Source organism: Malania oleifera, chromosome 1, assembly GCF_029873635.1.
Source record: "Malania oleifera isolate guangnan ecotype guangnan chromosome 1, ASM2987363v1, whole genome shotgun sequence".
NCBI lineage: Eukaryota > Viridiplantae > Streptophyta > Magnoliopsida > Santalales > Ximeniaceae > Malania > Malania oleifera.
Window position 1 is genome coordinate 115,250,301 of NC_080417.1, and position 144,179 is coordinate 115,394,479.

Genomic DNA, 144,179 nt, shown 5'->3' on the forward strand with positions numbered 1-144,179 from the left:
TTTCTGTTGCAGAGGATCAACCATTAAGGTTGCAACTGCATAGCATACTTATGAAATAAAGAAAAGAATTATAAAATAAACAAACTTGTATTGAATATTGAAAAATTACTTAAGTTTTATTGAATGATTATTTACATGATAGAAAAACTATAAACGAAGTATGAGAGGGAGAGAGGGAGAGAGAGAGAGAGAGAGTTGGGTGGAGCTCGAAGACTCAAGCTTTCTCTAATAGAAACCCCCAACTTGGTGCGAGTTACAAATGAAATAAATATTCTTATATATAGACTATGAGGGTCGGACTTCAAACAATTTGGAATCCGGGGTGAATTAGTGCGGGTACTCTTTGGGCCCCATCGACCACCAAATTCAACACTAGACCCATTACAGGACAGACGAGCTGACGCAACAAGACAACAAACCGAACTTAAAGGTGACAGCACATGGACGACAACATTTGTGTGGGAACCCACCACCTTTAAATAATTCAAAGACTCTAGACAAAAATTGTAATTTACAGATACATTTAAAAATAAAATTACAACCTTAGCCCCAAATGGTGGACAAGTGTAAAATTTCTTATAACTTAAACAAAAATACAAAGCTGGAGAAAAGGCAAATTAAAGACTTTTGAGCTAATTATAATTGATGGAGATAAGGACTTCTCTTTGTTTTCTTTTGATAATGGGAGACAATGAGTTGATGCGTCATTGTCATCTTTGAAAAAGTGGCTGCTACTTTTGAAAATTGAGACTTCAAATTATTTCTTCTTAGCAAATCTTTGATCTTTTGATCTTACCTTCTCAACTGTTGGATTATCCTTTTGAATAAAATCATACCAGTTCTCAGTATCTGATCCCAAAAGATTGAGATCAACGGATTTGGGAGAATCTGGCACTGTTGAATCAGAATCAGACGATTCTAACTGGGCAATCATTTTGATCAACTTATTTTTCATATTGTTGGACTTTGATCTTCTTGAGCTTATTGAAACAATGTCTTCTTCTTCTTCAAAGACTTTCTTCTTATCTTTTCCTTTTGGAAAAGATCCTTGAGGGATAGCAGAAGAATTATGACAAGAAGCTTGTGCCAGCCAAGCTCTGACCTTGCCTTCTAGCATGGTGAATTTATCCCACCATCTAACTTTGTAAACCCTTCGAACAGTTTTTGAAAAACAAATTGTACTTTTTTCTAGAGGAACAATAATGTAGTCCCAACAAAAGATCCATGTGATCATGAAATAGGAACAAAATAGTAAGAGCTTGAAAGAAGGATCAGATTGGTCCTGAAGAGGATGAAAATTGAAAATTCTTTTGAAATAATTCAAAATCATTTTGAATTATTTCTAGAAAAATGTAGATTTCTGGACTGAAAAACTTGAACCATGATAAAAACCATTTTGGAAAACTTTTTAAATTTTTTTTATCAAAGTGAATTAACCAATAACGGGTGAAGTTTCTGACAAACATTGTATTAAACCAGGCATTGATGTAATCTTTGTAATCTTAGGTTTGAGGACAAAAAACTCTACTGAACCTTCTTGAGACGCGTGGGTGCTGACCCCTCAGAAGGAGTAATAAACTTCAAAATTTTGATTTTTGAAAAATTCACTTTTGAAATGTCTTGAAGATCATAATTACGATCTATGAAGACAAAATTTGTTTCAATCAAAATTAATTCGTAAAACTTTCTATCCTTTAGAGGATCAGTAGTGTCAAAATGACACCCTCTAAAGAAATAGTTTTTGATAACTTCAAAGGGGGAAGACGAATCCTATTCAGGTTCAATGGGAAATAGATCTTCGAAAATATCTTTTATAACATACCCTTTTGCACTCTAATGTCCTTCCATGATTTCTTTGAAAGAAGGGGTTTGAACAGAAGGAGGCCTTATGAGAGGTGATAACCTATTTTGTAGAGGGACATCTTTTGATGAGGTGGCTTTTGAATAGTAGTCACGGGTTGTTTGCCTGGGCATTTTTTCCCTGTAAAAAAATTCCTTGTAAGAAAATTTGGTATTGAATTTGAAGTACCTTTAATAAATTTAATTTGAAAATCAAAAACTGAAAGAATTGTTTGCCATCTGGCAAAGATTTGTTTTGAAACAAGATTTTTAACATCATTTTCCAAAACATCTATTATACTCTTACAATCAACTCTGAGTAAAAACTCATTGTCAAATAAATTATCTTGAAATTTTTGAATGCATAAAACAATTGATAAAATTCATTTTTTAATTGTTGAATAATTGACTTAAGGACCTCACCAGGCTCCTAAATGGAATCTGACTAGGGTTTCTTTTGATCCTACTCGTTGTTTGAGAATACCCCCAAATCCATCATTAAAGGCATCTGTTTCTACAATTATAAAAGCCTTGGGGTTTGGAAGACTAAGGCAGAGTAAGATTTTGACTAAAGATTTGACTTTAATTATTGTTTGAGTATGTTCTTTTGACCACGCAAGTGGATTCTTTTTTAATCTTTTGAATAATGGTTTAAGAATAATTCTAATGTTTGGAATAAAATCTGCTGACCTAGGTGGTCATATCCCGTTTTGATAATGACAAATACACATGGTACTGATGTTTGCACTCAGGCTTGCATGCAAGTTCACCCTATGCTTATATTTGAACAGAAAGCTACATCATGATGGGATATGGTGATCACACAGAAGAATGAAGAAAATTGTGTTGTATTTGTAATTATTTTTATATTCTTCATTCAGAGCTTTAATTTAATTATGGACTATACCACAATATGGTCTGTAATAATCTACATCATGCATGGTAGGATGATATGCTCAAAATGACCTTATATGGACTTTAGGTTGCCACGCTTAAGTGCACAAAGCCCTAACATAGTTCTCATATTATCAGGGAAAATTTTAAAGCAAAGAAAAGGACCTTAGGTTAAAATATAAAGGCATTCGGGCCATCAAACTTGGCAGTTTGAATTGCCTTGGTCAACCGAACCGTGGACGAGTCAAAATTTGACCTGAGTTTGGCAAATCGAACTAAAATACATGTATCGTCCATGGTTGACCGAACCTGTGTCAGGAACTTTCCCACCAAATCGGGCACCTGAACCTCATGTTCATTTTACCCTCAGATGATAGAACTTTAGATCGGGCAACTGAATTGTGGACTTCTGGAGAATCGCCTGGGTTTAGTAAACTGAGCCCATATTCGGGCACCCGAACTTTAAAAATAACTTTTTTGAGAGTGTCTGTTCGAGTGATCGAACTGTGGCTCGGGCACCCGAAACTCTTGGGTTGGTTTTATTTTTACCTCGGTAATTTGGGGTTAAACAAGGTTAATTTTTCTAAACACTTTTAAAACATTTTTAATAATACCCATTGAGTACCCAACGGTTATAATTTTTCCTATGCCTATATATACAAGCTCATTTGCAATATTAAGACATGGTTAACACTTAGATTAACTTGAAAATTCTCTGAAATTTTAAGTGCCTCTTCTTCACATATTAGCCTATACATCCACTCTTTGCTATTCTTTTGAGAAATCCAAGTTTGTAAGAGTGTTGTTGTTGAGTGATTCAAAGTGCTTAAACTCTCATAGTCGTTGATTGATTAATTTTTTCATAGAGAGTTCAAGCTAGGGTTCTTCCCCTGATTTAATCAATAAATCTTTGTGTGGGGAAACCCTTGTGGGTAGTGAGTGTTTGCATCTTGGTTGCAAGACTCATCAAGCTTGTGTGATTTTGATTTACAAAATATTTTTTCACAAGCTTACATATTTTTCAAATATCTCCTGAACCATTACTTTGAGAAATTTTGTTTGAGATATTTTGAATATTATTGTTAGAACACTTTGAACTTGTGGTGATTGATCTACATTGATTGTTTGTTTCAAAGTTTGTTTGGAAATACACTCTAGATCATTAATTGCAGATTTACATTTGATTGAGTGTTTAGCACACATCATTAAGCACCGAGCATATTTACTATCATTTGCATTTGCGTTATTATTTGAGCTATATTGTGGTACATATCTACTTGTTTGAGAAACATATTTCCGTGTATGCAAATCTATATACATTTGTTATATTCCAGGCGTGGGCCTAAAGAGGGAGACTGACCCTATGGAATAGTCTTGAATTGGCTTAGGCCTAGTTAGGAAAGCTAGGTGTACCATCCTAGTAAGGTGTAGATTGAGGTCAGTCCCGCTAATTGACCTGGTTGTAATCCGTGTTGCTCCACCCGTTAAGTGAGTCGTAGTGGAATCCTTGTGCTAGTGAGCCAAGGTGGGGACATAGGCAGTATTGGCCGAACCCCAATAACATATCTGGTGTCAGTTTACTTTCCGCACTTTATTTTCTGCACCTGTATGTTTATGCTTATTGGTTAAATATTTGTTTGGGCTTGAAATTGCTTGGACTGCCCCTAGGTTGCGTAATACTAATTGTTAGATTAGATAAACTTAGGAAGAATTTTTTAAATTTCTAATTCATCCCCCCCCCCCCCACTCTTGAGATTGCACCAAGGTTAACAAAATCTGTTACATAATTAAGACATCCTAAAAATCTTTGAAGTTGATTTTTATCTTTTATTTCATTTGGAAATTTGTTTGCAAAATCAAATGATCTTTGAATTGGGGAAATGGTATTTTGATAAATATTATGACCTAAAAATCTAGCATTAACTTGAAATAGTTTGATCTTTGGTTGTGAAACAACAAGACCATTTCTTTTGATAATTTTAAGAAAAATGTTAAAATGTATGAAGTGCTGCTCTATTGATTTAGAGTATACAAGAACATCGTCAATGTATACGATTATAAATTTTGTATAAAGACTAAAAATCTCATTCATTATATTTTGAAATTCTGATGGAGCATTCTTTAATCCAAAAGGCATTACATTCCATTCGTAATAACCAAATGGGACTGTAAATGCTGTTTTGTATTTATCTTCTTCAATAATTTGTATTTGCCAAAACCCTAACTTCATATCAAATTTTGAGAATATTGAAATTGTAAATAATCTATTTAATAAATCTTTTTTATTAGGTATATGATACCTAATCCATTGCAAAGCTTTATTTAAGGGTTTGTAGTTTATTACCAATCTAGGAGCTCCTCTTTCTATTTCGGCCTAATTTTGCACATAAAAAGCATAACTCTAAGGAGATTTACTTTTTCTTGTTAATCTTTTGTCTAATAAATCTTTTATCTCCTTTTACAGTATTCAAGTAACTCGTGATTCATTTGTATTGGTCTAGTTTTGGTAGGCATTTTGTCTTCTATAAAAAAATTTTCACATGGTAACTTTACCATATGCTTTTTTCTTGACCAAAATGCATTAGGTAGATTTGAACAAACTTATTGTTCTAATTTTTTCATAAACTGTTCAATTTTACTTTTGATTTATGGAGTTTGAATTCTTTCTTCAATTTTCTTATGATATATTTCTTTTGATAATTGTTTAATATACTTTTTTTGTCTAATTAAATTATTTCTTTTAATTGCTAAATCTTTCAATGTATTTACTTTTTTTTCTTTCATTTTGTCAATGAATTCAAACATAATTTCTTGACCACCAATTTGTGTATGAATATCATCTTCATTTACTTTAAATGGATAAATTAATGTCAAAAATGGTGTTCCTAGAATAATTTCTTGTTGCATATTTTTAACAAGTATGAAAGTAGTTTTTAAACAAATTTCTTGATTACATATATGAACGTCTAAAATTTTGTATTGTATTTGTAGTCTTGCATTATTTGCTCCGTATAATTGCATTGTAGTTTTTTCATAGTATTGAGTTGGAATAAGTCATTCTTGCACACAATTCATGTCTGTTCTAGTGTCCAATAAGGCACGAGCAACAAAAACGAGTGTCTTATTAATAACAATCTTAACTTCTGTATGCCATTTGTGAATATTGACTTTTGACAAATATCCTAAAAAAACTCCTCTTTCAAAGTCAACTTGAAAATCATTTGTTTCATCTTCTTTTTCATCTTCAGATTCTACAATGGCTTTTCCTTTGTCACAATATGTATTAACTTTGATTTGTAAATTTTTCATCTCAATTTTTATCTTGCTTATTTCTTCCTTTGTATTATTTACTTCTCGCTGTAGATCTTGAATAGTTGGTTGATTATTTGTATTATTAACTACAAGTTCTCTTTCTTTATATCTGTTGATAATATTGTAATATCATCTCCCTTTTGAAACTTCTGTTTTTCTTCTTTAGTTAGTTATTCCTTTAATTTTGTTAAATATTTATTTTTAAGTTTTGGATCTTCAATGTGTTCTATCATTTCTAACATGACTTCACTTTCTTTTGTAATTACATTAACTGATTTTGAATACTTATTACAGAAACAAAATCCTATTTCGTCATTACATGACTCTACTTTTACGGATGATTATGAACAGATGTTTCTTGTATCTTATGAATAATTGCTTCATGTAACTGCGTTGTAGTTTTTTCATAGTATTGAGTTGGAATAAGTCCTTCTTGCACATGTCTGCTCCAGTGTCCAATAAGGCATGGGCAACAAGAACGAATGTCTTATTAATAACGATCTTAACTTCTGTATATCATTTTGTTGACTTTGTTGCATTTGTTTCAAAGTCAACAAAATCCTATTTGTCTCATTTGACTTTTGATCTTCAATTTCCCTCACCTTCAAAATCGAAATGGTAGTTGATTTCCATTTTGCATAATTTCCATCGAAATTTATCAACATCTTGAAATTTTTGCCAAATTTGTCGAAATTTTAACTATAGAATGAAATTTCATCAAAATTTAAGTGAGAGAATTAGGATCGAAGTGAGATTTCTCTTCTAATTTGTTTTATTTTTTATTAATGCAAAAAAAATTATTACAAAGGGATTTTGAAGTTATATGAAAAAATAAACTTACAACAACATTTTTTATTTAAGCATCAATGTCTAAATTATCATTATTTGTATGCTAAATAATATTTAAATGATTTAAGAATTTCATTTTTATTAACTATATATTTTTAATGCACATTATCTTACACAAATTGTATTACTACTTTTCCACCTCATAAACAATTTAAATAATAGATCCTAAAATTTATGTTATTGCATCTATTAACCATTTGTAAAGTTTCATAAAAGAATTCCATGATTTACGATTGATTTCCATTGTTTTTTTTCAAATCAAAGTCAAAATTTTCATCGAAATTTCTGTACTTTTGGAGTTTCGAATTTGAGTTGAAATAAAAATTTAAGACCTTGTTATCGTGTCTTCAACCAGTGTTATGCTTAAATTATTTTGTATAAGCTCATTTCTTACTATATCTTTTAATATTATACCACTCATCACTTTAACATTCGCATTTCAACAACTTTTACTTTTTGTACATGTTATTTCTTAGTTATCCAAAATTTTGAACCATAAAGCATAGCTGACTTTATTGTCGTCTTAATATAACATTTCTTTTAATTTTAAAGATATTATACGATCAAACAACACACCTGACGCACTCCTCCATTTTACCTAACTTGTTTTAATTTTATGTGCTACATTTTCTTCAATTTCTCTTTCCATTTGCATAATAGATCTAAAATGTCTAAATATACTAGTGCAATTAATCTCTAGATTATTAATATTTTCTTCATTGTTACTCCTTGCATTATTAAAATTGCATTTCATATATTTTGTCTTATTCTTACTTATCGTAAACTCTTTAGACCCTAATATAACTGTTCAAAGTTCTAGCTTAAATTCCACTCAACTCCTACTATCATCAATTGACATGATATCTTCAACAGGCAACGTACACTAAGGGAATTCATTTTGGTTATTTCTAGTAAGTTAATAAATAACTAAAGTAAAAAAGATAAAATCTCAAAAATAGACCCTTGATTATACCCATTGTGATTGGAAAATCTTTAGATTTTCCTCCAACTGTCCTAACACTAGCTACTATTTTATTGTACATATTCTTAATGATCTCATTATATCTACTACATACCCTCTTCTTTCTAAGACCTACAAAAGAAAAATTTGTTGTAATCGATGTTGTGACACCAACTGTCAGAGTTGAACACACAGCAAAATCATGCACAACTCAAAACCAATTAAAAAAAAATTTATGCAAAATAATCAATGGTGAATATACGGATCAAGCAAGCAAGAATCACAATCATACACACAGTAATTGAAAAACAATAGACAAAAGACACAAGATTTATGTGGTTCAGCAATGTGTCTATGTCCATTGGAGCAATGTCTGATTTTCACTATAAGATTGTTCACGCTTACAATTTGGGTTACATAAACATGCATATATATCAACCCTATGCGCGCAAGAGGTCCTACATAAAATCCTAGAGGAAGCTCCCCCAAATCCCCCCTATCTACTTATCTCCAATTCAAAATTCTATATTTGCGCCAAACGAAATCGTCGACAGTTTTAGCCAAACCGTCAATAGTACTATGCCTATTTTGGTCCCCCGAAGTTCTCAAACCATATATTGAAATTTAACATTCTCAAACACATGCAAAATAAATCATATCACATTTTAATTCTCAATATATTTTCAGTATTTGCTGCATCTCATACATATATCATAGTTCAACACAAAAACTTCATTTTACTCATGCCACACAATTTAACAACATATTTCATACATTTACTATAAAATAAGCCAACCCACATTCATAATTAATATCCTAAAAATATACATTTAATTTTTTACACAATTATCTAGAAAATCTGTCATTTTAACTTTCTATTTTCGCAAATAATATCTAGTAGCACAGCCCTATGCTCAGAAATTTACAATTAAAATGATCGACTTTTCAGAACTCATGTGAAAATCATATACATATACACATAAAATTTCCATTTTCACCGGTTATTTCCTCAAAAATCTTGATTTAATATATTCCCCTTCCCTCGTTTCTTGAACTGCACCAGCAACGACCCCAAAACGATGTCTACTGCGCTCACCCGAACCCTAATTCAATAACCCTAATTTAATCAAATCAACCCTAAATAAAATACTATTTTAACATTTCCTAAGCCAATAAATTTCAAATAACAATTAAACTATCGAAAAATAACCAATTTTTATTAATTCCCTAAATTCTCACTTTGGAGTGGTGCCTAGGACCCCCAAATTGAAAATTTGCTCCGACTAAAATGACGATGATCGATATTAGGACCTCGTGGTGGTACCCGATCGTCGATTTAGTTGAAGATTTAAGGAAAAATTAAGGAAAGAGAGGGAGTATACCTTTCCTTAGGAGTGGTACCTACGCCGCTCTTATGACAAATCCACTCCAGTAGGAATATCGGTGGCGGAGATAGGAACCCAACTGTATCTTCCGTTTTTCGATTGGCCGAATATTTGCCAAGAAAATGAGGAGCGAGAGGAGGAAGATGGAGAAGAGACGAGTGAACTGGAAGAACAGAGAGACAGAGAGAGCACTACTCTCTGTAATTCAATCTGATTGAATTGAGGAAGCTAAAGGTTCCTATGCTTTTCATTTTTTTTTTTACTTTATTATATATTATAATAATATTATATATTATAATAATATTATATATATATATATATATATAACCATCATATTACTTAACTTAATTAATTCAATTTAATAATAATTAATTAATAAATTTTTTTTGGAATCACTACATTCTCTCATCCTAAAAAGAATTTCGTCCTCAAAATTCGCTACCCAATCATTTTCACATTTCTAAAATTTATTAACTCATTATATATCATACAATTCAGTATATACCACCATCTGAATTTATACATTAATTAAAATTAAATGAAATTTTCATTATCTTAAACATAAATTCGTACCTGCGCCCTTGGCAATATTTGCCTCAGTTCGCATCATCGAATACACTCGTGCTAGACTACCTCCACCTCGAGGTACTTGCTAATTTTACCTGATCTAATTTGGTACAAATGCAATAGGCAACGGTTCATGACAGTTCCTCCTAATGTGCCCTGGTGTAATGCCTCGACCCCTTACGTGGGCCCGGAGTGCTACTAATCCATTCAATTGCCTGATAATCCACATTCTAATATCATTTATGCAGCGAAAAACATAATTATAATCTTCTAAAAAATATAATACCAAAGTTTTCTACATCCATCTACATTCTAACATAAATCATACATCCACCTGTATTCACATATATACATATCTCCAAAACATAACCTACACTTCCAGTAATTACAAACACCAGTATGTTTCACAACTATCCGTTTCTCATAAGACTTAAAACATAAAATATAAAATATTTACATCCCAAAATATTATCAAAATTATACCCTTTTTTTCAAAATTACTATCACAACTCGAGCTCTCTAAGCTCGATCTCGTGGAGCTCCTGAAAAAGATTAGTTCATATTCGGGTGAGACACATTTCAATAAGGGAAGAAATAATATATTAAAACAGTGTGTGGCCCACATGAGATTTGTATATAACATATTATTCATCATTTGCAAATCATTAACATAATTTCTGAAATTATTTTTTAATCATATTCAGAGACATGCAAGATATTTTACTCATGAGATTATCTAAGGAAAAGGGTGATTAACTGCCCAAACAAGTAGCACATTTTTGCTTTGATACATTAGGCAACCCAAAGATCACAGCTAAAGCATACCAGGGCACTCACCTTACTCAGTAAGCCCTTAAGTGATAAATTAATCTCGTACTCACACAGTTCATACCAAAAGTTTACCGGTGAAGGCTCCCAAGAATAGGGAAATCTACTCACCCATACAAGTAGTTTCCCTTTGCCCTAACACGTTATGTAGCCTACTGCTACACCTAATACAACCAGGGCACTCGCCTTTCTCAGCAAGCCCTTGGGCAAAAAGTTTGTCTGACCCAAACGTAACATGTTCTACTAGCATAAATACTACTAATACCATAGTACATTATTTTGTTTGCCATTATTCTACATCTCTTAACTGTTCATGTTTTCATCTTTTACTTTTCATTTCATTTCACTTTACGTGACTCTTTCCCATTTTACATTGTTCACATTTTACATTTCATTTCCATTTCATTCATTTCTATTTTCATTTCATTTCATTTCGTACCCAACATCTTTTAACTGTTTTATCCAACATATTTCAACTGTTTTACCTAACATTTTTCAATTGTCATACATTTACCCAACATCTTTTAGCTATTTTACCCAGCATTTTTCAGTTGTCATACATTTACCCAACATCTTTCAACTGTTTTACTCAACATATTTAATCTATTTTACCCAACATATTTTAGCTGTTTACATGATTGCATTAACATACACAAGCAGCATAATTCATATCATATTTCATTCTCAATGTATTACTTACTTAACCTACATCGCATACATTTAACATATATTTGCATAGAACTTACATTTACTCATGCCACACAATTTAGTAATAAAATTCATATATTGCCTATAAAATAAGTCAACCAACATTTAATGTTTATATACTAAAAATACCTTTCATTTCTTACATAATTATCTTGAAAATATTTTCCACTTTCATCAGTTCATTTTCGCATGTATGTATCTAGTAAAATAGCATTAAGCTCAGAAAATATAATTTAAATAATTGACATTTTAAACTCATACCGAAACATATGCACGTATATATAACACAATTCATTTTTCATTAAATTTATAAAAATTATGGTTTAATATATATTTTTTCCCTTACTTTGTTTCTTGAATTACGCCAATAGAGACCCCGAAAAGATGCTTGCGGTGCTCATCCGAGTCTTGAATCAAAAATTTTAGTTCCATTAAATTAAGGCTAAATAAAATAGTATTTAAATATTTTCTAGGGCCATAAATTTCAAATAAACAGTTATACCCTCAAATATAACCAATTTACCTAATTCCCCAAATCTCATTCTCACTTTGGAGTGGGGCTTAGAAAACCCCAATTGAAAATTTACTCTAGCCAAAATGATGACGATCACGACTAGGACCCCATGGTGGTGTCTGATCGTCAATTTAACTGCAGATCTAAGGAGAAATTGAGAAATTAGAGAAAAGTTGTCTTATCCCAGGAATAGTGTCTACGCCACTCTCACGACAAATCTGCTTCGGTAGAAATATCGGTGGCAGAATTAGGAACCCAACGATACCTTCTGTTTCTCTATCGGCACTCGTTAGGCCGATGAAATCGAGGAGAGAGAGGAGGACAGAGGGGTGAGAGAGGCTGAGAGACGGACACAGAGAGGAAGATGGAATTGGATTTCAAATTGAAATCCAATCCATCTTATTACATTTAATATATATTATTTTAATATTATATATATATATATATGTATATCTACTTTAACTTATATTATATAATAATCTTTTATATATATATATATTTATATATCTTTATTTCATTTTTTTATAATGAGTAATCTTACGCTACTTTTACATAAGAATTTTTTTTAGAAAAGTATTTTCTAGATATAGTTTCAAACCTCCAATATTTTCTTTAAGAACTTGCCTTGGGTGTGCACTAAGTGCATGCTCCATGATTTTTTTTTAAAAATTATATTTATTCTGAGAAAAAATAGTTGTTGAGAAAAAAAAAAGAGTATGGTATTTAAATTTAATCGTAAGAATGTCATAGGATACTTATGAGGTGTTATATCGGTGTTTTGGATAACTTAAATTTATTTAAAATAGCAGTTATAATTAATTGAAAATTTACAAGAATGTATTTTAGGGTAATTATAAATAGTTATAGGAGTATTATGGACTATAATAGGCAATTATAAGAGCCTTTTGGTAGTTTAAACTTTAACCACTAGACAATAGGGCTGCAAATGAGTCAAGCCATTCGTGAGCTATTTTGTACTCAACTTGATAATAGTTCATTCAAATCCGTTCATTAAAAAGTTGGAGCTTAGATTTTGAGCCTAAAACTAAACGAGCCGAACTTGTCCTAGACAATACTCGACTCGCTAAGCTCGCAAGCCAGATAGTTAAGTTGACTCGCAACTTAAATTGTTTAAAAAGCACAAACAATAGAATTGTTTAATAACCTTAATAGTTAACTAATAAAATAAATTCATTCTTTTTAGTATGTACGATAAAAAATAGGCTTGTCTATTTACTTGTTAGGAGACTCATTAATTTATTAACGTTATTTTACACACACACACACACACATATATATATATATTTATTTATTTATTTAAGAGTATTTTTCTTTAGTCATCACCACTCACATTGTTTTTAACTTTTTAAAAAATTTTCAATGACATAAGATAGTAAAACACAAATTTTAAAAAATATTAATTTTATATTTCAACAAGCAATTTTAGATTTAATTTTAAAGTTCATGAATATAAAATCGTAATTTTAACAAGATTAATCTTGACTCGTTTAGACTTATTTTAAGCTCAACTAATAAATGAGTCGAACACAAGCAAGTTTGTGCTTGACTTGTTTAATTATTAAGCCGGCCTCAAACTCGATTTTAAGAGCTTATTTACTCGAATAGTTAAATCTAAACATTTTATAAGTTTAGCTTGATTCGACTTGATTGTGATATAGCCAAGATTAATAAAACATATAAATCAGGGACCAAAATTAAGAAACCATCATTGCTCTCCAATAAAAATATCCCTAAATTAAATAATAACCTCTTACCATCAAAACAAGTAACCCATAAATATTGAATTTAATATAGCAGGCATGCTCCCCACAACTACAAAATGGGACACTTCGGGAAAAGGTGGATAATCTCATTTGATCTAATTCTCATCTCCTCTTACTATTGCAATAATCTTGTCCACCATATCTTCTTATATTAATGTCCGTCTAGTCCCACATCGTCTCTGTAAGCAGTTCCAAAACCAATATAAGATCTTTTTAACTCTGTCTCCTTAACACCTAGGTTTTGAGGATGAGTTCTCTAACATGGTATCCAAGTTGGGGCTTGGGCTGCTTAGCTCCTCCGTAGGCTGGATGTCTCGTCACCTCATTTCCCCCATGGGCTCGAGGGGGAATATTAATGTCTGTCCAGTCCCACATCATCTCTATGAGCAGTTCCAAAGCTAGTATAAGATCCTCTTAAGTATCTCTCCTTAACACCTAAGTTTTGAGGATGAGTTCTCTAACATCTTACTATAGCAATAATCTTATCCACCATACTCCATGACTTAGGCATCAGAACAATCCCTCATAGTACACCTTAGGTCCTTCAAGCCGTTTTTGTTTGATTTCTTGCAGGTAGACATGGTCAAAGATCAGTCCATGTTCTCTAACCAATTTTTGGAAGCAGCAGTTAGCGTCGTATGTGGGAAATTGGGAAGATTCATATCTTTGACCATTGCCACATCGCATAACTCCAAATCGGGACATGTTGTTGGGGATCAATCACCTCAATCAATTCACTCTACACTGATAGATAATTCATCACAAAATGTGCCCCTAAACAAATTCTTAGCTTTTCAAAATAGGGCAGAAGATATGTTTAGCATGATCCTAAAAAAAAAAAAAATGATAATGTGGAACATGACCCAGAGGCCACTCAACTAGAAACAACATCTAAAGGAAAAGTGGTGATGGCACAAGAGGCAGCTATGAAAGTATAAAATCCGACCAAAAAAATAGAAGATGCCTACTTGATAAGCACAATTCATGAGACAACAAGAAGTGAGCACAACTCTCCAAATATAGTCCATCCGATGAGTATCGCTTGTGAAGCCTGAAGATACCCACTTGATGAATACATTTCATGAGGCAACAAAGGTGAGTCAAACAAAAGGTGAGCTCGACTCATAAAAAAAATGACCTATTTGATGAGTACAAATCATAAGGCAATGAGAAGTGAGCTCAACTCACAAAAAATGACCCATTTGATAAGCGCTGCTCGTGAGACCCAAAGATGCCAATTTCATCTTTGATACAACAATAGGTGAGCATGACTCACAAAATATGGTCCATTTGATAAGTAAAACTCATGAAACAACGAGAAGTGAGCACAACTCACCAAAAATTGTCTATCTGATAATCACCGTTTATAAGATTCAAAGATGCCCACATGATGAGTACAACTTATGAGGCAACAAGAATTGAGCATGACTCACCAAAAATTACTCATCTGATATACACCGCTCATAAGGCTTGAAGAAGCCCACTTGATGAGCACAATTCATGAGGCAAAAAAAAGTGAGCACAACTCACAAAAAAATAACCTATTTGATGAGCGCCATTCATGAAGTCCAAAATGTCCACTTTATATGCACAACTCATGAGTCAATAAAAAGTGAGCACGACTCACCAAAAAACAACTTAGATTGGGCCAAATGAGCCTAAACAACTTGGAATGAGTCAGCGCCATTCAAATGGTTAAAATGTAGTCAAACTTGTCGACATGAGTTAGAAATCCCAAAGAACTCTCAAGTATAGAAAATATAAATAAAAACTTAAGAATAAAAGGAGAAGGGGGCAATTGATATAACCAAGATTAATAGTACATATTTATCATAAACCAAAATCAAGAAACCACCATTATTCCCTACTATAAATATTCATAAATTAAATTATAACCACCTACCATGAAAATAAGTTACCCATAAATACTAAATTTAATATAGGAATGCCCCTCATTACTATAAAAGGGGGCACTCCAATGAAGGGGTGGATCATCTCTTGTTGTATAAATCGTATTGCATAGCAGAATAAACAATCACACAAGTGCAACACTTAACGATGAATAATACAGAAATGACAATCACAATGACTGTAATGAAAGCAATAGAAACAACACAATACACAAGGAATTATGTGATTCGGCAATGCCTACATCCACGAGGAGCAAATGACAACAATTTCACTATCTTATTGTCCAAAAGATATAAACAATACATCAACCACTTATATATACATCAGACACAACGTATATATAAAATTCCCGAAGGTTTTCCATCCAAACCCCAACCAACTTAATGTCCCTTTATTCAAAATTTGAAAATCTGCATTGGGTTCCCGAGCCAAACTATCAATGAATTTAGCCAAACCCTTAATGGTTTCATATAGAGAGCAAAACTATGAAATTCTGGGCCAAACCATTGTAGTTTCCATTTACTGACTGGCCAAACTATCGACGGTTATTGCCAAACCATCGACGGTTTCCCATGGTGCACCCCAACATCTTGATTTTCTACCATGTTTTCTTCCTTGTACATGCATTCCACTCAATATATGAGCCATATATCACAACAATCTCTACCTTGGTGAATATACGCCTTTTAGGAGAAACTGAAAACATGAACCCGCTGCTCCACCATGATATTGGGACATTAGGTTGAGATCGTCTCCCTTCTAGCAATTAGAGACAAACACCAAGTCCAAGCAAGGCTTGGACTTGCCCGTGGTAGCTTCGAATTTTGACAACAACCCTGACCCCGATTTAGTTGTAGGTGTAAGAACCTGAGATTGTACCCTAGGCTTCCAACAAGGCCTTCCCACAACAGTAAACGCAACACTTGCTGTAAAACTTCTATCATCAAAGCCCCCTGCATATTTTACATCAACATACCTCACAACTAATGGACCACTGTATTGCCTACTGAAAAACCCCATTACACTAGCATAGGGGACCTTTGACATATCTTGGACATCACTGTCCGTCCTTGGGTACCAAGCGGTAGACATTTTGCATTGATTCTCCATAAAACCATTTTGAGACGACAAACAAAGTCTCGCTACAGTTTTTTCCACAAAGCCACCCTGAGATAACACCAATCTCCTTGTAGCTCTGTCCATGTGAATCTTCAAACGAAGACTCTCATTGGCCGTACCCAAAACCTTCATGTCAAAACCTTTCAATAGAGTTTCCTACTGATAAGCCTCAGTCAAAGTCTTCCCAACAAATAACATGTCATTCACAAACAACAGATACATCACTCCATTGCATCCTATCACCCTTTTCCTTATTGGAAGTTCCACTAACTCCCACACTTGATTATTATGCAGCAACTTCATCTCCTCCACCATAACACTTATCAATCTATTTTTCCCTTTATTATGCACTGCAACTTGAAAAATAGTAGGAACCTTGTTGCTGGTAGTAATGAATGCATAAAACACCTGAACATCAAATTTATACCTGAGTGGTGGCCTAATAGTGCATTTGGGCCCCTTTTTTTCTTGCTAGTCTCCCGAGTTAAAACCCCTTGCAATATGAACCCTATCATCTTTGCCTTGAGTCTGTAACTCCACCTGCATCACATGTTCATTGTTGCTGCAGTTTTTTGACATTTATTTTTCTTCCTTTACCTAAGTACGTTGCACCATGGCCTTTACACAAAAAAACTATGTCTCCACTGATCACCACCTTGTTTGTCATTGGATCACCCATATTGAACCAACCTATCTTATACCCCAAAAAGATGTAATCTCAAACATAACATCAAACCTAGATCTCACCTCACTAGAAACGTGCACCTATGGACATCCACTCAAACCAGAGTAGTCTCCACAATTCTCCTGCAACTCTTACATCTAGTGATACTTTTGGCGATCGGTTAAACTAGAAAAGTGCCATACTCACTGACTTTACCAAGAAGTTTCCTGCAAGCCCTGCGTACAACCTGCCTTGCTTACAAATCTCCTTTAACTGAACCAGCATGCTCAATACCAATGTCTAACCTGAGGATCTCTCTCCCGATCTGGTTTTTTACCTCAGCCACAAGTTAAACTTGGCAAACGCCACTGACTTGTGCCACATGAGATATGCCAAGACCCTTCGTGATAAACCCATAAAATACATATGTGTAACCCTTGATGCAATCATCACTGGTACCCAAACATCCGAATATATGTAGTCACCCATATGCCTTAGCCGCATATACCACAGAATATCTGACTCAAATTCTATAGCTACAACTCTACCTACAACTGTGATACCCCGTAGTGCATAGATATTTCTCGCTACCTTTTGTCCTTTCATCACCATCAAGTCACCTTCACACACTTTCATTATTCCACTTTCATACTTGTAACTATACCCGTTACAATCTAAAGTGCCCAATGAAATTACATTCTTCCTTAGATCCGGTACATGTCTTACATTACATAAATTTCTCACAACACCATTATGCATCATTATTATGATATTTTCTATTCCAATAACTTTGCATACAACATCACTTCCCATTAGAATATTACCAGAATTAACTGACCTGTAGGTGTTGAAACAATTTTTTATTTTGTGTCATGTGATAAGAGCATCTGGTATATAGGATCCAAGAATCCATGAGGCATTCTGAACCCGATGAAATAAATAGCATATGACCATCACTGCTTTCTGAATCTCTTTTCGCTTCATTTGCAAATTTTGACGAACCCTCCTGATTTTCAGCATTTCCTTTCTTTCACCCTGGACATTTCGGTCTTTTGTGCCAAATTTTTTTGCACTTAAAACACTTTATATCCTTCTTATTCTTAGACTGCAACTGACACTTATTACCACTTGATCCATTCATGAATTTACCTCTCTCACGTTCATGGTTTCTCTTTACTACAAGCCCTTCACCATGTGGAATTTCATCGCTGACCATTTTTTTTTTTATGAAAACCAAGCAATGCGCTTGTTACCTCTTCCAAATTCAGGCTTTCTTTAGCCCATGTTAGAGTAATAACCTATTTTATCCAATTAATTATCAAGTGTGTATAATATAAATCAACATACAATCATGCAAAAGCTGATAATGAAATGCAAGCGGAAATTAAAAAGATAAGGGAAGAGAGAAGGCAAACACGATTTTACGAGGTTCAGCCAACCCGACCTACGTCCTTGCCTTGAGCAACCCACTCAAAGATTCCACTAAATCCCTGCTCCTTGAACCGGGACAGAACTTTCCTTACAATCCGCTGCTTACAAGAGACACAGTTTCCTCCTCACCTGGTTCATAACCCGAACTGTCAATACAATAGATAGATGAAATTCCTAAACACTCAAATGCTTATGAACAAGCTAATAAGTACAATAAAAATTCTTAACACATATTCATATGATAAAACTTGAAGCTCAGTATGTATGTAACGATAAGATCGTTATATGAATGATATGCTTCACAAATTTACCTTTTAAATCAATATCTCCCAAAAATGATTTTATAAATAAATGCTTTGGAGAAACGTACGATTCAATTCCATAATACTTTATGCAAGATTAGAAAATAAGATCCTTTCAAAAATAATCTTTAATAATACGCAGATCTATGTTCTTGCTATCAATAATTTTTCAAGTTGAATTTTTGAACAAATATACGACCTTGAATATTGCAAAGATTTTAACACTATGTTTCAAAAATAATATTCTTCAAGGATATGTATTTAGAGGCTCTTAGTATTTGCAATCAAATAATTTCAATCTCTCAGAATGAATATTCAAGAATAAGCTTGTGAGATGAAAAAATCTTTGAGTATTATGTAGGTCTAAGTTCTTGCTAACAAATAACTCGTACGATTGAATTTTGAATAAAAATGTGACTTTGAATATTTCAAAGATTTAGATAATATTTTTCAAATACTTTTTGCACCAATAAGATAGATCTCTTTGAATAAAAATACAACTTTGAATATCACAAGGATTCAAACTTTAGAAAGTTATTCCCAAAAGATTTTTCAAATAAATAATTATGGGAAAATAAGTTTCTTACTCCCAAAAGATTTTTCAGTAAACGAATAATGAAGAAGATGATCAATTAATAAAAAATTGAAAGCTCAATAAACTATTTTTCCAAGCCTTGAGATCAAACCTAGATTTAGCAGAAGTTGCGCATGTATTTGCTTATATCTTGAATATGCGAATGCCCAAGTAAAAGTGTGTTCATTGCAGTGCAGACAATGATTCTTAGCAAGAGTATTCAAAACTTTTCAAGAGATGTGCAAGAATGTTCAAGTCTCTCAATATTATGCAAAAAGTGAGGCATTAGGGTTTCTAGGTTAATTTTATAAGAGTTCTCGGCTTTAGATGGATTTTTGGCCGTTGGATCAATTTATTTAAAAGAAATTCCGCGCGTATCCTCGCTAAACCGACGTTCTGCGCGAGCGACCTTCAGTGTTTTGAACATAACTTTTACTATATAACTCAAAATTGGACGTTCTTGGTGTCAACAGAGCTAAGATAAAATACCACAACTTTTATGTTGAACACATTTTAAGATAAGAAGTTATGTGTTAAGAAAAATGCCTATAAATGTGACATTAGAAACATGAAGGGAATTTTACTACTACGTACACCTTTCAGTGTTTTGGTCATAACTTTTTTTATATAACTCCAATTTGGGCGTTCTTAGTATCAACAAAAAGCTAAGATAAAATTCCATAACTTTTATGTTGAGAACTATTCAAGATAAGAACTTATTGATCAATAAAATTGCTCATCTTTACTATTTGGTTTACTGGCCGGTTGACTAACCCCTTTGTAAAAATTAGTTTTTACCTTCTTTTAACTTCAAAACCATTTTAAAACATTTTTATAACTTAGGAATTTTATGAAATAGGTTTTTCATGTTACTTGGAGGTCCTATGGTCAATCTAAGGTCATATTTGAGCTTCAAATTTCATCACACGACATATGTAAATACATTCAATTTCTAAATACCCATTCCCATGAAGATCTTGGACTTGACGCTTGCATCTTCATTCTTCTACACTTCTAGTTCCATGAATTGAGTTAGATGGTATGTTCTTTAGGTTTCTTGTGGCTTCCAAATCATGCTTACCATTCGTATTATCCGTGCGTGCTAAATAATGATTCTGCTAAAAAGGCTCGATGCACAGATGAGATAATTGTCTTTTGTCATTATCAAAACGGGATCAGACTCAAAAAGTCAACAGTTGGTTCAAATTCGAACTAATAAGAATGGTGTAATCAAAATAGGGGGGGTGAATTGGGTATTCAAAAATCTAGGTTGCTTTTTTCCCTAATTTTAAAACCATAATCGGTATATCGCAGCTTAGGGTCTTTCTAAGCAATCTCAAATTCCTCAAATAATCAAGTATGCGAATATTTATAGCAGATATAGCATTCACAACAAGTCAAACATTAGCATACATGTGCGGAAAATAAATAGCATAGGAAAAGAGAGAACGACAATATTTTTATCAAGGTTCAGCCAATCCTGCCTACATCCCCGCCTTGGGCCAACAACCCAAGGATTCCACTAGTTTGCTCATTTAATCGGGTTGAGCGACGTCGTTTATAATTTATCCTTATAGGGTGGAGTCTCCCTATGTGTATGAGATTGGAATTATGAGTAGAGGATTTTCATGAAAATTTGAGGTTCCCTAAGGTCAGTCTATGGTCTATGTTTGAGCATTCATCCACATTATGCAAGATATGCAATTATTACAGACAAATCTAAACTAAATGCAATTACAAATAAATATATGTCTTATTCTTTTTCTTCTGCTCTTCATTTTTCCATGGAATATGTCAAACTATATGATCTTTAAATCCCTTCTAGCTTCCATTTCATCTTTACCTTATATATGTGCTAAAATATAAACCTGTTCATATTCTAAATACACATATAAGATACAAGTGGTTTGTCATAATAAAAACGGGATCATTCTCAAAAAGTCAACATGAACCCTACACCATCTTAAGCCAATACAATCTTTACCTAAGAAACAATTTGTTTAATAAAGACTTTGACATATACTAGCTTTACAGTTTACACTAAACTGCTGTCGGAGAATCCTCATCTATGACGTGATACAACATATCATCGGCCAAACAAAGTCGAATGGTTGACACTGCCTTTGCCTCCAATTCATTCCAACTTGCTTCATCCATGCTTTCCGGTTGAATTTTGTATAAAGCCTTCACTATACCTTGATGCACTAACATATCCTTTACTCTTCTCTGCCACAAACCGAAATTTTTGGTTTCATCAAACTTGACAACATAAAAATTTGCAAACGAAGTACTTGAAATCATTACAATAATGCTCTGCTACCAAATTTGTTGTATAAGTCGTATTGCATGTCGGAATAAACAATCACACATGTGCAACACTCAACAGTTAATAATATAGAAATGACAATCACAATGACTGTAATGAAAGAAATAGAAATAACACAATACACAAGGAATTACGTGGTTCGACAATGCCTACATCCACGAGAGTAAATGACAACAATTTCACTATTTTCTTGTCTAAAAGACATGAACAATACATCAACCACTTACATATACATCAGACACAACGTATATATAAAGTTTCAGGAGGTTTTCCCTACAAACCCCAACCAACTTAACATCCTTTTATTCGAAATTTGAAAATCTGCGCTAGGTTCCTGAGCGAAATCGTCGACGGTTAAATTGTGGGCCAAACTGTTGTAGTTTCCATTGAATGACTAGCCAAACCGTTGACGGTTATTGCCAAACCGTCGACGGTTTCCCCTACTGCACCCCAACATCTTGATTTTCTACCATGTTTTATTTCTTATACTTGCATTCCACTTTGTATATGAGCCATATATCACAACATCTTTTATTCTCATTTATTCTTACTATTACAATAATCTTATCCTCTCACACTTTCTGAATTAGGCTCCCAGAGTATATCCTGAATCCTCCAAATCTTTATTGTTTGATTCCTTACAAGTAGTCGCAGCTAGAGACCAGCTGCAACCTTAGACAATATTAGAGTGGAGATATTTAATTCATACTTTCAAGTTTTTTTTCATTGATTTTATGTTCTCAAAAAATATTTTATTTCTTTACTAATTTGGTGGATTTCCTTTTAATGAGATAATTGATGCATTGTCACTTGCAATTTATAATTATAGGATTTTTCTAATCCTTTTTTCTCGAAAAGAAGAATATGAACTTATTTTTCCTTTTTACGAGGACTAGGAGTTTGATATAACTGTAAGAAGATATGTGCCAACTTATCTAGAGTTTTTTCTTGGATTGTCTTTTTTTTTTTTTTAAATATATTAAATAATACCCATTTCTGGGAAATATTTCCTATAATGACTCAGACGTAATCTCGCTACTCGGAGTAGCGAGATTAGCCACGTGTTGACATTAAGAAAATCTTGCTACTTTGAGTACCGAAATTTGGTTGCCACGCATCTTTGCGAGAATGAGTCTGACATTTAAATCTCGCTACTTAGAGTAGTAAGATTTTCTTAAATCTCGCTACTAGGAGTAGCGAGATTTTTTATGCACCAGGTTTTCATTATTAATTAAATTTTTTTCTGAATTATTTGAGTGAAGAATCAATTATTAATTTAAATTTTCACTTGTAATTTACATTTTGTAATTTAGTTAAAAATGTTTTTTTATAAAAAAAAATTAAAATAATAGTCATACACTATAAATATACACTAATTATATTTAATTAAATAGGGAAATCTTTATATATTTTATTGAGTAGGAAATATTTAAATATTAACATGTTCCATTTGTTGCCGCTATCTCTAGCACAAAGAGAGCCGATGATCCATCAATTTATCATACTGTTCCTTTTGATGGAGTTAAGATTTTAATTTCCGCATTTCTGGCATTTCGTATTTTATGTTTGTTCCTTTATTATCCTTTCTCTCTCTCCGTTTCTATTCCATCATTTTCCCTATAAATTCTAACGTCATTTTTATTTTGCTGATATGGGTGTTTCGATTTTCTTCTGTTAATGGTTAATCGTTTTTTTTTTAAATTACTAAGAAAATTTGAATGATGAAAAGTAGAGAATAAAATGTTGATCATGAGGATAACTAAAAGATTGAGATATGCCTCCATTAATTTGGATTGTTAAAGGATTGGGATCATGGGTGCCTCCATTATTTTGTCTCTCCATGTGTCAACTAATATATTACTCATTAGTCATTACTATAATTAATTTTGTTCCTTGGGAGTAGTCAGGTTGTGGGATGACCGTCTATATGGCTTATAGGATGAACAACTTGGCTAACCAGGTAAAGACTCTGACCTCTAAAGAAGATGAGACATGCGAGGATGATAAATTGAAGCAAACTTCAAAGAAAAAAGTGTACAATGGTAGCAATAAGAACAATACTGTTGCTATGGAAAAAGGACATCTTGGGTATGTTAAGGTTAACATGGATGGATTGTCAATAGGGAGAAAAGTGGATCTAAATGCTTCTTCTATATATGCGACTTTAGCCCAAGCACGGGAGGACATGTTCGCTAATCCAACCACAGGCATCACTTCCATTCGTGAGTGTAATCTTTCTTTTTTATATTTTTTATCAGTGATGTATAATTTACTTATTTTTCTATAAATTCGATCTTAAACGTTTTGATGTGAAACTATTGTTAAATCATTGTTGCACCTCAATCTAACGACTAACTTTTAGAACCAAGTGGTTTAAGATGACATAAATATTTTGATAATCAAGGTCAAATTAGTAGGACTAGGACAATAATGAGTTGCATAGATAATTCCTTTCTAGTTTTAAAATGTAATTATGATTGTGTAACTAGGTTCGAGTGGAGAGAGTGAGCAATCAAGAAATGCCACCAAGCTTTTAAATGGATCATCCGAATTTGTGCTCACTTATGAAGATAAGGAGGGGGACTTGATGCTCGTACGAGATGTTCCTTGGGAGTATGCACCTTTCATTTCGTCTTAAATGATTATACTAGTGCAATATATTTATACTTATGTACATATGTTTTTGTGAATGAGTCTTTGTGTGTATATATGCACATATTTATGACTGATGTTTGTATATGTACTACTAAGCCCTAAATGGCATCCCATCACATGACAAGACTAGCCTTGTGGAAGAGTAGTTGGTCTATTTCAAGCAACATTTTAAGGTGTAGGAGCAGTAGCTCCACTACTAGTAATGTAATATTAAACATTTTGGACCATGCTTCTAAGGCTTGTTTCATTCAAGTTTCTAGGTACTTTGGACAGGCAGAGGCCTATGTCATTGGAAAAGACAATATTGTCTTTGGAAATTTAGATGGTAAACATATATTTGTTGGTTTGTGTATAGGATGTTTCTTAACACAGTGAAGAGGCTTAGAATCATGAAGACATCGGAAGCTAATGGAATTGGTACCTAAGATTATTAATTATGAAGGCATCGAAGTTTGGAAATGCCTAGATGATACGGAATTATATGTTAACTAATTTACTTAACACAGTTATAAAAATAAAAAAAATGTCAAACAAATAGAGGAAAACACTTTAATACCTATAAACAAGAATAAAGAATATATTTACAATTGTACTAATTACTCTACAATTACGTTTATGACTCATGGAATGAAACTGTGGTCAAAGTTAGTGGAACTACATTAAGGTTAGAAGCTAAGGTTTCAAAAAATCAATTTAGTTTTATACTTAGGAGTGCTATTACAAAAGTAATATATCTTCTAAGAAGATTGAGCATATAAAAATTCAATTTACCAGTTTCGTACACATTCAACTTATCAACATACTAAAAATATTTCGACAAAATCCTCTTAAAAAATCAAGCATATCCATCCACGCACCTGTGCAAAAATAACATTTTTCAAATACAATTGATACAAGTATGTTCACAATGTTACATTCACAAGTTTCGTATACATTCAACCTATCAAAATACTATAATAATTTCGGCAGAGTCTTGTTTACAGATTTAGCATATCCATCCACGCACCTGTGCAAAAAAAACCATTCTTCAAATATAATTGATACCAGTATGTTCACAACGTTACATTCACAAGTTTCGTATACATTCAACCTATCAAAATACTATAATAATTTCGACAGAGTCCTGTTTACAAATTGAGCATATCCATCCATGCACCTGTGTAAAAATAACATTTTTCAAATACAATTGATACCAGTATGTTCACAACGTTACATTCACAAGTTTCGTATACATTCAACCTATCAAAATACTATAATAATTTCGGCAGAATCCTGTTTACAAATTGAGCATATCCATCTACGCACCGGTGCAAAAATAACATTCTTCAAATACAATTGATGCCAGTATGTTCATAATGTTACATTCACAAGTTTCGTATACATTCGACCTATCAAAATACTATAATAATTTAGGTAGAGTCCTCTTTACAAATTGAGCATATCCATCCACGCACCTGTGCAAGAATAACATTCTTCAAATACAATTGATACTAGTATGTTCACAACGTTACATTCACAAGTTTCGTATACATTCAACCTATCAAAATACTACAATAATTTCGGCAGAGTCCTGTTTACAGATTGAGCATATCCATCCACGTACCTGTGCAAAGAAAATATTCTTCAAATACAATTGATACTAGTATGTTCACAACGTTACATTCACAAGTTTTGTATACATTCAACCTATCAAAATACTATAATAATTTCGGTAGAGTCTTGTTTACAAATTGAGCATATCCATCCACGCACCTGTGCAAAGAAAACATTCTTCAAATACAATTGATACCAGTATGTTCACAACGTTACATTCACACATTTCGTACACATTCAACCTATCAAAATACTATAATAATTTCGGCAGAGTCCTGTTTACAAATTGAGCATATCCATCCACGCACCTGTGCAAAGAAAACATTTTTCAAATGAACAAATTAACATGCTTGACACTTTACATATGGGTCCTCTATACATTTAGAATTAAGAACAAATACATTGTGTACAAATGAAGTAATGAACAAATACATGATATACAAATGAAGTAATGAATAAATACATTATGTACAAATAAAGTAATGAACAAATACATGATGTACAAATGAAGTAATGAATAAATACATTACGTACAAATGAAGTAATGAACAAATACATTATGTACAAATGAAGTTCTGACCATATATATGATGTACAAATGAATATACATGATGTACAAATGAAAGAGTGAACATATACATGTTGTAGAAGTGAAATAATACGACGATCATCGCCTACTCGGTGCCGCAGGGAGGTCATCTCCAGTGTCGGGGTGGCTGTCGTCTGCGTCTGCCCTCACCAGGCTGCTCGTCCGTATCTGGCGTCCTGTCATGTCGATGTGCTGCATGTCCGTCGTCTTCGCCCATAGGTACTGGATAATCTATCTCCATGTGAAGCGGACAGGGAGCTATTATTATTATTATTATTATTATTATTATATGCATGCATTTATATGTATTTATGTAAATGTTTATATATATGCATATATATTATATGTAAATAGTAATATGTATAAGTGTCTGTTATATATATCATATAAATACATACAAAAAAATTTCAGCCACTCTAAACAAAAAAAAATACATGTTTTTGGCAGTATCATAAAAAAGAAAATTCAAATACAAAAATACAAATACTAACCTTAAAGAAAAGTGCTTCTAAACGAAACTTTTAGCACTCTAAACTTAATCAACTCCGATTATCAAACAAGCTTTCGATCAAACAAAATTAATTTCAAAATTTATGAACCAAACATTGAGAATGTGTCTTACTCCATCTCGAGTTTATATACGCACGCCCTCAACGATTTGAACCCCACTTGTTGTAACGGTCACCTGCGCAAACGTTCGACCTGTCCTTCAACAGTAACCTATAGCTTTTCTCCTCCCCGTCTTTCTGCAAACAGGTATTGCTCTGTTCGCCCATGTAAGGAGGAAAAACGACAAAGTTTAGGCTGAAGCAAATCTTACTGGGAAGCAAATCTCGCTGGTTCATCCAGTGAGATTTGCCATGCGTCGATAGCCGAGTGAATGGATATTTCAAATCCTAAATAAATCTCGCTACTTGATTTGTCATGTATCGACACGAGCCATTCTCTTAAAAGTAAATCTCGCTACTCGGATTAACGAGATTACGTCATAGTCATTTTAGGAAATATTTTTCGGGAAAAAACTGTACTTATCTATCTCTTTAACCCGCAATGGGAGCAAACTGGAAAGAACTGTTAGGGTATTCTCTGCTATTCATGTTGTCATCTATAAATAAAGCCTAAACATTTGGTAAATGGTACAAAGGTCGAGCTCGCTGTTTTTCTCAGTGCGCATGTGCGGGTGCTGCGAGCTGTTCGCTCGTTGAATGTTTCGGCCTTTTTATGGTGGAAATTGCATCTTCCCGACGAAACATCGTCTGCCCGCTTCACTGATAGCCATCCCGTTTCGTCTTCGTATATCGACTTCTGTCATGTCTTACCGTCCCAATTACCAAGGGGGCCGCCGGGGCGGCGGTGGAGGCGGACGCCGGGGCGGCGGAGGCGGCGGTGGCGGCAGAGGACGCGGGGGACGTGGCGAGCAGCGGTGGTGGGACCCGGCATGGCGTGCCGAGCGCCTGAGGCAGCAAGCCGCTGAGGTAGCATAACAAAAATTTCATGCGGTTATGTTTCAATTCTAGGGTTTAAACAGCATCAACTGTAATTTGTACAGATGCATGGATAATAGAATTATGCAATTTGTATAATGGAGATCATAATTTTGATGTTTAGAAAGAAGTACTGGATGAAAATGAGTGGTGGGGTAAGATGGAGCAAATGAAGAGGAGCGGTGATCAGGAGATGATAATAAAGCGTAATTACCGTCGGGAAGACCAGCAAACCTTGTCTGATATGGCTTATCAGTTGGGGCTTTACTTGTAAGTGTTCGCACGTACTTCAAAAAAAAAAAAAAAGAAAATGAAGAGATTTTACTAAAGAAGAAAGACTAATCAAAGGGAGAATAAAGAGTCCTCCCAAGAAGATGAAAAAAGAAAGATGAACAGATAGGACTCATTACAACACAGCCAACCAATCAGTCAATATGCAAAACACATCCCCTTGAAACAGCCTGCGGCCACAACCTGTCTACATGTACTTTGAACCTTGACTTTACTCAAATTAATGCTGTAAAATTGTTCTGTCTGTTTATATTTGAGTCATGCATTCAACATCAAAGGACATTTTAGGCCTACCTCTTCCTTTATTCTTGACGTAGAGCATATAGAATCAATTGCAGTGGTTATATGCAATATTATAAAAAATGGTGATATTGTACTATGATGATTTTAGTTGGAGTAAATAGACCTGATGCCTCCAGTCTTTGCCATGTTCCTATCATGCTTTATAAGAATCTGCAGAGTAAGGCTATACCGTGTTGAGTTGTTGTTCTGTGCTCGTAGATATTAATAGCCATTGAAATGAAATTCCAAGTAAATATTTAGTTTTGTAGTCTGATGTGATTTGAATATATATGTGTTACAAAAGCTATGTGATTCAAATGTACATGCATTAGTTATTTAGACTAGTTGATTCTGAACTTTCCTGTTATTGGGATTGCGGTGGCGATGCCATAACAGCAATTCAAATGGTAGAACTGCATGTTTCTTGTCAAAATAACTTTCATAAAATTTGAGCTGTCTACATTGGAAATGTTCACCAAGAAAACCTCAGTGTGAAAAGTAGGACATCTGATCTGTGGCAGTTCAATTCTGGTGCTTTAGCCACCTTAACCAACCAATGGGATTGTTTGTGTATTCCTTGGCTCTTGGTCGCACTTCAATTTTCTAAATTAGGACAGTATAAATTTTGAAGGGCTTGGTTTTCATAATATTATTGTGACGGTGTTTGCATAAACTAATGTTGGCTAAGTTTCTTCTTACAATATCTCTTCATTATTTTCTGCTTGTGGAAAGAAAGCCATGCGTATGACAAAGGGAAGGCACTTGTTGTAAGCAAGGTTCCATTGCCAAATTATCGGGCTGATCTTGATGAACGTCATGGATCGACACAAAAAGAGGTGTGAATGTTTTATTAAGTTCAATTCTTGTTTGGAGGCCAAGACTGTCTATACTATCTTGAATAATGGACTTTTCCGCAGATTCAAATGCCTACAGAAATCGAGAGAAGAGTTGGTAATCTTTTGGACAGTTCAAAAGGTGCAGTGCCTGTTGAAGATTCCTCTGGTGCATCCTGTAGTTCCCGTGAGGCGGGTTTGGCTGCAAAAGCCTCTAGTGCATCTTCTCAGGGGACCAAAAAACTGTTTGTGACTGCAGATGATACTCAACCTGCCTCTGCATTGAATAATGATATGGCCAAGGAGAAGCTTAGTGCAGAACTTAAGCATGAGCAGGAAAGAGCAAAGGTACATTTCTAGTCTGGGTGTGCTATGAAATTTTCAGTTGCAACTCCTTGTGTTCAAACAGAAAGCTGAATTACTTGGCAGATTTGCTTACATTAAGTTTGGGTGGAGGGATGGAATGTTGTTTCGTCAAACTCTGGCTACAAAACATAAAGAAGATATTGCTTAGTTCAGTGACTTAGTCGTTGGATTTAGAAACCCTTCATCTCTCCACTTTACCATCCTTCTTAATGATTAGACCTTTAACGAGGGTGTTGAGTTTAGATAAATGACATGTTTTCTTTCATTTTTTACAGGCAAGTAATAGTGCAAAGACTATGCAGTCATTTAGAGAAAAACTTCCTGCATTCAAAATGAAATCTGAGTTTCTTAAAGCTGTCGCTGAAAATCAGGTGAGATTCTTTTAATTGAAATGAAGTTTAAGATTTCATAATGTTATTTCTCATTGATTGACAAACGTCATGGGGAAAGGTTTTTTTTTTCCATGATTTATTTATTTTATTTATTTTCATTTCTCTCTCCTAATTGTACTTGGTTGGAGATTGATTAGTCTTCTTCAAAGTAGTGTTCTTTTGAGGGGATTGAAAATGTTTTTTTTTTTCATTTATAATTTGCTTTCTACTTTTTCCTTCATGGGGTTTGGCATGTTGGGTGATGCTGTGGGCGGACTACTAACTTTGTTGTGTTTAGGAATCCGAAGCTTGAATCCATAATGTTTTTACACCTGCTGATTTTTTTTTTTCTTTTGCTTGGATCTAGTATCGGTGTTAGATTGAAAATACGGGCATCCAGCCATCCCATTTTTACTAAATATGATCAACAATTCAGTTTTTATCCACAAATTGATAGCATATTGTATTTTGAGTTGAAAAATTCTATACTTGATTAATGTTCATATCACAATAATCATCTTATTGCTTATTTCTTTTTTGGATAGAAAGAGGAGATTTATTAAGAGAGTGAAAAAAATTACAGAAGGGAGAACAAAGCGTCCTCCAAAATAAACAAAAGGGAGCAAAATGACCTTCCAAGAATGACAACAAAAAATTATGTCAAGTCAATCCTCCAATTACATTGCATATCTCTCAAGGAAACAGCCTCTAAACACCATAAGAAAAAGCTGAAAGTGATGCTACGAACATGGTTTTATCCCACAGAAAAAATGGGGATTGAACTTACCCCAAGAAGCCCCTCTCAATCCTTTCATTTCTTAATCCACAAAGAATGGTATAACAAGTACACTGCCGCAGGATCATCCTCTGCACTTCTTTCAAAACCACAGAAGTCTATTTGCAGTTAGTTGGACCATGCCAAATCTCACCTAAACACCAAACGAATTACTCCATAACAGCCTAACGGCCTTACATTGAAAAAATATGTGCGCATTATCCCCTGGTGAAGACCTAGGCTGAATCCTTGTGATGTCTCCTCACATGTATCTAATTATTGGTTTTTTTTTTTGTTATGAACCAAAATCTTGGTAGAAGCCTTAAATTTTTAAGAAAGTTTTCCTACCAAATAAATCTGTCTAGAGGAAAGAAGGGCAGGCATTCAACAAATGAATCAAAAAAGGTTTACAAGAAAATGACTAAAACTATACCCTCATCCCCTTTAAAGATTCTTGCATCAGATCTAAAATGATAGGTAAATGGTACCAGAATCTCCACCAAATGCATAAGCTCCTCAACTTCATCTAATGAATGAAGAAAGAATAAGCTTTTTGACCCCCCCTATTGATAGAAATCTCTTATTATTTTTCTTTTTATAGATCACTACCATCTTTTCAAAGTTCGGATCTACTTGAATTTTGAAAATTTCACAATCAAGTGGTGCTTTTGTGCCTGCATGTGGGGGTGGGGATAGGGTAGAGATAGACATGGTTATGGCTTATTGATATGTGAAGGGCTAATCCCTTTATGTAGCAGTTTTTAAATTGCAAGGATTAAGTTTATCGAAGTGTTTGCCTTAGATTGCCTCATTGCCTACTAGATTGCCTTAAACTAGAATTGCAATTTATTTTGTATAATGATCATATTTTATTATTTTTTAAAAGGAGTTTAGTGCCTTTTTTCTGTTTTTCCGGTAATGCCATATGCACTGATCCCTCCCTCTTTGTGCACATGTGTGAAAGGAAATTGTTCATGCTACTGGTAATGTTTACATGGTTGCCATAGGGTCTCATTAGTTTTGGTTGGAAATATAGGTATTGGTAGTTTCTGGAGAGACTGGTTGTGGTAAAACCACACAGCTCCCTCAATTCATTCTTGAAGAGGAAATATCATCTCTACGCGGTGCTGATTGCAGCATAATATGTACTCAACCACGCCGTATATCTGCCATTTCTGTTTCAGCACGGATAGCTTCTGAAAGGGGAGAAAGTCTTGGTGGAACTGTTGGTTACCAGATCCGCCTGGAAGCAAAGTGCACTGCTCAAACACGACTACTGTTTTGCACCACTGGAGTATTACTTCGGCGATTGGTAATGTGACTTCCCTTTTACATATTTTTTTACATCTTGTTTGTTGATTACATTTATGTTTTCTTTTCCTTCTTGTATCCATACATGCCTTTTCCCTTCTTTTTGGGTTGTAATTTGCACATTCTAGACCTTGACACACGTATTAAGTTAGGTTGTGAAATTTTTTGAAAATGTCAAAACACTTCGCTTTTTGATATCTGTTGGTAAAATATGAGATATTAGTAGAGTTCGTGATGCTGGTTGTGCCCTCTGGGTATGAATTTGTAGGATGCTGCTATATACAAATCTGTTGTCTAATTTGTAATTCGGTTTTTTTAATTAGTTCTTGTAATGCTCTGTGACTTTTTATGTTGATCTTTGCATGCCTAGGCTCTGAAATCTTCTTTCTCATTAGTATTATTATTATTTTTTTTATACTTTTTCTTTTTTGTTCTCTTTTCTTCTAAGGAGGATTTCTCAAGCTTCTTTTGTACATCTTTACTCTTCAATAAAATTCTTCCTTTCTATTAGTGGGGGAAAAATGAAGCTATGGTATGGAGTTGTTCTGTTGGTGTCCCTTTAAGTGTTAGCTTCTGGGGTGTTTGGGGTTTTCTTTGACTGATTTGTAAAGCGATTTTGGTGCCCTGCCATTTTTATAATTGTAACTTTAGTTTCATTTGTTGGAATAAATCTTGTTCTCTAGCTCTTGGGGTTTCCGCCCATTCCCCGGACTCCTCATATACGGGAACTTTGTGCACCATGCTCCCCTCCTTTTTATCTGAAAGATTATTTCATCTCAATTTTATCTTAAACTGCAGGTTCAGGACCCAGATTTATCAGGTGTGAGCCATTTGCTAGTATAATTGTAACTTTAGTTTCATTTGTTGGAATAAATCTTGTTCTCTAGCTCTTGGGGTTTCCGCCCATTCCCCGGACTCCTCATATACGGGAACTTTGTGCACCATGCTCCCCTCCTTTTTATCTGAAAGATTATTTCATCTCAATTTTATCTTAAACTGCAGGTTCAGGACCCAGATTTATCAGGTGTGAGCCATTTGCTAGTGGATGAAATACATGAAAGAGGTCTGAATGAGGACTTCTTGTTGGTGATATTGCGGGACCTTCTTCCTAGGAGACCAGATCTACGTCTTATTCTGATGAGTGCTACCATTAATGCTGACTTGTTCTCCAAATATTTTGGAAATGCTCTTACCATCCATATACCGGTATTGCTGATTAGTTTTTCATCAAACCATTGGATTTTTGTGTCTGTTGATTAAATCTTATATTTACGCACTATTTTTTCCTCTTGGCACATTGGCAGGGATTGACATTCCCTGTGGTAGAGTTATTTCTTGAAGATGTGTTGGAAAAAACTCGTTATAATATCAAATCAGACTTCGACAATTTTCAAGGGAATTCAAGGAGGAGGAGAAGAGAGCAAGATTCCAAGAAAGATCCTTTGACCGAATTATTTGAGGTATGCTTGAATCTTGTTGAATATAATTGTTATCATTTTTTTTCCCTGGGTGGTGCAACTAGTACCTTTTTTTGTGAATAGAATTTGGAGATTATCAGTGTGTTAGCTATTTTCTTCAAAATTTACTGTATATATTTTAAATGATTGAATTTGGTTTATAGAAAGCCTTGTATGACTTATAATATATTGATGTTGAATGAATAAATAGTTATAATATTTTGCTATGTGAATATACATTGTGTTGTGAGTACCATGGGGTGGCTACAGTGTGGCAGTTTGGTGGCTGGGTGGGTCATGGGTATGTTTTTAATGTTCTATTTATTTATATTGTTTGTTTGTTTGTTCGTTTTATTTTATTTAACTTTATTTATTATTATTTTTTGAGTGGGGGTGTTATGTGTATGAGAAATATGTTTCTTATGGCCAGACGTGCTGTTGATTGTTAGGGGATCACATTTTAGTTGAAAATCTGTACCAAGGTGCCTTTTGTAAGCATTAATGTTGTCTGGCCATGAGATAAGACTATTGGGCTTAATGGCTTATAGTGCCTTAAAGTTCAAGATATTATTACTTTTAGATAGTAACAGAAATATACTAAGAGAGGAAAAATTAATTACATAAGGGGAGCCAGAAGCCTTCAAATTAAAAAAAAAAACCTGAAACTCCAATTCAAACTAGGGGCTGGCCTATTTTGGTACCATTTCTATTTTTCATTTTCTGTTTCATTTCTGTTTAGTGAAGAAACATTTATGGGAGCACATTTGTTGATGTTGCTAACTTTCTATTTCTATTGTCAATTTTCTGTAATTTTCCAAAGAACTTAAAACCAAATTTTATGATTTCAGTGCAACATCTAGGCAGAATATGCTAATGTCCAGAATTAAATTATGTGAATTAAATAATCCATTTTATATGTAATTTTTAGTTAAAAGTTGAAATAAAATAGCTGTGTAAATTTAAAGTATCAACTTAAAAAAAAAAATTCATAAAATACTATAAAATTTTTATATATAGTATGTCATTTTAGAAAATATTTTGTACTAATTTTCAAGTGAAGATTGTTCTCATAGCACTAAAAAGTGAGTTTTGAAATATAATGATTAAGTAAAATAATTATAATAATTGATTTCTTTTATCATAATATATATTTTAATTTGTATTATTTTTTTGTACTTTTATTATTCAATCATATTTTTAATTGTTATTTGTTTCGAGGAAAAAAAGGGCATTTATTCGGCCAAGTTTTTAATTTTTATTTTAGTTTTAGAAATATTAATCAATGCACTGTTCAGTTTTTATCTTTTGTTTCTATTTTCATTTTCATAATTTTTGATAGTGATACCAAATGGCGTCCAAAGAAGAAAGCTTCTTCTTAAACCCTATTAAACACTTCTTACCACCATTCAAGGAAAATTTCTGTCCTCAAGGATTTGGATAACTGTAAAGCTATCTTATCCAACAAAGCTTTGATAGCATTCCCATTTCCCATTGAGCGCCTACCTTTATGCTTCTATATCCTGACCACCATTCTCGAAAATATGAATGCCTAATCCTTAAAGAGGACTTGCTAGCATGTGTGAAATATCTCCAACCAAATCAGAAGACTCTGAGACATACCCATATTTCTCACAAGATTGATCCAATAATACGAAACTATCTTGGGCAAAATAACTATTGTAATCAGTCCCATTCTCAGATTCATCATCCCGTTTCATTTTTCCCTCTGCACAGCCTCTCTAACTCTCCTTTGCATCTGCTTCTACATGCTGAGAATTCTTCATATCAACTCCTGCTGCACCCCTACCCCACAAGTACACACTTTAAGAGACCTTTCTTCTCAGGCTTTTGCTTATCACTACCAAGCTTCTCCCTAGCATTATAACCCAATCAAGATGATTCTGACTCTTGTGATCCTTAATCTCCGCATTACTAGCAGCACAATCTTCACATTTTGATTCAAAATTCTCTGCCTTAATTACTTGATTTGGAGAACTGAGGTTTCCAACAGGAAGGTTACGGTGGAGGGGAGAGGTGTTGTTTGTAAAGCTTAAGCTGAAGGGTATTGCACTTTGATGGTGGAAGAGTTGAGGAGCAGGGTGCCTAGCAAAATCACCATGTTGATGTACATGATAATGAAACTGCAGAAGCAATTCTTATCGGTTGATTGAGGGTAAAAGAAGTCTATGCTTTGGAATGTCCCAGAATAGATGACATAAGTGAAATATTGTGTGCATGATGCTGTTGATCTGGCAAGTTATGCAATGGTGACGCCATGATCACTTGCATGGTGTCTTACTTTGGGTCCATGGGGAAGTCTTGCATTGCAATAAACAAAAAAACAATTTTTATTTGACAAATAGAGGCAAAGTTTTCAGAATAATAGAGAACATTGGTCAATTTTTTTTCTACGTCACACTATCAACCAAGGAAAATAGTTTAGAAGAATTGGGTCAAGGGATTGTTGGGTTTAGTTAGTAGTTAATTTTGTATTTTGTCTAATTAGTATGGGATTATGTGTATTTGGGGGCTTTCTTGTAACATTTATGTATTTTAGGGTATGTTTTTAATTTCATGTAGTTTTAGGGGTATATATGTGATTTCATGTGTTAGAAGCTCTCTTTTAGATAATGAGTGGAAGCCATGTAGAAGGTGGTTGAATTTGAATTGAGAAAGTGAACGTGTGTTCCCCACTTTTATCTCCTCTCTCCTTTCTTCCCTTTTCCTTCTTCCCCTTTCCTCCCTTCTATCTCTCATGGTTGCAGATCATTGATGCTGTCCCGTCATCAGTTGGTATCAGAGCCCAAATTCAATCTCCATTCTCCATTTTAGTCCTCCATTTCCCCCTGCTTTTCTCCATTCTTCTTCTTCTTCTTCTTCTTCTTCTGTTCTGATATCCTGTTCAGTCCCCAGTCCCGTGCTGCCCTCTTTCTTCTTATGTGTTTCTCTTCTCCTTCTTTTCCCTCCCTCTCTTATTTCTAATTCTTTCTTATAACTCTATCTCTCTCTTTGATTTCTGATACTCCCTTTATTCTCTTTCTTTCTCCTATGTTCTGTCTAAAATCTGTTTCTGTTTTCTTCTCTTCCCCCCTCTTTTTCTTCTCTTCTTCTGCTTCGTCTTGTTCTTGTTCTTCTTTATCTCTTTCTTAATTCTTTCTGTCTCTCTTCTATTTCTAACTTCTTATCGTTGTCCTTCATCATCACCAGTCCTAGATTTCCAAAAAAATCGAAGAGCTGTTCTGAACTTTTCAAAAAATTCAAGTTGTGCCCCCAATTTTTCAAACACATCGTTCCCAGAAAATTCTCGAAACACTTCCACCATCATCAGAAATCGAACCCCCTGAAAGCTTCCCCCCCCCCCCCCCCCCACCCCCTCTTAAAATTTCATCACCTTCTGGCCAACAATGAAGCCCCATGCGCTGGCTGAAATTTTCCAGTGACCAACCCCTTCAAAATCCACTCTTCTGGGATATATCTTGACAGACTGTCACTACCATTTCAATTCACCACACTTCAATCTACCACCTTCCATAAAATTATCTCCGGAGGACCCTCGATGGTGGCACATCCACCCTACAACCTGTTGACCTGCAAATGGAGAACTGCCAAAGTCTTTGCCTATTGCCAAAATTGCGAGAAATTGCTCCAGCCATTATATTTTGGGTTTTCTCCACGATATTTTGACATGCAACGAGATATTTGCACTATGGACATGATATTTTGCAAGAAAGTGTGATAATTTTCTACAAAAAGGTGAGAAATTGTGGCTGCCAGCACTAAAAAACAGGCTCTGTTGCTGCATTTTTTGAATTGTCAAAGTGAATTTGTTTCATTTCATCATCACACTCGAGGTCAAAGGTGAATTGAAGATAGTTTTTGAGGAATTGGAAGTAAGGCTTGTGGCCAAATTGTTAAGGCTTTGGGTGATATATAGTTGCAGTATATATAAGTATGTCCAGCAACACGGTGACAGCTTATTGGAAAAAGGAATGGCTCTTGTTGCTCTCTGGGCATAATACTGAGCCACTGCATACCTTTCTTCAGTTCGGGTAAAAAATCTGCAAATTCATTATTGATGGAAGTTGTCCTCTGAATTTGATTTCTAGGAATGGAGTCATTCGTATGCAACTTCATTTGGAATCCCATCCAGAGGCTTATTATATATCTTGGATTGATATTACTACTCTACATGTTTGTGAAAGATGCTTGGTTCCTATCTACATGGGTGATTATTTTGATAACCTTTGGTGTGACCCTTGGTGTGATATCATATCTATGAATATTGGCCATGTACTCCTTGGTTCTCTTTTTGAATGGTTTGGGTGTGACTCAAAGACATGAGAACACATATATCTTCCAGTATAATGGGAAGAAAATCATTTTGAAGCCTGCCCTACCAACCAACCAGAGAAAAGAATCTGCGATAATTGATCATGTTATGAGTTGTTCAACCTAAAGACACTATAAGCAAGGAAATGAATGTGTTTGAGGACGTTTTAAGTCCTTTAGACATTCCTATTGTAGAGTTTGTCATTCCTGATGTGTTTATTGATGCCAACTCTCAATTGAAGTCTATGATGTTGTGAAAGGAATGTGGTTACTTTTATCACTCAAGCGCTGGCTTTCAAAGAATCCAAGTTTGCTTCTTACTTATGAGCCTCCAACATTTCAAAATTCGAGGCTGAATTTTTTCCAACTGGGTGAGATTTGATGTAGGACAGGAAGCAAGACCATGGGAAGATCCTTGTTGGAGAATAATTAAGAATAATTGGGTCAAGGGATTTTTTGGTTTCGTTAGTGTTTATTTTTAATTAGTATACTATAGGATTATGTGTATTCAGGGCCTTGTTTGTAATATTTGTGTATTTTAGGGGTATATGTGTACATGTGTTAGATGCTTTCTTATAAATAGTGCGCGAAAGCCATGTTGAAGGTGGTTGTTGAATTTGAATTGAGAAAGTGAATGTGTGTTTCCCCCTTGTATTTTCTCTCTCCTCTTTTCCCTCTTCCCTCGTCCCTCTTCCCCTTTCCTCCCTTCTGTTTCTCATGCCTGTAGATCATTGATGCTGTCCCTGCATCATAGGGGGATGGAAAAATAAATTTTGGTTGTGGGGGTGGGTGAGAGGTGGAGAAGAGGGAGGTTACCCACTCTCAGATGCACATATAGATGCACCAATGTTGCAATGTCTGGATTGTGATTCCCTAAATGTGAATTTATGGGCTAGCAAGCTGGAACGGTCTTCCACCGGTCACTGGTAGACTCTTTTTGAGATTCAATGATCCTCTATGCACGTGATCCTGGAATTCTGGTGAGGGAAGCCATGGATGGGAAGGAATAATAGTGGGCAAATTTGATTTAGGCAGAAATAATGGGATTTGATCAGAGATACCAGAATTTTTGTGGGAAAAATTTCAAATGGCACAGTTAATTTAGAACACAGGAGAAGAAAGTTTCAGATGAGCAAAAACCCATCCTTTTTGGCACAATAATGGAAAGAGTTGGGGTTTTAGAACCATTGACAAGTGGGCTAAGTAGCCCTGAGTGAGGCTCATTTTAAAAATGGGTTGGATCCAAAGTGCAGCTCAGGTGGTGGGCCAGAGGATGCAGTGAACAGTCCTTCCCAAGAGCATTTTATTTGAGCTTTGAAAAGGGCAGGAGGCTCAGAGGCACTCGCTGCATAGGACAAATGCAGAGGATGGAAAAAATCAGGCAATGATGGCATACGCTGGAGCAGGAGGGAGAGATTTCAGTAATTTGATGGGCCTTGAAGAATCAGGAATTTCACCACAGCAAAGGAACTTGGTCAGAGTGCATTCAGTTAAGGTTTTCCGAAATGACTGAAGATTATTGGAAGCCTATGAGGCTATGACTGAGTGAAGATGAAGATTGTTGGTGGGAGTTTGAATAATAAGAATAAAGGGAAGAGGTGATGGTTTCGAACAACTTTGAGAAGATACTTTCAGATTTTGAAGATGAAGAGGACAATTCAACATCCTTTTATGATTTGGAGGATGATGAGATTCTGATTGAACAGTTGTGGAAGATGGGAGGAGGAGCAGGTTAAGCTGAAATGGCACACTTGAATTGTGGAGTTTTGATGCATCGGAGGATGTTGGCATTGTTGTGGCTGCTGTGGGTCTTAGCCCCTGTTTGGAACGTTTTAAAAAATAAGTATTTATTTTGAAAAGTACTTAAGTATTTGTGTCAACTAATACTGTTTGATTTACACTTAAATATTTTTCCAAACTACAATTTTTTTTTAGGAAAATAAGTATTTTCTGAGAAAATATTTTTCTAAAAATAAGTACTAATATGAAAAAGTACTTATAATAAGCAGTCCCAAACTACTTTTAGAGAAGTCCTTTTTCTAGAAAAGTGCTTTTCTATTAGTTGTTACAAACAAGCCTGCTCAGAGGCTTGGAAATCAACAGATGGAGAGTCAACAGGTAAACATTGTAAATTCCAATGAGATTCTTCCTATTTCTCTGTTATCTCATACAAACTTTGAGTCACCTAAGTGCCCCAGTGGGTTTGAAGCTGAGGGGAATTTAAAAAAGATTGACCGTTTGGAAGAGGAGTGGAATAACTAGGTTTCTTAAGAACTTCTAGGTTAACTGGGTCTTAATTTGGACAATTCAACATCACCCATGTGTAGTGAGGGTTTTAGAGAGGATGATGTGCGTGTCATATCTGTCTCTGTGGAGAACAAGATGTCATCTTGTTAGTTGGGATGCCATTGTTTAGTAGACCTAAGACTAATTGGGGTTTCTGTCTTGGAATCATGGTATCTAAAAACATCTCTTTAATTGGAGAATGGTTATGGAGTTTCTCCTAGAGTTTAAATTCCTGTGGCATTAGGTTGAAATTCATTGAATGGACGGTATACTAAAGGAAGTGGCAATGTTTCTCATGTTAGTCCTTGGAAATTCATTTCTAGGTTGCTTGATTGTTCTTTATTCTGACTTTTTCAAAGAGGGTATGGTAATAGAATTCAGTTTTGAGAGGATCTTTGGGTGGGAGAGTCTTTGTTGGAGCCGTTTGAGCCTTGTCTTTTTAGATTATTCACCATTCATAATGCTTCATTACAGTTTTTTTTCCCCTTTTTAGAAAGTGCTTTCTTTCTTGGGAGTACCAGTTCATTAGGAATCTTAATTAAAAGAGAGGTTGATGAGCTTACTTCTTTGCTGAGTTTGCTGGATTCTTTTTGTTAGATTACCACTTTACCTAAAGGCTTAATTTGTTAGATTGTGGGCCAACAATGTATGTCAAGCTTTAACACTCCCCCGCACGTGCAGCCCAACAGTATGTGGAGAGATAAAGACACGATGATATCACCCATTATAGGGAATACAATAATTTTTAAAATACCACACAATAGACACAGGCAACAAGACTAGAACCCAGGACATCCTGGTAACCAGCTATGATATAATGTTAGATTACCACTTTTCCTAAAAGCTTAAGTTGTTAGGTTTTGGGCCAACAATGTATATCAAGTTTTAACACGTTTGTTCTTAAAAGTTAAAACTATGGGAGATGGTCGGGTCCAGTTTGGGGATTCTTTGGGTTTCATTTCTTCTAAATCTTCCTTTACTCATTTTTGAAACTGGAATCTTATCATGTTGTTTGGAAGGATAAGGTTTCTTTTAAGGTCCGAGCTTTCATTTGTACCCCAACTCTTAATAGAATAATATGAACGACTTGTCAACAGTTAAGGAGGTCCTCAGTCCAGATAGATGCATGTTGTCTTGCCATTCCTATGTGCACTTTTTTCTTCATTTCTGGGTGGCTAGGCAGCTTGATGTGGGTGGCTTGGTGAAATGTGTATTAGTTCTTACTAGGTTTTGGGAACAGTTGAAGAGGGAGGGTTTTATGGATTTGCGCAACATATGCAATTCTTTGGACATTATGGCTGAGGAACGCAAGGATATTGAAAGCTCAGATTCCTTCTCTGCTGTGGGATAGAGTAACTCTCTTGCTTCTTCCTGGGCTCATACATTTGTAATTTTTGGGGGAATGTCTCTGTTTGATTTTCACAGGGATTGGCATACAGCTTTATTGTAATTAGTTGATTCATGAGGATGTCTTATCCTCCACCCACTGTATGTGTACATTTGTTTAGATTTTAGTGAATTTTTGTTATTAAAAAAAGTTACTTGATGACACCTGCTTGTGAGAAACCAGCCATCTGATTATGAAGAGTATTTTCTGGAAAATTGCCTGCTGCCTTAGAAGAAAAAGTGGCTGAACTGTACCCTTTTTCCTTCTCCTTTTTTGCGCGACACTATTTTCTACCAAACACGAAATCCCTCCACCCTCTAATACCTTACTTTGGCCTCTTGTACGATTAGCATCCTCTTCTAGCTGAACCCTTTTTCTGGATTTTTGAAGTTTGGAGATGCCTAGGTGGTAATGGAATTATTTGGTTAACTAATTTATTTAACACAATTATAAGACCTAATAAATGCAGTGGTGGAAAAGCATTTTAATACTGATATACAAAAATACTGGAGATTTCAAAATTTTTAGTAACTGTCATGGGATCGAACTGGAGTTATACAATGAATCTTTGGGAAGAGGATAATTAAACAAAAATTAATGTTACAAATGAGGTTTTCAGAAAACTACAGAACAACTATATATCTATTAAGAAGATCAATTGAAAAGTTTAGGGAAAAGAATAAAAAGACTTGCTCATGGTTTCATTTTTTTGATTGCAAAAGAAGAATTTCATTGACAGAATAAGAATATACAGCTAGGAAAATAAGACATCTCCTTAACATGGTCTGGAAAACCCTTCCAAACACAAAGAAACAACCTGAAAATTACAAAACAAGAGAAAAAAAAACCAACATGAACTAACACTCCAACACATAACACCAATCATGCTGAATATTAGAAAAGCTCTCCCCCTTAAAATTCCCCTGCTCCACACACCAAAGAGAAGCAGAATAGTGTATCTTTTCCCAAACCTGTAAAAGAGACGACTTCTTTCCTAGAAAATATGTGCATTACGCTCCACCCGCAGCCCCCAAAAGACAGCAAAAAAAAAAAAAAAAAACACATTTCCAGAGTGCTGCCCTTTCCTTTTTCCTGCCAAAACCAGCAAAAGACACTGCTAAAAAGTCCTCCACTGCCTCAGAACTCACCCAACATTTGCGTAAAATACCAAACAACTTATTCCAAACCCTTCAAGCATAGTCACAATGAATGAACAAATTCGCTGAAGATTCTAAACAATTAAAACAAAGAACACAGAGGTAGGAATAGCCTTCAAAGGTCTCCTAACCTGTAGCAAGTTATTGGTAGTAATTCTATCTAGCGCAGCCAACTAGATTAAAGCCTTGATTTTAAGGGGGACTTTGGCCTTCCAAATGGAACTATAGAGAGGAAAAAGGTAAATTAGACCAATTCAAAAAATCAAAAAAAGATTTGCAAGAGTATACCCCCCGAAGGATCCAAAGACCAAGACCATCTATCCTCCTCTAAAGAAAAATGACAGTTATTCAACAAGACTAGCAAAGAGGATAGCTCTACCATCTCCTTATCATTTAATGATCTACGAATTGGAAATCCAAGAAGGCAAAGGACCACCTGGATCAACACAAAAGAAGAAATGGAACCATCTTGCCCTGAGCTCAGACGAAAAAGGCGTAGGAAAGAGGTGGACAAATCTGCATTCGCCAACCAAGGGCCTTTCCAGAAATGGATACTACTACATCTTCCCAACAGGGATTTAATATGGAGAATGAAGAGGGGATAACTTTAAGAGATAGATTTCCACACTCTTCGAAGAACATCTAAATCTCAAATTAGTATCCCGCTCTTTCTCATCTAATCCATACTTTTTAGGTAAAACTTCTTCAGCGGAAACCGCTTAAGCCATTTAGTCAAAACTCAAAAGAACAGTGTTTTTGGACACTAAATTTCCAATACCCAAACCACCCTCCTGTTTAGGCCTGCCCACCACTCCCCAACTAACCAAATGATCCCTAAAACCCAGAAATCCGTCATAATCTTCTCAATCTTATTTGGAATCTTGAAAACTGGAAGAAAATATAAAGGGATACTTGGAAGACAAGCTTGGATAAGCGCTATTCTACTTCCAAGAGAAAGAAAGGGCCTTTCCACCCATCCAATCTCTTGGAAAACCTTTCCACAGTAGGATCCCAAAAGCTAGCAGATCTAGGGTTACCCCCCAAGGGAATTCCAAGATAGGATAGCGGACAATCCAAAACACTACACCCCACCTCAGCAGATAACTCCCTAACACTCTCAACAAGCATATTGATAGCTGCAATACCGCTCTTCCTTAATATTAAGCGCAAATACCTTCTTGAAAATGTGAAGGAGACCCAAAATATTCATAAAAAGGAGGGTTTATGATCCTCCAAAAAGAAAATAGTATCGTCAGCAAATTGAAGGTGCGGCACCTTGGCCCCCTCTCACCCCACCTCCAGGCCTTTCAATAAACCTCTAAGCACTGCTCTATCCACCATTCTACTCAAGTATCACCCTCTAAAACCAACAAAAATGGGGTAAGCCTTGCCTAATCTCTCTAGTAGCCTTAAACCAAGATTTAGACTTGCCATTCACTAAAACTGAGCAAGCTCACATTATGCAAACAGCCTCTAGGTTCTAATCCAGTGCTTCTATCTCTCACCAAACTCCTCCCTCTCAAAAATCTTATTCAGGAACTTCCTGTTCACTCTATCATAAGCTTTCTCAAAATCCAACTTATAGAGGATTCCCTTCTTCTTCCTTCTCCAAATGTCCTCAACAACCTTATTAGCAACTAGAATGGCATCCACAATTTGCCTATCCCCCAAAACAAACTCTTAAGTCTTAGAAATCATTCTATCAAGCACCGTACTTAGCCCATTAGCTAAAACTTTAGTGATGATATTATGAACACTGGAAACTAAGCTAATGGGTCTAAAATCTGATACCTTGATGGATTTATTCTCCTTCAGCACTAGAGTTATGATAGTGGAATTGATACTCTTACTTAAAATCCCATTATGATAAAATTCATTAAAGAACTTAAGCAAGTCAGCCTTCACCACCTGCCAACCAAACCACCTCCTCACCAGACAAAGAGTCCCACTCTAATCCTTTAACCATAGGTCTACTACCAGCTTCCTCGAAATACAAATTAGAATAAAACTCGGTGATTTTAGAAGCAATTTACTCTGATGAGGTATAATGATCCCCTCACCCACTTCCAACTCCCTAATTAAATTCTTCCTCATTTTCCTATTAGCTATCTTATGAAAAAAATATAGAATTACGATCACCATCTCTAATCCATTTAAACTTCATATTCTGCCTCTACCTTCTCATTTCCATGAAAATCACCTCCTCCAATTCATTCTTCAAAGATACTCTTCTCATCTCTTCCTCCCGTGATAGAATTTTATCTTCTTCCTTCCTATCTAACTTAGCCAACTCCCTTGAAATGCTAGCCTTTCTAAATCTTAAGTCTTCGAACACCTCCCTATTCCAATTTTTCTCTCTTTTAACTTCTTTAGTTTTTTCATGAATCTAAAACCTTCCCATCCCCTCTCCACACCCTCATTCAAAAAATTTCTGACTAAGGGCTGAAAGGAGTCATGATCCAACCACATATTTTCAAACCTAAAAGGAGTAGGTCCCCAAGCAACCTTCCTCGATTCCAATATGATGGAGAAGTGGTCGGAAGTGGGCCTAGGTAAAATAGATTGAGAGAGATTAAGGAACTCACCCTCCCACTCTGTATAGAAAAGGATCTATTGAGCCTACTTGCCACCACTCTGGCACCACCCATTGATCACATAAAATTTGCATTATCAAGAGGAAGGTTTATCAAGTCTTAAACCACACTCCCTAATAAAAGGAGTCAATACTCACCATAGTAGCATTAACTTTATTGCCTCCTTTCTTCTCTCGGGATAACCTCACTGCAGTAAAATCACCCCCCACAATCCAATTAGGAGAACAAAAGCCAAACGCACAGCAAAGCTCATCCCGAAAGGAGCTCCTAAGGGTTAGTCTAGAAGGATCATACACCGGCAAAACCCACCAATGGCCCTGGCCTTTCACTTTTACTAAGATGGAAAGAGAGAAAAAGCTTACTAGATTATCCACTTTAACAATAGAAAAAAGAAGAAGTTAAGTTTAGCTGTGGCTCCTAGTAAAAAGGGAGTATGCAGTAGGTATGTTGATGTTGTTAAGTATAAATGCAAGGTAGAGTAGTGACAAGCGTTCAGACTACAGATGGAGAATCTAGGGTATTAATCACAATAGGTGTGCATCAAGGGTCTGCGTTGAGTCCTCTTTTTGCAGTAGTGATGGATGGACTTAATTGGAGTAACATTTTCTTGACTCATGAAATTAGAGATGAAGTATAACTGAAGTTAGGATTGTGGAGGTGAAGCTTCAGAGGTTTTAAGATAAGACAGAAATATTGGAGACAAGAATAGACTTGATGATTGAAAAATTAATAGCACTAGTAGATTTTGATACATTGGTTCTACTATGCAATTTAAAAGAGAAATTGAAGAAGATGTAAAACTTATAGTTAAAGTAAGTTGGGTAAAGTGTAGTAGTACTTCAGGTATGTTGCATGATTGTAGAACACCCTTAAAACTAAAGGGAAGTTCTATAAGACGACTATAAAAGCAGCTATGTTATATGGATCAAAATGTTGAGCAACTAAGAAACAACATATCCAAAATGTAAAAGTTGCTGAAATAAGAATGTTAAGGTGGATGAGTGGTATTACTCTAAAAGATAAATTGAGGAACGAACAGTTTTGTCATAAGATAAAATCACGGATGGGCAGTTGAGATGGTTTGGGCACCTGCAATGTAGGTCAAACAATGTACCAATGAGGAGTGAGCTTGTTGCTGGTAGGCAGTAGAGGATATTACCTAAAACTCTGCAGATTGGTGGGAAAGGTTCATGTAGTTGACTGCACCTTGTGGGTTTTAAAGCTTGGTTGTTGGTTGGACTCGAAACAATTGAGGCTTTAGTTTGCCTTAATTTTATACAAGTGTCCCCAAATGAGATGTAGCATTTTACCATCTGAACCAGATCAATTGTAATTTTTAGAACACACCCTTCTGTTGGAGGTCACAGGTTCAAGATGTGGAAACAGCCCCTTGCAAAAATGCAAAGGTAACGCTGTGTACTATAGACTCATTGTGGTCTGCCCCTTCCCCGGACCCTGTATACATGGGAGCTTCGTGCACCCGGCTTCCCTTTTTTAGAACACTCCCTTCTCTCTTCCAGCAAGTGCACAAAGCTACCCTTTTACTTGTCAGTCTGTCCCATTTACTAATAGCCCAATAAACCTCATGTTTACTATTTATAAGCACATCATCTTGTCTGAGCCCAACCCCCTAACTGCTACTGCCACTCACTCGCTTTGATCTCCTTGAGCTGCTGTTACAGCACTACAAACATGACAGCTTTGGATCATATTTGGGATTTTCCTTTTGGTCACCATCTTTCATGACATTGAGCCATCATCAATCCTTCATATTAGACAGAAGTCGTGGATCTGACTTCTGTACTTCCTTCTAAACCACAATTGATCCTAGGGAATGACAAAATAAACCCCAATCCTTGCCATTCCAGCCCCGTGGAACAAATACTGAATAATTTTTCCCAATTTTCTTTAAAGCAACATCAAGAAATCTACCTACCCTGGTTGGTTGAACTGTCAGCTGGTAATTGATCCTTCCAAATTCTCTTTTCCAATGAAAATGTTCCAAACGCGTGAAAAATGAAGATAAACACTCACTAATCAATCCTGCCTCCAATAATGAGACCATAGGCCATCAATACCATCTAAGATTCTTTTCACACACCTGATCGCTGCTGCCTACGCCAACTTTCCCCAATTGCAGCTTGAATATTTTTCCTCTGATTTGGGGAAATCTATCTCCATCACAATCAGTTGCCTTCTTCACAATAGAGGGATAGAGGGGATGTTCGAGAGGGAGAGATATGAGAACAACCATCTTGGAGCAGTGTCCTTGGTGCTTAACTTTTATGTATTAGTTATTTGACAATATCTTATTTAGAGGGCATTTTAATTGTTCTGAATCTTCTGATGTTTCATTCATAGAATCGACCACCATTCTGGGAATGTCATTGCTGCTATTTGTTTCAGTCACTCACTTTCAGACCATTTTCCTAAAAAACAAATAATTAATCAATTTCAGTTATTCCAAGTGCACAAAAAATCATTAGACTCGTGACAATTGGCAGATTCTGGAATAGGCCAAGTGTCGGAAACTAATGACTGTCATGGAAAGCAATTGGCTTTTTTTTTTTTATTAATATTTTTTTTTGCTTTGCTCCTTGTGCTAGAATGTGACAGAAGTAATGTGTTAGCTTTACCATGATCCCAAGAGGGGGGGGTGAATTGGTATTTTTTAAAAATTTAACCCCTAGGTATTCCTTCTAACAACAGTATGTTCACAACCCTATGGTCAATCTAGTGCAAGTAATATAAATATATCAGAAATTAAATGAAACGATTTAATTAACAACACATGCACCAGAAAAACAATAAAGTAAGATTGGCACACAGAAATGTTATCGAGGTTTGGTCAATTGCCTATTTCCCCGCCTTGGCTAACAAGTACAAGGATTACCACGATAGTTGCTCACTTAAACGGGTGGAGCGACACCTATACAAAGCAGGCCAATTAGCATAGAGCTGACCTCAACCTTTACAACAATCCTTAATTGGCTGGATTACCGCCCCCTCAGGTCACGCCTGGAATCACTCAGATTTACAATCAAATGGTACAATAGAAAAGTGCTTTCACGTAAAGCAGATTTGTACCCAAATGCGTTCAATCACATACACCACAAATGATTTAATATGTAAGCTCAGTGTGGTCTAGTATTTCAACTCATATATATTTTCTATCAGTGCAATGCGTACGTGAGAGTGTCAACAAGCAATTTTTGTATTTCAAGATGTTCTCAATCAAGGTGCTCAAACAAAGATATCATGCAAGTTTTAAATATTCCAAATAGCAGAATATGTCAATCACTTCAAATAGTGTATATGCTTGGTTTGCAAAGGATATGCAATCTTTGTATTCAGCAAATGATGTACACTTGAATAAATATTGCCACAAAGATTAATATCACAAACACAAATATCTTTTCACAAATATATCAATATAGATCCCACAAGATATTTGAGTAAGTTTGAAAATATTTTTACAAGCCAAAAACAAATACAAGCTTTCTAAGATATTGCAATACAAATGCAATACTCAGAAATTTATGAAAGTCTTCTTAGGATAGACTTATGAGTAAAACCCCCTAAGAACACTTAGGTTTAGCTCTCAATGAAAATCAAATCAATCTCACAACAATGAGAGAGTAAACCTCTTTTCACAAACACTCAACACACTTATAGAGGATATGGAAACTTGAAGAAGGTAAGTTTGAGTGGTATGAATGAGAATATAAACAGTAGGAATAGAAAGTATTTTTGCTTGAGAGAAAATTTTTATTTTTTGTTTGCTAATCAGGTTACTAATTTTCCCAAATGAAAGGGTATATATAGACACCCCATGAATTATGACCGTTGGGGACAAGGCTGATATTATTAGAAAAGTTTTAATGGCATTTTAATTAATTTAACCCTATTTAAAACATTTTAACCATGGTAAAAAGTCAGGACAACCCGAGAGATCTGGTCGACCAGAACCATTTCGGTCGATCCAAGTTCATATGGGTCGGTTGACTGGGCATATATTGAACTTGGGACTCGGTCGACCAGGGGAAGGCGAATTGTTCATTTCGCGCTGTTCGGTCGACCAGAGGAAAATGAACTGAGCCTCTCGGTCGACCAGACCGTTGGGATTTCTTTCGGGGATCCTCGGTTGACCAGGTTGGTGCAATACAAATTGGGTTTGGTCGACCAGGTGGTCAAAATGTTGACCTAAGAAGGTTTCGGTCTACTGGGGGATTTGAACTACAATGGTTCGGTTGATCGGGACATGGTCAACTGGTTGACCCAGGCCGTTTAGGTCGACCGGGGTAGAATGAACTGCCTTGGCCGGTCGATTGAAAGTGCACAAAGTGTGTATTTCGGTCCTGTTTTGAATCACAAACACCCTAATCAAGTGCCTAACATTCATGAGTGCAAAGGTGAGTGTCCTAGGGTCATTTATGGGTCCTTTTGAAGACACCGAAAAAATCCGGTGTCGGTCGACCGAAGGGTAAACCCTAAAGGTCATTCTAAGGTCATTTGTATTATGAGCTTACGTATTATACCATGCATGTGGGGTGTGTGATTATTACAAGTAAAACCCTAATTTACTATTACAGACCCTTTACAAAAATGAATTATATATTACAATATGAAATTATTGGGTCTTGACTCTTCACTATCTTCCATGTGCATTAAGATCTTTCATTCTGAGTTCCTGCACATAACCTCAAACACTCATTAGATAAAATGAGTATTCGTCATAATCAAAACCGGGCGTAACCTATATGGTCAACATAATGTTTGGTATAGGAATGATGAGGATTTCTCTATGCTAGTTGTTACAAGCTATTTAGAATGCTAGATTTCAATCTGGTATTAAGTTTAGTGCATTTATTGTACTGCAGTACCTCCAGTTTATGCCTATATTTAATTGAAGGCATAAAATTGTAATTGGGATCCTTGTATTTCTTCAATGCCATGTTTAATTTTTTTAGCTTTTACCCTTATTAATTATTCCTAATGCTTGATATCAAGGATGATCTTTTGTTTACGACAGTTCAATTTTTCCCTTGACTGAATTTAGGATTGCATATTACAGCGTGAAAAAAAAAATTTCCTGGTTTTATCAGATACTTATTACAGCATTCTTTGTTTGTGTAGGACGTGGATATCAATTCTCAATATAAAAACTACAGTTCATATACAAGACAATCTCTTGAAGCTTGGTCTGGTTCGCAACTTGATTTGGGTCTTGTATGTTCCTTGAGAAGTTTAATGTCTGTTTAAAAGTTACAGCGCCTAAATCTATTCTTTAAAGAGCAAAAGATGCTTGTCAAGGCACCTTGAAAGCGGTCACATTGCCAATATCTGTTGTTTCAGAAGCCATCTTAAAAATACCCCTAATTTTGTCCCCTTCCATCTTATTTCACTCGATTGTATTTTTAGGTGGAAGCAACAATTGAATATATTTGTCGTCATGAAGGCGATGGTGCAATTCTTGTGTTCCTTACTGGCTGGGATGACATTTCAAAGATTCTTGACAAGGCTAAAGCAAACAATTTTCTTGGAGATCCAAGCAGATTTCTAGTCCTTCCACTACATGGTTCAATGCCAACCATCAATCAACGTGAAATATTTGATAGACCACCCCCTAATGTGAGGCAAGTTGTCTTCATTTATTTCAACTCCCCTCTATCATATATGCAGACTATTATTCAAGGATTGAATTGGATTTCTCTCTCTCTCTCTCTCTCTCTCTCACACACACACACACACACACACACACACACAAAAAATTGTATGTAAGTGATAGTTTATTTTCTATCATAGTATTAAAAATTGGTGCGTAACGGCTGTTATAGATGTTACATTACAGTATTGGTGGTTTTTGAGACCATTACAGGCGATATCTTGGCTGTGGTCTGATTCACAACCATAACAGCTGTTACAGGCCATTATAGTTTTAGAATGGCTGTGAATGACTAAAAACAAGTTTTTGAGTCCTTTTTTTTTTCTTTTGCATTTCCCCTTCTCTTTTTCCTTTTGTTGAAGCTTACAAACTCAATTTTAAGTTGGTTTATTTAGTTGGTTTTTTTATTAAAGAAATTCATTTTTGGGTTTTATTTTTTTTGACCTTTAGTATACACTTTTGCAATAACTACTGTTCAAATAAACTCGAATGTGTTTCTCTTGTTAAATTATATATATTCATATTCTAAGTTCTTTCAATTTATTTTATTTTGTTCTGTTTTTATTACACTTAATTTGGAGAATAAAATACACTCTATTTCATGCATTTTGGCTCTTGTTTAACATTTGAACATTCTATATTTTATTTTTTTGATAACAAAAAATCCACTGAAGGCTAAAGTAAATGCATGCTTCATCTTTTTTATTTTTTGATAGCAAAAGAATATCATTAATAGGAAAGAAAACACAAAGGAGAATGGGACATCTCCCGAGAAAACTGGAATAAACCAGAGAAAAACAACTAAAAAATAACAAAAAAAAAAATCAACAATCCAGGTTCCTCTAATCTCTTTGTAACTCTTGGAAACTAATCCCTTTTAAAAAGGCAAAACGAACGCACCACCATGAGGCCAAAAACTGGATTTGATCACAAAGGTTTCTCCTTTGTGACCAGTTGGTCATGGGTTCGAGTCCAAGGAACAGCTTCTCTGCATAAAAGCAGGGGCAAGGGTGCGTACACCATGACGATCCTCTACCCTTACAAAGAGGGAGCCTTGTGGCCTGGGGACGTTTTTTTAAGAATATCTGTGCATTACTATATCCCCCATAAAATTGCAAAAAATGCCACACTTCCATAAAGCTGCCCTATCCTTCTTCCAAAGTCTGTGAAAGAAATAGCTAACAATTCTTCCACCAAAGAAGGACATGCCAAGCTCTCTCCTGCAATACCAAAAACCTTATTCCAAATCCTCAATGAAAATTCACAGTGCTAAAGGAGATGAGAAGCTGTCTCGGAGTTCTTGTAACAGAGCACACATACATCAGGAGAGAAAGCCTTCAAAGGCCTCCTGCTTTGCAGCAAGCTATTAGTATTTATTTTATTAAGCACAACCAACCAAGTGAATGAATTTTGGGGGAGCGTTGGCCTTCCAAATAAAACAATAAGAGTGGAAAAGAAGAATTAGAATGAATAAAAAATTTAAAAAAAGATTTGCAAGAATACACTCCCAACTGATCCAAAGACCAAGAATGAACATTCCTCCCTGAAGAAAGGTTGCTCCCATTCAATCAAGATAACAAAGAATAGAACTCCACCATTTCCCTATCGCTAATAAAACGCATGCTTCTTCTCACCCATAGAAACTGAAGCAACCAAAATGATATCCAATACTTGTAGTATATGTTATATGTAAATTGATTAGAATTTACGAAAAAATCATTTATAACATTAGTATTTAGGATTTTTGGCTCAAAACATGTTAATCTATATAGGTTTAAGAAATTTGCTAATGCAAATATGAATTCACTGACGTGATGTTCGTTGCTCGTTACGTAACGTGCACAATGGCCTCAACTGTAATTCTGTGTATTACTGTTATTTAAAGCCATGATTTGTATAGGCAAGGTTTTAAATTTGGAATCTCGACTAAAATTTCATGGCTTCAAAAGAATGGAGATTTTGATGGAAAAGTAGTTGTTGATTTGGATTTCAATTTTAAAATGCTAGAATGAAAAGGCTGTCTGGTGCACAAAGCTCCTGTGTGTGCAGGGTCCAGGGAAGGGGCAGGCCACGATGGGGCTTTAGTGCCTATGATCTCCAGGTCTTATGGATACAACTCTACTGTTTTACCTAGGCTCCTCTACAAAATCGTAGAAGGGTGTAGCATATTATGTGTTTTTATTGTGTGCTTGTGGGGGTATTTCTGCAATATGAATTTTAATAATCAGATAGGGTCTGGTCTAGAGGGAAACAATGTACAATTCTCTCCTCTTGCAGCTGACTGCATTCTCCTTCACTCCTCCTTTTGTATGACTTTCTCCCCTGCACTGCTGCTGCTCCTGCGTTCCTGGCTATTGAATCAGATTTCTCAGATTCAGGACGTGATATCAGAGCACTAAACTTCTCTTAACCTGATTATATGGTATTAGGAATTAGGAAGAGAAAATTAAAGCCTTCCACGGGTCATGAACTGGAGTTTTCTAATAAAAAAAATGCAAGAGCAGTATTTAAAATAAAAATGTATCTTTAGCAAGATGTGATCCTTTTGGTTGAGGAAAGCACTTTAACTTATAAAAATGAAGGGAGCAGGATTTTCAATTACGGTTTCTGCCAGTTTAGGCTTGCTTCGCTATATCTCCTGTAAGCTTATGATGCTTAAGGCACAGTCATTATGATGGGACTCGTTGGTGACGTAGTTGTTGCCTTTTCTCTTGTCTTAACTCTCTCTCTCTCTCTCTCTCTCTCTCTCTCTCTCTCTCTCTCTCCCCTTCATCGACTCTTAAATTAGATCTCTCTTTTATGGTTTGAGGTCACTTAGGGTTTCTTATTGATTTCTTTTTAAGCAAGTGCATCTCTTACGGGTGCTGTATGGGTTAGTGATAGTCTGTTGATGTGAAGGAAGTTGTATATTGGTTCTGGCAGATTGCTATCACTGTACTGCTGTTTCCTCTGGGTGCTTGTGTCGTGGTGACACAATTATGCTGTATGTTTGTGATTGGTTGCTGCAATCTTAATGCAGTTTCTGGTTGGTTTCTTAGTGATGTTTATCATCCACTCTTGTTCATGCTTGCATCAGATTCTAGCTTTTGCCAGGTTATGGAGATATTGTATGTACTGCTGTTTGAATGCTTGCAATTACTCATTGCAGTATGCTCTATTTTGGCATGGTTGCAGTTGACTTTGATATGATTCTGGAGGTTCCATTTATGTTTGTGGATTCCTCCTAGGATGCTGCAACTTTGATTCTGTGTGGCAGTCACGTGAAATTCTGGGTGCCGTTGTATGCTGGTTGTTCCAGCAGCTGATTTGTGATAGTTGCTGTTTAACTATGGTCATGGCTGGTTGTTAAAGCCTTAAGTGCTCCAAAAGTGCTGCTGATTTCTCGGTAGTGATGGTAGGGTCATGTTCTTGCTAGCGTTCTCTTGTGATTTATGTTCTGTCCAGTGTTGCCCTGATGGCATCTATGGATAAAATTTCTGCTGATATTGCAGAAGGAAAGTCTATAGTATTTGCTTCATTCTCCACCATCTCCAGATTCCAAAGAGTATGGGGTTGGATGAGGGGAATGAGACACTACTTTTGTGGTTGTCGAATAGCATGTAATGAAGAATTGCTGCAAATGTGATGTTTCAATGGACTGCAATGGTTGTAGGAATGATCTTTGTGAGAGCTTGTCACAAGAGATGAACCAAAAGACAGTATTTTTGATTTGTAGGAGAAAATTTTCTAACTTGACGAAGAGTAAGTCCATTAGCAAGTACTATAGTACTCCAAGGGTATGTGGGGGGAATTAAATCTCTGCCAACTTATTAGTACTTATGTTGAGATGATTAAGAGGCAACAATCAGAATTCTTGGCTGCCAAGCTATCTATTGTTTATTTACAGTTGGTGCTTCGACATAGATGTAGGAAGATACGTAGCTCTCGTAACATCATTCTCTTAGAGCTACATCAATCCTTAGGTTTGAAGATTGCTACTGCATGGAAGACTCGAGCATTACAAGTCAAATTCTAAGTTCCAGCTAGTAGTTATTGGTTTTTCAAGTGCCAAGGTTTTTGACATCATCCTAACCAGGTGATGGTGATTATAGAAGAAGAAGATGAAGAAAAAGTTCCATGTAATTGAAGCTAAGATAGAAGTTCCTAGTGACTTTGATGAACATGGAGCTTGGAAGAAAAAATTATCTTGAACATTGACCTATACTCTCTTCCCACAAGGTCAAATGAAATGAAATATTCTAAGAGTTAACATTTTTTTAGACTTGTGATTCTTCAGAAACAATTTTGCACTTTGGTTACTTATTTTGGTAGCTGTGCAATGTAGTGTTTGATGAAGTTGATTTGAAAGTTGAGTCATGTTCAAATTTGTTTAAGATAGCTGTGGTGAACATTGCCAACTTGAGTGTCCATGATCACGTTAAAGATTAGTTTGGGTGTGAGGCTGTGTAATGTTCTTGTGCTCTAGATTTGTCAAACTTGAATGTACTTATCATCCGGTACTTTCCTTCAAGATGGGTTTGGGTGTGATTCTGTGTGATGTTCTTCCACTCATGATTTTTCACATTCTTTGGCACATCCTTGCTGGTTTGATAGGAGTGTTGGCACAATGCATATGAGAGTTCTTATGATTCACAAGTTGATGCCATCCATAGATCTCCCATTCATTAAGTTGAAGCACATTGTCAGCTCCTTTTTTAGGAAGCTAGGTGATTCTCTTTACAGTGACAGGCTCCTTGGTGCTTTTTCAAACTTGGCGGAGTTGAGAGTTTTTAGTCAAAATGGAATTGATGCAAGGTGGGAAGCTGGCCATTGATGATTGATTTGATCTTATTTGGAGGTTGATTCGAAAGAATAGCGTCAAGGTCTTGTTGGATCCTAAACCCAAATGTGCTAGGTTTAATTAATTAGTTAAGCTTGTGTTCATGTGGGGGGTAAAATTAAGAAAATTATTGTTGCAAGGAGGTTGGTTGTTTTTGAATTAAAGATAGTAACTAATTGTTTGTCCCATCTCATTCTCGCGGTCATCTTTCCATTCTCTCCTATGTTTTCTTCTTCATCATCATATCCATCTTCATACTCCTTGTTTGAGTTGATTTGAGAGATCGTAAGTGTTTTGAGCCCTCAGGAAATGCTATGTGCAATGCTGGTGTAATTTTTTTGACAATGGATTAATCAAAAACTATTTAAGGAGTGGATTGTGGCTGAACCACTATAATCCAATTTGAAAACCCCACTTTTATTGCCCTCAAGCCATTATTTGGTATCAAAACATGTGCTATTTGCCACCTTTGAGTTTGTATAATGGTGTGCATAGGAAGTACTACACTTTCTAGATGACAATCAACAAGATTTGGAAAGTAACTGCAAATAGTCCTTTTGTATCCATTAATATTATGAACAATAGAGAAGTTCCTAGGCAAAAAAATGAGTGAACGAGATGAAAATGATAATAAAAAGATGTAATTGAATGCAAAAGTAACAAACTTATTGTATTGTGCCTTGGTTCCAACTAAGTTTAGTAGAATTTTTGCATGCCATTTTATCGAAAAAAAAGTTGAATAAGTTGGACATTACTCATGAAATAACCTATCAAGTTGTTTGTACCGTCTTTGTGCACTCCCTTGTAGAATGGTGACAATCGCCTAGTTAGGGAAATTGTAGTTACAATGAAAAGTTGCTTGGGCAAGGCGAATCGCTCGTTGCCTAGGTGACTCAGGAATATCAAGTAGCCACCCATGCCACAAAGTCGAGCAAGGCGACGATGGTTGCTTGGTCATTAGGCAACAAGGCAGATATGCAACTATAATAAAGTTTTTGTCAACTATATTAATTGGAGCTTTAGTGTTATGAAACGATCCTATTTATGATTAGGTTTTAATGTTCATAAACATTCTCTATTATTAGGATTTAATATTTTGAAATTATTCTTTGTAACCTTAGAATTGATTTAAGCTTGACCTCAACGAGATATAAATAGGTGTACAACCTATATTGTAAGGATCTCCATCTCAACTCAACAAACATCGTGCAATAGTCCAATGCTAAACAAACTCTAGTGCCTTTTACCCCTCTTATCTCTTTATTTTTTTCTCTCTCACTTTTCTTCTCCCCTTAGTTTTTTCCCTCTCTATTTCTCTACCTCTTCTAATCTAAGTCTTTTCACCTCCCTCTTTTTTCCCTCCTACGATTTCTATGATTAAGCTATCACTATCCTTGCACTTGTGATGAGAGTTGACATAACAAGTCCATTTGCAACCAATCCACCATCTATCCTTCTAAATCTCCATGCCATCTCTTAAACGATGCTTGATTTTTGATAAAAAACACAAGTAAAAGAATGAAAAATAAACTTGTTGCTGTATAAGCTGTCGACGATAAAATCAAATGAATGTGTCTCTAGTTGTTTAGTTGGTTTACTGATATCATTAGTCGTTTAAAAGCACTTGGAAAATGTTATTCTAATGTTGATTTTTCTAGAAAGGTGTCTAGGTCTACCAAAAGTATGAGAGCCCAAGGTAATGACCATCATTGAAGTAAGGAATTTAAATAAGCTCTAATTTATATGAGTTTATTAGATCCTTGAATGCCATGGTCGAAGTAAATGAAGAAGAAGAAAAAGAAAAGAAGAGCATATCAAGGCTGTGATAGGTTGAAAGAAAGGAAAAGGGATAGAAAGGAAAGGTGCAACTCCTCTTGGTTGGTTAAGGCAGGTGGGAAGATAATGTTCATGACTTAGTTTTAGTGGCAAGCATCTTTCTGTCCATTTTTATGCCACTTTGGAGGGTTTGATCTTGGGAGGGAGAGGAAAAGTCACTTTACATCATTTTTTTTTTGGGGTTAGAATAGGGGTAACTATTGAACGATCCTCTTCTGTTTAGGCAGCCAGAGGTGGAGGAAATATGTCAGGCAGATGGCATTAATTTTTGGATTCCAATTCCTACAAACAGTCAAAGGTGTAAGGTTTTACTGTTAAATAATCCGGAGGATTAATTTTTTGAATTATTTGAGAGAGTTAACTTTTGTTCCTCATATCTAGTCTCATTCCTTCTAACGATGATTTAAATTTGGCTTAGGATCTTGATAATTTGGGGATTGTTTCTATGGGTTGATTGAGGATATTGGTCTTGTTACTCCCAACCAAGGATCCTGTGCACTTCTAAGGAGGGCATAGGTGCTAGGTATTTGATAAAGTGCCAAAGGGATTCGATTAATGAAGGGGAAGTTGTGATTATTGAACCTTTAGGAGATGGGAAAGATGGGAAGTGGTGAAATTGTCATTGTATTGTATAGGGGCCAATAGGAAGAGAGTTGAAGAAAAAAAAAGAGAATTGAAAAAAGAAGTATCTTGTAGGGGCAATGGCAGTAGCAGGTATTGTAGTGTAATAGTAGTGGGTGTAATGGGAAAAGTGGATGTTAGGTATGGTTTTGAGTAAACAGCGTTTTGGGTATAGGTGGGGGAAGTGGATTAGGGGTCTCTTTTCTTCTATGTTTTGAATGACTGATAATGGTCATTCCTGCCCTCTTGTTTATCCTAGTGGTTGACCTTTTGAGTGGGATGCTTTCTAGATGTGAGACTTTGGGTTATTTAGAGGGCACTAGCAATAGAGATCATCTTGTTAGCCGTGTGACTGTTAGTTGGTCCAAAAGGTAGGGAGGGCTGGGTCTTGTAATTTGGTATCCAAAAAAAATTCCTTGGTGAGGAAGTGTTTGTGAGACTTCCCTTTAGAATCCAAACTTTCTTTGGCCCCTGGGTAATCCGCAATAAATTTGGACTCCTTCAAAATGTGTGGGATGCTATAGTTGAGCTAATATAACATATTTGAATCCTTGGAAATTTTTGTTGTAAATTTATCATCCTTTTACCACAATATGTTCGATTTAGTGTTGGTAATGGGGAGAGAATTTGTTTCTGGGAGGATCATTGGATTGGACAGCCTCCTTTACTATTGCGTACTCCTACCTATATTGCTTATTTTCTGTTTATGATGCCCCTTATTTTTTCTTTCCTCCTTTTGCAAGAGAGTGTTTATTCTTGGGATTTTCATTTTGTGAGGAGTCTTAATGAGATAGAAGCCAATGAACTTGCTGCTTGCCCCACTGATTAATGTGTTTCATTCTTTTTGGCTCAAGTTAGGGAGTGACAAAAGAGTTTGGGGTTTGGACTCTTCTGACAGACTTTCTTGTATGTCTTTCTTTTTCACTTGACTCCTATTCTTAATGCTACTCTTTTTAGCCCTTATCCTTGATTTGAAAAGCTAAATTAAGGCCTTTCTTTGGACAGCGATCTTGGAAAAAATTAATACGAATGACTTGCTTCAGAAACAAAGGCATTATAAGTTTTTGTAGCTTGATTTGTGTCCTATGTTTTAAGAGTGGGTGACTTGTTCGCTCTTGTTTTTACATTCTCTCTTCTCTTGGATCCTCTTTAGTAAGTTTTTTGGGATTTTTGGGAATTTGGGTGAGCCCTTTCTTCTTGTTATTTAGGGGGCTTGGAAAGGGGAAGAAGAGATAGGATTTATGGTGGAGTTTGTTTATGGCTATCTTTTGGTGCACATGGATGGCAAGTAATGCTAGAATTTTCAAGAATATGGATACTTCTATTGCCTTACTTTGGCATAGAGTGGTGTTCCTTGTGTTGTGGATTCTTTTGGTGTACATGGATGGAAAGTAATGCCAGAATTTTCAAGAATATGGATACTTCTATTGCCTTACTTTGGCATATAGTGGTGCTTTTTGTGTCGTGGATTCTCTTGGTGCACATGGATGGAAAGTAATGCCAGAATTTTCAAGAATATGGATACTTCTTTTGCCTTTTTGGCATATAGGGGTGTTCTTTGTGTTGTGGATTTCAGCAAGTGAGTTCTATTGGCACCTGCCATTGGCAGATTTACAGTGGGAATTAGTTCTCTTGGCATACCATTGGTAGATTTACAATGGGATTGGATTGCTTCACTCTAGTAGAGGTGTTTTGTAATTTTTTGTTTTCTTGAGTTCTTTGTATTGTTTTTCTTCTTTTCTCTTGAATGATATTTTATCCTCCCCTTTTTTCTTTCTTTCTTCTTTTGTACTCTTCTCTTGTTCTCTCTAGTAAAATTCTTTGTTTATTGAAAAAAAAAAAAAAGGTCTTGTCTACTAGTAGTTAAATATGAAGAGGATCTTATCATATCTTGATGTAACTTACTATGGTTAGCCATTCTCATCTTGATCCAGCTTCAAAGAGGTGCTCATAGGTGTTGCCATTGCTTTTGAATTACTTGTACCATGTTTTTTGAATAGATACCTTTGGCACTTGATTCATTTATGAAAATTCCAGTTCTTTGTTATTTCAAGTCCAGGAAAGGAGTTCAATTCTACCATCATGCTTATCTCAAGCTTGGCCCACATCAACTTAGCAAAATCACTGCACAATTTTCGTTATTGGCACATATGAGATTTGAACCAACAACATATCTTGGCCATTTGTTTTGATGAGAAGGGTTCTATCCATTTCTCCTCTTGGAAATCCATTTTTGATCAGAAACTAAATCTTTCATACCATGTGCGTGAAAAAGCTTGTTTTAAGTCATAAAGCACTTTTCTTAACTTAAAAATATGATTGTTGAATTTTGTGTTTTTAACATAAAAACTTATTCAATAAACTCATTCCAAAATCTGCTCTTTATGTTTATTCGAAGCAAATTTGAAATCCTTAACATAAACGCAAGTAATATATGTGAATAGCTTCTAATGTAGCAACTGGTGCAAATGTTTCTTCAACATCATTTTTCTCTTCTTATGAATATATCCTCCTGCAGCGAGGCTTGTTTTATTTCTGATAACTATTGTTTTAAAACCATCAATCGAGGTTCGCCTCAAGGCAAGGCATGCTTAAAACGCCTTGAGGCTCAATCTAAAATACCAAATTCCAAAAAGGCTAACGTATTACATGCTGAGGCTTACGCATTTTTACAAAAAAAGCACCCATTTTGCGCATTTTTAGTTGAGGCTTATGCATTTTGGGCATGTGATTTTCAATTAGAATTGGTTAGAAAATTTTAACTACATGTTTGTATAAAAGGAATGTCATAATATGAGTTTATTTCTAAAACTCTTGAACCTCGACCTTTCCAAAATAGCCGGACTTTGATTGTACGCCATGAAAATAGTATGAACTTTGTAATGGTATAGCTATCTCTTGTCATGATTTATGTCATGTATTCAAGTTAGCAATTTTTGAATGGTCAACAAATATTTTGTGAGGTACATCTAGCTTTTCTTTTTCACATTATATTTGTGATTTTCTTGATTTTTACATTATTTTAAATTTATATAATTTATTTAACAAATTTTTTTCCTAAAAAACAAATTCTCAAAAGGCTTACGCCCCAACGCCTTAAGGCTTACGCCCCAATGCCTTAAGGCTTACGCCTCGCCTTTTGAGGGTTAAAACGCCTCGCCTTACGCCTTCGCCTTTTAAAACATTGCTCATAACAATTCTATATTTTTCCATTTTATTATGAAAAATCTGTTTTGTACCTATTGCAGGATGATCACATGGTTAGAAGACATACATTATATCTTTCAAATTTGTTAACTTCTTTTTGCCTAGCAAGCACCTAATAGTCATAATTTTCGGATTGCTAAAAAATTCGATTCAATTTTAGAAGATAAGGCATAATTGCTAGGCATATTTTTGGTTAATCTCTAGTATGTCAAGATGCATACTTCCATTCCTTTATTTTCATGAGATGCTTCATGTGGGTCTCATTCCGATCCATTTCATGCGAAGTTTTGAAAAACTAAAAGATTTATTTTTTCAAAAAATTATTCATGCATTCACTACATTTCCCAAAGACATCCATTTGGGTCATTTTAAACAGTTTTAGGGGCCTTTCCACTTTTTTACCTAATAGATCAACTTTTTCTTTCCAATGGCTCCCTTTTTCACTGGGGCCAAACAATTATCTTTTTACAACCTAAATTAGCTCCTTTTCATCAGCTATCTTAGAGGAGGTGGGGGAGTGGGGCGTTGAAGGAAACTAAAGCTTAAAAGGTCCCGACTTCTTGGAAGTTGAAAAAGCCATTTACAGAACATGTTATTGTCCAATATATACTTTTTAAAATAGAGTTCATCATTTTATTATTATTATTATTATTTGTCTTTTTTTTTGGGGGGGGGGGGGGGGACGCAGAACCCACCCTTAAGTATATCCATAGAAAAGTTTCAGCTGGAATGAGTTGGCATATTGTGATATGAGCCTTCTCACAGACTATAACTAAAATTTGAAGAATTTTCTGCAGCTGGACAACTTAAATGGGGCATCTGAAACATGAATGAGTTTACTGACCCTCTTACGTTCTAATTAAACTCATGCTTGTAAATTGTAATGTACATAGTGCACTGAAAAGAAGTTCAAAGCACTAGAATTAAGTTTTCTAATCATCAAATGCATCTCCTTGGCGCATACAAAAGACTTGCAACACTTTTACTGAATGTTTTCTAGAGTATGGTGAGTCAATCTTATGAGGGCTAGTAGAGTGTTGAACTTGTATGTTGTCATTGAAAGGTTCAGGCTTCAGGAAGTCTTCATGGATGGTGTCTCATGCTTCTGTGGCTTATTAGAACCTTATTGTGTCATCTACTCGTCTGCATGTCTGGCATGACTTCTTTCCAATTCAGATTCGGCTGCACCAGGCCTCCAAGTATGCGACAAATAAGCTACAAATAAGAAAATTTGGCCAACTGTTCGCAGATGATTGATTGTAGTAGTGATGCATAAATGGTTTATATAGTAACCACGCAAGTGTCTTATCAGGAAAATAACTCTACATTTAAACTGGCCTGGATGATGTTTCTTAAATGGTTTATCTAAATTTGGGCAAGTATACAAACTTGGTTGTAGGGTCAAGTTGCAACTTTTTGGCATTGAGCACTTGGCAATGTTATGGAGTATAGCATAATGTCCAAAAATTTTGAAGGCAATTTTTGTTGTTAATTTACTACCAAGGAGGGTAAAAAACCCTCATTCTGTTTTGGGGACCATTTTGTGTGCCTGCATTACATTTTCAGCAGTTCCATTATTATGCTTTTCAATGTTTAATCAATCACAAGCATTTTGAAACTCGCGATTTTCCTTTTTACCTATTAAACCTGTTTTATCCATTCTTGCAGGAAAATTGTGCTCATTTTTAGCAGTTCCATTACTATATTTTTCAATGTTTATTCAATCACAAGCTTTTTGAAACTTGCATTTTTTCTTTTTAACTATTAGACCTGTTTTATCCATTGCAGAAAAATTGTGCTGGCAACAAATATTGCTGAGAGCAGTATCACCATAGATGATGTAGTATATGTCATCGACTGTGGAAAGGCAAAGGAAACTAGTTATGATGCTCTAAACAAATTGGCTTGTCTCTTACCATCATGGATTTCAAAGGCTTCAGCACATCAGGTATTTGTCACTTGTTTGGGAAGTTGAATTACCATCCGAAATACCAACTCAAATACATTCTCTCCAACATTCATGGCCACAAGATTCAGAATTTTGTAGCTGATTTTGCCGTTATTTGGAGTTTCTTTTTGTGCTGATATGTTGAGACCATTACAGAGACGAGGTCGTGCAGGCCGTGTACAACCTGGAGTTTGTTATAGACTCTATCCGAAGATGATCCATGATGCAATGCTAGAGTATCAGTTACCAGAAATTCTTCGAACACCTTTGCAAGAACTATGCTTGCACATCAAAAGTTTACAGCTTGGATCCATTGGATCCTTCTTGGCAAAGGCACTTCAGCCACCAGATCCTCTCTCTGTTCAAAATGCAATTGAACTTCTTAAGACGATTGGGGCTTTAGATGATGATGAGGAGCTTACTCCTCTTGGTATTGTTAATGTTGCCTGTCTATTGAGCCTCTACTGATTTTTTTTAGGCTGAGAATTCTTATTGTATTCTTAATTTATACCTTACAGGTGGCCACCTTTGCACTATTCCTTTGGACCCAAATATTGGCAAGATGCTTCTTATGGGGTCTATCTTTCAATGTCTTAATCCTGCCTTGACAATAGCAGCTGCTCTTGCATATCGTAACCCATTTGTCCTTCCAATAAATAGGAAAGAGGAAGCTGATGCTGCAAAACGATCTTTTGCTGGAGATTCTTGCAGGTTGCCTCAATTAACTGAAACCATAGACCTTCTGCCTGATGAAGTGCACCATTTTGTGCTTGAGATTGGCCATTCTGACTCTAATATGAGCATTCATGCCCTTTTGATGCAGTGATCACATAGCACTTCTTAAAGCATTTGAAGGATGGAAGGCTGCAAAACGAAATGGGAAGGAAAGAGCCTACTGTTGGGAAAACTTCTTATCACCAGTAACCTTGCACATGATGGAGGAAATGAGAAACCAATTTCTTGATCTACTGTCAGACATTGGTTTCGTAAATAAATCCAGGGGTCCAAGTGTAAGTTTGTAGATTTTCATTACATCTTCTTTCCACTTTATCTTTTATGACAGGCTCCATTGTTGGGATGTCATTAATGATCAAGTCAAGAATCGCCCCTTTTTATGGCTGATGAATTTATCTATGGTATCATAATGCCTGAAATTCTCCTCCTTGTTATCCTTCTCGTTTCAATAAATATTTATTCTATTTTATTTTTTGAATCAACAATGTCCAAATTCTATATTACCTATGCATTGATTATCTATTGGAACCCCTATGGCTTGCATGCTTACTGTGTACAGGCTTATAACCAATATAGTGATGATTTGGAGATGATATGTGCCATCCTTTGTGCTGGGCTCTATCCAAATGTTCTGCAATGCAAAAGACGGGGAAAACGGACTGCTTTCTACAGTAAAGACGTTGGGAAAGTTGATATCCATCCAGCATCTGTCAATGCTGGGGTTCATCTCTTCCCTTTGCCTTATATGGTTTACAGCGAAAAGGTGAAAACTACAAGCATTTACATCCGCGATTCAACAAATATATCAGATTATGCCCTACTCATGTTTGGTGGTAGTTTAAATCCAAGCAAAAATGGAGAGGGTATTGAAATGCTTGGAGGTTACCTTCATTTTTCAGCTTCAAAGAGCGTGCTAGAATTGATCCAGGTAATTCCTCTTTCTTGTGCATTTTTTATGGTTCCTAAAATTTTGTCTGCTTCCATTTTTAGCCACCTTGGGAAAATATTTGGTAGGTGATGAAAGGTTGATATTGGTAATGGGGTTTTGCAGAAACTGCGAGCAGGACTTGACAAACTTCTGAGGAGGAAGATTGAGGAACCAAGTCTTAACATTACTGAAGAGGTAAAGGGGGTGGTAGCTGCTGTGGTCGAGCTGCTGCGCAATCAAAATGTTCGATACTGAATTTTGTAGGATTTTTCACAAATTAAAGCAGGTGGAAACAGATTCCTTCCCCCTTAAGGCATCAAAATTTTCCCTTGATAAGATGTGTTAAGGACAATGAGTTGTTATGTTTTGTAGTTGTAACGTTAATATTTTCACAAGTGAAACGAGGTTCCTCTGTTATATCATGAAAGATAACGAGGGGAATTCTCTAATATTTGTTAAATGAAAGCCCCTAATGGCAGCTGTTCTAATGTATGTTTGGTTTGTGGAGGGTTTATTTTTAAGAGTTTTGTAGTTATAGTCGAAGAATATAATATTTTGTATTATGTTATTATCATCAAGCAAATAATAAATAAATATATTTTATGAATTTATAACCAGGAATGGATAGGAAATAACTCTTTTTTTTTTCTTTAAATTTTCAACTTGGTAAAAGTTTATTCTTTTTATATTTATATAGAATGAAATAATAAAGAATAAACAAAAGATAATTGTCGCTTCTATGATTGAATTTCATTTATTGCATTTCATCTTAATTATTTAACAAATCAGATGTAATCAAAGAATTAAAGAATAAAGAGAATACAATGAGAATTTTGATGATAAAGGTAATAGTCATTTTTTTTTAATCTATTTTCTTATTATTCTATCCAACATGAGAAATGCCAAAGATATGAATGACTTCACAGTAAAATTTGCAATTAGTTATTTTTTGTTTATTCCAAGTTGTGTATTTATTTAAATTATTAATATTATTATTTTTGATAATAATATACTTTTAGTATAACTTGTTAATTGTTTGAATTATAATTAACTGTAATTTTGATAGCAATGTATTTTTAATGCAAGCTATTAATTTTTTAAAATTATAAATAACTGTATTTTTAAAAATAGGCATTCCAACTGTCTGTATGACAATTCCTCGACGGAACACTACTTTGTTTCAACTGTTAACTGTATGTAAAAATAAAATAGACGCAATACAAAGCGCTAAGGAAGAGTACAGATGTTTTGGGAGGCACCCAATAGTATTCATACCGTACCCCATACTCACCGTCCATTTTAGGATTTCTAGTACGTAATAGTATATATATATATATATATCTGGGTTTCACAGTCAATTAAACTAAAAGAATCCTATCCCATCCTCGTATATTCCTACGAAACAAGTCCATAAATAATTAAAATCAACTAGGTTGGGTCGCATGATCCGAGAAGCACATGATCCGAGAGGCCACCATGCATGTACGCAGTTCTCAAGTTAATTACGTGACTTACCACGTGCCCTCGCCAAGAAACACCCCTCACAAACTCTGCTCCACCTCCCCCCCGCCTTGCCTTCCTTACTTCACTGCTCATCATACAGCTTTTTCTGTTAATTAATCTCATAAATTTTCAACTTCTGTTTTTAATTTACTGGCTTAGGATTATTTTTTCTCATATAAAAAATATACGTTGTATTATTTTTATTAAAAATTATTTAAATGATAAAAAGGTTATTCAGGTTAGAAATCAAATATATGAAATAATTTCTGGATGATATAATATTATACTTAATTTTTTGGCAGGTATTAATTGTATGATATATTGAGGTTCTTTATGTTGCCACTGAAAATACTAGCTCTGGGTATGCACAAGGACTGACTTAAGCGGCTGTAGTGCTCCTAGGTTTTTGTTAATTCTCTTTTTATATTATGCTAATTAAGCTATTACTTTTTTTTTTTTTCAACTTTTCCTTAATTTAACCCTATTTTTAAAATATAAATTTATAATTTTTCTATTTTATATACTAATTATAATGATGGGTGGAGAGGAACGCTCAGTCACTGGTTGTGACTGAAACTCAGTGAGAATAAATAGAATAACAATGTATTACAATCTGGAAAAATACAGAGGAATTTCAAAGAACAACTCTCACTCTCTCGCTCACTGCTTTTACACTATCAACACATCATATTACATTACACACACACACATAACTATTTATAACAGATACAAAACCAAAATAATCAAAGATTGCAGCTGGTAGGTGAGGTTGGTGAGCGAAGGAGCGGCTGGTCGGCAGCCGTCGTCAACCATTGCTGCCACCGTCCACCGTCAAGTTTGCTATTTCAACATCCCCTCCTTAAACTTGACTCTTTGTCATTCCGAGTATTGTCTTCAGTCTTGCAAAAATATCATGTCTGAGTGGTTTCGTGAAAATATCAGCCATTTGATCATACGTTTTGCAAGATATCAATTCCATTTCTTTCTTCTTCACATGCTCCTTGATAAAATGATACCGAATATCAATATGTTTGCTTCTTTCATGGCAAATCGGATTTTTCGCAAGTGCAATCGCTGATCAGTTGTCGATGTAGACTTCTATGGGGTTATTTTGAAGAAATCTCAAATACTTCAGTACATTTCTAATCCATATACCATGACAAACAACTGAGCTAGCAGCAACATACTCAGTTTCACATGATGACAACGTTACGATGAGTTGCTTCTTTGAAGACCATGTAAACGCTGTATCTCCCATGAAAAATGTGAATCCCGTCATGCTTTTTCTTTCATCAAGATCTTTTCCCCAATCGCTATCTGAATAGTTGATAAGTTTGCAATCACCTTTTGATGAATAGAACATACCATCAGTGATGGTACTCTTGACATATCGGAGTATCCTTTTCGCTACATTTAGGTGAGACTGGTCAGGAGTCTCCATGTATCTGCTGACAAGCCCAACTCCATAGAGTATGTTTGGTCTGGTGCACGTCAAATACCTTAAACTTCCAACCAGACTCTTGAAATATGTAGGGTTAACATCTCCTTCCTCATTCTTTCTCAATTCCAATCCTGTTTTAACAGGAGTTGTCACATGGTTGCATTTGTCCATCCCAAACTTCTTTAGTACTTCTTTTGCATAGTGGTTTTGGGAGATAAAGATTCCCTTCTCGTTTTGCACGACTTTTATGCCAAGGAAGTGAGACATCTAGCGAATATCCGTCATTTCGAATTCTTTGACCATGTTCCTCTTGAAAGCGGTAAACATTTCTGGATTGTTGCTAGTGAAGATCAAATCATCAACATAAAGGTAGGCAATTAGCATGCTTCCATCTGTCTCCATCTTCATGTATATCGCATGCTCATAGGGACACTTCTTAAATCCATTTTTCTGGAAGTAGTCATCAACCCTCATGTTCCACGCACGAGGTGCCTGCTTCAAGCCATAGAGTGCTTTCTTCAACTTGTACACTTTATCTTATTTTCCCTTCTTCACAGATCCAGGTGGTTGATCGATATAGATCTCTTCTTCCTGAAAACCATTCAGAAATGTTGATTTCACGTCTAGTTGGTAAATCTTCCATCCATTTTGTACTGAAAGTGAAATTAGTAATCTGATGGTTTCAAGTCTAGCAACTGGGGCAAAGATTTCTCCATAATCGATCTTTTTTTTTTTTTTTTCTTGTAGTCTTTGGTGACAAGTCTTGTTTTGTATCTTTGAACTTCTTCTTGAGCAATCTTCTTGGTCTTGTAGACCCATTTCACACCAATAGTTTTGCAGCCCTTCAAGAGATTTGTCAATTCCCAAGTCTTGTTCTTCTTGATGGATTGAATCTCCTCATCCATTACTTTTCTCCATTTGTCTTCTTCATTAGCTTCCTCAAAACTAACTAGGTCGCTGGTCAATAACAGACAGTATAGAGTAACATACTCTTCTATTGGTTCTGTAGTTTCATACAGGTCAACTAGGTTACGGGCACCTTTAGGCCTCAAGTCTGAAATTTCACGCTCAATTGTTGATGAAGCTTCATTCCTCTATGGTGAATGGTAACTGTGTCGAGGTGTATGCACTTCGGGAACTTGTGACTCGATAGCCACTTCTCTTGTCTGTGTGGGTTCTTCTTTTTCAAGCGTTAATTCTGCATCTTTGGAAGTTTCAGCTTGGTCCCATTTCCAGGATTCATTTTCTTCAAAAATGATATCCCGACTGTGAAAGACTTTCTTGTTGATGGGATTGTAGAGTTGATATCCCATGGTACCATCGCCGTATCCAACAAGGATACATTTCTCTCCTTTATCATCCAGCTTTGTCCTTTTTGCTTCTAGGATCTTGGCGTAGGCTATGGAGCCAAACGCCCTAAGATGACTCACACTGGGCTTGTGAGTACTCCAGGCTTCATATGGTGTCTTTGTATCAAGACTCTTTGTAGGACACCGATTGAGCATATAGACTGCACATGACACTACTTCTACCCAAAAACTCTTGGGCACATTCTTATCCTTTAACATGCTCCTGGTCATGTTAAGGATTGTGCGGTTCTTTCTTTTGGTTACACCATTTAACTGGGGAGTGTAAGTCAGTGTGAACTGTTTTTGAATCCCTTGTTGCCTAAGGAATTCCAGGAAAGCTTCGTCTTTATACTCTCCTCCTTAATCTAATTGGAGTGACTTGATGCGGTAGCCACTCTGTTTCTCCACAAGAGCTTTGAACTCTTTGAACTTGTCGAACACCTCTAACTTCCTTTTTAGGAAGTAGACCCAAGTCTTGCTACTGTAGTCGTCGATGAAGGTTAGGAAGTATCGATTCTGTCCATTCAAAAATGGTCTTAGTGGACCACACACGTCTGTGTGTATTAGCTGGAGCGACAAGGTAGATCTCCTATCCGCTTGTTTTCCAAAGCTATTTCTGTGTTGCTTGCTTAGAACACAGCTTTCACATATCATATTTGGGTGGTAGATATTGGGTAAGCTTTTCACCATCTTCTTGCTTCCCAATTGTTTCAAACTTTCAAAATTCAGATGTCCATACCTTAGATGCCATAGCCAGTCTTTGTCTTAGATGATAGCGCTCAAACACCTTGGCGTATCATGTTGAATAATGAGCAGGAACATTTGATTCTTTACCATTTGAACTCGAGTAACAAGCTTTTCTCGAGCGTCTATTATCACCATCTGCTTATCACTAAGGCTAATTTGGTAGCCTCTCTCCACGTGTTGTCTGAGACTCAAGATGTTAGTCTTCATATCTGACACGTAATAGACGTTGGAGATGTAAGAATGATCTCCGGACTTCTGTTTGATGAAAACATCTCCTCTCCTTTGGACTGAGATTTTAGAATTATCGCCAAAAGAGATCTCCCCCTAAACTTTCTCATCAAGTTCAAAGAATAGGTTCTTTCTGCCAGTCATATGGTTGCTGGCTCCAAAATCAAAATATCAAGCACTTTGGTCCTAAGGAGTTGAATCGCGTGCTATTAGCATCAACGACTCTCCATCTGTATGTTCAGTTTCGGTAAGGTTAGCCTCCTCACTAACCTTTTCTTGTTGTCGCCCCCAACACTCATTGCTATAGTGTCCGTACTTATGATAGTTGTAGCACTGAATGTTTCTTTTCTTTACATTCGGGCAGTTATTGTATCCCCCTCTTCTTTCTTGTCCTCTACCTCGTGGGACATAGTTCTATTGATTGCGTCCTTCTTTAGTGGGACCTTTTACGCCTCTGCCACCTCTTTTGGAGTCAAAGTTTCCATAATTTCTTCCATGGGATCCTCGACTTCGTCCTCTTCCTTGTTGTGACGTCCCCCCTTTGTCGTATCTATCTGTAGTGAGGGACAACTTTGTTTGGAGGGCTTGCTCCAGTGCTTTATCATCGCTCCTTCTGTTGACTTTCTGCTCATGGGCTTGGAGTGAGCCCACAAGTTCTTCTACGGGCATGGTTTCCAAATCTTTTGTTTCTTCCATGGTCACAACTATATAATCAAATTTTGGATCCAAAGATAGCAAAATTTTCTCACAAATTCTCTTGTCATTGAGAGTCTCTCCATTTCTTCTCAATTGATTTGATACTACCATAACTCGTGTATAGTAGTTAGTAATAGATTCAGTAGATTTCATTTTTAAAGATTCAAACCCACCTCGCAATGTTTGAAGACGAATCTTATTTACTTTGTCTGCACCTTTGTGTGTTCACTAGAGAGAGTCCCAAACTTCTTTAGATGTCTTAGTGGAGGCAATGATTTCAAACGTGGCCTCATCAAGGCCTTGGTAGATTATGGACTTCGCCTTGCAATCCTTCTTTCGATCGGCTCGCAAGGTCATTCTTTGAGCATCTGACATAGCTGCTTCGGCTTCTTTTGATGGGCTTTCTCTGTACCCATCTTCAACGATGTCCATGACATTCTGAGCACCTAGAAGGACTCTTATTTGAATCAACTAGTTGTCATAATTCTCTCGGGTCAATTTTGGAATGACCGTTTGGGTAGCATCATTCGCCATTGAGTTTAATATATAAAAACAGGGAGATGGGGTTTGATTTTGGCAAATTTGATGCCACCAATGTGTTTATAAGGTCGAAAAACCTTAAGAACCGGTTTTGGGTTGCAAAGAACTGGTCCAAAAATCATTGAACCGGCTACAGGAATTTTAGATGGTTTTTAAACAAGACGGTTTAACTTAACGGCCATGTTAATGGCATTAATTCTTACTGTTAGGCCACGTGGCAGCTTCTACGTGTGCCACGTGTTGGCGAATGGACGCGGGTCGGGTCACGTGGGTGGAGCTGGTTGCGGGTCGCTGAGCTGGGTCGCGGATCGAGTCTTTCCAATTGGGCAAGGAAGACATCTGTGGGGCGCATGTCATCGGTGTCGGAGTTTTCGTCGGCGCATGGGAAAAATTCTGAAACCGTTGGAGGCTAGTGTGAGCGCGTACGGAGTTTCTTGGAGTCCGTTTGAGACGTGGTTTTCACCGTTGGAATCATCTCGATGCGAATTTCACAATGGTTGGCTCAATTTTAGATTTTGAGCAACTTCAAATCTAGGAAGAAAATTGAATTTCTCCTCTATTTGGCGGATTTCGGCGTACCTGGACGCTCTGATACCACTAATGGGTGGAGAGGAACACTCAGTCACTGGTTGTGACTGAAACTCAGTGAGAATAAATGTAATAACAATGTATTTCAATCTGAAAAAATACAGAGAAATTTCAAAGAACAACTCTCACTCTCTCACTCACTAGTTTTACACTCTCAACACACCATATTACATTATTACATTGCACACACACATAACTATTTATAGCAGATACAAAACCAAAATAATCAAAGATTGCAGCTGGTAGGTGAGGTTGGTGAGCGAAGAAGCGGCTGGTCGGCAGCCGTCGTCAACCATTGCTGCCACCGTCCACCGTCAAGTTTACTATTTCAGCATATAAATGCATCCTTTTGAAAATTAGAATTATAATTAGAAGTCAAACTCATTTGATGACTAAAATTTTTTGTATGCATGTGTTTCTTTTTAAAATTTGAAGATAAGCAGCTCTTAACTGATGAGAATTGACAAGTACCATTAAATGATTAGAATCGACAAGCACCATTAAAGGATCCATTGCATGTTCCAGTTGGGCCTATCACTATAGAGAGATCCAAGAAGATCAAAGAAGCACTTCATGGGATGATTCAAGATATTTTGGCTTATTCAAAAATGGGGCACCCAAGCTTGGTCCAAAGAAAGATGAAGGCTTAATAAACTTAATCCAAGTTTTTGATAGAGTTGATCTTGCTTAAATGCTATAATATTTTTAATAATGGTGTGCTATTCAAATATGAGATTTGACTCTTTGAGTTTTGTGTTATATTTAATTTGTCATCTTGTAAGAAGTCTTAGTAAGTTGTTGAGAGTTGTTGGGCATTCCTTTGACTTTTGTGTTATATTTAATTTGTAATCTTATAAGAAGTCTTAGTAAGTTGTTGAAAATTGTTAAGAGTGGTTGGAAGTGTTTAATGCTTTGTCTCCTAGGCTATGCCTATAAATAGCCTTCTCATTATAAGAACTTGAGAACTTATCAAGGATTCTTCCTTGTGGCGTTCATATTTTATACCTTTGGTTCGTGGTTTAATTATAATCATTGGGTCGAGGTTTGTTACTTTGTACCTTCGGTTCGTGATTTAATTATAATCATTGGGTCAAGGTTTTCTACATAAACCTTCAGTTCGTGTTTCATTTATAAACATTGGGTCGAGGTTTTCTATCCAAAATCTGAATTTTAGCTTTCTTGGGCAAGTATTCCAATATTGGGTGTTGGGTTTCAACGCGTGTCGGTTGAGGTTCGCATCATTTGGCAAGTATTCTAATATTGTTCGTTGGGTCTTAACGCGTGTCGATTGGGGTTCGCATCATTAACAACTAATAGTGATATAATGTGTACTGTCACTTCAACATTTTATGCCTGCTTCAATGAGATTTATTAGGTAACAGTCTTAAACTAAATTAGGATGACAAATATAATTGCATGAAATCAGTAAGTACAAGTCTTTAATTATACTTACTAAAACTATAGGGGGTGCGATCATTATACTTAATAATACAAACAGTAACTCATGATGTCACTCAAATTTTATATTTATGTGTGATATATACTTTTTTCATACATGATTTAAGACTTGCGCCCACCACTGGATACATACTATGTGGTATTCTTTGTCTAAGACCCTGAACTTCTTCTTCTTCTTCTTCTTCTTCTTATTTGTAGAGACCCAGGAAATTTAAATACTAAGAAAATAAGGAAAAGGAGAAAATTCAGTTTGGTGAGGACCAAATCGTCGACAGTTTGGAGAGGGGCGCAGAAAACCGTCGACGGTTTTGTATTTACCGCAGGTCGGCTACAGGTAAAATGGTAAAAAGGGTAGGTTAAAACGCCAATAGTCAACAGTTTTGTGAGGGGTGCAAAAAATCGTCGATGATTTTCTCTGCAGTGTTGAAATTAACGGGAACTCGCAAGCATTTTGTTAAGTTAAAAACAAAATCTCTCTCTCTATCTCTAAACCCTACGACCCTAACCCCCTTCTCTCTTCAATTTTCGCTCTGATTGTAGCCGTTTTGACGATCAGAAGCCACCACGAGGTTCATGGGGTGATTCTCTGTATATTAACTGGAATGAATTGTTGAGTTGGGGTTCTTGGGCACCCCTCCAAAACTAGGGTAAGTAAGGAATTTTAGGGTTTAATTGTTAATTTGGAGTATATGGGGCCTAGGAAATGCTAAATGAGGAATAATTTGGGGGTTGAGTTGATTAATTTGGGAAAAATGTAATTTCAGGGTTTTGAACTTCAAATGCCGTAGGGCGTGGATTTAGGGTTTTCAGCAGGCTTCTCAGGAAATAGGTAAGGGGATTGATTAAGTCAAGTAATTTTTGAAAATTAATTATTGAATATACAATATTTGATTCATAAATTTATATATGATTTAGTATAGTTTTTGGGAATACTGATGTTGAACTGAGGAATATTTGAAAACATATTTAATATTATTTTGTCAGCAAAATATGTTTTCCCAGGCCAGATAATATATTACAGAGTAGTACTCACTTGTGTGTGGCATGAGTATAAATTTTACTGTAAATAATGGTGTGTCAGAATATTTTATGATTTCATAGAACAAGTATGATTTGACTACAGTTTTGAGGAAAAACTATAAACAGGACATAAATAATATTTTCTGTATATTATAATATTCAGTCGACGCAGATGCCGTGATATTCAACCAGCGCAGATGTTGTGACTAGATAAATTTATAATAGTTGTTTAGAAATATTATTATGACAGATTTTACACAGAATCATGAAAATGGTATTATACAGTTACATATGAAATATACTATATGATAGTAGAATCCTAATGACTTAGTTTAGTTTCAGAGTATGGTACCGTAGCTATCAGATCAGGTAGTGCTACTACACGTCTCAGATAGAGTGTGGGAGATAGATTGTCGATTGAGCTCAGAGTAGAGTAGTATGCCCCTCTGACAGTCTGAACTAGACTGGGCAGACCAATCGTACTTACAGACTAATTGGTTTTGGCTTAGCGTGGTGGGCCAGCCATTGCTAGGTCCTGTCTACGAGCCGCACAATCCAGTCATGTGAGGGTAATACATGACATCAACTAACTATCCATCTAGGGTATGATTTCAATAATATACAAATATAATAGATGATTTGTATACATACAATAATTTAGTATGACACAATATGTAATATTGAAATATGATTCATTCAGACTTATACAGAATAATTTTACTTGATTTGTCAAATGTAGATAAACTATGTACATATTTTTCTTACTTATTAGATATAGTTTATCATGTACATTATGTGTTTATAAAATAATAATACTCATGTTACCACACACTAATATTAGTCTATCTCCCTTACTAAGAGGTGTCTCACTCCAGCGATACAAGCATTTCAGGAAACCCAGACAGACGAGCGGAATAAGCTCTGAGATAGAAGAGGCTGATAGTGCTACCCTAACTGAAGGGTAAGTAGTTGGGTTGAGATCAAGATGAATTTTTGGAGTATGATCCTAGGATAATTATGGTCATTTTTGGGATGTATATGTGTATATATATGACTAGGGTAGAACTCTGGTATTGTATATAAGGTTGAATAAATTATGGTTTCTGATGTATAATTGTCATGTATATATGGACAGGTATATCCCTGGTTTCCTTTGGGGTTTGAGTTGATTTAGTTTATGTTTTATGGTATCAGAGTTATTGTTATTATTATTATTATGTGGAAAAAAAAATATATAACAGAATTTTTGGGGCGTTACATTATTATTATTATTATTATTATTATTATTATTATTACTATGAGAATATTGAAAGTCATGGAGACAACGGAACGTTATAGAAATGTTTTAAAATTGAAATTATTTTCATTAAATTACTTATATATTCATAGTGTGTATATATATATAATGTGATTAAATGATAATTTTTTTTAATTTTTATGATTGAGCACATTTTAGGAATACTAAAAATGAAAAGGACTCATTGAAAACTAGTTGCCCTTCCCCTTTCTTTATATGTAATACGGTAATTATATGTTTAAGAGAGATTTTAAATTTAGATTTATGGGAGATTTGACAAAATATAATATAAAAATTAATATTAAATTTTATCCAAATACAAACCCAAAGTTAGAACTCAAAATTCATGTTTCCAAACATAAAATAATTTCTCTTTTTGCATTTATATTTTTAATTAGCCTCACATTTTTAAAATTTCTAAAGTATCTTCAAACCTGTTTATTTCCTTTAATAAGTAAAAGAAAATAACAATAAACTAATACTCTTCCTTTTAAAAGGTGGTGATGTTGAAGGCATGGTATTAACTAGTAAGTAATATTAGTAGAAATACATAAAATTGAAATACTATAAATCAAACAATTCTTAATTGATGCAAATACATTGTTAATTGAAGTTCGAAAAATTTCAAATTTATTCAAGGATTAAATTATAATTAATTAATTATTAAATTAAAATCAAAGGTGTTTTAATTTAAGAACCCTTATGGATGAATCATGAATGAGACTCTCGAGGCCCTTGCTCCCCATACCACCCCTTCGAACCAATAGCGTAACGCCACGTACGCTTCCCCGGACACCGACACCCCCGCATTAACCTCCGGCACCTCCTCTGTTACAACAATCACGGCACCACTCGTCGTCCTTGACGGCCCCGGCACCAAGCGACGCACTCAATAATTATAACCGCCACCACCCCACGTGCACTGCACGCACCACTGCCACTTCACAATCGCACAATACATATATACTTACGATACCCACTAACCTCAGCCATCACTACAAACCCGTGGATACTAAATCCGAAATTTTTAGTAATAGCGGCTGCGGAGGCGGTGGCGCAGCCGCAGTGGTGGTGGCACGTAGCTAATGGAGAGAGGATGGAAGGGCGGCAGCGCTGATCAGCTATCGCCTCACTGCCCGCGCTGCGGCGCTTCCAACACCAAATTTTGCTACTACAACAACTACAGCTTGACTCAGCCTCGCTACTTCTGCAAGGGCTGCCGCCGGTACTGGACCAGAGGCGGCTCCCTCCGCAACGTCCCCATCGGCGGCGGTTGCCGGAAGAACCGAAGAGGCAAGTCCTTCCGAATGTCCGCCGACGTCTCCGCGAGGAGCCGAGGCGCAGCCCCGCATGACCCGCCGCTCGGCGGTGGCCCCGCCCACCGTGGTCCCAGCAGCATTGATCTGGCAGTCGTCTACGCGAACTACTTGAATCCGCAACCTGATTCCAATGGATCTCGATTTCGGGCGGCCGAATCGGGCAATGGGCGGTTTGATCCGTCGTTTGAGCTTAGCAGTACAAGTTTCCTGGGTTCGAGTAATGCTGCACGGCAAGTGCCGGCAGAGACTGGTGTGTTTGAGTGTTCGGAGCTTTCCGACCCGTCCGTGGAAACGGGTCGGAGTGAGGGTGACATGATGTATGCTTGTGAGTTGGAATCCATGGGGGGGCAACAAGGGTGTGTTGAAGAATTATTTATGGCAAGTCGTGGTGGATGTTATGGGCTGCCATCGTTGCCAGGTGAAGTAGAGATTAACAATGGTGATCAAGTAATGCTGTGGTCAACTCAACAAATGGCGGGTTTCAACCCCACCCGATTATCAGGGTTCGAACCTGTAGAGACTCATCCAAATCCAAATCTTTTCGCAGCTGATAATTGGAGCTCCATTGATCATTTTTCAAGTTGTAAAACTTTCTCTTGGCTGCCTTAACGAAAATGAAAAAAAATTCTATTTTGTAGTTGTTTTATTTTTGAATTTATATGCTTGTGTAATTATGCGTATATAGAAAGTTAAGATCAATGCAGTGAAATAATCTGAAACATTATTAATGTACACACAGCTGGATATGCTTAATAATGTATAAACATGTTTTTTTTTTTTTTTTCTCCTAAATATCTTCTTATAAAGATGGTGAATGTGTGCATGTGTGAGTACTTATTAAGTTACATGCCTAGCTTGTCTTGACTTGAACAACCAATTGATTTTACCACATGCTCGGATGGCGAAATGGAATGAGATAGGAAAGGGAATTGTTGACTTTATAAGTTATATCCCGTTTTGATCATAACAAATACAAGGTATCTCATTTGTGCACCCAGTACTTGAACATGTATTTCTATTAGATGGCACGAAGAGTGGAGGTACTATCAAAGCCATGAGGAGCTAAAAGATTACTTCTGGCATGGTAACATGAAGAGCAAAGGATGAAGAAAATTTTATTTCTATTGTAAATGCATTTAATTTTTGGGTCTATAATAATGCATTCATGCATGATGGGAATGTTAGTTCAATAAAAACCTTAGATTGACCTTAGGTCCCCAAATATATTATGAAAAATCCCCAAAGCTAAAATGCCATACTTATACAAACAAGGATAAACTTATAAGGTCAGAAGTAGGGACTACCTTGACTTTTCAAGGGCCTCGGTCGACCGACATCTTAGCGTTATAAATGCCTTAGTCAACCGACCATTGGGGATTGCCTTTTTAGCATACTCAGCCGGCCGACCAAAATGACCTAAGGAAAGCCCTAGTCGACCAAACCTATAAAGGTTTGGAAATGGCCTTTGGCTCAGCCGATCGATCGTTGTCTTAGATGTCTGAGCCTCGTATATTCTTGAAAATCATAGAGGGCTCAGCCAACCGACCTTATGCTCGGTCAACTGAATCTCTCAGGTTCGCATTGCTTTTTATGCATGGTCAGCCGACCGACCCATCTGTTAGTAGACCGATCCTCTCAGGTTGTCGATATTTTTAAGCACTAAACATGTTTAATTTTATAATTAAACATTTTCAAAATACCGGCCGTGTCCCTAACGGTTATATTTTTTGGGGAGTCTATATATATCCCATTCATAAGTTGGATTAGAAACTTGATTAGCAAATATTCTCTCTAAAATTTCTTTGTGCTATTTCTTGCTATTTTTACTCACATGCAAGCATATATTTTCAAATCTATTTCACACATTATTGTTTGCACTTTCATTTGAGAAAGAGAGCATAAAACTCACGTTCTTCATCTGCATATTGATTGCACTTGAAGCTAGGTTAAGAGTTCATTATTGTGAGTATTTCAATATTTAGTTCAAAGCTTAAACTCTCTCATTTTTGCATTGTTGAATATTGATTTTTGAGAGTAAGCTTGAGTCATTCCCATTGTATTTTATTCATAAATATTTATTGGGAAAACTATATATTTTCTTGTGAATCTTTGCATCCTTATTGTAAGATTCAAAAGTTTATTTAGTGATTTTGAGAAATACGTTTTTGCAAGCTTTAACCCTAATATCTGCTGTGCTTATTATTTGAAAGATATTGTTAAGATATTTTCTTAGGACTTTAAAGATTCTTTGATAATACATAGAGTGAAGACATTATTTTGAAATCAAAGATCTTACTCTCACACATATACAGTGATATAAACACATTTTTGAGAGTTGAAATATAGTTTACCGAAATCTCATTGAGCTTAAACTCCTATCATTTATGAGTGTATTTGTGCTTATTGGTGTACATCATTTGCTTATTTTAGAAGCTTACTATTTGTACACAAAATCTTTATTACTGTTGTATTCTCAACGTGTGGTCGGAAGAGAATTGCATTGGCTTGTAAAGTGCACCATATTGGTTCAGACCTGGTTAGGAGTACTAGGTGCATCGTCCTATAAAGTGTAGTTGTATAGGTTGGGCTCAGCCCTGTGAATGTGAGTTGGGGTATTCCTTGCCCAATAAGGAGAGGAGGTTGTAACCGATGTCGCTCCACCCGTAAGTAAGCATTAGTGGAATTCTCTAAGCTGGTTTGGCTTGAGGCGAGGACGTAGGCACTGTTGGCCGAACCTCAATAACATATCTTGTATCACTCTTTCCCCATCCTTCTTACATTCCACACTTGCATGCTTACATTTATCTCTTGATATTATTGCTTCAGTTCTTAGGTATTATATTGTAGTTTGTTGGGTAACGACGATACTTGTATAATTTATTTAAACTTCCATACATCTGTTAGATTGATAGTTGTTTAGTTTGACCCTAGGTTGTGATATGCTGTTATAATAGTTCACTTGACCTAGAAATTTTTTTTTTTAAATATCCAATTCACCCCCTATTGGGATCACACCGTAACTCAAAGCATGATTGCAATAAGTTTAACTGCATTTGCATAAAGATTGCAATGACTCAATTTGGTGTATCCCAATTTTGTGAGGGTTGTTCCTTCTCAAGACCTCCATTATTTCGTGGTGTTGATAACAGTGCCTGGAAAAAACGAATGACCATCTTCATTAAATCTATTGACCGGAAGGCTTAGAAAGTAATTGAACAAGGGGACTTTGTCCCAATGAAATTTATTCAAAACGTTGGGTTCCCCAAGTCTTTAGATGAAATAAATGAGCACAATTTAAATTTAATGCAACCTAACTCAAGTGATATGAACATGCTATATTGTGCTTTAGATACACATATATTTGATGAAATTATAATATGTCAGAATGCAATAAACATCTGGGAAACACTTGATAGGAAATATGGAGTGACCGAGACAAAGGGGTTCACTACTTCGGTTGCATTGAGCTCAAATGGTAAAGAAGGTGAAAATCGATGTCTAGTTGCATTGATCGAAGAGGAGGTACACTCCTCACCTCATATATCTGTTGCAGATTCATGTGATAGATCTGTTAGTGAATTATGCTCTGAATTTGATAGTGATTGCATGCCATCTTATAAGGAATTAAAAAAGGGATATATTAAGGCTCATATGATCATAATAAAGATGTCTAAAAGGAAAATATCTTTGAAAAACAAAAAATAATTTGTTTGCAAAACAACTTGTTGATCTAAAAGAATCTTATGCTACCTTAGAGAAGGAAAGTATTGAAAAGGAAATAGAAGTTAAGGAATTAGAAAACAAGATTAAAGCATCTCTGAAAGAATTAGAATCTAAAACTCTTGTTGAAAAGGAAAATAAATTGAAAATCATGAAATTAGAAAATAAGAATGAAAGATTGGAAAAAGGAATGCATGCTTTAAGATCCCAAATTTCGAATAATAATTCAAAGGATCTTCTTATCTTCGAACTTGAAGATAAAGCAAACACCATGACCAAGGAATTCATAAAATTACAAGCAGCCTGCAAAGGCATCAAAGATTTAAAAGTTGCAAGTCTTGAAAGAAAATTAGAAGACCAATCTAAGATCATCTATAATTTCACTAGGGGCAAAGAAAATTTTAATAAGCTCATAGGCTCTCAGAAGATGACCTTAGATAAGGAATACATAGGTTATAATGAAGTCAAAAATAAGAAAAGAAAGAACCTATGCATGGGGTACTTTGTAAGAGAATTTAAACATTATGCTAGTACCTCCTCCGGTCCATATGCTGACACCGACTGTGTCTCATGTAAAAAGAAGGGGCATATAAAGTTAGATTGCCTGTTCAAAAGAAAAGGTGTGAAACCAAAACAAGTGTGGAAAGTCAAGGTTATGCCAAGTTCTAACCCACCAGGACTTCAAGAGAAATGGGTACCAATTAAAGCCAGTTGACTCACTCAAAAAATGAGCAGCTCGGAAGCTATCCCAAGTATAGGAGTTCTGTCGTGTAATATTAAGCCCAAGGGCTAGATCGTCTCCTCAGGGAATGCGTTTAATCTCAGATTTTACGTTCTTCCAATAGAAACTAAAAATGCACTGAACTCGGTTCAGATTCGGGTTTTTCTAGAGTTGTTCAATTTTACTTTTGCCGAATTAGATGACACGTAATTTAAAAACTCTAAACTAACATGCACTAAATAAAAGAAAACAAGAATAGAAATCCTAGTTTACTTAAAGAAACATTGGGACACGCGTTAATAAAAAATGGAAACCTAAAACATGGAACTAAAACATGCAAGAATGGAAACTCTAATCTACCTAAGGAAACATCGAAACACGCACTAATTAAAAATGGAAACTACAAATAAGGAATTAAAACACGCGGGAAAGGAAACTTAATCAAACACACACACACTAACAATCAAACCTTTAATACGGATCAATAATTCAAACCGAGAACTCGAACAAAAGTGCAAACACATCAAAAATCTAAAATTTGAATGATACCGAAAGATAAAAATAAGAACTTTAACAAAACTGAAAAATACGAACTTTGACGAAATTGACCCTAACTAAATCGAACGATAAATAAATAAATAAAAGAAACTAAATTAAATTCTTCAAGTCTAATGGTAACGTTAATTAGGAGAAACATAAACAAATAAAAATTAAACTTCACTAAAACAAATTAAAATTAATTAATACTCATTCAAGCAAGTTTTCAAAAAGAACTCTAATAAATAACTAAATCAAAAGAAAAGAAATATTCAATTGCAATTTTAAAAATAGAAGAAAGAAAAGAAAATAAGAGAGAGAGAGAGAGAGAGAGAGAGAGAGAGAGAGAGAAAACAGAGCAGGGCTCGGGTGGGACTCTGTTGAGAAGAGAGTTGCAGCAAGGAGCTGTGGTAGCAAGAGGTCTCGGCTGTTTGCAGGAGGAGCTGTGGCAGCAAGAGGTCTCGGCTGTTTGCAGTGCTGGAAGCCGGAGCTGGGGCTGCTGCTGCTGTGTTCTCGTGTTGGAGAAGCTGCAGGTTGCTGTGGTGGTGTGTCAAGGGTTGCTGGCTGTGCAGAGGGTGAGGAGGAGGCTTGCTGTTTGCAGCAGAGAACGGCTCGGGTCCTGCTGTGCTGCTAAATGGTGTGCAGCGGGTGGTCTATGTAGGTGCTAGAAGTCTACAGCAGAGGCTCGCTGGAGGAGCTGTCACGGCTCTCGGGTTACTTTGGAGAGTGGAGAGAATACATTGAGAGGGACAGAGGGAGTTCGGGAGAGGGAAAGAAGGTAGGAGGCAAGGGAATAGAGAAAGAGGAAAAAAGAGAAAGAGAAACTGCAATGGACGGGAAAAAAAAAACAAAACCAAAGAAGAAGAAGAGAAGAGGAGAAGAAGAAGAAGAAGGAAAAGAAGAAGAATAGAGGAGCGTCGCCCCTTCGGGAGAGGGAAAGAAGGCAGGAGGCAAGGGAATAGAGAAAGAGGAAAAGAGAGAAAGAGGAAAAGAGAGAAAGAGAAACTGCAATGGAAAGGAAAAAAAAAACAAAACCAAAGAAGAAGAAGAGAAGAGGAGAAGAAGAAGGAGAGAAGAGGAGAGCTTGAGGGAGAGAAAAAGGGTGCCGGAGGCACACCCTACGCAGGGGAGAAAGGGAATTAAATAGGATGGAGGAAAGAAGCTGCCCTAAGACCTAGATCCAACCAACTTGACCCGGTAACTTGACCCGAATTGTTGTATTTTTTTGTTCTCTATTCATCGCAAATTCTGCTCTTCTGGAGCCCGTATCTCATAAAACTCAAAACATGAAAGTTGTAGATGATCCTTTCCTCTTTCTATAAAAATTTGAATCGTCTCAATCAGAACTCGGACGGAAAATTTATACATAAAATACGAATAGGTGTCGGTTTTGGTTCCCAGGAATTTTCCTGCGACAAAAAATTATCAAAACTTCATAAATAGTGCAATAAAGTTCAAGAATGATGATTTTGGCACTTTATTAGAATATTGGACAATTTTAGACATTTAATTAAAAATATAAATCATAAAGCTCGGATTAAACGTTCAATTACGTAGTTTCGGCGCATAATCACCAGTCTCATCAATCCCACCTTGGGTCATTGGATTAATGAACCCTTCACTGGCCTTAACAGACAAATGATTTTATTGAAGGGATTTCTATTTGAGAGCATAAAAACTGAAAGCCAATTACTTGTTGTGAAAATTTGAAAAATTAGTTGGCTAAATATGTAAAACAAGAAAAAGGTCAAAATTGGGTCAAAATTTTCATATTTGACTAAGCTTGGTCGACCGGCATTGCATGCCTTATTGGCAACGACCGACCGTCATATTGAATTTGACTTCCCCCCCAGTCGACTGTACATGTCTATCCTAAAAGCACCAGCCAAAAGAACCACCTTCAGTTTACCACCAGTTGACCGGATCCAAGACCGGACCTCTCCCGGTTGATCGTCCATTTCAAGAACAACTTCCATCAGCCGATTGACCTATGGAATTTGAAAAGACAAGTAAAGGTCGGATGACCAATCTCTTCCACAATTGACCATCCATAGACAAGAGCTGCTTTATTTAACGCGCATCAGTCGACCGAGGCTGTCCTCGGTTGACCGAACCTCGCTGTTATATATTGTTTTTTGTGCACGACTGCTTCAGTTTTATCGCCATATTGAGAGTAAACGTCCATTCTCCTTTTTGTTTTTTTTTTTCATGATTTCTTCCTTTGCCCACTTCCTTGCTAACCAAAAATCATTTACACAATCTACAATGCCGAGGATCGATCAACGCATAGATGCTCAAGAAATCGGTGTTACTCCAGATAGCTGGTTCATCTCAGATGATGCAAGGATCAAATACGCAAGGGACTTCCAACCAAAGAAAGAAATTTTAGGTAAAGTTTTGGATCTCACATTCATGGAGCAACAATTTTGAAACATCTTAGATATGTTTAGATTCAAAGGGTGGTTCTCGTTCATGACTTACCAGATCAGAGGGCATTATCCTACATTTGTTAGATTATTTTATGCAAATCTAGGTTATGATAATGAAGGGTATTACACTAGGATTCTTGAAATGCCCCTTAGGTTTGATGTCGAGTATCTGGCCTGTTGTTTTTAGTGTAATCCCAAGAGGGGGGGGGGGGAGGGTGAATTGGAAATTTTAAAAATTTTAGGTCAAACTTTCAGCAAACGGTATTTCACAACCCTAGAGTCAATCTAAAGCTCGTATGAAATAGACAGATAGATGAATTCACAAATAATTCACTCTAGATAAATTTAATCAAGCAAGCACAAGACAGTAAAATAGATAAAGTTAAGATGACACCAGATGTGTTACCGAGGTTCAGCAACTGTGCCTACATCCCCGCCTCTAACTCGCAAGCCCGAGGATTCCACTAAAACTCACTTGTTGGTGCAGCGACACCAATTATAACACGCTTTCCTTACTGGGCAAAGGAAACCCTAGGTTAGATTAACAAGGCCGACCCCAACCTTTACAACCTCTCCTTAAATGGGCGGAGAAGACCCACCTCAGGCCACGCCGGGATTACAATCAATCAATGTAAATTTTGTGTACAACAGAAATGCTTCTAAGCTAAGGAGATACATACACCAATAAGCACAATACAATCAATACACTCACAGATGGTAAGATTTTATGCTCAAGTGAGATTTGGCTAAGGAGTATTCTAACTCTCAATAAATGTGTATATATTTGTATATACTTGAGAGTGATTACCTTTGATTAAAGATAATGTAATCATTATATAATCAAAGGAGATTTAAAACTCTAAGTGAATATCTCAAAAAGATATTTTTCAAGTATTAAGCACAACCGAGATTAGAGTTCAAGCTTGCAAAAATGTATTTTATAAAATAGCCCAAGCAAGCTTTCGAATCTGGCAATAAGGATGCCAAGATTCAAAAGCTAATATGTGTTCTTCTCAAATGATATTTATCAATCAAATATAGTGAGAAGAACTTTAGCTTACTTCAAAAAAAAAATATTAGACAATACAAGAATGTGAGAGTAATAAGCTTTCAAAATAATATTTGTATGCACACAACAATGAGAATCACACTTCCTTCAACTTGCAATTAATTTGCAGATGAGGAGAAAAAGAAAATAATACTCTTTGTTTTAAAAAGATTTTGTCAAGCAAGAATATGAGAGAGTATCAAATAAGGCTTGAAAATGTGAAGTATAAGAAATGGTTGCTCAAGAAAATTCAGAGAGAACTTTTGCTAATTGTAATGCTAATTGTGTGCTAATCTGAACAAATGAGGGGTATATATAGAATTCCCTTAATTTTAAACCGTTAGGGACACAGAGGAAATTTTTGGAAAAGATTAATTAAAATTAACCCCTATTTAACATCGTAAAAATATGCCAACCCGAGAGGTTCGGTCGCCCGGAGCCATGTGTCGCTCGCCCGAACAGACACAATAATTCTTAAAGAACTTGAGGGCTTGGTTGACCGATCACTGTGTCGGTTGGCCGAGCTAAGGTGATTTTTCAAACCTTCATAGGTTTGGTCTCTTGGCCTAAGGCTTCGTTACCAGAATGATAAAGTTCGGTCAGCCAGTCAATTTTAGATCGTGAGAGCCAGTTTGCCGAGGCAGACGAGTCAGGTTGGGATTTGGTTTCGGGCTCCCGGGGAAGATACGAGTTTAACAGGATGGTCGCCCTACCTCTTTAAAAAATATTTAACAAATAATCGTCGGTCAATCGAGGTGATTTGAACTTAAAAGATTCGGTCGACCGGGGCTCCTTGAAGATGCATATTTTGCCTTGTTTTAGTCTTTAAACTTATCCAACCATGGTGAATAAGCTATGGCATTTTAACTTAAGGAGTTTTGGTTCCTATGGTCATTCTATGGTATTTTGAGCATAAGATCCTATCATTCATACAGTGCATTATTACAGACCATAAATAATATAGACCAAAGAATGAATTGCAATTACAATAAAGACAATTTGTCTTCATCCCCCTTTTGCTCTTCAGGTGCCAATGTGATGACCCGAAAATTGCACTACTCTGATACCACCTGTAATAATATTTTCATACAGAGGAAGACCTCAAATACAAATTACTAGAGTACTAATTAACCCAATATAACAATATCATTTCCAATATTACAATTAACACCCCTAAAATTCTAAATACATTAAAAACATAATTTAATAAAGATATATTCTAAATAAAACCTTCTATCCTACCCACGCTTCATTGTGCTACTCTGATCACCATTATACTCCATATGGCCTCTGAAAAATATTAGAAAATCATGAGGTGAGACACCTCTCAGTCAGAAGGAAGAGATTATTATCTGTGCGTGTGTTGACTGTTTGAGTCCGATCTTTATTTTGATGCTGACGAAGCACAGTGAACTTATGTGTGTGTTTAGCACGTACACCCGGTGTAATCCATGAAGTGACAAGCAAAAGATCGAGAAGAAGACATTTTATTGTAATCGCATTTAGCTTATAATTTGTGGGTCTGTAATATGGTCTATAATAATTTAACGCATTACATGCATGATGGTTGCATAAGCTCAAGAGGCCTTAGATTAACCTTAAGACCCCATGCACATAAATGAAGAGTACCTTTGGCTAAAATGTCACATTTATACAAATAGGGATAAAACTTAGGGTCAAAATTATGTTTTTGAATGGGCTCGGTCGACCGAACCCTTCTGGTAATAACTAGCTTGGTCGACTAAACACTTTGTGGCTAAAAGGTCAAAATGTTGACTAAGCCACGGTTGACCAAACCATTGGCAGTATAAATGCCACGGTCGACCAAACTGATCAAAAGTCAACATGATGACTTCGCTCGATCGACCGTTCTGCTTTTGAACGTATCGCCCCTAGTCGACCGAAGCATAAAAATTCTGATACCTCAACAACCTAGTTGACCGTTTGTGTAGTTCAAATTGGCCACGATCGACCGAACCTAGATGAGCGGTCAACTGAACCTTAGCCATGGTCGACTGAACCTACGAAGGGTTCAAAATTGCTTTGAGACGGTTAACTATTTCCATAGTTCAAAATTGTCACGGTCAATCAAACTTAGCAATATGGTCGACCGAACCTTAAAAATGGTCGACCAAACCTGTCGGGTTGGCAAAATTTTTACCGAGGTTAAATTAGGTTAATTTTCACAAAACATAATTGAACAATTTTTAAATTACCTTTGATATCCCCAACGGTCATATTTTGTGGGATTCTATATATACTCCTCATTTGGCCTATTAGGACAAGATTAGCATTTTGATTAGCAAAATTTTCCTCTCAAAATATTTTGTTGCTAAATCTTTCATACTCCAAATTTTTACAAAGCATATTGTTTAAAACTCTTTCTCATATACTTTTGATTATATTTTTTAGAAAGAGTATATTTCCTCACCTTCTTCACTTGCATATTGTTTGCACTTCGAAGCTAGGTTGAGTGTGCATTTTCGTGAGCAATCTCATAGTACTCACAAGCTTAAACTCTCCCATACTTGCATTTGATTGTGTATTGATTTTTTAGAGTAAGCTAAAGTTTTCCCATTGTGTTTTCATTCATAAATATTGTTTGGGAAAACTTTACATCTGCTTAAGAACTTGCATCCTTATTGCAAGTTTCATAAGCTTGCTTTGTGTTTTGATAAAAATATTTTTAACAAGTTTAAACCCTAATATCCATTGTGCTTGATATTTGAAAAAGACTATTGTGATATTTGCTTAGGGTTGTAGAGATTATTTGAATATTCATATTGCAAATATATTATTTTGAAGTCAAAGGTCTCACTCTCACATATACATATTGATACACATATTGTTGAGAGTTAACACATTGGTTAACAAAATCTCACTTGACCTTAAGATCACATCATTTGTGAGTGCGTTGATTAGATTGGCTATATTGGTACATATATGCTTAGTGTAAGAAGCATTTGTTTGTTCACAAAATTATTGATTATTTGTTGTATTCCCAACGGGTAATCAGAAGAGGGAGACTAGTCCTGTGAATAGTCCCAAATTGCTTTGAATCAGTTAGGAGAGAACCGAACTGGTTCATACTTGGTTAAGACAACTAGGTATATCATCTTGTTAAGGTGTTGTATAGGTTGGGGTTTGCCCTGTTAATCTGACCTGGGGTATTCCCTTACCCAGTAAGGAGAGGGAGGTTGTAAACGGTGTCGCTCCACCCGCAAGTGAGCAAATTTAATGAATCCTCTTGCTTGTGAGCTTGAGGCGGGGATGTAGGCAGTATTGACCGAACCCTGATAACATTTCTTGCTCCTGATTTTAATTTTCGTAATTTAAGTTTCTGCACTTGAATGTTTATGTTTTTAGTATTGTGAATGATTAAGAAATAGAGCCTGCTATACTTGCTTTGATTATTTGCTCAGTAAATTTCTTGTGGGTATTGGAATCCATTTACAAAGACTTTAGGTTGCAAAATACTGTTGATATCTGGTTTAACTAAGGAAGAAGTTTTAAAATTCCAATTCACCCCCCTCTTGGGAATACACCAATTCTTACAATTGGTATCAGAGTTTCGTTGCACTAGACTTAAACTTTTTTGCAAAAAGATAGCAATGGCTCAATTTGGTGTATCCCCATTCGGCGAGGGACAATCACCTACTTATCCTCCATTATTTTATGGTGTAAACTACACTCACTGGAAAATTAGAATGAGCATATTTATAAAATCTATGGATTGGAGGGCGTGGCAATTAATTGCTAAAGGAAGTTGTGTTCAAATAAAAGAAAATGATTTTAATTGGCTTAATACAAATGCCATGGATTTATTGTATTGCGCTTTTGATTCTAATAATCTTCTTGAGATTATGGCATGTTCTAGTACAAAGGATATGTGGGAAGCGTTGGATAGGAAATATGGAGAGGCAAAAGAAAATGAGACCATCACTCTGAAGGATTTAAGCTCAAATGGTCCTAAGGAGGTAAATCATGCATTAATAATGCCAATCAATGAAGAGGTTTACGATTCACCTCCTATTTCAGTTCATAATGCAGTCGATGATTATTGTGTTGATTGTTGCAAAATATCATGTGTTGAATTATCTGTCAAACTTTGTGATAGTACTGTAAATGATTCATGCGATGATTCTCATAAAAAAATTTGTGATATAACTTGTGATGAATCATCTGCTAAATTTTTTGATATACTGGCTGATAGTTATGCATGCACTGATTCTGGTGACAATTCTTGTATTAAATTTTGTGATGAATCTGGTGCTAAATTGAATAATGAAAGCATGCCTTCATGTGAAAAGCTAGAAAATGGTTTATTGAAAATGAATAACTTTCTAACTAGAATGTTTAAGTAGAAAGTATTTTTGAAAATTCAAAACAAAAGGATGGCTAAACAATTAGAGGAACTAAAAGGTTGTCATGCCATTCTAGAAAAGAAAAAATGGTAAAGATATTAAAACTTAGCTGCAAGAAGGGAGAAATGGGAGATGATAAATCCTTAGGAATCAAAAAGAAAAATCTTTTTGAAAAGGATTTAGGGTCGCCATATAAATCCCATAATCATACCTCATCATGGAAACATAAGATTAGTAAGCATAGCTTTTCACAAAAATTCAAAACTTACTTACAACATACAAGAAAAAGGCATAGCGAGTTTAACTGTCTATCTAGAAGTGCCAGAGGCTTGGACATGAAAATGGTATGGGTTATTATGAAAGGAACTGTTGACTTTAGTGCAATCCCAAGAGGAGGGGGGGGGGGGTGAATTGGAGATTTAAAAATTCTTCCTAGGTTCAACTAATCCAACAACAGTATTACACAACCTAGGGGCAGTCTAAATATGTATGAAATTGCTGAGATGATATATCTATTAATTTTCAACATATGCAAAGCAATTTCAGTATCTCTTAACCAAAAGCAATAAAGTGTCAACTAGATATGTCGTATCTTCAGCAAGGAATTCAAACCAAGCACAACGCAGAATATAAAGCAAGGAAAGTAAAGGTGACACCAAATATGTTATCGGGGTTCGGCTAATACTGCCTACATCCCTGCTTCAACTCGTAAGCCTTATGATTCGACTAATGCTCACTTAAAGGGTGGAGCGGCACTGTATACAACCAGGTCAAATTTCCACAGCTAACTTTAACCTTTACACACTCTCTTTACGGGATAGAGAAGGCCTTAACAACTGATCCTTATAGGTTAGATCAAACCCCCTCAGGTCATGCCTAGAATACAACATATAATTGAAATTTATGTACAATTTAAACGCTTCTACACAAGCATATATGTACCACAATACAGTCCAAATAAACATGCACTCACAGATGATATGGATTTAATGCTCAGGTGAGATCCAATATGTAAAATCTCCAAAATATATGAGTGTATGTACATGTGAGAGTTCAACCTTTGATTCAAAATATGATATTCAACAAACAATTAATCAAAGGAAGTTAAACACAATCCAAATCAAATATCCCAAGGATTTTGTAAATAAAAAGCACAATAGATATTTTGGATTGAGTTTTGCAAAACCAATATCAAAGATTATATACAAGCTTTCAAGTCTTGTAATATGAGTGCCAAGACTAGCAAGCAAAAATCAAGATCTTCCCAATTGAATATTGGGTTTCAGGGGGAATACCTTCGATAGGATTATATATACGTTGTATATGTTATAACTTTGAATGTTCATGTAGAGACCTAGTGAATTATATGAATTAAATAATAGGAGGAGGAAGAGAAAAAGAAAATTGTAATTTGGAATTCAATTGGGTCTCGTCGACGAATGCAGCACGTTCATCGACGAACACGCTTGATGGGATCGTTGACGGGGACATGCGTCTCATCGACGAGAAGTTACCGAGGGGCTATTTCCAGCTTTGAATTTCATCAATGAGGAATAAATGTTCGTCAATGAACTCCCTTTGTAGCCTTGTCGACGAGGTGACGTGTCTCGTCGACGAGCGTAGGTGTATAAATAGCCTAAACTCGATTTTTATTGTAGAAATCAAGCGAATAATTTCTCTCTCTCTCTCTCTCTCTCTCTCTCTCTCTCTCCTCTTCGGTTTCCCTTCCTCCTCTCTAAGATTTTGGGTTCGTTCTTTGCCAGATCGACGATTCGAAGCCGCCACGCTACTCCTGGGAAAGTTCTCTTTAAGTCTGCTGGAGTAGATCGTTGGTGGGGCCAACTTGGACTCCATCCCAAGGTTAGGGTAAGACTTTATATTGAGCATTTGTCTTTCCTAGAGTTATATAAAAGGTAGCACTCGAAGAAATACTGAAGTTTTGTTCGGGGCAATGTTATTTTCAGGTTGTTGAACGGGGAACCTTGCGGGTGTAGGACTAGTCGTTTTAGGGGGCTTTCCCGTAGTCAGGTAAGGGAGTAAACTAAAGCAGTAATTTTTCATGAAAATTATTATTATTTAATAGCAGATTAATTCTCAGAAAACATGTATTATGTATGAGTATATTTGGAAAAATATATATATTTGGGAGAATACTATTGTTACACATAAATATGCTTTTAGCGTAAAATGTCAGAAAATGTGATTTTAGAATGGAGTTCATGATTTTATTCAGTTTTTGTGGCATGAATATTATTTCACGTATATTATATTATGTTAAGTCAGATTTACATAAAAAACATGTTTACAATTATTTTTAGGAATAATATGATAAAATAAGAAATTATGATTTCAGAATCTACGATAAACGGTATATATGCTCAGTTCAGTATTTATGAAATGTTCGGCACAAGGTCGTGATTGATAGCCGGCACAAGGCCGCAGTTATGTATGTTATTCGACGCAAGGCCGCAGTTATATATGTATCCGGCGCAAAACCGTGATTATTTATGTTATGACAGAATTCATAAAATGCTAACAATCTATTTATGTTAAAATAGTATATTATCATGTACTATATGTTATCAGAATCCGGATGATAGTTCAGATCAGTTATCAGAAGCACGATACCATAGCTATACAGTTCAGTTCAGTTCAGTTTAGACTTGTGCTAACTACCCCTGCTAGTAGAGGGGGTGGGAGATGGATAGTTGATGTGACTTTTAGTGTAGAATTATAGACGTCCACCTAACAGTCCGGACCAAGGTGTGGTGGGCCCATCATACTTACAAACATTTTTGACTCGGCAGTGGTCAACCATCCATTGCCAGGTCCCGCCTTCGGGCTACACAACCTGTCATAGTGAGGGTAATACATGACATCAGCTAGCTATTCATCCTTGGTAAATTTCAGAACTATTAGTTATATCAGATGATTTTATGAACAGTAAGATACAATATGATTTATTATAATTATGAAATTGTATGTTTATTCAGTTATGATTTTATCAGTGTTTTCAGGCATGTAATATGTACTGTATATTTATTATAGCACGTAAATATTCATGTTGCCACACAACTGTATTTAGTTTATATCCCTTACTGAGAGGTGTCTCACCCCAGCTTAAACCATTTCAGGGAACCCAGAAAGACAGGCAGACCTTCGCGCCATTGAGGCAGTTTTTACTACCCCCCTAGGAGGGTGAGTTTTTGAATTAGGGTCAGTAGGTTTTTAATGTAATCCTAATTTTAACTATTGATGTTTTGAGGATTGTATATATACATCTACAGAAATATAATTGAATGTAAGTATCTCTGGTATTGTATTCTATGGTTGGGTGACTGATATTTATATTTACTGCTGCTTAGGTGTCCACTGTGTATGACAAGTGTGTCTTCGCTACCCACGGGTTTGGGTTGACGTTGTTATGTTTTAAGTTGAGGGTATGAAATTAGGAATAGCTTCCCAAGAGGGAGGGGGGGGGGGGGATGAATTGGCTTTTAAAAATTTCTTTTAATTTCTTTTAGAATTCTTAAACTTATTTTATTTCTTTTAACTAATTTGTGACTTATTTGTTTAATTTGTTAAGCACTCAAGAACTTAGTTTCTTTATTTAATTTTTAAACATACAAACATCCAATCATTCAACCAAACCAATCAACTATATTTAGAAAGTAAACAAACAAGCAAATACACAGCACTTATGTAATATAAAAACTCAAGATGGTTGTTTGTTTATATTAGCCAAATTTGAACCAAGCCCTATAGTGAATGAGAATTTATACTTGCTGATGTAAAGCCCTGTATAGATGAATCCAATCACTCTTTCCAAATATTTAGAACTCAAATAAACTGTTGGTAAATTTATCTTTGGGATGTTAACCAAGTAACCTACTCTTGTATGGTTTCCATAAGATATGGTGTAACCAACGTACTCCCTTTCGGTTTCCACAACCCAAATCAAATTGGACTTTAAGTTTACTTGATTTCCAAATATATGTAGTATGTATAATTTAGATATTTAAAAACATCCACGCAGTTGTATATGAACTAAAAATAAAGAATAGGGAAAGAGAGAGTGAGACGGGGATTTTTACGAGGTTTGGCTTATACTCAGCCTACGTCCTCGCCTTTGGCAAACCACCAAAGGATTCACTAAACCTGTTCTGTTGACGGGTGGAACAAAACCTTTATAAGCGATACCCCACGCTCAAACACTCCTTCACTACGTTAGAGCCCGCCTCTCTAAGCAATCCCCTTGCTTAGCCAACGATCCAACCAACCCTTGGAATCGTCAATCTACAAGAAATAATTCAAATAGATGCGTACAAATAATGTTCACACAAAGAGCTGATTAGTATACTTTAGAAACTAATATACTTCAAATTCAAAATATCAAAAGAATGAAGTAAGAAGCTCTATGTGAATATCACCGGATTACTTCTCTTTGATGAGGATCAAGAACTTAAATCAAATTCTTCAGAGAAGTTGTAAAGGATCAGAGATTTCTTAGAAATTTCGCAGCAATTCAGAGCTTTTAAAAACAAATATCAAGAGGCTTTGAGTGAAAGATATCTTGAAGGAATTTTCAATGCTTGGTATATTTGTTTCTCATAAACCATGTATATATAGGCTTCAAAAACACTTTCATTCGTGCTCACCAAGTTTACTTGGAGTGCTCCCAAAGTTTCCAAAAATATTAGGGAGCAAGTCAATTTGATTTGAAAAAGAGAAGTTTAAAAAATATGCCCGTTGCCGTACTTTGGTTGCCTAAAGTGCAACCTCAGTAGCCTGAGGTACATTCAGGATCCTGAAGACACAGGGTCAGGCGCCTAAAGGTACACTGCCTGTTTAATTTTCTTCAGCAAAAATCTTCGGTTGCCTGAGGATTTAACCTCAGTCGTCTGGGCAGTACACAACCACTTTCCTTCTTTCTTTTTCGAAGACATTTGGTTTCTTTACTTTCTTACTCTTGAAAAACATTTTCTTGGGGTATTAAAATAAATTCTCTAAGTCCATATTTATCCCCTAATGAGCTTCATTTCATTCATAATGACATTTTTAACTTTGAAGTACTTACATGAAGATTTCCTAACAATATGAACATTTCTTGTTCTTTGAAACTTCATGATTCTCTTGAAGCTTTGAGTTCATTCCATCTTCAGATGTCTTTGGGCTTCCCTTTTTGATCTCTTCAAGACATATCACATACTTTTAAGTTGCCTAAAAAACATCATTACTTGAGCACACAATGTCATCAAACCTTTTCTTCATTTGTTATCGTGAAAATAAGAGGTGAAAGCCTTGTTAGGCTAACAATCTCCCCATTTTTGATGATGAAAAATAAGGAGCAAATATTTATAAAAACTTGTAAAACACTCCCCCTTACAATAAGCATAGATTCAAATTTATGAACATTCAGCATAGTATATGATCAACATATAATGTGTGCATATTCAATTCAGCTCAACAATCTCAAATATTCTATTCAGCTCAAATATTGAATTCATACTTTTGCTCTCTCTAAACCATCTCTCCCCCTTTGACATCATTCAAAAAGGGTACATAATTTGAATTCAAAGAGCAAAGAACTATATGCATCTAGAGAACTAAGTGATAAATCATAACACTCCCCCTGACAATTAGCATACTTCAAGAATTTCTCATAAGTTCAGAAGTTTCAAAGTTTTGCAAATCTATCATTAATAATAAAAATTCTAATACATTTGACTAATAACAAAGCATTTCAAAGTTTCAGAATTTCAAAGCTAGAACCAAATACATAGAAAGACTCATAGTCTTTGCTCACACATACTTTCCTTTTACATAAACAAAAAACAAAAACAAATGACATTCAAAATTTAAGCATGTGTAGCATACTAAGTAGCAAAAACATCATCTAAAGTCTATGTATCCAAGTCAGTGTCACTATCTTCAGCAATTCCTTTTCCTTTGGATTGATGAGAACCTTCTTCTTCTTCTTATTCTTCTTCTTCATCTTCCTCTTCCTCGTCATTACCAGCTTCCTCTTCTTCTTCATCATCTTCTCCTTCCTCTTCTTCAGATGCTTCAGTTGAATCACGCTGCGGGGTATGGAGCTAGTGTCCATAGGATCACCATGTGAGGAACTAGCTCGTGTTTGCTCAATGCGTGTAAGATGTTGATCTAGGGATTTAAGACCATCGTTCATATCTCGAATGAAAGATGTGAATTCATTATAGAATGACAAGAACCAAGAAGGAGTTTTAGTTACAAATTCTTGTGGCTGAGTCCGAGGTGAAATAGGAGGTGCAGCAGCTGCTCTTTGTTGTCTTCCCCCTTTCAAGAACCACTTCTGATTTCGTTTTTCATATCCCATCTGTTTGAGAGTAGTTAAGGTAAAGAATTCATATCTAGTCCTCTTGATGAACAAGTCTATTGGTGAGGCAATACTTAGTTTTGAAAAAATAAGGCAGAGAGCTCCACCATAAGGAAGGGTAATTCGGGATGCATCAAACTTAGCCCACATCCATTTTATAATAAGGCTAGCTAAATCAAGTTTCTTCTCTTTTAGTAAACACCACATAACAAAATAATCAGCATATGAAAGATGGTCATAGGATCCAGCTTGTGGAAGGATGTTATTGGTAATAATCTTTTGGAGGATTTGAGCTTTTAGGTTCAGTTGTTTATACAGTGGTGGATGCCCAAAGTAAGTTGGTTCATTCTCCATGACTAATGGTAAAAATTCCTCAAGTGTAAAGTCTTGTTGAAGCATCCATGATTGTTCTAATGTTGTACATTCAAAATTTCCAGGAGAGACATTTAGAATGGATGCTAAGGATTCAGGTGAAAGCACTATCTTCTTACCCTTCACATCCATTGATAAGGAATTTTCCCCAAGAGTCATGTTTGCATAGAAAATTTTTATCATGTTAGGAAAGATCCCCTTGTCTTGATACTCAATGAAGTTTTTCCATCCAATGTTTTGGAACAAAGATAAAATCTCAGGGAATTTAGATTTAAAAAACTGGAGATCAAGTACCTTACCAAAGATTGGTTCAATTGTAAGAAGTCTAGTCCTATAACGATGTTTAGATTGAGAAGATACCAACCATTGTTCGATATTTGGGTCATCTTTACTGGAGGATGAGCCACGATTTTCTATTTGCTTAGTTCGAGGCATTGTGAGGTTTCTTTGAGCAGTAGATGGTTTCTTTCAAACCCTAGAGTATGTATGATCGAACATAGAAGCTTGAAATCTAAGGTTTTAGCACTGAAGATTGAAGGAGGTTTGATGTTTCAATAGGCAGTAGCTGTTCGGTCGCCTGAGGTCTGGAGTTCAGGCGCTTGAGGTACATGTAGGAGCTTGAGGTTGTCTGCTCAGTCAACCGAAGTGCCTCAACTTATGAATTTTTCTTATTTCTTTGTTTTGAACCTTTCTAACTTATTTCCCCTATTGTATAATGATTCAAGAATTATCCTTATATCAAAAATTTATGCTTAAACTCAATAATTTCATTCTCAATTTTTAACATAATGAGCCATACTTTTCAATATAAATCAAGTCAAGTTAATTAATACACATGTAGCATATAGCATATTAACACATCACATGTAGGCAAGTAAGCATTTAGCATGTAACATCAAGGCGCTTATATAATAAGCTTAGATTTGATATTTTCTATATATATATATATATATATATATATATATATATATATATATTTCCTTAAGTTAAGCCTTGTATCATCCTATGATTTTGGCCAACAATGCCATTTTCTATTTTATATATGTGTGAAGTCATTATTTCATTTTTGGTACCCATATTTTCTTGGGTCTGGAAGATTTTTGAAGGAAGGTTTCTTTTATTTTTCATACTTGCTTGGTTTTAACACATTTCCTCTTAAACGGACATTCAAACTTTATATGCCCCTTTTTCTTACATTGATAGCAAATGGTGTTTGTGTATGCATTAGAAGATGAACAATTATAGTCTTTGGATTCTTTTGAGAAATATCCCATGTAAGAATTTTTTTTCTTCTTATTTTCAATTCCATTGAAACCAATGCCTTCTTTATTTAGAGACATTCTTTGTGAGCCAATCATCTTATCAAGATTTTCTTTTCCTTTTGTGAAGTTGTAAATAATTTTATCCTTATCTTTGATTTGATTCTTGAGATCATTTAACTCTATGTCTTTCTTATTATCAGCCTTCTTTAATGATTTCTCTAATTTTAAAGATAATTTACTTATTTTATCCTCTAATTCAGAAATGTACATATCTTTCTCATATACGGTAGAGCATAAGGATCGAAGGTCTTCTATCATTTGGTCATTCTTGCTTTCTAGTTTCTCAATTTTCAAGTTGTTTTCTTTTTTAGCAAGATTTTTGGATTCTATTTCTTTCATTGTTGATTCATACTTATGTTCTAATTGCTTGAGTTTTGAGTCTTTATCTCTTTCAACATTCTTTAGAAATTCTAACTCTTTTATTAAACTTTCATTCTTATTCTTTAATGAGGTGTTTTGTTTATTTGCTTTGACCATCATCTTATGAACTTTGAATAAATCATTTTGAAGTTCTTCATATGATGGTATGCTCTCATCATTTGATTCATCACTATAAGAATTATTTGAAGATTTAGATAAGGAACTTTCCTCATTGTCCCAAGCCATAAAGCACGTGTAGGCAACCTCTTGGTCACTTATTTCATTTTCCGAACTACTTGAACTATTCCAAGTAGTGGTTTTCATGGCTTTCTTGTTTTTCTTTTTAGACTCCTTTTTTGATAGTGGACATTCTGGTTTTATATGTCCAACTTTATTGCAATTGTAGCATTTAAGAGTTTTATTCTTTGGATTTTTGCTATCTTCTTCTTTTGATTCATCTGATTCAGATTTTTGATTTCTTCTTTTGAATTTGTTTCTTCTTCTTAGTATTCTTGCTAACTTTTTAGATATGAAGATTATTTCATCTTCATCAATTTCTTCCTCACTACTTGAGTTGTCTTTTAAGGTTTTGAAGGTTATTGAATCTTGGGTTTTGGATTTTTCATTCATTGCCAATTGATATGTAAGTAGAGAACCTATAAGCTCATCTAAGGATGTGTTTTTCAGATTTCTTCCTTTAGTTATGGCAGTGGATTTTGGTTCCCATTTTGATGGTAGCCCTCTAAGAATTTTTCTTATCGTCTCATGAGTAGTGTAAGTTTTTCCTAAGGCATTTAAGGAATTTATTATATGAGTGAACCTAGTATACATGTTGGATATGGATTCATCCGGGTTCATTCTAAATGCTTCATATTCACTTGTAAGCATATCAACCCTATTATCCCTAACATCCGTTGTTCCTTCATATGTCACTTCTAGCTTATCCCATATCTCCTTAGCTGATTTGCAAGCCATTACTCTATTAAATTCATTGACGTCTAAAGCACGATATAGAACATTCATGGCACTAGAATTTACTTGTAGCATCTTTTAGTCTAAATCTGTCATATCAATTTTCTCCTTAGGGACTTGTTTTCCCTCAACTATCTTAGTAGTGGGAATTTGGTCACCTTCTATGACAACCTCCCATACTTTCCAATTCATAGTTTGGAGATAAATTTTCATTCTCTTTTTCCAAAAAGTATAGTCCAAACCACAAAAGATTGGTGGCCTAATTGAAGATTGTCCCTCTCCAAAGGGAGCTACACTTAAGTTAGCCATTTAGATCTTTTTATAGCTTCTAGTTAAGAGTTACTATAACCCCGCTTAGATACCAATTGAAATTAGGAATAGCTTCCCAAGAGGTGGGGGTGAATTGGCTTTTAAAAATTTCTTTTAATTCCTTTTAGAATTCTTAAACTTATTTTATTTCTTTTAACCAATTCGTGACTTATTTGTTTAATTTGTTAAGCATTCAAGAACTTAGTTTCTTTATTGAATTTTTAAACATACAAACATCCAATCATTCAACAAAACCAATCAACTATATTTAGAAAGTAAACAAACAAGCAAATACACAGCACTTATGTAATATAAAAACTCAAGATGGTTGTTTGTTTATATTAGCCAAATTTGAACCAAGCCCTATAGTGAATGAGAATTTATACTTGCTGATGTAAAGCCCTGTATAGATGAATCCAATCACTCTTTCCAAATATTTAGAACTCAAATAAACTTTTGGTAAATTTATCTTTGGGATGTTAACCAAGTAACCTACTCTTGTATGGTTTCCATAAGATATGGTGTAACCAACGTACTCCCTTTCGGTTTCCACAACCCAAATCAAATTGGACTTTAAGTTTACTTGATTTCCAAATATATGTAGTATGTATAATTTAGATATTTAAAAACATCCACGCAGTTGTATATGAACTGAAAATAAAGAATAGGGAAAGAGAGAGTGAGACGGGGATTTTTATGAGGTTCGGCTTATACCCAGCCTACGTCCTCGCCTTTGGCAAACCACCAAAGGATTCACTAAACCTGTTCCGTTGATGGGTGGAACAAAACCTTTACAAGCGATACCCCAAACTCAAACACTCATTCACTAGGCTAGAGCCCGCCTCTCTAAGCAATATCCCCTTGTTTAGCCAACGATCTAACCAACCCTTGGAATCGTCAATCTACAAGAAATAATTCAAATAGATGCGTACAAATAATGCTCACACAAAGAGCTGATTAGTACACTTTAGAAACTAATATACTTCAAATTCAAAATATCAAAAGAATGAAGTAAGAAACTCTATGTGAATATCACCGGATTACTTCTCTTTGATGAGGATCAAGAACTTAAATCAAATTCTTCAGAGAAGTTGTAAAGGCTCAGAGATTTCTCATAAATTTTGCAGCAATTCAGAGCTTTTAAAAACAAATATCAAGAGGCTTTGAGTGAAAGATATCTTGAAGGAATTTTCAATGCTCGGTATATTTGTTTCTCATAAACCATGTATATATAGGCTTCAAAAACACTTTCATTCGTGCTCCCCAAGTTTACTTGGAGTGCCCCCAAAGTTTCCAAAAATATTAGGGAGCAAGTCAATTTGATTTGAAAAAGAGAAGTTTAAAAAATATGCCCGTTGCCGTACTTCGGTTGCCTGAAGTGCAACCTCAATAGCCTAAGGTACGTTCGGGAGCTTGAAGGCACAAGGTTAGGCGCCTAAAGGTACACTGCCTGTCTAATTTTCTTTAGCAAAAATCTTTGGTTGCTTGAGGATTTAACCTCAGTCGCCTGTGCAGTACACAACCACTTTCCTTCTTTCTTTTTCAAAGACATTTGGTTTCTTTACTTTCTTACTCTTGAAAAACATTTTCTTAGGGTATTAAAATAAATTCTATAAGTCCATATTTATCCCCTAATGAGCTTCATTTCATTCATAATGACATTTTTAACTTTGAAGTACTTACATGAAGATTTGCTAACAATATGAACATTTCTTGTTCTTTGAAACTTCATGATTCTCTTGAAGCTTTGAGTTCATTCCATCTTCAGATGTCTTTGGGCTTCCCTTTTTGATCTCTTCAAGACATATCACATACTTTTAAGTTGCCTAAAAAACATCATTACTTGAACACACAATGTCATCAAACCTTTTCTTAATTTTTTATCATCAAAACAAGAGGTGAAAGCCTTGTTAGGCTAATATCAGGGTATTTAATATGGTTGATTATGTAGTAAATTAAGCAGGTCGTTATAGTTTGGTATTAGAGCCTAGGTTGTTAGGTTTTGTAGACTCTAGAATGCAGCACAAACAATACTAGAGTATAGGATAAAGGAATTTGAGGTCTGGTTTTATAGTCTAGATATAGGACTTCCGTGATGGTTTATGTGTCTTTCTTGGGGTGACGATTTTAGGAAAGCCATTGTAAATTATTGTTGGGTTGGGTATCTAGGTTGTAGGATTGAACCTTGAATTAAGATCAGGGATGATGAGTCAGTTAAGGGTATAATATACTAGTTAGATGATATGTTATGGTAATAAGGTCCTAAGCTAAGTTTATTGTCTTTTCAAGATGAACCCTGGAGGTGGTAGTGCCTATGCTAGTGGTAATGAGGGTGTTGGGCCCTCGGGCGTTGTGGGTGGTGATTCAGATGTAGTATTGCACAACGTGACTTAGCAAGTTATGGTTGAAATTGCTAGGAACTCCAGAGAGTAGGGTGGTTCGTTTGTAGGCCACGGTAGTTCGATTGAGAAGTTTATTAAGATGAATCCTTCGGATTTCTCAGAAGGAACTGATCCTGCAGTTGCTGAAAACTGAATGCAGGAGATTAAAAAAGTGTTTGCAGTACTACAGTGTACTGAGGAGTAGAGGGTGTTGTTTGCTACGTATACACTGATTGGAGAGGCTGAAAGATGGTGGACGACAGTGAAACTCCTGGAGTAGCAGAGGACAGTGTCTATAGAGATGACATGGGAACGATTTAAGGAGATATTTTTCGATAAATATTTTCCAGCCTCGTCCAGAGAAGCGAAGATAGAGGAGTTCTTGAACTTGACACAGGGACTGCAGATAGTGTAGTAGTATGTGGAGAGGTTTATATAGTTATCTCGCTTCGCCCCGTACATTATTCCAGACGAGACGAAGAAGGTAAGGCAGTTTGAAAGATGTACGAGGAGAGAATTATAGAAGCAAGTGTCGATACTGAAATTGCAAGATTTTGCCGGGATAGTAGATAAGGCAACTATGGGAAAAGCTGGAAAGCAGTTGGAGGCTAAGGAGCAGAGACAGAGGAAGAGATCCACGCCTTTTGGTTCCCAGCAGGGGTGGGTTCAGTTGAGGTTCATGGAAGAGAGGTGGCTACTATAGGGATTGGAGGTAGGAGTCAGGGAATCGTGGGTTTTAGGGTATGTAGTCTTTTCCAGCTTATCCAACTTGTGGGAAGAGACACCTGGAGAGTGTCGAGCCGGGCAAGGTCTCTGCTACCAATGTGGGGAGCTAGGATATATGATGAGAGAATGTCAGGCTCAGATTGGAGCTGCTCCTGCTCTCAGACCTTTTCGGGGAGGCTATCAGGCGTCTCGTGGAGGTTAGCAAAGGAATATGGCTCCAAAGAGAGTTTATACTTTGATGCCTGGTGATGCTGAGACAGCCGGCAACGTGGTGACAAGTATGGTTAGCATGCTTTCATTCAAAGTTATTGTATTATTTGATTCAGGGGCCACACACTCATTTGTGTCTATGGAATGCACTAGATTATGTGGGACAGAAACATAGTTATTAGATACTGTACTGTTAGTAACTACATTGACTAGGTCAGTAGTGAGGTGTAGTAAGGTGCTCCGAGGCTGTCCAGTTGATATCTAGGGGAAAATTTTGCCTGCTGATTTGATAGTGCTGGACATGCACAGGTTTGATGTAATATTCGGCATGGATTGACTAGCAGTTAATTTTGCCAATATAGATTGCCATTCATGACAAGTAATATTCAGACCTTCGGGAAGACCAGAATTCAGGTGTATAGGGTCGTGAGTGCAATCCTGACTCACTCGAAAAATGAGCAGCTCGGAAGCTATCCCAAGTATAGGAGTTCTGTCGTGTAATATTAAGCCCAAGGGCTAGATCGTCTCCTCAGGGAATGCATTTTAATCTCAGATTTGATGTTCTTCCAATCAAAATTAAAAAGGTACTGAACTTGGTTCAAATTCGGGTTTTCAATATTGTGGAGACTTAAATGAAAACACAAATTAAAGTCCTAAAACTATCATGCACGAAATTAAATAACAATAATGAAAACCCTAGTCTACTTAAGGAAACACTAGATCATACTAACTAAAAATGGAAACTTTAAACGTGGAATTAAAATAACAATAATGAAAACCCTAGTCTACTTAAAGAAACATTGGGACACGCGTTAATAAAAACTGGAAACCTAAAACATGGAACTAAAACATGTAAGAATGGAAACTCTAATCTACCTAAGGAAACATCGAAACACGCACTAATTAAAAATGGTAACATTAATCACGGAATTAAAGCACATAATGGAAACTCAATCACACACACACACACATTAAAAATTGAAACTTTAACAAAAATCAAGAACTCGAACAAAAATAAAAAAACACAAACAAAAACCTAAATTTAAATGTTATCGAAACACAATAAAAATGCAAACTTTGATAAATCTGACCCTAATTAAGCTGAGCTTCAAAAAGAACCAAAAATTAACTACTGCGAGCTAAATATACCACTAATTTTTATCTAAGAAAATAAATGAATACTGCCATAATAAAAACACTTTAAATAACATTCGCAATTCAAAATTTCAAATAACCCAAAGAAAATTAATACTTAACAATTTTCCGACTAACACAATATTCAAATTCAAAACTTTAAATAATCTTCAAAAGATAACATTTAACACTTATTCAACTAACCAAAAATTATATAAAAAGAAAGAAAAGATGAGAGAAAGAGAAAAAGAAAAGCCATGAAAGCTTTAGGCCGTGGCAGCAGGGTGCTGGCAGCATGTGGCTCGGTTGGTGTTGCTGTTTTGCTAGTATGGGGCTGCTGTTATGGTAGCAGCAGAGTGCTCGGTGGCTAGAAGAAGCTACTGCTACCGGAGAAGGTTGCAGAGGCTACAGAGAAGCTGCTGTGCTGTGCAGCAGATGGCTGCTGTGGGTGGCTCTGCTGCAGCTGCTGTGGCTTCGGGACTGCTGTGGCTTGGGGAGGTTACAGAGGGTAGATGGAGAATAGAAAATACAGAGAGCTGTAAGAGAGAAAGAAAAACAGGGGAAGAAAGAAAGGGAAATAGAGAATGGCAACGCAGCAATTGAAAAAAAAACAAAACCAAAGAAGAAGAAGAAGAAGAAGAAGAAGAAGAAGAGAAGAGAAGAGGAGAGCCGAGGAGAGCTTGGTGCGCAAGGCACACCCTGGGAAAGAGGGGAAGAGAGGAATAAATAGAGATTGTGGAAGAAAGCCCTAGACCCGGATTAGAGATTTGACCCATTTAGAGGACCCGAATTATTATATTTTTTTGTTCTCTGTTCATTGCAAATTATGCTCTTCTGGAGCTCGTATCTCACAAAATTTAAAACACAAAAATTGTAGATAATCCTTTCCTATTTCTTCAAAAATTTGAATTGTCTCGATTAGAGCTCGGACGGAAAAGTTATGTACGAAATACGAACAGGTATCGATTTTGGTTCCCGGGAATTTTCCTGCGACAAAAAATTACCAAAACTTCATAAATAGTGCAATAAAGTTCAAGAATGATGATTTTGGCATTTTATTAAAATATTGGATAATTTTGGACATTTAATTAAAATATAAACCGTAAAGCCCGGGTTAAGATGCCCAATTACGCAGTTTCGGTGCGTAATCAAATCCCCACCTTAGTTAGTTTCAGCTATTCAGGCAAGGAGACTACTCTTGAGTGGTTGTCAGGGATTCATGGCCTTTGTGAAGGAAATGTCAAGGAATGAATTGAAGCTCACTAGTACGCTAGTAGTAAAGGAGTTTACATATGTTTTTTTAGATGAGTTACTAGGCTTGCCACTTGATCGTGAGGCAGATTTTGCTATTGATTTGCCTCTAGGTACATCTCCGATCTCTAAGGCACCTTACCGAATGATGCCCATAGAGTTGGCAGAAATAAATAATCAGTTGCAAGATTTGTTTGATAAGGGTTTTATACGGCCGAGTGTATCTCCGTGGAGAGCTCCAGTATTATATATAAAGAAGAAAGAAGGGTCCATGAGGATGTGTATAGATTATAGGGAAATTAATAAGGTGACAATCAAGAACAAGTATCCCCTACCCCGTATAGATGATTTATTTGACCAGCTCTAGGGTACACATGTGTATTCTAAGATTAATCTCAGATCAGGTTATCATCAAGTAAAGGTAAGAGCAGAAGATGTATCGAAGATAGCCTTTCAGACTAGGTATGGGCATTATGAGTTTCTTGTTATGCCTTTTGGTCTGACGAATGCTCTTCTACAATATTCATGGATTTTATGAATAGAATCTTTCACCAATATTTAGACCAGTTTGTTGTTGTTTTTATTGATGATGTAATAGTCTATTCGAGGAGCTATGAGTAGCACGAGACACATTTGAGGAAGGTCTTACAGACGCTCAAAGAAAAGAAGTTGTATGCCAAGTTCAGAAAATGTGAATTTTGGCTCGAGAAGGTGGAATTTTGGGGCATGTCATCTCAGGGGATGGAATTTCTGTGGATCCTAGTAAAATTTGTAAGGTAGTAAATTAGGCTAGACCGAGGAACGTTTAGGAGATAAGGAGTTTCTTGGGGCTGACTAGTTATTACCATCTTTTTGTTGAGGGATTCTCAGCATTATTAGGGCATCTAATGCGACTGAATAGGAAGAACGTCATATTTGAATGGTATAACAGCTGTGAACAGAGTTTTTAGGAATTGGAGCAAAGGCTTGTCACAGCACCAGTGTTGATCATCTCATTAGGGGGTGAGGATTATGTTATCTACAGTGATGCGTCCTTGAAGGGACTTGACTATGTATTAATGTAGCATGGTAGGGTGGTAGCGTATGCTTCCAGGCAGTTGGAAGAGTTTGAAAAGAACTACCCTACCCATGATCTTGAATTGACTACAGTAGTACATGCATTGAAGATTTGGAGGCATTACCTGTATGGCGAACGATGCGAAATCTTCTCTGACCATAAGAGTTTAAAATACTTTTTCACTCAGAAGGAACTGAATATGAGACAGAGAAGGTGGTTGGAGCTTATTAAAGATTTTGATTGTACTATCAGTTACCACCTAATGAAAGCAAATATGGTAGTTGATGCGCTAAGCAGGAAGTCTGTGGGACCAACGCTAATAGCTATGGAGATTCAGTAACCAACCATAATAGATCTAGAGAGACTCGACATAAAGTTGGTCAAGAGTGATCCTCAGGCATGTATTGCTAGTTTAGTGGTCTGCAAGAAAGGATTAAAGCTGCTAAAAAAGAGGATCTAGAATTGGCAAAGATAATGGCTAGAGTACAGGGTGGTCAGGGAGAGGAATTTTGTATTACAGATGACGGAGCTTTGCAATTATGTTCTATATTATGTGTTCCTACCGATTCTAATATCAAAAGGACGATCCTAGAAGAGGCTCACAGATCTTTATACATAGTTCATCCCGATAGCACGGAAATGTATAGGGATCTGCGAGAATCTTATTGGTGGAATGGTATGAAAAGGAGATTGCCGAGTATGTAGCACAGCGTTTGACGTGACAACAGGTAAAAGCTGAGCACCAGAGGCCAGTAGGTCAGTTGCAACCACTTTTTATCCTAGAGTAGAAATGAGATCACATATCTATGGATTTTGTTTCAAGGCTGCCGTCGGCATTGCATGGCCATAATGCAACTTGGGTGATTGTAGATCGTTTGACCAAGACTGCCCATTTCCTTCCTATCAATATTAGCTACTCCATTAACATACTTTCAGAGATTTATATTCAAGGGATAGTTCGTTCTCATGGTGTGCCTGTGTTTATAGTGTTAGATTGAGACCCGCATTTCATGTCACGATTTTAGAGGAGCTTGTAGGAGGCTCTAGGGTCTCAGTTATCTTTTAGCATGACATTCCATCCTTAGTCAGATGGGCAGACTGAGAGGACGATTCCAGTATTAGATGATATGCTTTGAGCGTGCGTGCTTGATTTTGGGGGTAGTTGGACTCAGTTCATGTTGCTGGTAAAGTTTGCTTACAATAACAGTTATCAGGCCAACATTGGCATGACACTGTTTGAGGCGCTCTATGGTAGAAGTTGTCATTCTCCTTTATATTGGGATGAAATGGGAGAACGGCAAGTTATGGGACCAAAGTTAGTACAACAAGCGTATGATAAGGTTTGACTCATTAGAGATAGAATCAGTGCAGCTCAAAATTGACAGAAGAGTTACATCGATACCCACCGTAGGAAATTGGAGTTTGATATCGACGATAATGTGTTTTTGAAAATAGCTCCGTTGAAAGGGATTATGAGATTTGGAAGGAAAGGTAAACTTAGCCCTAGGTTCATAGACCTGTTTGAGATTCTAGAGAAAGTGGGATCGGTTACCTACAGGCTAACTTTACCACCTGTGTTGTCCAGGATACACGACATATTCCATGTCTCCATGTTGAGGCAATACGTCCCAGACCTTTCTCACATAATCAGTTATGGTGAATCAGAGCTCAGTGATTCACTAGTTTATGAGGAGGTACTAGTACAAATTTTGGACAGGAAAGAATAGGAATTGTGCAATAAGAAGATTCCTCTAATAAAAGTCATGTGGAGAAATCACGCAATAGAAGAAGCTTCTTGGGAGCTTGAGGAACAGATAAGGTGGAAATATTTGCATTTATTCAGTGGATTTCAGTTGTAATCAGAAAAGTATAAATGGTTATGAAATGTTTCTTTTGCAGGTTAGTTAGTATATGTAGTAGTTTAGTTAGTAAGTAGTATTTTGGTTTTAGGAGAATTTTATTTTATATATGTAATCTGCTAGAACTTTGAATGTAACCATGATATTCCTCCACCATAAGTGAGGGTATGTAATAAAATAAGTAGACTGTTGGTTTTAGGGGATGGTGAATCATATGGATAGTAAATTTCGAGGACGAAATTTTTATAAGGAGGAGAGAATGTAGAGACTCAGTGAATTATATGAATTAAATAATAAGAGGAGGTGGAGAAAAAGGAAATTGTAATTTGGAATTCAACAGGGTCTCATCGACGAACAAGCTTTATGGGATCGTCGACGGGGACACGCGTCTCATCGACGAGAAGTTACCGAGGGGCTATTTCCAGCTCTGAATTTCGTCGATGAGGAATAAACGTTCGTCGACGAACTCCCTTAGTGGCCTTGTCGATGAGGTGATGTGTCTCGTCGACGAGTGCAGGTATATAAATAGCCTAAACTCTGTTTTTAATGCAAAAATCACGCGAACAACTTCTCTCTCTCTCTCTCTCTCTCTCTCTCTCTCTCTCTCTCTCTCTCTCCTCTTCAATTTTCCTTCCTTCTCTCTAAGATTTTGGGTCCGTTCTTTGTCGGATCGACGATCCGAAGCTGCTATGTTACTCCTAGGAAAGTTCTCTTCAAGTCTGTTGGAGTAGATCGTTGGTGGGGCTAACTTGGACTCCATCCCAAGGTTAGGGTAAGGCTTTATGTTGCGTATTTTTCTTTCCTACAGTTATAGAAAAGGTAGCACTCGAAGAAATACTGAAGTTTTGTTAGGGACAATGTTTCTTTTAGGGTGTTGAACGGGGAACCCTGCGGGTGTAGGACTAGTTGTTTTATGGGGCTTTCCAATAGTTAGGTAAGGGAGTAAATTAAAGCAGTAATTTTTCATGAAAATTATTATTATTTAATAGCAGATTAATTCTCAGAAAGCATGTTTTATGTATGAGTATATTTGGGAAAATATTGCTATTATACAAAAATAATCTTTTAGTGTAAAATGTCAGAAAATGTGATTTCAGAATAGAATTCATGATTTTATTCAGTTTGTGTGGCATGAATATTATTTCACGTATATTATATTATGTTAAGTCAGATTTACAGAAAAAACATGTTTATAGTTATTTTCAGGAATAATATGATAAAACAGGAAATTATGATTTCAGAATCTATGATAAACGGTATATATGCTCAGTTCAGTACTTATGAAATGTTTGGCGCAAGGCCGTGATTGATAGTCGGCGCAAAGCCGCAGTTATGTATGTTATTAAATGCAAGGTCGTAGTTATGTATGTATTTGGCGCAAGGCCGTGATTATTTATGTTATGAAAGAATTCAGAAAATGCTATCAATCTATTTATGTTAAAACTATATATTATCATATAGTTATCAGAACCCAGATGATAGTTCAGATCAGTTATCAAGAGCACGGTACTGTAGCTATACAGTTTAGTTCAGTTCAGACTTGTGCTAACTACCCCTGCTAGTAAAGGGGGTGGGAGATGGATAGTCGATGTGGCTTTCAGTGTAGAGTTATAGACGTCCACTTGGTAGTCTGGGCTAGGGTGTGGCATGCCCATCGTACTTACAGACATTTTTGACTCGGTAGTGGTCGGCCAGCCATTATCAAGTCCCACCTTCGGGCTGCACAACCCGTCATGGAGGGTAATACACATCATTTAGCTATTCATCTTGGGTAAATTTCAGAACTACTAGTTATATCAGATGAATTTATGAACAGTGAGATACATTATGATTTAGTATAATTATGAAATTGTATATTTATTCAGTTATGATCTTATCAGTGTTTTCAGGCATGTAATATGTATTGTATATTTATTATAGCACGTAAATATTCATGTTGCCATACATCTGTATTTAGTTTATTCCCTTTATTGAGAGGTGTCTCACCTAGTTTAAACCATTTCATGGAACCCAGAAAGACAGGTAGACCGAGCTCCGCGCCATTGAGGCAGTTTTTACTACCCCCCTAGGAGGGTGATTTTTTGAACTAGGGTCAGTAGGTTTTTGATGTAAGATCTGAGTTTTAACTTTTGGTGTTTTGAGGATTGTATGTATACATCTACAGAAACATAATGGAATGTAAGTATTTCTGGTATTGTATTCTATGGTTGGGTGAATAATATTTATATTTACTACTGCTTAGGTGTCCACTGTGTGTGACACGTGTGTCCTCGCTACCCATGGGTTCGGGTTGACTATGTTATATTATAAGTTAATGGTATCAGGGTATTTAATATGGTTGATTATGTAGTAAATTAAGTAGGTCGTTACAGTTTATGTCTTTGGACATGAAATAGTGAATATCACATTGCCGATTGCTCCTGTGGATGTAGGCATTGCCAAACTGCGTAATCTTTATGTCATTGTTATTACTTTCATTATAATTTGCATGATTATTGTTCTGTATATTTCACCTTCAAGTGTTGTGTTGTAAGATCAATTTATTCTATGGTGCATTCAATTTGCACAACACATTAGTATCAGAGCATTGTTGTAATGGCCTCTGAAACTTCTTTTGCAAAGTTCAATGTTGTCAAGTTTGATGGAATGGGAAAATTCGGTTTATGGCTGAGAAGGGTGAAGGATCTGTTAGTGCAAAAAGGTATGGTGAAGGCTTTATATAGAGTTCAACTGGAAGGCATGGATGAAACAAGTTGGAAGGAATTGGAAGCAAAGACTGTGGCGATTATCAGACTTTTTTTGACTGATGATGTGTTGTATCATGTCATGGAAGAAGATTCTCCAGCGGCTCTTTGGTAGAAATTTGAAAGCCGGTCTATGTCTATGTCTTTTACGAATAAATTATTTCTTAAGCAAAAGTTGTATTAACTTAAGATGGTGGAAGGTTCAGATTTGAACCAACACATCAATGCATTCAATAAAATTATAAGTGATTTAACGTGGGTTGATGTGAAATTTGAGGAAGATGACAAGGCACTGATGCTATTGAATTCCTTACCTGCATCTCACACGTATGAGAATTTGGTTACTACTCTAACATGGGGTAAAGAAACCCTGAATTTGGAAGATGTAACAAGCGCACTGCTGGGTTTTCATCAAAGAAAGATGGCTAGTGATGAAATTTCATATGGTGAAGGGCTTGTAGTAAAGAGTAACCATGAACGTGGGAGAAGCAAGTTCCGGAGCAGATCAAGTGGTAATAAATCTTGGTTATAGTTTGGGAAGAAGAAGGACATAAGGTGTACTTTTTAAGTGCGAGAAAATTAGGCACAACCTGAGTGTTTAGAGTGGAAGAAGGGGAATGCTGAAAATTAAGAGGGTTCATCAAAATCTACAAATGTAGTGGAAGGAGACTCAGAGAGCAGTGATGGTGATATGCTATAAGTTTCATTGGGTTCGGAATGCCTCACAAATTCTTGGATCCTAGATTCCAAATATTCTTATCACATAACACCAAATAGAAATTAGTTCAACACATACATGTCAGTTAATTTTGATTATGTTGTAATGGGAAATGATGTTTCATGCAAAATTATTAGAATAGAAAATGTCAGAATTAAAATGTATGATGGTGTTGTGAGAACTTTATGTGATGTAAGACATGTACCGAATCTATGGAAGAATGCGATTTCATTGGGTACTTTTGATTGTAACGGGTATAGTTACAAGTCTAAAAGTGGGATAATGAAGGTGTGTGAAGGCAACTTGATGATGATGAAGGGAAAGAAGTTAGCAGAGAATATCTATACACTGTTGGGTACCACAGTTGTGGGTGGAGTTGCAAATGTAGATTCTGAGTTAAGTAAACAACCACACACAAGACGGAGGGTATTATTAACTACATGTATTTAGATGTTTAGAGATTGGCACGGATAACATCACGGGGTGGACTTATGTATTTCATGAGTTTGTCACGAAAGGTCTTGGTGTACTTCATGTGGCACAAGTCAGAGATGTTTGTCAGGTTTAACTTGTGGCTAAGGTAGAAAACCAGACAGCGAGAGAGATCCTCAGGTTGGATATTGGAATTGAGTATGCTAATTCGTTAAAGGAGTTTTGTGAGCAACTTTTTAGGTTGTATGTAGGGCTTGCAAGAAACTTCTTGGTGAAGTAAGTGAGTATGACGCCTTTCTCGTTTAACCGAATGCTAAGGGTATCACTAGATGGGAGAGTTGTAGGAGAGGTTTGGATAGGTTATGCGGTAGACTACTATAGGTTAAGAGAGTTTAGAGGTCTAGCCGTGCACGTTTCTAGTGAGGTGAAATCTGAGCTTGGTGCAATGTCTGAAGAGTATATCATTCTGAAGTATAAGAAATGTGGGTTCAAGCTGTGTGATCTCATGGAAGACAGGGTGGTGATCAGTGGAGACATGGTTTTTGGTGAGAAATCCAAGGTGTAGTATACTCATGTAGATGAAGAGAAACAGTTACCAAAAACTGTAGCAGTTATAAATATGTGATGCAGGTGGAGTTACAAGCTCATGGAAGAGATAATATTGTTCATAATGTAAGGAGTTATAACTCGGGATACCAACAGGATAACAGTGGGCCCATATGCACTATCAGATCACTACTCAGCTATGAATTTAATGATCTAGTGTTTTATGCATTCATTATTATCAGTAAGGTTCCTACTATTTTACAAAATGCGTTGGACAGCAAAAGGAAAAATAGATGGATGATTGTTATGGTGGAGGAAATGGAGTTATTGCATAAGAATAAGATGTGGGAGTTGGTGGAGCTTCCAAAAGGGAAGAGGGTGATAGGATGCAAGGAGATTATATATATATATATATATATTGTTTTATGTGGACAACATTTTATATGTTGGGAAGGCTTTGACTGATGCTAATCAATTGGGAACTTTGTTGAGAAATGTATTTGACATGAAGGTTTTGGGTACAGATAAGAAGAGTCTTGGTTTGGAGATTCGTAAGGACAAAGCTGCAGGGATATTGGGGTTATCTTAGGGTGACTTTGTGGGAAAAACTGCAAGGCGATTGTGGTTGTCTTAGGGTGGTTGTGTGGAGAATCAATGTAAATTATCTACTGCTCGGTACCCAAGGATAGACAGTGATGTTTGGGATATGTCAAAGGTCTCGTATGCTGGTGCAATGGGGTGTTTCGGCAAGCAACAAAGTGATTTTTCAGTTGTGAGATTTGTGGATGCAGACTATGAAGGGGACTTGGATAACAAAAGATTTACAATAGGGTTTGTGTCTACTGTTGTGGGAAGGCCTATTTGTTGGAAGTCTAGGGTACAGTCTTAGGTTGCACTATTTACAATTGAGTCAGAGTTACGTTCATGGCAGAAGCCAAAGCTGCCATAAACAAGTTCAAGAATTGCTTGGACTTGGTTTTTGTTTCCAGTTGCTATACGGGAGGCGGTCCCAACCTATACGGATTTTTGTCCTAGGTGGAGCAGCGAGTTTATGTTTTCGATTTTCTCCTAAGGGGCGTACATTCACCAATGTGGAGATTGTTGTGATATGTAACTCATATATTGAGTGGAATGCATGTACAATGAGAAAACATGGAAGAAAAGAGCAACTGAAGTTTACTAGAGGAAACCGTCGACAATTTTTCTACAATTGTTGACGATTTGGCCCAGATTCATTGTAACAGTCGATGATTCGGAACATGTTACATCGATTGTTTGCTCTCGATATTAAACCATTGACGGTTTGGCTCGGGTCCCCTACTCTGGTTTTCAAAATTTGAATTTTGGGACGTTGGATAGGTTGAGTTTCAGGGGGAAAACCTTTGAGAGGGTTATATATACATTGTATATGTTGTAACTCTGAATGTTCATGTCTTTGGAGGACACAAGATATTGAATATCACATTGTCAATTGCTCTTGTGTATATAGGCATTGTCGAACCATGTAATTCTTTGTGTCATTGTTATTACTTTAATTATAATCTGTGTGATTATTGTATGTATATTTCACTATTGAGTATTGCGTTGTAAGATCAATTTATTCCACCGTGCATTCGGTTTTCACAACACTCCCTTTCTTTTTGATTGTTCCAAGAATGTACAAACCTCACCTTTTGCCATCAATTACTTCCCAAACTATTTGATTTTGCTTCTCTAACAATGATCATTCATCTTTCAAAAGCAAGTCACAACTAATAAACTAATGAATAAAGTGAGCACTTAATTCGATTTATCCCCTGCAGGGCCTTGGGGTGGGTTCTGTGGGGTGAGGGATTAGTTTTGGTTGTGATGCATCCCAGGGTAATCTGGTAGATGCCGGCTTAGAACACCCGACGTAATAAAATAAAATAAAAAAAAATAAAAATAAAGTGAGCACTCAATGTAAGCTACCCCAAGTATAAATATCTTATATTTTTCACTTAGGCATGAATTCCACCTAAAGATAGCATATATATATATATATATATATATAGTTAGACCAAAAAAAATTGAAAAGGATTAGTGACATTTTTTTTTTTTGTGACTTTGGGTTATAAAATTAATTAGTGTTTGGATAACGACAATCTGGAAACTAGATTAATTAGTGGACATGAACCTCCCACGCCGTGCATAAATAAATATAAAATTCAATCAATTCTAGAAATGTGCTGCTGCCTCAGTCCAAGTGGTCCCTAAGTTTTATATATATATAAAGGAGAGGCGGTCCTTGTAATTAAACTTTATGTTACGATCAGGAAAAAGTATTGGCCCGGCGAAGTTAGCAATATATATCAACGACAACTACATGGTCATTTTTGGGTGGCGGCGGATTTGCTAATTGTTAGTCAATATATTTATGTATGGAAACCAGCTGCCCAGTTTTGATCAGTTTGAGTTGGACCGTTTTGCTACTGCATTGCATGGATATCATGTGGTCTTTCGAGATGGATAAAATTAATTAATAATAGTAGTAGTAGTTAGTAGTAGTCCCAAATGGGAATCTTGAATCTTCAATCTTTGTATGGGTCATCCTCCACTGGCCTATTCGCCCACTTGCCAAGTGAAGACAAATTGGAAAAAAAGAAAGAAAAGAAAACAAAGTCGTTGATGTAGTGCAACTAGTAGTTCAAAATGTTGGAATTTGGAATTGGACCCCCTTTGTTGATTATTAATTTTATGCTCGTTAATTTGGTGGATCCGGAAGCAATGAAATGATCTTCATATTATTTTTATTCTTATTTGTTGTGGATTTGGGTCTCCACCAATAATTTTTAGAGAGAGAGAGAGAGAGAGAGAGAGATTGAGAGAGAGAGAGAGTACCACTTACTCTATAGTCTACAAAATCTAACAACCTAAGTTCTGATACCAAACTGTAACGACTTGCTTATTTTCGCTATAATATTTTTTTCTCACGTAGTAATATTTATAATAATTCTAACATCCTACTAAACTGTCATAGTCATGATCAACTTGGATCCATGAGTATTATGGATATGCCTGTCATACACCTTTAATACCTAAGTAGCGAAAAACATAAATTGCATACATGTCATACCACATCAAACACAATACTAGAGTTCTATCGAGTCTGTCATATATATACACTTATCCAAAAAAATCCTAAAAGTATCCTAGGGTCTCAATCTAAAAACACATCAGATCCTAACTCAACTACTTACCCTTCTAATAGGGTAGCTCAGTCAACTTCTACTGCCGTGGACTTCTATCCGCTCTCCTACCTGGATTTCCTGAAATATTTGTAATGTTGGGGTGAGACACCTTTCAGTAAGGGAGATAAACTAACATCAATGTGTGACAACATGAGTATTATCGTGACATAAACATGAACTTTACTTAATTGTATAACATGTAAAACTATCTGTATAGTTTTTGAATAAAACATGATCTGACATATCATAATATAACATACTAAATTTATGTACATGTAAATCATCTTATATAATTATACAATACTGAAATAATACCCATGATGGATGGCTAACTGGTGTCATGTCTTACCCCCCATATGATCGGGTTGTGCGGCCTGAAGGCCATGTTAAGTCAACATAAGTCTGTAAGTACAATGGGCTTGCCCCCTCTTGGTTCAGACTGCTAGAGGGACACCTGCACTACCATAAAGCCACATCAACTGCCATCTCCCACATTCTATCTGAGATGTGTGGTAGCATTAACATAAACATAATCTTGGGCATATAGTTATGGTACCGTACTTCGTGAAACTAAACTAAACCATCCGGGTTTTGATAACATATAATACATTTCATAATACTGATACATAACTGTTTCATATTTCATAGAAATATTTGACATGATCATATTTTCTTGAATCTTGACATAACATGCATATTTATGGCATCTACGCCGACATAAATTACGACATCTACACTCGCATATCATATTGTATAAATCACGACATCTGCGCCGGCATAAAACATAACATACCGAATCATGATATTTCTGCACTGTTAACGTATTATTTAAAAAGCATAGTTCCTATACTATTTTTATGGTTTTTCTGAAAACTATTATAACATGCTTATTCTGAGAAATCATAATATTTTGGTATAACATATTTTTCATAGAAAATCATACTCATGCCACACAAATGTGAATATTATTCTAAATATAAAATTTGAACTGAAACCATGTTTTTTGCTAAAATGTATAAAATCCATTTCCCTATTCAACAACAGTATTCCCAAACATTGTATTATATCATACGTAATTTATGAAAATAAATGCTGTATAGTAATAAATATTTTCATGAAAATGCTGACTTAATTTATTCCCTTACCTGACTTACTGAGAAGCCTAAAAAATTAACCAAACTTGCTATTGTGCGTGTTCCCAGCTCTACACCCCGAAATTCACATTTTCCCCACAAAACTCCAGTATTATCTCACTTAATACATTTTCCTCAGTCCATAAATACCAAATACCTTATAAAACTTAAAATAACCAACTTACCTAAATTTTTGGATGGTGTCCAAGTTGGCCTAACCAACAATCTTCTTTAGCAGACTTGTAGAGAATCTTCCCAAGAGTAGCGTGACGACTTCCGATCATCAAACCGACAAAGAACGAAGCCGGAAATCTAGAGAGAAGGAAGGAGAGACAAATTTTTATAGAGAGAGAGAGAGAGAGAGAGAGAGAGAGTTTTGCATGTGAATCCCTTACAGAAAGTATGTTTTTGGACTTAAATAGAGTGTTGTCCACGTGTCCTCGTCGATGAGCCACGTTGCCTCGTCGACGAGCCACGTCGCCTCGTCGACGAGACCAAAAAGGAGGTTCGTCAATGAACACTTCACCATCGTCGACAAAATTCAGGCCCTGAGAATAACCCTCTCGGTAAATTATCGTCGACGAGACACGCATCCATGTCGATGTGCCTAAGAAGGCTTCTCGTCGATGAACACTTTGCGCTCGTCGATGAGACTCTGTTGAGTCCCCCTTGGAATTTTCCTTTTTCTCTCTTTTATTTTATTATTTAATTACTATAATTCTTTGGGTCTTTACATTCTCCTCTCCTTATAAAATTTTGTCATCGAAATTTACTATTTGTATTGAACACCATCCTTTGGGGAAAATGGGCTACTTATTTTATTACTTATCCTCACTTGTGGTAGAGGAATACCGTGGTTACATTCAAGGTTCTGGGGATTACAATATATATATATATATAAAAGAAAAATTCTCCAAAAACCAAAACACTACCTACTAACAGAAAATTATTACATGTACTAACTAACCTGCACAAAAGAAATTTAACACACTTATCTACATTTTTCTTGATTACTGCTGGTCCCCACTAAATAGGTGCGGGTATTTCTGTCGTATTTCTTCTTCAAGCTTCCAAGAAGCTTCTTCCATTGCATGATTTTTCCACAGGACTTTTATTAATAGAATTTTCTTACTACGCAATTGTTGCTCCTTCCTATTTAAGATCTGCACTGGTATCTCCTCATAAGCCAGTGAATCTTCGAACTCTATCTCTGCATAACTGACCACATGGGAGGGATTTGGAACATATTTCCTCAGCATGGAAACATGAAATATGTCATGTATTTTGGATAAAACTAGTGGTAAAGCTAGCTGATAGGCAACTGACCCCACTCTCTTAAGTATCTCGAATGGACCAATAAACCTAGGGCTCAGCTTACCCTTCCTCCCGAGCCTCATAGCTCCTTTCAGTGACATTATTTTAAGGAACACATGATCTCCTATATCAAATTTCAATTTTTGGCGGTGAGTATTTGCGTAACTTTTCTGTCGACTCTGAGCTGCACTGATTCTGTCTTTGATAAGTCGGACTTTATCATACGCATGCTGCACTAACTCTGGTCCCAAAATTCGCTTCTCACGTAAGTTATCCTAGTATAGATGAGAATGACACCTCCTACCATATAACGCCTCATAAGATGCCATGTCAATGCTGGCCTGATAGCTGTTATTATATGCAAACTCAACCAGTGGCAAATACTGGGTCCAACTACCCTTAAAATCTAGCACACATGCCCGGAGCATATCCTATAGTATATGAATCATCCTCTCTGTCTGCGCATTCGTATGAGGATGAAACATCGTGCTGAATGATAACTGAGACCCTAGAGCCTCCTACAAGCTCTTCCAAAATCGTGACGTAAAACGTGGGTCTCGGTCTGATACTATAGACACTGGCACACCATGCGATCATGCTATCTCCTAAATATATAATTCTTCCAGTCTATCCATGGAGTAGTTGACTTTGATAGGAATAAAGTGAGCAGTCTTTATTAGTCTATCTACAATCACCCAAATCGCATTTTTCCCATGCAACGCCGGTGATAAACTTGTAACAAAATCCATAGAAATATGGTCCTACTTCCATTTAGGGATGTGAAGTGGCTACAACTGTCCTGCTAGTCTCTGGTGCTCAGCCTTCACCTGCTAGCACGTCAAACATTGCTGCACAAATTCAGCTATCTCCCTCTTCATACCACTCCACTAGAAAGACTCCCGAAGATTCCTATACATTTTAGTACCTCTAGGATGAACTGTATATTGGGACTTATGAGCCTCCTCAAGTATCGTACTTCTGATATCCTCATCTGCAAGCACGCATAATCTGGTACAGTTGCATAACTCCATCATCTGATATACTAAACTCCTCCCCCTATCCATCTTGTACCTTCCCTATCAACTCCATCAACTCTGTGTCATTCTTCTAGGCTGTTTTAATCTTTTCATATAGCGTAGGCTGCACCACCAGGTTGGCAATAAATGTTTGGTGAGCACTCTCTACTAACTCTATGCCGAGCCTTTCTAAGTCCATCAGAATCGGGTACTGAATGACTGCTGCTAACTGTGCTGTTTCCCTTGATTTCTGACTTAGTGCACCAGCCACCACATTAGCCTTTCCTGGGTGGTAGCTGATGGTACAATCATAATCCTTGATGAGTTCTAACCATCTTTTTTGCCACATATTCAACTCCTTCTACGTGAAGAAGTACTTTAAACTTTTATGATCTAAAAATATTTCACATCTCTCTTCGTAAAAATAATGCCTCTAAATTTTTAATGCGTGAACCACTGCAGCCAATTCTAGATCATGGGTGAGATAATTCTTTTCATATTCTTTCAATTGTCTGGGAGCATATGCTACAACTCTACCCTACTGCATCAACACACATCCAAGTCCTTTCAAAGATGTGTCACTGTAGATTATATAACCATCACCTCCTGATGGAATGGTCAATACTGGTGTAGTGACGAGCCTCTGCTTCAATTCGTGAAAGCTTTGCTCACAATTTTTGTCCCATTCAAACCTGACATTCTTTAGGGTTAGTCGCATCAAAGGCCCTGACAATCCTAATAATCCCTCTACAAACCGACGGTAATATCCCGCTACTCCTAAGAAACTCTTGATTTCCTGAACATTCCTTGGCTTGGCCCAATTCACCACTACCTTTATCTTTTTGGGATCTACTGAGATTCCATCTTCTGATATAACATGTCCAGAAAACGCAACTTTCTCTAATAAAAATTCACATTTGCTAAACTTGACATACAATTTCTTTTCCTTAAGCATCTAAAGTACCAACCTCAAGTGCATCTCATACTCCTCAAAACTCCTTGAGTAGACCAGTTTATCATCAATGAAAACCACTACAAATTGGTCAAAATACTGGTGAAAGATTCTATTAATCAAATCCATGAATAAAGCAGGAGCATTTGTCAGACCAAATGGCATAACTAGAAATTCATAATGCCCATACCTGGTCTTGAAAGCTGTCTTCGAAATGTCTTCTGCTTCAACTTTCACCTGGTAATAACCTGACTAGAGGTCGATCTTAGAATAGAACCATATACCCTGAAGTTGATCAAATAATTCATCTATACGAGGTAGAATATACTTGTTCTTAATTTTAAATTTGTTTATTTCTATGTAATCTATGCACATCCTCATAGTCCCGTCTTTCTTTTTCATAAATAGGACTGGAGCTCCTCAAGGCGATACACTAGGTCTAATAAGCCCTTTATTCAATAAATCCTACAACCGATCCATCAATTCTCCTAATTCTACTAGATCCATTCGATAAGGAGCTTTAGAAATCGGTGCCATCCCTGGAAGTAAGTCGATAGCAAAATCTACCTCGCAGTTGGGAGGCAACCTAGGCAGTTCCTTTGGAAAAATATTTGAAAACTCCTTTACCACTGGTGTACCGATAAACTTTAATTCATTTTCTGTTGCCTCCTTTACATAAGCAATAAACCCTTGACATCCATCTAGGAGTAATCTCCTCGCCTGTATAGCTGACACAAACTGAGGCAGGGAGTGCACCTATGACCCCACAAATATGAATTCTTGCTTTCCCGGTGGTTTGAATGTCACCTCCTTCAGATGACAGTCAATATTAGCATAGTTAGCTGCCAACCAGTCCATACCTAGTATTACATCGAATCCATGCATGTCTAGCACAATTAGGTCACTTGGTAACACTCTCCCCTGAATATTTACTGGATAACCCCTGAGCAACCTACAACACCTTACCACTGACCTTGTCGATGTTTCTATTGACAATTCAACATCTAATAACTGTGTTTCAACACCACAAAATTTAACGTATCCCGCAGACACAAAGGAATGGGTGGCACATGAATAAAATAAAACAATAGTTTGATATGATAAAGCAGTAAGGGTAACTGTCACGACATCGCTTGCGACCTCCATGTCTCTCGACGTCAAAGCATATACCCTTGCTAGAGCTACGTTCCTCTGCTGGCCTCCACGAGGCGCCTAATAACCTCCTTGGTGAGGTCTGGGAGCAAGAGCATCACTAGGTGGTGTAGGGCAATCTCATACTAAATGTCCCGGTCTACCACAACAATAGTAGATGCCTCTCCCCACTTGAAACTCTCCCAAGTGTCTCTTCCCATATGTCTGACATAAAGGGTAGGTTTGCACTCCCTGCACCTCACGGCCCCCAGTCTCCTGCCTCTATCCTCTACCATAATTTCCTCTCCTCCACTAGCCTTGACTAGATCCCTACTGAAGGCCTGAAGGCGTGAACCTCTTCTTCTGTCCCTGCTCCTCTTCCCCCATTCGCTCACTGGCCTCTGCCACAGCTGCTCTGTCTACTAACTCAGCATAGTCCTACAATTTCAACACTACTACCTGCTTATAATTTTTTTCCTCAGACCTCTTTCAAACTATCTCGCCTTCTTTGCTTCATCAAGAACGATATACGGGGCGAAGCGGGACAACTCTATAAACCTCGCCACGTACCGCTGGACTATTTGTTGTCCTTACTTTAGATTCAGGAATTGCTCCACTTTGGCTTCTCTGGTAGTGGTTGGGAAATATCTGTTGAAGAAAAACTTTCTAAAATGGCACCAGGTCATAGCTATAGGCACCGCCCTTTGTTCCTCTAATAGTTTTACAGTAGTCCACCATCTCTCAGCCTCCCCTGTCAGTTTATAGGTGGCAAATAAGACCCTCTGCTCTTCCATGCACTACAACACTACCAACGCTTTCTCAATTTCCTGCATCCAGTTTTCGGTGATTGCAGGATCAGCTCCTCTTGAAAATGGCAGAGGTTTCATCTTAGTGAATTTCTTTATTGTACACCTATGGCCTAAAAATGGGCCTCCATGCTCTTTGGATCTCCATGCAATCTCAACCATGACCTACGGAGCTACACTGCGTAATACCGCATTTGAATCACCTCTGCTTGCACCCGAGGGCTCTACACCATCACTACCACCCGCATGAGCACTGCCACCCCTAGGGTCCATCCTGAAAAGATAATAAACATGGCTTAGGGACCCTATCCTTATAATCTATATATCTAACCAAAATCTCATAATTTCCCTCTATCCTAACATCCCTATCTTAATTCAAGATTCAGTCCTACACTTTAGAAACACTACCTGACAATAGTTTATTATGAATTTCCTGAAATCATCACCCTAAGAAAGACACATAAACCACCATAGAAGTCCCACCTCCAGACTGTAGAACAAAACCTCAAATCCTTTTTCCTATACTCTGATATTGTTTCCACTGCACTCTAGGGTCTACAGAACCTAGCAACCTAGGCTCTGATACTAAACTGTAACGACCTGCTTATTTTCACTATAATATTTTTTTCCCACATACTAATATTTATAATAATTCTAACATCCTGCTAAACTGTCATAATCATGATTAACCTGGACCTATGAGTACTAGGGATATACTTGTCATACACCTTTATACCTAAGCAGCAGAAAACATAAATTACATACATGCCATACCACATCAAACACAATACTAGAGTTCTACCGAGTCTGTCTCATATATATACAATTGTCCACAAAAGGCCAAAAAGTATCCTAGGGTCTCAATCCAAAAACCCATCTGACCCTAGCTCAACTACTTATCCTTCTGATAGGGTAGCTCGATCAACTTCTATTGTTGCGGAGTTCTATCTGCCCTCATACCTAGATTTCCTAATATGTTTGTAATGCTGGGGTGAGACACCTCTCAGTAAGGGAGATAAACTAACATCAGTGTGTGGTAACATGAGTATTATCGTGACATAAACATGAACTATACTTAATTGTATAACATGTAAAACTATATGTATAGTTTTTGAATAACACATGATCTGACATATCATAATATAACATACTAAATTTCTGTATATGTAAATCATCTTATATAACTGTACAATACTGAAATAATATCTAGGATAGATAGTTAGCTGGTGTCATGTCTTACCCCCCACATGACAGGGTTGTGCGGCATGGAGGCTGGACCTAGCAATGGTTGGCTAACCACACTCAGTCAACATAAGTCTGTAAGTACAAGGCTTGCCCCTCCTGGTCCGGACTTCCAGAGGGGCACTTGCACTACCATAAAGCCACATCGACTGCCATCTCCCACACTCTATCTGAGATGTGTGGTAGCACTAACATAAACATAATCTTGAGCATATAGCTATGGTATCGTGCTTCGTGAAACTAAACTAAACCATATGGGTTCTGATAACATATAATACATTTCATAATACTGATACATAACTGTTTCATATTTCATAGAAATATCTAACATGATCATATTTTCTTATATCTTGACATAACATGAATATTTACGGCATCTACGCTTACATAAATTACGGCATCTGCGCCGACATATCATAATATATAAATCATGGCATCTGCACTGGCATATCATATCATATAAATCACAATATCTGCGCCGACATCAAACATAACATACTGAATTATGATATTTCTACACTGTTAACGTATTATTTAAATACCATAGTTCCTGTACTATTTTTATGTTTTTTCTAAAAACTATTATAACATGCTTATTCTGAGAAATCATAATATTTTGGTATAACATAATTTTCATAGAAAATCATACTCATGCCACACAAATGTGAATATTATTCTAAATATAAAATCTGAACTGAAACCATGTTTTTTGCTAAAATGTATAAAATCCATTTCCCTGTTCAATAGCAGTATTCCCAAACATTGTATTATATCATACGTAATTTCTAAAAATAAATGCTATATAATAATAAATAATTTTATGAAAATGTTGACTTAATTTATCCCCTTACCTAACTTACTGAGAAGCCCAAAAAATTAACCAAACTTGCTACTGTGCATGTTCCCAACTCAACACCCTGAAATTCACATTTCCCCCACAAAACCCCAGTATTATCTCACCTAATACATTTTTCTTAGTCTAGAAATACCAAATACATTATAAAATTTAAAATAACCAACTTACCCAAAATTTGGGATGGTGCTCAAGTTGGCCTAACCAACAATCTACTCCAAAAGACTTGTAAGGAATCTTCCCAGGAGTAGCGTGGCGGCTTCCAATCGTCGAACCGGCGAAGAATGAAGCTAAAAATCTAGAGAGAAGAAAGGGGAGATGAATTTTTAGAGAGAGAGAGAGAGAGAGAGAGTTCTGCATGTGAATCCCTTGCAGAAAGTATGTTTTTGGCCTTATATAAAGCGCTGTCCACGTGTCCTTATCGACGAGCCACGTTGCCTCGTCGACGAGACCAAGAAAGAGGTTCCTTGAGAAACACTTCACCCTTGTCAACGAAATTTAGGCCATGAGATTAACCCTCTCAGTAAATTCTCATCAATGAGATACGCGTCCACGTCGATGTGCCCAAGAAGGCTTCTCGTTGACGAACACTCTGTGCTCGTCGATGAGACCCTGCTGAGTCCCCCTTAGAATTTTCTTTTTTTTTTTTCCTTTCTTTTATTATTTAATTACTATAATTATTTGGGTTTTGAAAATCAACCCTTTTCGTCTGTGAGTAACCCTTTGCTACCAGACGATCCTTGAATTTTTCTTCTTCTTTTTCTGATATTGATTCCTTTTTCCTATACACCCATTTGCATCTTGTTGCTCTCTTCCCCTCTAGAAGCTCCACTAACTCCCATGTCTGGTTCTTATGTAGAGACTCCATATCTTCCACCATAACACCTATCTATTTACTTTTCTCTTGGCTGTGCACCACCTCTTGAAAAGTAGTAGGATCCCTGTTACTAGTAATGAGTGCATAAGAAACTGGATCATCAAATCCATGAGGGTTGGCCTGATAGTGCATCTGGGTCTATCTATAGCTATACTGTGATGTTGCTGGTCTCCTGAGTTAGAACTCTCTGCATTCTGAACATTGTCGTCGCTACCTTTAGTCTCTAGCTCCACCTATACCATATGCTTATTGCTGCTGCAGCTTTCTGGCACCCGTTTCTCTTCTTCTTCCTTAGTACACTGTAATATGGATTTCTAATAAAAAACCACATATTTACTAATCACAAAATTGTTTGCCTTTGAATCCCACAACTTGAATGCTTTCACCCATTTCTGATACCCCAGAAAGATACACTGTCTAAACTTTGCATCAAACTTGGATCACTCCTCACTAGAAACGTGCACATAAGTTGGACATCCAAACACTCTCAAACCAGAGTAGTCTACCGTGCTGCTTGTCCACACCTCCTCTGCCACTTTCCCATCTAGTGTTGCCTTTGCTGATCTGTTAATCAAGAAACACGCCATATTTACTGTCTTTGCCCATAAGTTCTTTGCAAGCCCTGTATTCAGCCTGAGACACTGAGCTCTTTCAGCTATAGTTTAATTCATTCTTTTCATCACACCATTTTGTTGTGGTGTCCTACGTACTATGAATTTTCTCTTAATGCCATGCTTTGCCCACACAACTCCACGAACCTCGAATCAGTGTACTCAGTATCATTGTCAAATCTAAGGCATTTGATCTTCCTCCTGGGCTAGTTTTCCACTTCAGCTTTCCACAATTTGAACTTAATTGGCAAACATATCTGACTTGTGCCACATGAAATACACCCAGACTTTTCGTGAGTAATCATCAATAAAACTCATGAAGTATATATGTCCTCCTTGTGATGCTATCTTTATTGCCCCCCAATGTAGAGACCCAGTGAATTATATTATTAAATAATAGGAGGAGGAGAGAAAAGGAATTATAATTTGGAATTCAAATAGGGTCTTGTCGACGAAAGCAGCACATTCGTCGACGAACCTGCTTGATAGGATCGTCGACGGGGACACGCGTCTCGTTGACGAGAAGTTACTGAGAGGCTATTTTTCAGTTCTAAATTTTGTCGAAGAGGAATAAGCATTCATTGACGAATTCCCTTCATGTCCTCGTCGATGAAGTGACGTGGCTTGTCGATGAGGGCAGGTGTATAACTAGCCCTAAACTCGGATTCAGCGCATATTGTTTTTGAACAAGCCAAACTCTCTCTCTCTCTCTCTCTCTCTCTCCTATTCGTCTCCTCTACCTTCTCTTTAAGATTTTGGGTCCGTTCTTCATTGAATCGATGATCCAAAGCCACCACGCTACTTCTGGGTAAGTTCTTTTTAAGTTTGCTAGTGTAGATCGTTGGTGGGGCTAACTTGGATTCCGTCCCAAATTCAAGGTAAGATTTTATGTTGAGTATTTGGCTTTCCTACAATTGTAGAATAGGTAGTACTCGAAGAAATACTGAATTTTTGTTCAAGGCAATGTTGTTTTCAGGGTGTTGAATAGGGAACCCTGTGGGTGCAGGACTAGTCATTTTAGGGGCTTTCCAGTAGTCAGGTAAGGGAGTAAACTAAAGTAGTAATTTTTCATGAAATTATTATTAATTAATAGTAAATTAATTTTCAGAAAGCATGTATTATGTATGAGTATATTCAAAAAATTATATATTTGGGAAAATACTGCTATTACACAAGAATATATGTTTTTAGTGTAAAATGACAGGAAATGTGATTTTAGAATAGAATTCATGATTTTATTCAGTTTGTGTGGCATGAATATTATTTCACGTATATTGTATTATGTTAAGTTAGATTTACAAAAAAAACATGCTTATAGTTATTTTCAGGAATAATATGATTAATATAGGAAATTATGATTTCAGAATATATGATAAACAGTACATATGCTCAGTTCAGTATTTATGATATGTTCGGTGTAAGGCCGTGATTGATAGTCGGTGCAAGGCTGCAGTTATGTATGTTATCCGGCGCAAGGCCGTGATTATTTATGTTATGACAGAGTTTAGGAAATGTTATTAATCTATTTATGTTAAAACAGTATATTATCATGTACTCTATGTTATCAAAACCTGGATGATAGTCAGTTAAGTTATCAGGAGCACGATACCGTAGTTATATAGTTCAGTTCAGTTCAGACTTGTGCTAACTACCCCTGCCAGTAGAGGGGGTGGGAGATGGATAGTCGATGTGGCTTTTAGTGTAGAGTTGTAGACGTCCACCTAGCAGTCCGGACCAGGGTGTGGCGCGCCCATTGTACTTATAGACATTTTTGACTCGGTAGTGGTCGGCCAGTCATTCTTGGATCCTGCCTTCGGGCTGCACAACACGTTATGGGGGGTAATACATGACACCAGCTAGCTATTCATTCTGGGTAAATTTCAGAATTACTAGTTATATCAAATGATTTTATGAATAATGAGATATAATATGATTTAGTATAACTATGAAATTATATGTTTATTCAGTTATGATATTATCAGTGTTCTTAGACATGTAATATGAATTGTATATTTATTATAGCATGTAAATATTCATGTTGCCACACAATTGTATTTAGTTTATCTCCCTTACTGAGAGGTGTCTCACCCCAGCTTAAACCATTTCAGGGAACCCAGACAGACAGGCGGACCGAGTTCCGCGCTATTAGAGGCAGATTTTACTACCCCACTAGGAGGGTGAGTTTTGAACTAGGGTCAGTAGGTTTTTGATATAAGATTCTAGTTTTATCTTTTGGTGTTTTGAGGATCGTATATATACATCTATAGAAATATAGTGAAATGTAAGTATCTATGGTATTGTATTTTACGGTTGGGTGAATGAAATTATGTTTACTGCTGTTTAGGTGTCCGTTGTGTGTGATAGATGTGTCCCCGTTACCCATGAGTTCGGGTTGACGTTGTTATGTTATAAGTTAACGGTATCAGGGTATTTAATGTGATTGATTATATAGTAAATTAAGCAGGTCGTTACACCCAAACATCTGAATGAATGTAGTCAAGAATTTCCTCCATCTTGTGTGTTGTTGTCTTGAATTGTATCATATTTTGTTTCCCAAGAACACAATACTTGTAGAATTTCAGCTTACATGTTCTGACACCCTTCAAAATATTTCTCTTATGAAGTTCCATCATCCTAGGCTCACCCATATGCCCTAATCGCATATGCCACAAGACAGTACTATCTGACTCAGGCTTTGTAGCTACAACTCTGCCTACTATTGTGGTACCTAACAGTGTATAGATATTTCCTAATAATTTCTACCCCTTCATCACGGTTAAGACACCTTTACTCACCTTCATTACCCCACTTGCAGACTTGCAACTAAACGCATTACAGTCTAAAATGCCCAATGAAATTAGATTCTTCCTTAACTCTGGTATATGCCTAACATCACACAAAGTTCTCAACACACCATCAAGCATTTTAATTCTAATATTTATTCCAAAAGTTTTTGCATGAAACATCATTTCCCATCAAAACAGAATCAAAATTTACCAACCTATAGGTCGTTAACCAATCTTTGTTTGGTGTCATGTGATAGGAGCATGCGGAATCTAAGATCAAAGAATCCGTGAGACGATTTGAACCAGATGAAACCAAAAGCATATCACCATTACCGCTTTCTAAGTCTCCTTCTTCCACTACATTTGCAGATTTTGATGAACCATTTTTATTTTCTGCACTCCCCTTCTTCCTCTCTGGATAATCTAGTTTTATATGCTCTTTTTTCCTGCACTTAAAATACCATACGCCCTTCCTTTTCTTGGACCGAGACTTATTATTACTTGGTCCGTTTTGGAACTTGCTTCTCCAGCGTTCCTAATTATCCTTTACCACAAGCCCTTTTACCTTGTGAATTCTCATCATTGGCTTTCTTTATATGATGAAGACCTAAAAGAGCACTTGTGATCTTCTCCAATTCAAGAGTTTCCTTTCCCCACATCAGAGTTGTAACCAAATTTTCATACATAGGAGACACAGGTAGGGAATTCAGCAGCATCAACGCCTTGTATTTGTCTTCGAACTTCACATAAACACATTTTAGATCACTAATAATCTGATTGAATATATTGACGTGCTGGTTCAGATCCAAATCCTCTGACATCTTAAGACCATACAATTTCTGCTTAAGATACAACTTGTTTGTCAATGACTTAGACATATACAAACTTTCCAGTTTCAGCCAACTGGTCGCCAGCGGTTCCTCATCCATGACATGATACATCACGTCATCAGCTAGACAAAGCTTGATAGTCGCCACTGCCTTCACTTCTAGTTCCTTCCAACTGCCTTGTGTATAACGCCTTCACCATACCCTACTGCACTAAAAAATCCTTAACCCTCCTCTACCATAGTCCAAAATTTTTGAGTCCTTCAAACTTGACAATATTAAACTTTGCAGAAGAAATCCCAGCCATAGTAACCAATTGCTCTAATACCAATTTATTGCGCAAATTAATGCGTGCGGAAAAGACTATTCCCTTTGTCTCGCAACCTCTATTAATCGTAAATAGTCTTTTCATGAGATGTACCTTGTTTGCGGCTGAAAACTGCTCGTACATATTAGAGAGTGTATCCATCAGAGACTTGGTGGATGTTATATGCTTGATATTGAAAATTTGTGCAACAAATTGAAGCATCCTTTTGTTAATCGGAATAGTTGAAGCATGATCCGAAAATTTGCTACTTTAGACTATTCAATTTTGATATATGGCGTGGGAATGGGAAGCATCCTTTTGTTGGTGATGGAATTTGAAATTCCTGCATTGATAAAGTTTTAGAATCCTTACTTACAAATCTTGTTTCTGAAACCCTTACCATTCCTTTTCCTGTGGTGCCGTCATTATGATGTTTAGCGAAATCTCTTTTGGGCCTGCATTTATGACTATTTTAGCTTTTATGTGAAGGAAATATTATGATTTATATGTATATCAAGTTGGAATTAAAATGAAGTTTCATATTTTCCTAATTTGCACTTTATGGGACATGCAGAAACTTAAATTTCTTTTATCTTCGTCAGTATTTTAATTTTAAGTTTTCAGCAGAAATGAAACTGGGAACAATCACATGATCAAATTACCATTTTTTCAACAGGAAAAGTAAGTATTGCCATGACTTATGATAATCAATTTGGCAACTGTCCAATATTTATTTGTTTATTTTCCAGCTGAACTATCAAGTGATTTACAAAATTTCTATCTCCTTTCATGAGATATTTGGGTACTATTGATCACTTCTAATAGTTTGGATGGGCTGAGTCTGTGTTTGGGTGTCCACTTGGTAAATTTTGGCATTTAAGATGGTGTAGGATCATTTTGATATTTTACTGTTAATATTTCGATACTTATATATCCTTTCATGAGGTATGACTCAATACAAATTGATTATTTATATATTGGGCATGACATGTAAAATGCAGTTGACCCATTCAATTACAAAATTCAAATTAATCCATTCCCCTATCAAAACAAATTAAAATTAAAATTTCAATTTATTCCCATTAGAGTGAACTTAATTAATCCATTCTCCTATCAAAACAAATTAAAATTTTCAAGATTAAATGAAAGACATCCACTCAAAAGAATCATTTCAAGTTCTTATCATCAAATTAAATTTTGAAATATTAGGAATTGTGCGTACAATTCATAATAATAAATTAACTCACATGAATCATAATGTGTACTTAATTTTTATAAAAACAAAACAAAACAATAATGAAACCTAATACTAAAATTATGTCTAATAGCATGACTTTCAATATCGCATTTAAATCTATACAAATTTTTAACCAAATGTACAATGGACAAGATATGGAGGAGCTAGAATAATAGAAGAGTGATGGGTAGGTAGCCAAAGTGGATATTTTTGAAAGGGCATGTGTTATGATGGGATGGGGGGAGGGAGGTAGCTAGCTAGTGGGGGTGGTCCAACTGACCCAAGCTTTGTGATTCAACTCACATGCAAAATTTTGATGTATTAGATTTGAATATTTGGAATGGGAAGTTTAAATTAGGTTTGAATTTGTTTCTTATCATTTTTCATCAAGTTGGTGTAATCTTGGTCTTACCCATCAGCCATTAAATCATTTGATACATAGGCTCTGTTCTGGGATTTAAATTGTTCTTTGCAAGCACTTTGAATCCCTCAAAACTATTGCATTGATCTCAATATCCTTCTACACTACAATTTATTCATTCATATTTTCCGCATTATTATTATTTTTTTAATTGGTGAAATTCAACTTTTCACAGCATTATTTTGGAGCAGTTGAGGCTGGAAAAATGTGCTACTTTAGACTATTCAATTTTGATATATGGCGTGGGAATGGGAACCATCAATTGAAAGAATAGATGTCCACCTAGGGAGCGGAGAACCAGCAATTGAAAGAACATGTGTCCACCTGTTTAGCGGAGAACTGACATATGAAAGAAGAGATGTCCATTTGGAAAGTGGATATGGAAGCCATGAAAAATTGGAAAGCTCAGGTCGAACAAATGATGAGCCAATGTTGTCTAGATGATGCCGGTGGCTCCTCCTCTCATTAGAAGGTATGTAAAAGGTAGCTTGTCTTTGGGGCATATGATTGTTTTATTTTGACTACATTGCACTATACTGCATTGCACAAACATACACTATCCATTTTTGCTTATTACTTCAGTTTTATGGATGATTTAATTTCTGGATTGCATGCCTGGATTGATATATCTTGTGAATTGCATGCTGGTAGTGGACATTAGGATTGCATGCTTGATTGGAATGCCACCTGCATGGCTGATGTAGTGATGTGTATTGCCTACTGATAGATACTTTTAGGTTGTCGCATGTCTTAATCTAAATGACATTTGTATGATGCAAAAATTTTGTGAATTGTATGCTTTTGTGACTTGCAAGTTTGGGAAATGTTCTATTTATAGGCGACATGCTGCTGAAAATTTGTTGATTTTTTCCCGAAATAATCAAAGTCATCTACCATATGCTCAGATGATTATAGTGTGCTGAATATTACCATTTTACCTAGAAGTTTAAGTTGTTTGGCTGTGGCCAACAATGTATATGAAACTTTAACACTCCCCCCACGTGTGCAGTTTGATAGCGTGTGAAGAGATAAAACACGATAACAAAGATATTTTAAACCATACAAAATAAACACGAGCAATAAAACTAGAACCCAACACCTCTTGGTAATCGTCAAAACTAAACACACACTTAGTATGATTATTGTTTTCCTGCCAATCTGTAATACATTTCAAATGATAGCATCTTGGAGAACTTAATAAGTGGAGCTTTTCCTTCAGTTTGAACTTGAACATATACATTAAGGACTAGGGTGAGCAGCCACAACCTCAATAGACATTCTTAACTCACCCTTTCTCAAATAAGGATTTCAATACTTAACACATTATTCCGTACATGTATGCATGATCATGAGGTGCATGAAAACGCTCTTTATTCAAAGCAATATGCATGGACACACTCTTTATTTTGGCAATTTTTTCATCAAAAGTAGCCATTGCAAAACATCCAATTAGCATGCATTTAAACATTCTTTTCCAACATAGCAATATATCCCAACTAAGCGTATATTTGATTTTTAAAAAGTGCCAAATTACAGCTTGGCCAACCACTGCTTAATGCAAAAATACCAACAAGTGCCACATTCCATCTTTTCCAACCACTACTTAACGTGGAAATACCCTTTGGAGATTTAGGGCCTTCACCCAAAGGGGGACACAATCCGTACTTGCTTAAATTCCACAATTCACAACTACAACAACATATGATGTCATCTATTTCATACAATAACAATTCAATATATGCATACATAAACTTTGATATAGCAAGAAAATCCAACATCCTTACAAGATGAAAATACGTGCCCAAGACCTTACACTTGGACATACATAAAAACATTCACACAAGACAATAAATATGCTCACACACTAATGAACCTCACAACTACAAGATAACACTCAACATTCTCACTTACAAAACACTTTATTCCATGTTGCCAACACACAACACACACTTACAAATCTTTCTTGTACATACAACACACACAACTTCTGTTGTTTGCGCACTCAAAATTTTTTTTTGCGCACAACGCACACAATTTCCTTGTTCTTATCTAACATTAGAACCTTGAGCTCCTTATATAGGTGCTAAAAGTGGGTAGAGTTCTTACACTGGATAGGTTAATGAAACAAGGTTTGAGAAGTTTGTCTATGTGCATGATGTGATCTAGAAAAATCCCTAAATTTATAGATCATCTATTCTGTAGTTGTACTGAGCACATTGAGCACATTAAGCATCTGTATGATGCAAAAATCTTGTGAATTGCATGCTTTTATAACTTGCAGGTTTGGGAAGCCGAAAATTTGTTTAATTTTTTCCAAAATAATCAAAGTCATATACCATATATGTGAGAATGATTATAGTGTGCTGAACGTTAAAATTTTTTTAAAAGCATGAGTGATGTTCAAATGAATTTTGAACTTCATCTCTAAATTTACTTTTTCATATGGTAAGTGAAAATTCTATCAAACATGGACTCATTTGCATTATTCTGATATAGATTGTTTGTGGAATGCATGAATACATTACATTATTTAATACTTATTATATGAAACTCTTGTGCACTCGTAAAATTCATTAGCGATTGGATTATTGTGAACTGTTTACTATAAACATCTAGGTTTAGAGCATATCTCTATGGAAAATATCCTATTTATAGGCAAAATATTGCCAAAATTTTTCTAAACTGATAAAATTTAGCTATTTAAAATTGAATCATTTTTTTAACTATGTTCGAATGTCCAATTATTTTGCTATCAAATCATTGATACTTATAGTATGTATACATATATGTTCAAAAATCGTATACTAATTATTTTTTTATAATTCTTAATTTGTAGGGTTTGCATCTATCATAATATCAGCATGATGCCATGCACTACAGTTGGATGGAGCTTTTGATTTGTTTCTTTTGTACTTTTTTTTAGTTATCTGAACAAATGGAGTTTGTATAATGTATTTGAATTTGAATTTTGAATAATTTATGAATTTTTTTAGCAATTATGGTTTAATGTTCTATATGTGAAAATGTAATTACAGATTTTTACAGGAATGATTAATTTTTTTTTAATTTTAAATTATTAGTGATGGTTTTAAAATCGTGACTAATAATTGTCCATTTTTAAGTATTAGTGATGGTTTCAAAACCGTCACTAATAGTAGAATATTAGTGACGAATATCAAAAGTGTTGGCAAAACTTTATTATTAGTGACGATTTCAAAATCGTCACTAATAATTGCCCATTTTTTAAAGTATTAGTGAGGATTTCAAAACTGTCACTAGTAGTAGAGTATTAATGACGAATTTTAAAAGCGTCACTAAACCCTAATTATTAGTGACGATTTTGAAACCTTCACTAATAGCTTCCTGTGAGTAATAGTGACGATTTTAAAACCGTCACTAATACTATTAGAGACGAATTTAAAACCATCACTAATACTATGACTTTAGTGATGATTTTGAGCCGAGCCAATGTAAAATTTATAGTGACGGTCTTAGGTTTTTAGTGACGGTTCTAATTCATCACTAATAAGTTGTCACGCCCCGAGCCTGGTAATGGGACTCAGGGGTGAATTAGTAACCTAACTTGTCCCTGTATCATACAAAATACCAATGATACAATAATGAATGAGGGTCCGACCCCGTGGGGTTCCCGTACACCCTATACACATTCACATACATGACATATACGCAACGAAAATTGTTCTTTCTATACATACATTATACCATACCAGAATCTATACAAAAGGAGTCTAAGCTCCATAATACAAAACATAAACCTGGGAGTTAGCCAAAACCCAAAACGACAACCCAATATAGTCCTAATACTTACACAAGTGCTTTACGTAGTACACCGACCACTACGCTCCCAACACAAGGATGCTAGTTCTAGTTACTTGAAGGACCTGAAAACATGTACGTATGATAGGGGTGAGACACCTCTCAGTAAGGAATAATCAGGTTATATCGATGTGTGGCATATGAGTGTTATCATGACATAAAACATACACATTTCAATAGAGTTCCAGTATTTTCATAAAACAGTTCCAGTATACCAACGATACAAAGCAATATGATTTGGTTTCGTCACACCCTTTGGCCAAAGCCACACTGTCTGGTGGTATTTCACACCGTTCGGCAAAAGTCGATGCCTCCGGTAACCTGGCATAGCCTAAGCCCCACAGCGTTGAACCGGTGCAGATCTAGTGTTTTCATATCCTTCGATAAAAATTGGCTGATCTAGTGGTATTGCGCACTCTTCGGAAAAATCCGTACATCAAAGCCTTGAATAATTCGGAACCCCGTTCCTATCTCATTTCATCAAGACACAACTCATGTATGTTCATATAACAATTCATTCCACACTCATTTGGTCATCTAAAAATCATGATTTTCTAAAATACAGTTTAAACAAGCCAAGACACGACCATCTCCATAACACATATATAACACAATATATATCCACGGTTTTCTAACGAAACCAGAGATGCAACCCAATGCCCCCTTTTTCCCAAAACTGTAACATGAAAATCCCGTAATTTTCACCTGTTAGATTCCCCCAAATGAGTAGTCAAAACACACACAGGACCATGAACCACAGTTCTACCAAATCTAATTTCGAAAATAACTGAAATAAATATAATCCCCTTACCTTTCCCCCAAAATTCAATCCCGAACTCTACGGCTCCTAAATAGCGAACCGAGTTGCCAAAACCTATAAATCATAGTACAAACCATACTTACAATTTCAACAAAACTACCAAAACAAAAATGTAAACCGAGCCTTACCTTGATTTTGGATTAAAACTCGAAAACGCTCGAAACGAAGATCGGTTCCCCAAATCTCAAAGAGAATCCTTCCCTGATCCTTGTAGTAACATTTGATCGTCGATTCTAACAACATACGATGAAGAAATCTAGAGAAAGAGAGAGATAGAGAGAGAGAATTTTGAGTTCTTAGAGAAAGAGAGAGAAAATACTTGATTACTTAGCTAAGTAGCAACCCAATGGATATTTATAGCACCTTTAACTCAGCCAACCTTGTTGATAAGATGGCGTCTTCGTCGATGAGTCAATGTAGACAGTTCGTCAACGAAGTGATGGCCTCATTGATAAGCCTGAGATTTTCAGATTTCCCAAAACCTCTTAGCTTCTCCTCATCGACAAGCACCTGCATTTTGTCGCCGAACAACAAGAGGTCCCTTGTCGACAAATTTTGGCTTCGTCGATGAAGCCTGCTCAATTATCGTTTTGCCCTTCCCTTATTTATTTATTCCATATATCACAATTCGAGTTCTTACAACCTCCCCTCCTTACAAAAATTTCATTCTCGAAATTTGTAATTTCTCATTCATGAACTCATTCACACCACCAAACACACTCTCAACTCTAGAAAGGACTGGCGACCATTTACATTGTAGCCCCGTCACAATACATACACACCCTCACTTATGGCAGAGGAATACCGTGGTTACATACATAAACCATCTCAGGAGTTCACAATAATACACACTCCCAACGACTAACCACCTATCCCAATACAATAGTAGGGTAACCTATACATACTTACTGATTCTACTATCGAAACCACAACTCAGAACAACTGTGGATACTTCCGGCGTATGTTTTCTTCCAATTCCCAAGAAACTTCCTTAACCTCGTGATTCCACCACAATACCTTCACTAATGGTATATCCTTGGTACATAGCTTCTAAACTTTACAGTTCAAAATCTGAACGGGTACCTCCTTGTACGCTAAAATATCCCCAATTTTCAAGTTCTCGTAACTAATAACATGCGACAGATCTGACACATACCTCCTCAACATGGATAAGTGAAACACATCATGAATCCTCGAGAGTGCTGAGGGTAGTGCAATCCTGTAGGCTACCGGACCCACTCGCTCAAAAACCTCGAATGGTCTGATATACCTCAGGCTCAGCTTGCCCTTCTTTATTAATCTCTTCACCCCTTTCATTAGAGCGATCCTCAGAAATACCTTACCCCCTACCTCGAATTCCAACTCACGGCGGCGAACATCCGTGTAGCTCTTCTTTCGACTCTGAGTCGATCTAATCCTATCCCGGATCAAACCCACCTTCTCAGACACCTCCTGCACGAGTTCAGGTCCTAACACCTGACGTTTACCAACCTCATTCCAATACATAGGAGACCGATACCTCCGACCATACAGAGCCTTGAATGGCGCCATCCCGATACTGGCTTAGAAGTTATTGTTATAGGCAAACTCTACTAGTGGTAGAAACTGCATCCAACCACCACTGAAGTTTAACACGCAAGCCCATAACATATCCTTCAAGATCTGTATTGTCCTCTTTGAATGTCCATCAGTCTGGGGGTGGAACGTTGTACTGAAAGTAAGCTTCGTCCCCAATGCTTCCTGAAAGCTCTTCCAGAAACGAGAGGTAAATCTCGGGTCTCGATTTGACACAATGGATACCGATACCCCGTGCATTCTAACTATCTCATGCACGTACAGGTCTGCTAGCCTACTTAAAGGGTAGCTAACTTTCATAGGTAAAAAGTGAGCAGATTTTGTCAACCCATCCACAATCACCTAAATGGCATTCTACCAGTGAAGCGCTGGTGGCAATCTAGTCACAAAGTCCATAGAAATATGCTCTCATTTCCATTCCGGAATAGCTAAGGGCTGTAACGGCCCTGCCGACCTCTGATGTTCAGCTTTCACCTGCTAACACTTCAGACACTGCTCAACGAACTGAGCAATCTGCCTTTTCATACCATTCCACCAGAAGGTATCGCACAAATCCCGATACATTTTTGAACTACCAGGATGTATCGTATACAACGAATGATGCGCTTCCTCAAGAATTGTCCTTCTGATCTCTTTGTCATTTGGAACACATAGCCTGGTTCCAAACCTCAACACACTTCCTTCAGAGATGTTAAAATCCGTAGCCAACCCTTGCTGCACTTTCTCCACAATCTCAATTAACTCCGAATCACTAGCTTGCACGACTTTAATACGCTCAAATAAAGTCGGTTGGATCACCAAACTAGCAATGAAAACCTGATGATCACCGGACACCAACTCTATACCAAGGCTTTCCAGATCTCGTCTGATATGATGCTGAGCTACCACTATTGATACTGCCACATGCTCCGACTTATAACTCAACGCATCAGCCACCACATTGGCTTTCCCTAGGTGATAGCTGAGGGTGTAATCGTAATCCTTGATCAGCTCAAGCCATTGTATCTACCTCATGTTTAACTCTTTCTGCGTGAAAAAATACCTGAGGCTTTTTTGATTAGTGAAAATCTCGCACTGAACACCATACAGGTAGTGTCGCTAGATCTTTAGTGCATAAACTACAGCAGCTAATTCCAGATCATGCGTAGGGTAATTCTTCTCGTATTCCTTGAATTTCCAAGAAGCATAAGCTATTACCTTACCCTGTTGCATAAGCACACATCCCAAACCCTTTAGAGATGCGTAGTTATAGATCACAAAACCACTATCCCCCGAAGGAATGGTCAAAACCAGAGTAGTAACCAATCACTGTTTTAGCTCTTAGAAACACTGTTCGCAATCCTTGGTCCAATCAAGTTTCACCCCCTTCTCAGTCAATCGTGTCAGAGGTCTGGACAATTTAGAGATTCCCTTCACAAACCGAGGATAATAAACCACTAGTTCTAGAAAACTCTGAACCTCCTACACACTCTTCGGTCTCACCCAATCGACCACAACTTCGATCTTGCTAGGATCAACTGAGATACCACCTTTAGACACCACATAACCTAAAAATGTGACCTGATTCAACCAGAACTCACACTTCTTCAACTTGGCATACAACTTCCTCTCCCGTAGAATTTGTAGCACCAACCTTAGATGATTTTCATGCTCTTCCGAACTCCTTGAGTATACTAGAATGTCATCAATAAATACCACTACAAACTGATCTAGGTACTCATGGAAAGCCCTGTTCATCAGATCCATGAACACTGCTGGAGTATTCGTCAACCCAAAAGGCATGACAAAAAACTCATAGTGGCCGTATCTGGTTTGAAAAGCAATCTTCGCAACATCCTCAAATCAAACCCTCACTTGATGATACCTTGACTGTAGGTCGATCTTTGAAAAGACCTGTGTCCCCTACAACTAGTCAAAGAGATCATCAATACGAGGCAACGGGTAATGATTCTTCACAGTCACCTTGTTGATCTCATGGTTATCAATGAACAAACGCATCAACCCGTCCTTCTTCTTCACAAACAAAACTGGAGCTCCCCAGGGCAAAACACTCGGTCGGATAAAGCCCTTGTCTAGTAATTCCTGTAACTTCTCCTTCAACTCCTGAAGTTCTGCTGGAGCTATCTGGTTCGGAGCTTTAAAGATCGGTTCCTTGCCAGGCAATAACTCTATCACAAACTCGACCTTAAGATCTGGAGGTAAACTGGGTAAGTCTCTAGGAAACACATCCGGGAACTCGTTAACCACTCAAATATCCTCAAGCTTCAACTCATTCCGCGGTGGTTCCCTTACACAAGCTAGGTACGCTTGACATTCGTCCAAGAGTAACCTCCTCGCCTATAATGCCAACTTGTGGTGTTGAACGCACACACGATCCTACAAACTCGTACTCTTGCTCCCCAGGAGGTCTAAACACTACCACCTTTCCACGACAAACGATTACAGCATTAGTGGAGGATAACCAATCCATCCTTAATATGACATCAAACCCAGACATGTCGTATACCATAAGATTCTCCGGTAGCAATCTTCCCTGAATTACCACTAGACAGTCTTCTAACATCCTCTTACAGAACGATACACTCCCAGATGATGTAGCCAAAGACAATTCTTCATTCATGACTCAGGTCTCAACCCCACATAGTTTTACAAAGTTAGTAGATATAAAGGAATGAGTCGCACCCGAATCAGATAAAACCACAACTTTATTTAAAAGCAACATCATAGTACCTGTCACCACATTCCCCGCATGCTCAGCATCCGCTAGAGTAAGCAATATACCCTTGCCGGAGCTGTGTTCGCCTGATAAGTTCCTCAGGATACCTGATTATTTCTCGGATCTGACTTGAAGCAGGTGCACCCTTCTTTGGTGCGTAACAATCCCGAGCCATGTGACCTGATTGGCCACAGTTGTAGCAATTACCCCCAAACAGTTGTCATTCATCGTCATGCCATTTGTGGCACCTGATACAACGATCACGTGATTAATTCACTTGAGAACCTTGACGCTTGGTATTCTGATGGTAACCTGAGCTCTTGTTCTTTTTCTTCCATGTTCCCAAGTGAAATCCAAACTGAGAACCAGAAGGTACTGGCCTCTTCTTCGGTTCCTGATCCACCTCATCCTCCCGGATGCCGGTCTTGATCACAGTGGTCTTATCCACCAAAATTGAAAACTCACGGATTTGAAGCATACCCACTAATATGTGGATGTCCTTCCTCAGGACTTTCTCGAACATCTTAGTCTTCTCGTACTCATTCGAGATCAAATACAGTGCGAAATGGGATAGCTCTATATACTGAGCAGCATACCCCTGCACCGTCATTTCTCCCTATGTTAGAATAGAGAACTCATCCGCCTTTGCATCACATGTGGAGCCCAGGAAGTATCTCTAAAAGAACACTTCCTTGAATCGGCTCCATGTCATCTCTGTAGGACCGACTCTCTGCTTCTCCAGTAGACTGACCGCAGTCCACCATCGCCTTGCCTCTCCAGACAGTTGGAAGGTTGCGTAGAGGACTCTCTACTTATCTGTGTAGTGTAGAACCTCCAGAATCCTCTCGGTCTTCTTGACCCAGCCCTCCGTTATCATCGGATTGGGTCCTCCTGCAAATGTCGGAGGGTGCATCTGTGTGAACCTCTCGATGGTACACCCCGCAGCAGTAGGAGAGCGTTCGCGTCACCTAACACTCTACTCGATTTCCCGCATAACCTGCGTCATCAACCCTTGAGGCACAGAAGGAGACTCATCGATCACAGTTTCCTCGAAGCCACTTTCCAAGTTGTTATCCTTGGGCTCCATTTTAAAAATACTATAGGAATCTATTAGCACTCCTATGTCACGTACAGTTAATGCAATCATTTACAACTAATTATGTTAACAACCATCTCACGGGTCCATGTTTGCCCTATCACACTGAAACGAAAATCATCAATGGTTTGCCGTGATTTTACTAAAGTCATCATTTCGGGAAAAACATAGAACACTGCCAACGAGTTCTTGTCTAGCAAAAAAACAACCCTTGACCTACACTACCCATTTTCTACATCCTATACTCTAGTATGTATACATAGCTATGCCTAACCAAGTCCCTAGCAATTTGGTTAGCTCTGATACCAAGCTATCACGCCCCGAACCTGGTAATGGGACCCAAGGGTGAATTAGTAACCAAACTTGTTCCTATATCATACAAAAAACCAATGATACAATAATGAATGAGGGTCCGACCCCGTGGGGTTCCCGTACACCCTATACACATTCACATACATGACATATATGCAGTAAAAATTGTTTTTTTTTATACATACATTGTACCATACCAGAGTCTATACAAAAGGAGTCTAAGCTCCATAATAAAAAACATAAACCTGGGAGTCAACCAAAACCCAAAACGACAACCCAATATAGTCCTAGTACTTACACAAGTACTTTACGCAATACACCGACCACTACGCTCCCAACACAAGGACGCTAGTTTCAATTACTCGAAGGACCTGAAAACATGTACGTACGATAGGGGTGAGACATCTCTCAGTAAGGAAGAATCAGGTTATATCGGTGTGTGGCATATGAATATTGTCATGACATAAAAACATATATAGTTCAATACAGTTTTAGTATTTTCAAAAAACAGTTCCAGTATACCAACGATACAAAGCAATACGATCTGGTGTCATCACACCCTTTGGCCTAAGTCAGACTGTCTGGTCGTATTTAACACCCTTTGGCAAAAGCCGGTGCCCCCGGTAACTTGGCATAGCTTAAGCCCCACAGCGTTGAATTGGTGCAGATATGGTGTTTTCACACCCTTCGGTAAAAATCGGCCAATCTAGTGGTATTGCACACTCTTCGGCAAAAGCCGGACATCAAAGCCTGGAATAATTTGGAACCCTGTTCCTATCTCATTTCATCAAAACACAACTCATGCATGTTCATATAAAAATTCATTCCACACTTATTTGGTAATCTAAAAATCATGATTTTCCAAAATACAGTTTAAACAAGTCAAGACATGATCATCTCCATAACACATATATAACACAATATATATCCACTGTTTTCCAACGAAACCAGAGATGCAACCTAATGCCCCCTTTTTACCAAAACTGTAACATGAAAATCCCGTAATTTTCACTCGTTAGATTCCCCCAAATGAGTAGTCAAAACACACATAGGACCATGAACCACAGTTCTACCGAATTTGATTTCGAAAATAACCGATATAAACAGAATCCCCTTACCTTTTCCCCAAAATCTAAACCCAAACTCTATGGCTCCTAAATAGCGAATCGAGTTGCCAAAACCTATAAATCATAGTACAAACCATACTTACAATTTCATTCCCTACAAAACTACCAAAACAGAAATGAAAACCGAGCCTTACCTCGATTTTGGGTTAAAACCCGAAAACGCTCGAAATGAAGATCTGTTCCAAAAATCTCGAAGAGAATCCTTCGCTGATCATCGTAGTAACGTTGGATCATTGATTCTAACAACGTATGATGAAGAAATCTAGAGAGAGAGAGAGAGAGAGAGAGAGAGAGAGAGAGAGAAAGAGAGAGAGAAACTTGATTACTTAGCTAAGAAGAAACCCAATGGATATTTATAGCACATTTGACTCGACCAACCTCGTTGACGAGGCGGCGTCTTTGTCAATGAGTCAATGTAGACAGTTTGTCAATGAAACGGTGGCCTTGTAGATGAGTTTGAGATTTTCGGATTTCTAGAAACCTCTTGGCACCACTTCGTTAATGAGCTTGAGATTTTCGAATTTCCCAAAAACCTCTCGGCTTCTCCTCGTCAATGAGCACCTACATTTCGTCGCCGAACAACAAGAGGTCCCTTGTTGACGAATTATGGCTTTGTCGACGACGCCTACTCAATTACCGTTTAACCCTTCCCTTATTTATTTATTCCATATATATCACAGTTCGGGTTCTTACGTAAGTATTAGTAACTACAGATATAGTGACAAATTCGAAAT

The 144,179-nt window shown here is 36.4% G+C and overlaps 3 protein-coding genes across 4 annotated transcripts; all 3 read left to right on the forward strand.

The window, feature by feature from the left end:
• The first annotated feature begins 23,895 nt into the window (after nt 1-23,895).
• LOC131148342 (auxin-responsive protein IAA13-like) lies at nt 23,896-24,606 on the forward strand. Its single transcript, XM_058098059.1, has 2 exons — nt 23,896-24,196; nt 24,458-24,606. The coding sequence occupies exons 1-2, from the start codon at nt 23,896-23,898 to the stop codon at nt 24,604-24,606; spliced, it is 450 nt and encodes a 149-aa protein (XP_057954042.1).
• Nucleotides 24,607-27,918: 3,312 nt separating this feature from the next.
• Nucleotides 27,919-65,979, forward strand: LOC131146049 (DExH-box ATP-dependent RNA helicase DExH1). Of its 2 annotated transcripts, XM_058095324.1 has the most exons (16): nt 27,919-28,280; nt 28,414-28,559; nt 29,599-29,698; nt 29,780-30,043; nt 30,337-30,432; nt 32,244-32,519; nt 33,521-33,724; nt 33,823-33,978; nt 50,865-50,957; nt 51,150-51,364; nt 63,665-63,824; nt 63,981-64,254; nt 64,343-64,535; nt 64,648-64,834; nt 65,119-65,487; nt 65,611-65,979. In XM_058095324.1, exons 1-16 carry the CDS (start codon nt 28,011-28,013, stop codon nt 65,740-65,742), a joined length of 3,135 nt encoding a protein of 1,044 aa, XP_057951307.1. In that variant the 5' UTR covers nt 27,919-28,010; the 3' UTR covers nt 65,743-65,979. The 2 variants fall into 2 exon arrangements, with proteins under 2 accessions (XP_057951307.1, XP_057951313.1); XM_058095330.1 differs by lacking the exon at nt 27,919-28,280 and having other exon boundaries at nt 28,435-28,559; nt 29,595-29,698.
• An 11,460-nt stretch (nt 65,980-77,439) lies between these two features.
• LOC131148349 (dof zinc finger protein DOF3.5) lies at nt 77,440-78,282 on the forward strand. Its single transcript, XM_058098066.1, has one exon. It carries the CDS (start codon nt 77,440-77,442, stop codon nt 78,280-78,282), a length of 843 nt encoding a protein of 280 aa, XP_057954049.1.
• The last annotated feature ends 65,897 nt before the right edge of the window (nt 78,283-144,179 follow it).

Excerpts from the sequence above, each read along its gene's own strand:
- LOC131148342 (XM_058098059.1), top strand. The coding sequence starts at position 23,896 with ATGGCTTATAGGATGAACAACTTGGCTAACCAGGTAAAGACTCTGACC. Across the intron at positions 24,197-24,457 it reads CATCACTTCCATTCGTGAGT|GTTCGAGTGGAGAGAGTGAG; the intron begins GTAATCTTTCTT and ends TTGTGTAACTAG.
- LOC131146049 (XM_058095324.1), top strand. The coding sequence starts at position 28,011 with ATGTTTCGGCCTTTTTATGGTGGAAATTGCATCTTCCCGACGAAACAT. Across the intron at positions 32,520-33,520 it reads GAGTATTACTTCGGCGATTG|GTTCAGGACCCAGATTTATC; the intron begins GTAATGTGACTT and ends CTTAAACTGCAG. Across the intron at positions 50,958-51,149 it reads CGCAACTTGATTTGGGTCTT|GTGGAAGCAACAATTGAATA; the intron begins GTATGTTCCTTG and ends TTGTATTTTTAG.
- LOC131148349 (XM_058098066.1), top strand. The coding sequence starts at position 77,440 with ATGGAGAGAGGATGGAAGGGCGGCAGCGCTGATCAGCTATCGCCTCAC.